Source organism: Equus asinus, chromosome 20 (genome assembly GCF_041296235.1).
Source record: "Equus asinus isolate D_3611 breed Donkey chromosome 20, EquAss-T2T_v2, whole genome shotgun sequence".
Lineage (NCBI taxonomy): Eukaryota > Metazoa > Chordata > Mammalia > Perissodactyla > Equidae > Equus > Equus asinus.
The window spans coordinates 25646694-25764921 of NC_091809.1; the positions used below are offsets into that span (position 1 = coordinate 25646694).

Below are 118228 nucleotides of genomic sequence, written 5' to 3' on the forward strand. Positions count from 1 at the left end.
CAGGCATCCTCTCCATACACTAAGCACAGATACCATTTCTGGCAATTTCTTCTCCCAGCTCCCTGAGGAAATGCTCACCTTTGATATCATCTGAGTCAAACAGCCCCACCCAAGTCCACTCAAACTTCAGCAATGATTCCACCACTCCAAGGGACAGGAGGATCCCTGACAAATGGAAACAGGGGCAAAGCCAAAGAATCATAAGTGATCTTAATGAAAAGAAGGGTACAGCTTGCAACAGGATCTCATTATACAAGGGGGACACTGCTGGGCAGTAGCATCATCGATCAGTCCCCCATCCAATGTAGGAAGAAAAGTTCTGTGGATACTCAGCATCAAGCACTGAGGGACAGAGAAAATATTTCCATTTTATTATCATCTTCCCTAAGAATCATCTGGAAAACAATAGTCTAGAAGCAAGCTTCCTGGAAATCAGTCTGATTTCCTAAAGTCAGGAATAACTCTTTTTCTTTGTCTTATCTCCTAACTCCTCGTCTCCGCCTCAAATTAAGGACACACCATACCAAGAGTGCACATGCACTGGGGAAGATGCATGAGTCTGGCTCCACTCTCCCGCACTGTTGAGCTGCAGGAACATGGTGCTGAGGAAAGTACATTTCATCACTGCCCTTTCCCACCCTACTTTCATTGGCACCTGTGGGAACTGTACAGTTCCAGTGGTGGCCACATCAGAGCAGAAAATGGTGATGTGCTTCCTGCACTGATGAATTGATAAACTGTCCTGCTTCTCACAGGGAACATTAGGGACAGTCTGATTATGTCTTGAGGTCACATCATGGTGCTCTCAAAGGTCCTTTAATCACTGTGGTGGGCACAATAGATATGATGTCTTAAGGTTGTCCTTGGTAAGAGCATGTGGTTCCTGTTAATCTCCATCATGGCAAACACGAAGGCCAGAATATATTCAGTGCTGGTGCATCCATCTGCACTGAGGGACGCCCATGAGCACTCAACAATATCCTACAAGGTGGTCTTCTAACCAAACAAAGCGCTCCCCTTAAGAAACACAGGGAGCTTTTGTAGGTCTGGAGAGAGAGATTTTTCCCATGACTTTGAAAAATTGCCCTTAATGGAATATGTTACTGAAGGTTCAAGAAGCTGTTCTGTTGGAGGAGGTCATTGAGAGGATGTGACCACGGGTTAATCCTCAAGCTGCACTCTGGCGATCAGAGCCTCCTTACCCACTCCCTGGTCCTTGGTATATACACTCTATCCACTTTTCCTGAACTATGAGCCATTCCAAGGATGTAGCCTGGAGAGAATAATGTGTTGTTGAGACCATCTGGACTGTATAAATTACCTAACCTCATTAAAACCTCTTTATAAACTTTCAAGATCCTGGTGGGTGGGTGCAGAAACCTACTCATCTTGCACCACCTAAGACAAGCCTCATGTATGAGTTCCCTCGCATATTAAAACAGACACCTATCAATCTGCAGTCATCTGCTTCTTTCTTCAGGCTCTCCTCGCCCTCCATGTATGGGAACCAGTTTCAGATGTTACCCAGATAACTCTTGAGGTTGGGAACCAACATGGTCTTAGCTTTGAAGAAAAATAAGATAGCAAGTGATCCTTCTTGTGCTGGGAAGCATGAAGTACCTTTAAATGGCACAACATCAAGATATATGTTTGCAACTTAAAGTTATTTTTTCTTCATGGTCTGATCAAAATTTGACGTGGTGTTTGAGGTAGCAGTGGGAGGGAGAATCTACCAAATTGTTCTATCCAGTGGGAAGGCATGAATTACCAGAAACTAATTATCACAGGATGTATTTAGTGAAGATTTCAAAGTATGGGAAAGTAAGCACCCAAGGAAGAAATCAAAATAGTCATCACAGAACTTTTTTTTTAATTGCTTTTTCTCCCCCAATCCCTCCAGTACATAGTTGTATATTTTCATTGTGGGTCCTTCTAGTTATGGCATGTGGGACGCCGCCTCAGCATGGCCTGAGGAGCGGCGCCATGTCCGCGCCCAAGAACCGAACCGGCAAAACCCTGGGCCTCTGAAGCGGAGCGCACAAACTCAACCACTCGGCCATGGGGTTGGCCCCAGCACAGAACTTTATTAAAAACATTAGTTCTCAGTAGCTGTACAGGCCAGTTGCAACCTTACATTTCAAGGAACTATTGGGTCATCTGCAGTGTAAAATGTAGATTCCACTGAGAGAATTCTGCTTTCTAAGTCATTATAAATATGATGATGACAATGACAGTGAGAATAGTAACAGGAATGCTGACACTGATAATAAAGGCACTTTGGGGAGGCTTACTAAGTGTGGGACACTGCACTCAGCACCTTAGGGGGACTGGCTCATTCCTTTTCATCTGCACAGACTTCTAACAGGGAATCCATAGCATGATCCTATTTGATAAGACGAAATTGAGACTTGGGGCAGCTGAGTGACGTGTGTGACTTTACACAGGCAGTCAGGAGGGTGCTCAGATTCATCACCAGGCTGCCTGACTCAGATCAAGCTTTGCCTCTGAGCACACTTCACCTCCTATTATGAAATTAGGACAAATGGTCATTGACTAGGACTGATTCCTCTCTGTGAATCATAAATAACTCTGTTCTGCCCCATGGGCTTTATTAAAATCCCCACTATGGAATAGATTGCACTTGCTCTTGGTTGAAATCTGAAGAGACAATATTTTTAGTCACTTTTGGTGCTAAAATCCCATGGCCACTCAGCACAATGACCAACAGGCCAGCCTAGTCCTTACAGAAGATGTTTGGGAGCAGAGCATGAAGAACTGGTGTGTGAGAGTCATCCCACTGAAAGGAGGAACCAATCCAAACAACAGCCAAAGATGTTTCTTTTCACTTCAAGTATTTACCATTGCTTTTATCTATAGCTTCATGTCAGAAAACACAATGATCAATCTGATGAATAAGATGGAAGAAGCAAATATTGTTATTGGAGATGAGAGCATTGTTTATTTGACAAACTAAAGATAAAATAACTGGAAAATTACTACAACAGATGAAGGAGTCAATTTTCTGGACATTGTGTAAATTCATACATTATACATAACAAACAACATACATTGTTGAACTAAAATCACACGTCCGGCAACATATATATGAAATTTGGATGGTTAGGGCTAACACCATGTGTGAGATCTATGTGCAAACAAGTCTGAGTGTTTCTTTCTTTTTTTTTTAAATCCACTGATCTCTCTTGCACTCTTTTTTTTTTTTTTCCTTTTTCTCCCCAAAGCCCCCTGGTACGTAGTTGTATATTCTTCATTGTGGGTCCTTCTAGTTGTGGCATGTGGGACGCCACCTCAGCGTGGCTTGATGAGCAGTGCCATGTCCACGACCAGGATTCGAACCAACGAAACACTGGGCCGCCTGCAGCAGAGAGCGCGAACTTAACCACTCGGCCATGGGGCCAGCTCCCGTCTGAGTGTTTCTTGATGAGGTGACAGAGGCATCACCTCCATGGGAACATAATCAACTCTGGTGCATGGAGGACTCCTGAAGTCAAAGACACAGCTCTCTCTAAACACAGCCACATTTTTAAAGACATTTCCACTCAAATTTGCATCAGGATCTTTGCTGCCTCATAATGCAGTAATTCTAAAGTATATCTCTGAAAAGAAGCCCAAAGGGTATTTAGGAAATGACTGCAAATAAAGAGTGAAAAAGAACAAGTTCTACCAGATGCACCAATTACAAAAGTTGATGAGGGGTGAAAATTTAATGGTCTGTTGCCACCATAAGAACTGCCTAGATGTTTGTTGTAGGAGTGATTTTGCCTCTGAGGGAACATTGGGCAATATCTGGAGGCATTTCTGGCTGTCATGACTGTGGCAGGCGGGGAGCACTGCTATAGACATCTAGGGATCCTGTGATGCACAGAATAGTCCCCTTGAGAAAGAGTATTATGTTGTTGAAAATGTCAGTAGTGTCAGTGTTGAGAAACTGGACTAGTCAGATGACCCCTTGATGGTCTATAAACACACAAGGATGGAACAAAATAGATGATGAATTCTGGCATTCGATATCTCTCCTATCTACTAAACCCAAATAAATTCCCTATGGGGTAAAGAGTTAAACATTAAAAAAGATAAAATGAAAATAATGAAAGTAAACATCAAATAGTATTTCTCTATACTTGGGCAGCAGAAGTCATGGTATCCCAAGAAAAATGTAAATAAAAGTTAAATAGATTTGATAAACTAAAAAATGTAAATGTATCATTGATAATAATAAAAGATAAAGCATCATCTCCTGGGAAAATATTTTCAATAATAATATAGAAAAAAGATATTGTTAGCAGTTTAAATAGCTCTTAATAATCAAAACCCATATACGAATGTGCCAATAAAAACGTTCAAAGGCCATGCACAAACCTTACAAAATTATAAATTATAAATGCCTTAATAAAGTTATGAAAATATATTAGTTCATCAGGCTGACCATATTATAATGATCCATTTACTTATTAATGTGCAAATTACCTATGCTGGTTTCCTGATCCTTGCAGTGAGGCATAATCTCATGGGAAAGGCCAAGTGGGTCCTTCTCGATCTGAAAATGTTCTCATGTTATGATTAAACCTGTAATGTTTTGATGGGACAGAATCCCTGGACTGTGAACTTCAGACCAGGTTCTTAGTATTTACTCCTCCCTTTTTGTCAAGAGGAAACCTGAAGAGTCCGGGAGTTGTCTGAATGTCCTTTCCCCAATCAGATAAGGTTTTGGCAAATTCGTTTTCTTTGAGAAACGACCTAAGTTACAGAGCACAGAGTGTTTTGTGTGTATATCAAAAAGCTGCCCCCCATTTCCTGCATGAGGCATGAGACAATTTTTTCCAGTTTTCACAATGAGAACTTCCTCGGGCTCCTGGTAGGAAAATACATACATTTGGTGGATTCCCCAAGACTGGACTCCCCAAAGCTTTCAACGCTCGAGCTGGTCCAATCTGTGTTTCCAGCAATTTCATCACTAAGAGTATTTGTGTTCCCAGAGGTTGCTGGCTCCAGTTGTTTCTCCCGCATAGGGCATTACCAGGTAAGTGATAATTCTCTCTACTAGCTGGTCTCTCATTTTGGGAGCATTGGTTTGCCATGTAATCTCAAATCTTTCTCCGATCTAAGAGGTGTTGCTTTTCAGACTGTTCAGTTTTTTCTTGTGAGGATGAGATGATCACTCAGAGCTCTCTACATATCAGAACAGAAACCATCCATTCACTTCTGTTGCTGTATTTTCCCTTGTGAGACAATTCCATTTTCGCTTGTTAATTCTACTGCTGGGGCCATGTGGGTGGTTTCACAGTTTCCTTTTGTGACTAATGCATCTAAAAACATTATCATACTGGAAGCTCTGTATTTGGATTTCTCTTCCTCATCTTATAAAAATTCTCTAACCTGAATACATTTTCTATTGGTTGCTTTCTATTTTATCATTGCCCTTTGGGTGACAGGATTTACACCCTACCTAAAATGGGATTGGATGCAAGAATATGTGGCCACATGCATCGAGCTAATAGAAATATATTTATTACTCAAAGGTACTTTTGCCACAACTAGAAGGACCCACAATGAAGAACATACAACTATGTACTGGGGGGCTTTGGGGAGAAAAAGGAAAAAAAAAAGTACTTTTGAAGGAGCACAGGGCAAGGGTAAGTGGGTTGGGGTGGCTCATGCAAGGGAGAATGGCTAGAACCTAAGGTGTATAGGGGTAAAGGCTGTAGGTTGTCAAGGCTTCACCCTCCTAACCATTAGCACAAAAGAAAAGGGGCAAGTGTCAGCCTTCCTGACTTATTTACCCATTGGGGGCCAGACGGGGTGAGCAGGTATCTAAAGCCGATGAAGACTCAGATATTAACAGTGAGGTCAGTGTCTTCATTAAAGTTCACTCCCAAGGCTCATTGACTGAATGACACGTCTCATTAAATGAATTTGAATTCCAATGTTAATCAAAAAGTCATGTGAAAAGGACAAGCCATTATAAGTAGGATCACAAAGCCTCCAAAAATCTTTGACCCCAGTCATCCCAGGGTGTTGGAGAGATCCAGAAAAGTGCATCAGCGTGGTTCCAGAAATCTGTCCAAATATTCTAGTAATCTTATTGTTTAATTTGTTGTCTCATTTGTTGTGTTCTTGGAGGCACCCTGCCAGTGCAGCCTGTCCACATGCAGCGAGCAGCCCTTTTAGGGAACAGAGCTCTCCCTGGCTGGTTAACAAAGAGTCTGAACCCAAGTAGTCAGCAGCTACCATGGCTGCCAGGGGGTTTTCCTTCATGGAAAACATCTCAAACACTAGCTGTCAGCTAAACGAATTTTGAGTGTTTGGGACATTTCTTGATTGGCAGCAATGATGTGTTTGATGAATGTCATGTGTGCCCAGGTCAGTACCAGTGACTCCCAGGGACAATGAGCATGTGAGTGCAAATAGTAGGAAAACAGCAGATTGGTGTGGGATGGACTTGAGGCATTTTGAAAGGGAATGACCAAAATGAAATATTGACGCGCAGGGCACAGACCACAGGTGATGTGGGAGGAAGACCTGGGGGTGAGATACAAGAGTGGTGGGGGCACCATTCAGTAAACCAAAGACCTGCAGGAGTGCCCATTCTGACACACATGTCTAGGACAGAAAAGCTCTACTTATAAGGTGCCAGTAAGCATGATGATCAGAACAAAATAATGAGCCCCAAAGACTGGGGATTAACTCTAACTTATGACTCGAACAGCAGGAACAGCTATTTAGAAGAAAGGAAGTTTTGTCTAAGTAAGCCATTAGGCCATCTGAATGGCATTGCAGCCTGGGCCGTAAGAGAGGTAAAAAGACCCAGTGAATACCTTCTTCAAGACCCCAGCATTTTGTCTTGGTGAGTCCTTGATTCTGGCTTCAGGAGGATCATGTATGACAGGAGGAGTAATTTGTCTATAAAAGGTCCTACCGTGGTCTGAGCACAGCAAGCAGCCCAGCAGAGGGGGTGAGCAGCCCGACAAAGTCTACATGCCATCAGCTGTAGGGACCCCTTCCTCCACCTGCCCTTAATGTGTATGGATTAAATTACCTGTGACACGTTTTTTTCACATCAGGGGCATTGGTCAGTCACTACGTTGTACAGGGTAGAAGAGGGAAGTCTCTGGAATTCTGCCTAGACCTTTGGGTTAGAGGCCTCTTAATGGTTCCATATCACAGGGGCCCATGGGCCAAGATTAATGCCATCAGGTCTGAGGGGTCAGTATGTGTCTCAGAAATTTAAGCCAATTTCTAGCCCTGAACAAGGAAATGAGCCTCTGCAGACCGAGGTGTAACATGTGCAGAGTAAGGAGTGACTTTGATTTGTACTTGGGTATGTGAGGCAAGGTATCCCAGAGTTCTTCACACCAAAGGGGGTGACCTTGGATAAGGAGTTGTTGCTGTTGGTGAGATGAGACAGCTAGATCATTGGCAAAGGTCACAAATCTTTTATAAAAATGTGCAGATGAGTTTGATTTTTGCCCAGGAAATTCTCTATAGCCAGCATGATTACCTGGAGTTTCACTTACCAGTCTGATCCAATCCGTGATCAGGGCTGGCCTGCTTGATCTGGGGAAGAACACAGCAACTCCGCAGCGGACCCCATTGGATGTGGTGGTGCACGCTGTGTATAAAGTATATGAACTCCCTGGTCATTCATGTGCTCCCAAGTCACTCCTGAAGTGCCAATGAGTCTAAAAGGAGGGCACCTCCTCCTGAACATATTATATCAATCAGAGAAGGGGAGAACACACTCCCTCCTGCAGATGTGATACGCCAGAGGTGCCATTTTTGGCTCTATGCTCTAGGAACCCATCTCTTCAATGATAAGCCTTCTGTTTAGCAAGCCTGAGTCACCCTGCACTCATGACCCAAGGCAAATGGGAAGCTGGCTGTGGATCATCAACTCAGGCCCTACAAGAGCCTCCATGTACATAAAGACTCTGTCAGTTGCCATCGGCATCTTCTGTGTGTGCAGCACTGGATGAGGAGAATAATTTTGGCACAAGCATGCCTTGGGCAAACTTTGTCCACTGTGAGAGGTTTAGAGACTCACGTATGCACAATGGAAGGCTGCTACAGCCTCTATGGGAGAGGGGCGTGTGGAGGGAGACGCTAATGGTGTGACTGTTATTTTGACAAATTCTAGAGCCATTTGTTTCCCCAACGTCAATTTTAAGTGTTGTGTAAGAGAGCAGATCTGATAAATATGTGACAGGGGACAGCTGTGGCCGACAGAATGTCCCCATGACATGGGTTCTACCACTGCGTCTGTCACCCTCTTAGCTCACAGGCCCCCAGCATTGTTTGAGGGACATTTTCCAAAGTGGACATATCAATTTCTAAGTTGTTTCCAAATAAGCAGACACTAGTAGGCTTGAGTTGGGAAACAAAGAGCTGGAAATGGTCTGTGCATGACAACGGAAAGAAATGAAGCTGATGCACGTGAGTGAGGATGTCCTCAGATAGGTCCCACTTAGGGGACAGCTTTTGTTTCAGAACCACAGTATTTCTACAGATCTGTCCACAGAACCTGATTTAAACTCAGATTCTGGGAGCCCTGTCACTTCACTCCCAGTTAAGTCTGAGCTGAGGGCAGGTGCTACCCTAGGGGGTGTTTCCTCATTTAAGACAGGGTTGCCAGAAAAGCCCGTTGAGGACTGGATTCTTCTCAGTCTTTCAGTTCTTCCTAAGAAAGATCCCACAGCACTAGAAAGTACTGAATGCATAAAAATCAGGGATCAAAAGAGTTTAACATTCTCCTAACATATGAAAGAGAGTCTGTTAGTCATTTTTCCCATTAATTATATGAATATATAAGATTTTAGATGTATTTGTGAATTCTCACAAATGTATAGTAATATTGCCTTCAAAACATGGAAAATATGCCATCTCCTTGGGCCTGCCCAGTGGTGCAGCAGTTAAGTGCGCACATTCTGCTTCTCGGCAGACCAGGGTTCACCGGTTCGAATCCCGGGTGCAGACATGGCACCGTTTGGCAAAAGCCATGCTGTGGTAGGCGTCCCACGTATAAAGCAGAGGAAGATGGGCACAGATGTTAGCTCAGGGCCAGTCTTCCTCAGCAAAAAAGAGGAGGGTTGGCAGTAGTCAGCTCAGGGCTAATCGTCCTCAAAAAAAAAAAAAAGAAAATATGCCATCTCCAAGAACACTCTTGTGGTGTTAATTTGAACAAAACCCCTCCAATATGTAAGTTAACACTAAAATAAAATGGAAAAGATTAAGGCTTTCTTTTGCTCTTTATTAAACCTTGCAGCTGTTACTGTTGTTATCCAAGCATACAGAAATAAAACCTGTGAATGGCAAAATGGGCTACAGAGCTGTGTGGATCAGTGAAATGAAAGACTTCCAGCCACTCCTGTGATAAGACAACACTATTTCCCATTTCTCCCTTTACTCCATTCGGATATTACTCAAAATGATTCCCTCTCTCTGCAGCTCACCTCAATTATTGCTTGGATGATTGCCTCTAAACACCCACAGGTTTTTTTGGTGTTTCCACTGGGGATCACGGTGGACTCAAATAGACATCACTCTATTCACAGAATACAATGTTATTTTTTACTTCCCTTCAAAGTTCTTATTTCCATCTTATCAGACAAAGCTTTACCATTCATTAATCATCTCTCTTTTCCCACAACATATAAGCACCACGACTGTAAGAACTTGTTTGTTTCATGCTGCTATATCCAAATCCCATCATGCCTTATTTCTGCTAAATAGGGTACATTGACTTTAAAGTGCATGGCATATGAGTGATGCTGAAACACCAGCATCCAGAGCACAGTCTCTGAGAAAAGAAAGGCTGGACTGCACAGTGGTCCTGTCTCTCTCCCTTGCTGGGTTTGCACTGTCTCCCAATTTACCTAAACTCAAAGGCCTCAGTTGAGTCATAAAGGAGATAATAATAATACTATGCAGTATACTAAGAAATGAATTTATGTATTTTAACTAAGGTACATTATGGTAAACAACGTCTAATACATCATAGGAAACACATCAGTGGATTGATATTAATAGGAAAGGCAAAAGCTGTCCCAGAGGACCAGGAATGACCTGCATGCACTGTAAGGCCAAGTCTTCTCCTGCTGAGGAGAAAAATGTCGCTCACCTCCATCAATGGTACAGTCACTAAGACAGAACTGACAGTATTTTGTAACCATACCAGTAAAAATGGTAAAAGAGAAAATTCTAAATCAAAATTAATATTCCCTTCTTCTTATTAAAATGACTGACTGGAACTTCTTACAAATAAACTTTAGCTCCACTACACTGGTATTGCCTTCTCGAGAACAATAATTAGGTTTAACAAAAATAAAATATTTACTGAAGATAGAATTAAGTTTACCTCCTCACATCATTCAATACAGAACGTGACCTGCCTCCTTGAATAGCAGTCAAATCCACAAACTCAGGCCATAATCTTGTAAGCACCACGTTGGTGTTGCAGCTCACCGTCCTCTACAGTCTGTGTCCTTCTTACTAGAATTCCTTACACCCCTCTCTTTGACTACAAGTGCAATCGTGCAGGTCACTGGCCAAGAGGGCACTGAAAAAGCCATGATTTTATGTTGTGGGTTAAGAACGAATGAGACATTAGTTTTGTGATAAAAATTGTAACTATAAAAGAATAAAAAATAAAGTTTGAGGAAAAAATACCTGAATTTGTATGCACATGACAAAATTGACTCATAATGTTCAATGAATAAAGAAAATTGCAAAGTATATCTGAAAATCCATAATTAAAACGGATTTTAATATATTCTCTGAGGAAATGAAAACCACAATTATATTTATTAGCACATGATCAATTAGAACAGTTGATAAAATACATCAATGAAACAACTACAGAAGCATTCATTTCACAAAGAAATGCACATAGTTTTAATGACATACAATCAAATATTATTGAAAACATATTGAAGGAATATGTTCGGATATAAGTAACAGGAAACACAGTCTTCCTGACATAAGCAAGGTGACGTTCTCACATGGAAGAACTGGGCAAGGCAGCCGCTGCACGATGCAGCAGAGAAACGAACTCCCATGTCTTTCTTTTGACTGCCCCATTGTAGATGTCATACTGAATCAGGGAAACATGCTCACTAGCTCTACTAACAGCATAAGGTGTCTCCTATACACATTAGACCTTATTCAGATATCATCTACAGAAGAGGAGAGTCAGAGAAGAGTCCTAACCACAAAGGTCTGGATTGGTTTCCTGGTGGACACAAGAAGCCTTACAGAAAAATCCTAACACTAATGGATCTTTGATGTGAAACTTGTGAAAACATCAATGGAAAATACACCGCTAAGAAAATGGAATCCAAACAGTTGGTGATGGTTTTCAATATACTCTTGACTAACAGGGCAAAGAATCCAGAAAACAAGCTGGAAGATGGTTTCCTTGAAGCTCCTATGCAACTCTCTCTCTCCCTGTATGGTGGCTCCAAAATCTGACTACTGCCTTGTCTGCCTCTGCCTTCCAAATGTTACGAAAGTGAGGCTATTGGGGAATTCCAACAAGGAACCATAAAGGGGATGGATTCTTAAAGTTCTAGTTCTTCCTATTACCCTCGTTGACATAACCCAACACAAGGGTGATGCGTCCAGCTCTAGATTTTGTTGCCCTCTCACAGGCCTCTACTTAATTCAAGGTCTATTCACCAAATACCAGGCAGAAGGAAGGACAAACAGCAAAGGCCCAAATATGAAAATAATTCACCGGAAAGTATGCTCTTTGATAAACTTGCCATAAATAAAAATTTGTTCCAACGGTTTAATAGCATGAAAAATAAAAACAGGCTCCTATAACCCTCCCCCAAAAGGAGCTTTCTCTAAGAAAAGAACGATATATACAATGGATGAGGCATATCCAGGAACTGCAATACAAGGCCAGTAAAAAATTCCCAACAAACACAAACTGTCATTTTCCAATGGCCCCTTAACACAGAACAATTAAAACATTATAAAAAATTAAAAAGAAAATACTATTAACTGATTTAAGGAAAAGGAACTACCTAGTATGCTTCTGTACCATTTATAAAGAATGCCTTTCAGAATTATCTCACTTCAATATTCAGTTCTGAAAGTAATTAATAGAAATCCACAATCCAATGTTGCACTTTAAGAAAGAGGCTTGGTAAACAATATATTTACAACTTTTATAACAACTCTTTCATTTTGAAAGTTTTGTAGAACATTATACACAAATTAATTGCCATCAAACTTTCTCTTATTACTCACGTTTACATTTCTTTTTGGTGGGAGTTTCACACAGAGGAACGAAGGCCTATTGAAGCATTTCCCACACTGCTGACTTTCAAGCAGTTTTATCCAGTGAGTCCTTTTATGCCTTCAGAAAGAAATGGGATGACAAAAGACTTTCCCACACCTTTTACATTTATATGGTTTTTCCTCTAGTGTGAATTCTCCCATATCCTCAAAAGTTCGCATGAGAAATAAAGGCTTACCCACTTTCCTGACATGCATAGGGTTTCTCTTCACTATGGGTTCTTACGTGTCTTCGAAGAGAACTTGGAAAACTAAATGCTTTACTACATTTTTTACATTCATAAATGTACTCTCCACTATGATTTCATTTATGTAAATGGAAAACTTTGATGAGAACTGAAGGCTTTCCAGGATTCTTTACATTCATAGGCTTTCTCTCTAGTGTGAATTTTTTCATGTTTTCGAAGAAAACTGGTACGACTGAATGCTTTACTACATTCTTTACATTCAAATGGTTTCTCTCCAGTGTGACTCCTTTCATGTCTTTGAAACGCACTGGGAGAAATGAATGCTTGTTCACATTCCTTACATTTATAAGGTCCATCTCCGGTGTGAAAGATCATGTGTGATCGAAGCCTATATGAAGCTACAAAGGCTTTCCCACATTCCTTACATTCATAGGGTTTCTCTCCAGTATGAATTCTTTCATGTAGTTGAAGAGAACTGGAAGAAGTGAATGCTTTACTGCACATTCTACAACCATAGGGTTTCTCTCCAGTATGACGTCTTTCATGAATCCGAAGAATGCTGGTACGACTAAATGCCTTCCTGCATTCTTTACATTCATATGGTCTCTCTCCAGTATGAGTTCTCTCATGTCTTTGAAGTGACCAGAGAGAAATGAATGCTTGTTCACATTCCTTACATTTATAAGGTCCATCTCCGGTGTGAAAGATCATGTGTGAGCGAAGCTTATAAGGAGCTACAAAGGCTTTCCCACACTCCATACATTCATAGGGTTTCTCTCCAGTATGAATTCTTTCATGTTTTCGAAGAGAACTGGAAGAAGTGAATGCTTTACCACATTCTTTACATACATAGGGTTTCTCTCCAGTGTGATTTCTTTCATGTATTCGAAGAAAACTGGAAGAATTGAATGCTTTACTGCATCTTTTACATTCATAAGGTTTCTCTCCAGTATGACTTCTTTCATGTACTCGAAGAGAACTGTAAAAAGTGAATGCTTTACTGCATTCTTTACATTCATAGGGTTTCTCTCCAGTATGAGTTCGTTCATGTATTTGAAGAAGACTGGGAAAAGTGAAGCCTTTCCCACATTCCTTACATTTATATGGCTTCTCTCCATATTTTTGATAGGCATATGTTTTCTGTTCACTGTGACATATAATGTGCCTATAAAGGAATGAATGATGCATGAAGACTTGTCCACATGCACTGCATTTGTATAGTTCAGCTCCAGCAGTTTTCTCATTCAGATTGGGATTTGGAACAACACTGAAGTTTTCTGCACACTGACTACCCTCTTCACTTTCATAGAGACCCCCTACCGCATCACTTCTGTAAAAAAAGAGAAGCATATTATGAATGATTTCTTTACTAATGATTTTATATTTTTTATGATTTATAGGAAAAGTTTGTTTTCTGCCTGTCTGAATTCTCTGAAATTGAATATACTAAACACTGTGCAAGAGCACTTTATACTTGCTGTTATCACAATAGTGATAGTCATACATAGGGTTTATTAATACTGTTTCCAAGTGAACTATTTTGCAAAAACTGAAACTCTACTTCACATTGCAGAAAGCATATTTGGTGAAAATTTTCTAAGAACATCTAAATTTGAAACAAAAGTTTTATTTGTTTACTTCCTTTGAAAATCTCATAACACACCAGGATTCTCACATGAGACACTGCTTTCTATTGTGTGACTCACCTTAGTTCTCTCTCCTGGTCTTTGTCCTGATCTTCAGCATCATGATCTTCCCATGTTTTTCCTGAAATGCAGACCCAGAAAGTTGATTACAAAGTATTAGAAATTACAGAAAAATTTTTAGATTCTAAGCACATGATGAGCTGTGACCATTTCTAGTTTATTTACCACCATACCCCCCTTTGCACATTCTCCATTTTGGAATAACACTGACAGGCAGGAAACACTTTTTCTCTAATTGAAGAAGTGAAGGAATATCCTCATTCTTACCTATTGATACCAGGTTCCAGAAAGTTTCCCACATCACATCTATGTAGAGTTTCTTCTGTGAAGGATCCAGTAAAGCCCACTCCTCTGGGGTGAAGTTCACAGCCACGTCCTCAACAGCCACTAAGTCCTAAAACATCACAAATATGTGTACAGTAGGATGCATAAGACTGACAGCACTCGACATCCATACTCCCTTTGTATGAAAGTTACATATGATTCTGTCTTCTCCAAACATTTATTCTATGATGTGATCATCAAAAACTTACTGTTTTTCTGTACACACTTCCTCATCAATTGAGCAGCATCATGAACACATGGAAATTGTTTGGACATTTCTACTGTGATCACATTACATCATATTTCTCTCTAACGGTAGGGTCCAGAGCATCATGAGAAAGGACAGAAATGCCATACAAATGAAACAAATATTATCATTTTAAGACCAATGATTCCTTACAAGAAAAATTCTTTCACCTTCTTCCTTATTACCCATGAGTTATAGCACTCCATGAGACAGAGGGTCAAATCTGCATGAGGTTTCAATGGATAAAAACATAGCAAAGAACTGGGAGCTCCTTTGTCTAGTCCCATCACCAAACAGAGAGTCCAGGAGGCCTGTAGAAATCAAATGTCTAACAAAGCCCAGCTGGCCACGTTGTCCTAAAGTACTCCAGGCCATTACAAATAATCAGATGGAGCTGGTTGAAAGTAAATATTCTTGTTGGGAAGCATTGCTTTTAACTTGTGTAATATTTATCACAGACTCAGTTCTTCCTGTCTCTCTCTACATGATTTGATGGGGCCAGAAAATTATTTGGATCTTAGAGCTCAGACACAAAGAAAAAGGCGTGACAAGTTACACCATAAAATCCCCATACTCATGTGCCTCAAGGTTACTTCCTGCCAATGTTTAGGACACATAGTGAGATAAGAATGTGCAGCAAGAGTTCTTTCTTGTCAAAAGCCACAGTGTACCCTGGGCCTTGCTGTCCCTGAGGAACAGGTTAAGAGGAGCAAAGTGCAAGGGAGTTCATTGAAGTCCACAATGGCTGGATGGTAAATTTGCCCAAGATTAAAAATTATGTGAAGGGTTAAGAGTGCTCTTCTCCAAAAGAATGAAAATCTCCATTCTCTAACTTCAAGAGGAAGTGTTTCCTGACCAGCCACTCTAGACGATGTCCTGCCAACATGTGATCCCACAGTTAAGGAACAAAGCAGCTCTCATTTTTGACCTCACAAGAAGAAAACAAACAAATGATGTGAACAACTCTTCTTACATCCATCAGAGCCTTGAGGTCGTAGGGAAAACCAGTGTCTCCAAAATTAGGGAGGAGAAAAAAAAGGGCATTTTGAAATATGCCCCAGATATTCTGTTCTTAACAAGGACTGTACTAAACAAAAATCCATTTCACCAGAGTTTAATGCAAAGACAAAGAGAACAAAAAAGACAGAACACAGTATCCATGAAGCTAGGACAACCTTCTTCAACAAAATATTGGCAACCTGAATACAGCAATACATCAAAAAGATCATACACCATGATCCAGTGCAATTTACACCAGGGACGCAAGGATGGTTCAACATCCACAAATCAATCAATGTGATACACTACATTAACAAAATGAGGAATAAAAATCACATGATCATCTCAATAGATGCAGAGAAAGCATCTGACAAGATCCAACAGCATTTATGATAAAAACTCTTAACAAAATTGAGAAGGAAAGTACCTCAAAATAATAAAGACCATATATGACAAACCCACAGCCAACTTCATACTGAATGGGGAGAAACTGAATGCCATCCCTCTGAGAACAGAACGAGACAAGGGTGCCCACTCTCCACACTCTTATTCAACATAGTACTAGAGGTTTTGACCAGAGCAATTAGGCAAGAAAAAGGAACAAAAGGAATCCAAATAAGAAATGAAGAAGTGAAACTCACTGTTTGCAGATGATATAATTTTATTTACAGAAAACCCTAAAGAATCCATCAGAAAACTATTAGAAATAATCAACTACAGTAAAGTTGCAGGGTACAAAATCAACTTACAATAATCAGTTGCATTTCTATATTCTAATAATGAACTGACAGAAAGAGAACTCAAGAATACAATCCTATTTGCAATCACAGCAGAAAGAATAAAATACCTAGGAATAAACTTAACGAAGGAGGTGAAAGACCTATACAATGAAAACTGTAAGACATTACTGAAATAAACTGATGATGCCTTTTTGACATAAAGAAATGGAAAGATATTCCAAGCACATGGATTGGAAGAATAACCAAAGTTAAAATGTCCATACTACCCAAGCAATCTACAGATCCAATGCGATCCCCATCAGAATCCCAACGACATTCTTCACGGATATAGAGCAAAGAATCCTAAAATTCACATGGGGCAACTAAAGACCCTGAATAGCTAAAGCAATCCTGAAAAAAAAGATAAAGCCAGAGGCATCACCATTCCTGACTTCAAAATGTACCACAAAGCTACGGGAATCAAAACAGCACGGTACTGTACAAAAACAGGCACACAGATCAATGGAACAGAACTGAAAGCTCAGAAATAAAACCACACAACTACACACTAATCTTCAACAAAGGTGCTAAGAACACACAATGCAGAAAGGAAAGTCTCTTCAATAAATGGTGTTGGGAAAACTGGAAAATTGGAAAATGCACCTGAAACTTAAAAAAAACAAACCCATCTCCTATCTCAAGGATCTCTCGGGTATTTGAAACAAAAACTCTATTTGGTTCTGCAATTTTTTTGCCTTACTCATGTGTCTCTCAATCAATTTACGCTTTAAAATCTAAAATGCAAATGGAGACTAGAATCAAGGGGCTGCAATCTTCAACGGATAAAGGAATCCAAGGACAGAAACACAAATACTCGAATCACCCCACAGAAGCAGCCTGCTTGCCTGCAGTTCAGAAGGAAAACTCACTTTCAGAAAGTGACCATATTCCCAAATTTAGAGTCTAAGCACTCCCAGTTGAGGTGTAATCCCTACAGTGCTTTGGCTTGGTGGAGGAGGGTGGGGACCCCTGAGCAGCCACAGGAATGCACTCTGGAGCCCCACACACCCTCCCTCTCCTGTGAGCATGGAAGCACTGCCTCCCCCAGGCTCCCATCCTCACAAGTGAGGAAACTCTCAGCCGGATTCAGTCTAAGCTGCTGACCCACATGAACTCCAAATTCATGAACCCTTTGTCCACAGGACACAACACCTGATCTTCACAGACTTTCTCAGTGTAAACAAATTACTCTCTGAGCACACCTACACTGTGGGTGCAAAACTCAAACATAACGTTAAAATGTCCAGGCCTAAGGAACCACAACCACAGCCTCAGAAAAGGCGTCACTCCCCACTCCATGAGCACGTGCACCCCCAACTTTCCAGGGCTCTGCAGCTCCTCTCAGGATAAAGGCTCCTTCCATGGGGGTGTGATCAGTAGGACACCTGCAGGGGGAGGCTCCCCAGGAAGAACAGCTGGGCATGCAAGGCCTTCCCTCTGCAGGCTCAAGGGAGCCTTAGCTTGGGTCAATGACAGCCTTTCCATGGAAAATAGAGAAGAATATTATTAGGCACTTCTACAAGCTCAACTAGAAAACTTCAAATATCTATTCCTTCTAGAAAAAAAAAGATTCCAGTTAATTATTATTTCCATGGTAAGAAATCACACTTGAACACTTGTGGTCTGCACGTCTAAGCCCTGGAATTTCATTTGAAAACATCAAAAGAACAGATCTACACACGTTCAGGGGAAGAAAGAGTGAAATACATATTCTTAACAAATGGAATGTAACACAGGAATATTTTATTTTTTCTGAAATTCACCTCTTTGTTGCCTGCTTGGAACTATTTTATATTGTCTTCCATGCTCTATTGATTAAATATGTTTATTGAAAAACAGAGACTTATATCAAAGTGAATAAATCTTTTCAAGGTCACAAACCCAGGGAGGGCCAAGACTGACAGGACAGATCATACAGGAAAATTTCTCAAGAGAAAACTTCACCCAAAGGACTTCCCATAGGGTGTCTGTGCCCAGAATGATTCTGGGGGAGGAGGCACAAGGATTTCATCCAACTTAGTTCCAGGTGGTTATTTTCTTTCCTCACATGTAAAATATCCACAAACATAATCTTTAAAAAAGAGCCATCCATGGTGCTGGAGAATAATAATAAACAGTTAAAATACTGAGTTTGTTTGATGCACCATGGAGGACAAATATTTGATAAGGATGCTGTGAATCAGACGGGAAGTTGGAAATAAATTTAGGAATTTATTGCCAGTCCCAGTGATGAGCATCAAGGATGCCCCAGGGAGAGAAGGCCAAGGCGTCCTGCCCTACATACCGATCTATATCATCCTCCTCATCCTCTGGGAAGCATAGGATGTCCTGACCTGATTCGACCTGATTAGTATCCAAAGTTATAGGACCACCTGATAACCAGACTCCACCTGCACTGATACCATTTTAAGGACTTTTTACAGGATCTTTCCTTTGTCTTGTAGACAAATAACTCACATATCTATGCCTTATAAATTTAGTCCTACCCTCAACCCACTGCAGCTCTTACTGCCCATGGGTCCTGTCCCCGTGCTACTCCATGCTATTCTCCGAATAAAACAGCACTACCACCAGACATTCAGAGTCCAAGAAATCCTTCTTTCGACTCCTCGGCCCCCCAAGCCTGCATCACCAGGAAGAGCTAGGCTGGAGGAACAGGAATGTGGATTTGACACCCTGCTCCCAAAATATTTAGAAAACTCAGGAAAAAGGGGTGTTCCCTGGGGAGAAGGGAGGAACTGGAGACCCCACAGACCATAGCTCCTCCTACACACATACGCCAGAGGCCGAGTCATGATTCCCTGATGACCCTCCCTGTGGTCTCCGTACAATCTGGGGAGACATGTGGCTGCAGGCAGAGAGCTGCCCAGAGTGGCTGTGGGGTTGAAGTTGCCCTGTACACAATGATGGACAGAAAGCCCTTGGTCCCTGCTGCAAGCTCTGTCCACATGCTGTTGGCCTGAGGGGACTCAGGGTCAAGCAGCACCACTGGGGACTCAGGTCTGCAGGGTCAGGACATGACCATCTAGAGGCTGGATCCCACCACCGCCGCTTCCGACCAGCCCCTCCTCCCCATCTCCTCATCCCGGGGTGTCACAGTCACCATTTCTAGGTCTCCTGGGTCCCCCTGAGTCGTTCCTATGACCCCCACAGCCAGTGCAGATCACAGCATGACAGAGGGTGCCTCAGAGCCACCAGGGACTGTTAAATGTAGCTGACCCATGAACTGGAGTTGGGAGGGAGACCAGAAGTCCATCCAAGCATGGTTTTTTGCCCAGCGCACCTGCCCCAGCAACTCCTCTCATTAGACAGTCCAGAACACCCCACCACTTTGTGCCTGAGTGACAGTGGGCAGGAGGCTGCAGGGCTCAGCGGAATCAGCCTAGGCTGCTGGCTGGAATCTGACTCACCTGGACGTTGGCATTTAAACAGAACTTTTTTCCTGACCTGGGGCTGCCTTTATGGTTTTGACCCAACCCTTTGTGAACACGTGGGCACAGGTGTGCTCAGGGAATTTCTGACCGAGTTTCCAAACGGAGCAAGTAAGCTTCCTTCAGTGCTGAGGGCACTCTTGCAAGCATGGTCAACATTCCTAAAATCTGCTAGACTTTGTCTAAGAAACGTGGCCAGCACCAACCCCACAAACTGACATAGTACAAGAAGGGCAAGGAAACTCTGTTTGCCCAGGGAAAGTGCTGTTATATCAGGAAGGAGAGAGGTTATGGTGGGCACACTAACCTGATCTTTTCAGAAAAAAGCTAAAACTATGTAGGGGAGGACAATTCCTCTACCCTCTAGGTCTTTCTGGCTGGTCTAGGAATTAAAGTGACATGAAGCAGAATAATGGGAGAAAATAAACTAGTGTTTTGTTTTTTGTTTTGTTTTTAATAAAACAAAGTTTAATAACATGTATACATGGGAGAAACCTAGGAAAACTGAGTAACTCGCCAGAATGGCAGAAGTCACCACTTTAAACACCATCTTCAACTAAAGACAAAGGAAGACGGTGGGAGTAGTGGTTTAGGGCTTCAAAGAAGAGAAAGGCAATTTACATGGAGATGGAAATGCAAATATTACACAAGTTTTTGCTGGGCCATCTATAGACAAAGGACCCAAAAGAGATCTTTTGATAAAACGGCCTTTGCTAGATGTCTTTCTGTCTTCCACATCTAGAATTATATATAGTGATAGAAGGGCCTGTCCCAGGAAGGAACTATCTTAAATTCTTTTAGGCAATTAGAGGGGAGGACAAAATTTCTTTCAGAGTCTCTTTTCCTTAAAAATAATCAAGCCAAAAAGACACATTTTGGGGCCAGTTCTGATCCCCCACAACTACAAAGAAGCTTGTGCTGAGCCTTGAATGTGTTGAGCCCAAGTGCAGATCTAAAGAATGCTGGCTATCAAGAGACGCAAGCATTTTGAACTGGGAGGAGATAAGAACAGAAAGGGCCAAGTTCTAAGATTCATCTTTTATTATGAAGACAATAAAATTTTGAGGTTATGTTTATTTCAAAAAAAAAAAAAAAAAAAAAGCCAACCCAAAACAGCAAGTACAAACTGTGAGGGGGCCCAGGCCAGGTCACACTGAAACAAGAGGATCTTATGTCCTCTAGGGATCAAAGTCTTGGCATAACACTGCCAGGCCAATGAAGGAACTGTGACCCTTGTTTAGAAATGCAGACACTTAACTGTGACCTCACCATCTGTAATAAAGAGTCAGGCTCTGTTTTAATCTGCGATCCTTGCTAGCGATGAGCCTTCCGCCCATCCCTCCCCACCCCACTCATGTGGTACTCAACATAAAGAATCCCAGAGCTCTTGGCTCTGGTGGGAAGTTTGCATCCCACAGCCCTAGCCTGGGAGCAAGGACTCTTCTCAGTCTAACCACAGGGTGTCACATGTGCTCATTAAAGTCTCAAGTGAACATTTTACACTGGAAAGAAATTTATTTTAGATCAGTCTTTGCCTGTGTTTCTACAGATCTTTCAAATGTTAACTGCTATAATATCCAAATCTAAGGAAACTGATCCCTATTTTCAGTGATAGAAGAAAAGCAATAAATCCTTATGAAAATATGGGATGCACCAGAAAACTCTGCCTTTGCCCCCGAGTTTTACTGAGGTATAACTGACTAACATAATTGCCTATATTTAAAGACTACAACATGATTTGATATCCATATACAATATTTATACTTGAGAGACAGAATGAAGTGTTCTGGGTCGGCCCCGTGGCCAAGTGGTTAAGCTCGCGTGCTCCGCTTCGGTGGCCCAGGGTTTTGCTGGTTCGGATCCTGGGTGCAGACATGGCACAGTTCATCAGGCCACGGTGGGACGGTGTTCCACACAGCACAACCAGAAGGACCTACAACTAGAATATACAACTATGTACTGGGGGGGCTTTAAGGAGAAGAAGAAGAAGAAAAAGAAGATTGGCAACAGATGTTAGCCCAGGTGCCCATCTTTAAAAAAGAATGAAGTGTTCTCACTACACACACACAAAAAGTAACTAAGGACCTAGAAGTGGAATTTGATGGGTTATATGGTAATTTTAGGTTTTATATTTGAGGAACTCCCAGACCTTTTTCCAAAGCGACTATATCACTTTATATTCACACCACCCACATATGAGAGTTCAAATTTCTAAATATATCCTCAGTAAAACTCGTCATTACCTCATCGCATGACTCTCGCCATCCCAGCGGTTATGAAGTGGTATCTCAATGGAGTTATGATTTGCATTTCATTGATGACTAGTCCAGCATCTTTTCATATACTCTTGACCATCTATCTTCCTTTGAAAACAGTGTTCAGATATTTTGCCATTTTTATATTTTTATTTGACTTTTTATAATCAAGTTTCAAGAGGTCATTAGATATTTTCGATACAAGTTCCTTATCAGATACATGATTTGCGAAATTTTCTTCCATTCTGTGGGTTGTGTTTTTACTTTCTTGCCTTAAAAAGTTTACTTTCAATTGTGGTAATATACACGTCATAAAATTTACATTTTCACAATTTTTTAAGTGTATAGTTAAAAAGCACATGTCAGAATGTGCTTTCTCAAGCTGGATAATACACCATTGTACGTATGTGCCAAATTTTTTTGATCCATTCATCTGCTCATGGGCGCTTGGGTTACTTCCAGCTTTTGGCTCTTTTGAATAAAGCTAATATAAACATGAGTTGACATGTATCTAAGTCCCTGCTTTTAATTCTATTTCAATTCCTAGAAGTAGAAATGCTAGTTCAGATGGTAACTCAGTTTGTCATTTTTTGGAAGAACCACCATGTTGCATTTCATGCCATCAACATAATTTTATATTCACAGCAATAGTGCACAAGGGCTCCAAAGGGTGTTTTCACTCTCCTGATAGTGTTCTTTCAAGTCCAAGTGTCATTAATTTGATGAAGTCCAAATTACCTATTTCTTTTTCCAGTTTTGCTCTTGGTGCCTTATTTAACAATTCTTTGACAATTCCAAGGTCAGGAATTTTTTCCTATGTTTTATCTAAGAGTGTTTACTCTTATGTTTAGGTCTTTATCCTTTCCGGTAAATTATTGTATGTGGTGTCACATAAGGATTAAACCTCTTTCTTTTGCATATGGCTATCCAGTTGGCCCATCGTCAATATATGCAAAGAATATTCTTGCCCCATACTTGGCACTTTTTCAAATATCAGTTGACCACAGATGTGTGGGTTTGTTTCTCAAATGTCAATCTTTCCCATAAACCTGTATATATATCTTTGCGTCAGTACCACACACTCTTGATGACCATTACATGTTACAAAGTTTGAAATCAGGAAATGTTAGTCCTACCATTTCGTTTTTCTTTTTCAAGATTGCTGTGGCTATTATTTTTACTGTTTTTCAAGATTGCTATGGTTTCCTGGCAATTCCACATTAATTTTAGGAAAGAGCTTGCCAATTTGTATAAAGACATAACCTGGGATCACGACAGGTGTGTGCTGAATCTCAGATAATTTGGGGAATAGTGCCATTTGAACAATGTTAATTTTTCTGATTCCTGAAATTGAGATGTTTCCCATTTATTTATATATCTTTTATTTCTTTTGACCATATTTTGCAGTTTTCTGAGTATTTATTTTATACTTATTTGCTAAATTTATTCCTAAGTATTATATTCCTTTTGATTTTGTCAATGTGTTTCTAAATTTCATTATCAGATTGTTCATTGCAAGTGCATAGAAATACAATTGACTTTTATATTTTGATCTTGTATCCTACCATTTTGCTGACTTTAATTGTCAGTTCTAATAAGTTTTTTAGTGGATTCCCTTGAGTTTTCTAAAAATAAGATATCTCAGCTGGAAATAAAGATTGGTTAGAAAGATGTAAAACTATCTTTATGGATTTTATTTCCTCTTCTTGCATAATGGTTCTGGTTAAAATTCTAGTACATTCTAGAATGGATGTGCAAGAGCAGACATCCTTCTTTGATTCTTTATCTTCAGGCGAAGGCATTCACTCTTTAACAATTAAATGTAACATTAGCTGTGAGCTTTCTTAGACGATCATCATGGTGTTAGGAAATTTCCTTCTACTCCTCATAATCTGAGTGTTTTAATCATGAAAGGCTACTGGATTTTGTCAATTATTTTCCCTGAGTCTATTGAAATGATCTTGCCATTTTTTATTTTTACTCTATTGGTATCCTTTATTTCAAAACTGGACTTTTACATGTTAACCCAAATTTTCCTTCTTGGAATAAATCCCACTTGGTCATGGTGTATGATTCTTTATATTGCTGGATTGGATTTGCTGGTAATTGTTGTACTGGCCTCACAAAATGAGAGTGAAGTATTCGCTCCATTCTAATTTTTAAAAGAGTGTGTGAAGTACCAGGGGGAAGGTGGGGTGGGGGGTGGGCACAAAGGGTGAAGTGGTGCACCTACAACACGAATGACAAACATTAACGTACAACTGAAATCACACAAGATTGTAACCTATCATTAACTCAATAAAAAAAAGTTCATTTAAAAAAAAAAAGTGTGTGTGAAGAATCAGTATTAAGTAATCTTTCAATTCTTTTATAATATTTTTTAATTTTAGTAATGTCAGTAATATCCCTCTTTCTTTCTGATTGTATTTATTTGAATCGTCCCCATTTTCTGTAGGTCAGTGTGGGTGAAGATTTGTCAATTTTGTTAATCTCTCCATAGAATTCACTTTTGCTTTCACTGGTTTTCTCTGTTTTTTCTATTCCACATCCCATTAATTTCTGTTCTAATTTATATTGTTTCCTTTTCTCCTTGCTTTGGGTTTGGTACCTCATCTTTTTAAGCCTGTGAAGGGGAAAGTTCATGTTATTTATTTGAGATCTCTCTTTTTGGTTAGTATAGGCCTTCATGGCTATAAATTCATTTCTTTGTACTGTTTTAGATTCAGGCCATAAACTTTGACCCTTCAGGTATGATATAATGTTTCTCATTATCTCTAGTGATAGTTTTTGTTTTAAAGTCTATTTTTCTAGAAATTTGTATCATTTCTCCGGCTATCTTGTGGGTGCTGTTTACAGACGTATTTTTCTAGAGCTTTTACTTTCAATCTGTTGGTATCTTTGAATCTAAAGTGTGTTTCCTGTTCATAGCGCATGTTTAGATCATGGCTTTAATTAATTTTTTACTCTGAGGTGACAATCCCTTCCTCCTGTTTGGATAACATAATCCATTCACATATAGTATTACTGACACAGTTGCAATTACACCTGTCATTTTACTTTTTGTTTTCTACAATTACAATTCTCGTGTTATAGATAGTTCTCTTGTCCTCCTTTATGGCTTTCTATTGTATTAACTGAATATGTTGAATAACTGAATAATATAAATACATATAGATTGAATAATATAGCACTTTAATTTTTAAATGATTTCATTATATTTGAAGTGTTTTTTAGGAGTTGCTGTACTATTTAACACATACATCTTAATATATAAGAAGAAACTTCAAATTCATGCTAGGTTAATCCAGTGATACATGGAATTTTTACTCATATATAGCTCTATTCCCTTTTGTCATTTTTGTGGTATTATTGTTATGCAGATTCTATCTATTAATGATATAACCAGGGTATCTTGTTACACCTATTTCTTTATGATCTGTAGTCACTTCCTTCACCCAACAGTTTTGCTTCCACCCAAGAACTTTGTGCTTTTAATGAGAAACAAATTACACATATATAATATTTCTACAGAATAAGCACAACAGCACATTAAAAACATAGAACTTCACATTTCTTTTGATATCAGCTAAAAGAAAAAAGAAAATAGATAATTATTCTGTCTTTCATATTTACATAATATACTGGTGTTTTTGTTTCTTTATGTTGTTAGCAATTACCATCCTGGGTCACTTGCTTTCAACATGAAGATCCTTCAGTAATCTTGTAAGGCAGTTGGCTATTAACACATTTTCTCAGTTTTTGTTTATCTGGGAAAGTCTTTATTTCATCTTTATATTTTACAAGACACTTTTGGTGAATACAGGATTCTTGGTTGACAGATTTTTTTTTCGTTCACTTTGAATGTGTAAGCCCACTGCCTTCCAATCTCCCTTTCCTCTACTGAGACATAACTTGCTATTTTTCCTGGGGTTTCCTGTAAGTGACTTTTCACTCTTTTTCCCAGTGTATGTTTCCTAATTTCTTTTACCTTTGCATGTCTCATATTTTTAACCAGACATTTCCGATAAAATGTTGTAGCAACTCTGGTTACTGATCCCCTTCCTACCAGGACTTTTTATTTTTATTAGCTTATTTATTTGTTCAGCAACTGGATGGAACACTTTACTTAAGTCTATGTCCTCCACACAGTAAAGCCTCTGATATAGCTCCTAGAATTGGCATGGCATTGTGCAGATCTACTGTCATGAGACAGTGGCATTGGAGGGCTCTCTTCCTCTTTCATGGATACGCTCCACGGTTAAACTAGATTAACTGCTGGCTGATTGCTCTACTGTTTTCAATAATGCCTGGGAGCCATAACTTGCTCTGCCAAATACTCCAGTGAAATTCTGGCTCCTTTGTAGAAATACTTCCTGAAGTCCCTGTTTGATACTTGTTCTGACCCTTGGAAACATCCTTCCAGCAGTCTAATTCCCTGTTTTTTTTCCAGAAAACTACTCAGCCTACAGTCCAAGCTGTATCTTCATTAAATACACACATCTACTAATTGCCTTTCACCTCATTCTCCACTTTCCTATGAGTGTCCTTTGACTTGAACTTTTCATGATTTTTTGCTGGCCAAGTTAATTCCTTCGGGGAAGGAATTAAGAGCTGTGGTTTTATGGCTGGTTTCTCCCCCATTTTCAGGCAAGATCTCTGTGCCAGCACTCTGGAAGTGTGGCGGGGACAACAGGAAGCCCCTGAAGAATGGGTGACAACCCCATTCTAGGGGCTGAGTGATCAGTGCAGTGGAGAGACAGCAGCCAGAGTCCTCTTGATTGTCTCATGTTACAGCCACCTCATGAGCTGGGGAAAGAGTGACCAGCATTCTCAGCACAGCACGAGCACAGCAGAGCCTCTGCACCATGAGGAGGGGCTGGGGCAAGAAGGGTGTCCCCACTTTTCATGTGAACCAATGATGGACTGAAATTCAGCAACAGGTAGCTGAGAGCAGGATGGGTAATATTGAAGTCCTGCTCATTCACAGAAAAAGCCCTTGTTCTGGAAGCTTAGGGAGAGAGCTTTTGGGTGCAGCTCTCTAGAGAGTTCACTTGGTGAGCTGAGATCAGAGAGGAAGTGGACACAATTCTAATACCACAGTCTCCCCTTTCTCACAGAATTTCTATTGATTTTCTTGAATAGATGTTCATTTGCTGTTTGTCTTTAGGACAATTTCCAGAGGCTTCAAATGGTTGTGTTTTGTTTTTGTTGGATTTTTTAATTTATTTACCTTATGCTGAGGAAGAGTCACCCTGAGCTAACATCTGTGCCAATCTTCCTCTATTTTGTATTGGTCACCACCATAGCGTGTCTAATCAGTGGTGTAGATCGTGCCTGGGATCTGAACCTGAAAACCCAGGTCGCTGAAGCAGAGTGTGCCTAACATAACCACTACATCATGAGACTGGCCCCTAAATGGTTGTTTTAAAATAATTTCCACCAGTTTCACTGTGGAGTGGGTCAGTGGAGCTCCTCATATTATACCACCCTGGTACATTTAATGCTCTGGCCATAGTGGAAAACCCTCTCTGTATTGATACACAATTGCACTACAGTCTGTAATATCAATTGTCATTTTATAGAGAAACAGAATTGAGAAAATTAATGTTTATGGTTTGTAGAAATGTACTGCATACTTCAACAAGATTTTATTGAGAGGGTTAACAGATAGAGCTGTGGCTTCCCATTAAAAATATATTAGTCATCTGACTTGAAGGTAAGACTTTAAACCATAAAACTTCTGGAAGAAAATATATGTAATACACTCTTTGACATCAGTCTTAAAAGGATCTTCTCAACTACCATCTCTTCTTGGACATGAGAAATAAAAGAAAAAATAATCAAGTGGGACTTCATCAGACTAAAGAGCTTCTGCAAGGCAAAGAAAATCAGGATCAAAACAAAAAGACAACCCACCAACTGGGAGAAAATATTTGCAAATCATGTACCTGATAAGGGGTTAATCTCCACAACGTATAAAGAACTCACACACCTCAACAACAACAAAAAAACAAACAAACTGATCAAAACATGGGCAGAGGACATGAACAGACATTTCTCCAAAGAAGATATACAGATGGCCAATAGGCACATGAAAAGAGGTTCAACATCACTAATCATTAGGGAGATGCAAATCAAAACTATAATGAGATATCACCTTACACCCATTAAAATGGCTATAATCACTAAGACAAAAAATAACAAATGTTGGAGAGGATGTGGAGAAAAGGAAACCCTCATACACTGCTGGTGAGAATGTAAACAAGTGCAGCCGCTATGGAAAACAGTATGGAGATTTGTCAAAAAACTGAAAATAGAAATACTATATGACCCAGCTATCCTACTAGTGGGTATCTATCCAAAGAACTTGAAATCAACAATTCAAAGTGACTTATGCAACCCTATACTCATTGCAGCACCATTCACAATAGCAAAGACATGGAAGCAACCCAAGTGCCCATCAACTGATGATTAGATAAAGATGTGGTATATACACACAATGGACTACTACTCAGCCATAAAAAATGACAAAATGATCCCATTTGCAACATCATGGATGGACCTGGAGGGTACTATTAAGACAAACACCAGGTGATTTCACTCACATGTAGAAGATCAACATACACATGGACAAAGAGAATAGTTCAATGGTTATCAGGGGAAGGGGGCAGAGGGTGGGCACAGGGGGTGAAGGGGGGCACTTCTATGATGATGAACAAGTAATAATGTACAACTCAAATCTCACAATGTTGTAAACTATTATTAACTCAATAAATACAAAACCCCCCAAAACCAAATATATATATATATATATATATATGTTGGTCATTTGATAATAAACTATTGTTTAAAAATAAAACCACAGGGCCCAAATGGAGTCACTTCTTCTAGGCCCAGGTTACCAAACTAGGGCTTAATACCTAACCTAACTGCAGCTTCAACCTTTCCCAGGAAAGTACGCTAACCAGTCAGTATACGATTTTCTGGTCAGCACCAATGAGGTAATCTGCCACATGGCTCTATCCCCCAAATGAAGATGAAGCAATCCACCTAACAGGACTCTTTTGTCCTCAAAGGGAGGGAACCTTGCCTGAAATACTCCTCTATTCTGTTTATGACCTCCTTGTCCTGCCTTTAAAGCCATTCCCTTTCTGTAGCCCTTTGGAGCTCCTCTCTATTTGCTAGATGGGATGCTTCCCAACTGATTAATGGCTCAATAAAGCCAATTAGATCTTTAAAGTTTACTCGGGTGAATTTTTGTTATTCAACACTATTAAGAACAACACATGGTTCATGCACTTATCTATCATAAAATGTTTATTGTGAATATCAAGTTTCAAAAACTCAGCCTGAGATTTCAAAGTGTGTCTAAAGGCTGCTCCTAGCATGGCTTCTAGCCTTGGCATCTAGACTCCCCATGCCCATGCAGATAACAATGTAATTCATTACGTGTAAGTCTTTTCAGCATTTATGTAAAAAGCAGCAATTTAAAGAACATATTTTTTCTTCCCCTTGATATGCAAAGATCATGTGGTTTACTTTGTGAAATATGCTTGGTTTTCTTGTTCATGTAAAAATGAATCCTGCATCTATTTTCATAACAATGGTGATGTGCCACCAGCACATGTGATAGAGAACCCTGGAGAGCTGCAGCTAATGTCCCTAACCAGGCCATCCCTGATCTAAGATGGGACCCAAAGCAGGATAAGTCAAACTCCAGCCATCATGCTAGAGGATGCCCTGGCCAAAGGTCCACTTCATCTTCACATTTTTACAGATCTGTAAATCATTGCCAATGGTTTCGGTGACTGGCAACAAAAACAACATCAACTCCTTATCCAAGGTCACATTTTTGGAAGAAAACACTCTGGGAGAATCTTGCTCATAATCATGCAAATACATAAGAAGCTCACACATGTCTCTGCACGTACTAAACATCAAACCGCAGAGCCTCACTTCAACCCTCAGGCTGATAAACTACTTACAATTTGTGAAACACATACTGACACCTCAGCTGTACTCACAAGCAGAGAAAAGAAAGGGGATGGGGAGGCAGGCTTTGGGGTATCAAGCCATTGAGGTGTCCCTAACACACACAGACACACAAACTCTCAGAGTTACTGAGTCAAAGACATACAGATGCTTCCACAGACACACAGAGCCCAGGCCCTCTGCACTCCTCCCCACTTTTCTTTACTCTTTAGGGCCAATCATCAGATATGTTGTATAATTTTATTTATATATCTTCTTTGTTCTCTCCTAAAACGTCAGCTTTAAAGCAGAGGGGATATTTGCTCTGCTTTGTTCACCAAAGCACCTGCCAGAAGGCCCGTCACACCAAAACTTCTTGCATATCAGGGCTCAGAGAGAGACAGACACACACAAACGGAAGTTTTACACAAACCTCATCACAGGCCCAGGTCTTCACAAATTGTTCTCACTCCCATCCCACCTGGTAGAGGGGTGTCTCCTGGCTCCCAAACCAATCCCCGAAGAGGGGGGTCTCAACCCCTCCAGATGGGGAAGGGATTTCACCACACAGTACAAACAGGACATCTCTACAAAAAACACAACATGGGAGACTGGAGGCCAGTCAGGGCCCAAAACGGCTGAAGTCATGACATTCCAGCCCCTCTCACTGCTATAAATGCATCCAGAAACCCCCTTATCATGAATTGTCCCTTTGTCAGTTTGCTTTTCTATTGTGAGCTCAGCGAGGGGACCAAAGGTGAGCCTCTCCTCGCTCAGCCCCCATGTCCCCTGCTGCAGGCTCCTTGGGAAACATCAGCTCTGCTGTGGACTCACATTCCCACAGACCTCACTCCGTCCTCCCACGGTGGCTCCACCATCTTCACTGAACACTTTCTCTTTAGGATCAGTGTCCAATTTGTACCCTGGAGATTTTAACTTACAGAGGTGACTAAATGACAACACAAACAGGCCAATGCTATTAAAAGATTTTTGTGACTTACATTTCCCAAGATAAGTGGCACACTATGCCAGGCAGGTCACAGAAGATGCATCAGGGTTGCTTATGAGGCAGAATCAGGAGGGGGACACAAACCTAGGCCACAGCCTTCATTTGGGGCCACAGGAAATGTGAGTCAGGGCAGAATGAGCAGCTCAGGACTGGCTGCTTTGAACAATCCCAGCAGCCTTTGGGGCCTAGGGACGGTCCTCAGTCATCTGGTTCCTGGCCCTGGGTGGGTTTAGGGCAGGGAATACTGTCTGGCGTGTGAGAGGCAGATAAGGAGGTCTGTAGGGACAGGGCACTGGATCGGGCGGGATGCACATGAGAGGCCTGCTCCAGACAAGCTGTTCACCGCCAACATGGAATGAGGTGCCCCTAGGAGGGGCAGGGTCTCCCTATGTCTGAGAGGCCCCCCAAGATGTGAGAACATCTCAAGAGACAGAAAACAAAACACACGATTAACAATCACAAAGAAGACAAGGATTTGTCTGCTCACGTCAGTTCAATTCAACACGGTGAGGGAGGTGCTACCAGGGCAGTTAGGCACCAAGTGAAATAAAGCATTCCAGATTTTAAGGACATACGCACACAGCCCCCCAGACAGACAGACAAAAATCACATGGGCTCTCTCACTGGACACACATGTGCACACACCCACACACAGACACCCAAAGTCACAGACCCTCAGATAACGGCCCAGAGACACACAGCCCAGGCCCTGAGAGGGAGAGTTAGGCCCCACAATGGCTGCAGTGATCACCGTGTTCCAGCCCCTCACGCTGCTATGATTCCTTCCAGAAATGCGCCCCTCACCACGTGCCCCTTCCTCACTTTGCTTTCCCATTGGAAGCTCACTGTGGACCAGAAAGTTCTGTACATCCTCACCTAGCTGCCGTGTCCTCCGCTGCGGTTTCTGTGGTCTGGGATCCATCATGCGCTGCAGTCTCACCTGCACACAGATCTCGCAAAAGTCAGCCCCATGGACCATCCTCATGGAGGCCTTAATCACTGCCCTGCCCTGGAATGTTCACTGATGGGGGCTGGAGGCCTTAGGACCTCAGATCCCAGGTTTCTCAGTAACAGAGACATCACCCTGGGGACACAGAAAAGCACTGGAAGATGTTGAAAAAGCATGTTGGGATGTGGCATGGCCCATCTCTCCATCCTCCCTTCAAGAAACAGTGGGTGTGGCCTCCGAAAAAGGAGGGACATCACCTGCACCTGCACACCTCAGAAAAAGCACAAATCCCTACCATTTCCTGCCTCTTCCTTTGGCGTGGTTCCTGTTGCATTCTGGGAGCCATGTGAAGGGAGGGGCCACGTGACTGCGGAGGGTATGGCTGAGATCACTATTCCCCATAGGCCTCAGGGCTGGAAGACTGCAGGCTAAGTCCTGTTCCAGAAAAAGTAAACCCCAGCCTTGATGGGTGGGATCCAAACTCACTCTAAGGCAGGTCTTGAGGGGACAGACCCAGGAGTGGTCAGCACATGAGCCACTGAAACCACATGGTGGAATGTGCCAGAGATCTCAGGAAGAGTGATTTAGGTACAGCCAGGCATATGAACGTCTCCCAGAGCTAGGCCAGGCAAAGCATCTCTTTTTGGCATTACTGGTGTTATTGAGACTATTGTGAAACTGTGCAAGGGGATGTTTATGTGACAGTGGGGAGTAATGTGTTCAATGAGCCTGTGCCTCCTGACATGAGCTCTGGGTTCTGCCACTGCCTCTCCTCACAGTCACCTACGGTTGCAAACGTGAAAACAAATACAGGAAATCTCATTTCAAATGGAGTCAGGAAGCCCTGAAGGGGGAGCTCTCGTGCACGACTACTGGCCATACCTTGCAAACCCCAAATAGGAAGAAGTGTCCCTCCCATTCCCCAAAGGGAAAAATCTTAACTTACAGACCCCAGCAGGAGGAAGGAAGAATTTCTCCTGCTCAGCAACAGCCCAGCCATTGAGAAATCACCACACTGAGCCACTGTCACCACCCTAAACTTTCATTCTCCTTCAATGGACTTCTGTTCCAAACAGCCCCTCCCAGCTTCCTCCCGTCCTCTATGGAAGCAGACCCGTCTGTTCTGTTCTCCCCACCTGCTTGTGGTTCACCATAGTTTGCATGTCCTGAATTGTACTTCCTCTGCTGTTCCTGAACAAACCCATTTTACTAGTAAAATAATGGGCTCTTCCTATTTAAAGGTCAATATAGAGAAAAATTCCAGAGTGGGACAGGTGTTGCATTCAAACATGTTTCCCACCAAGGAGGCACAGAGCAGGCCTGCGATGGGAAACTCAAGAGCTGGAAACGGCCTCAAGACCTGCTCTGGGAAGACATGATGTCGATGCCCAAGGGTTAGACGAGGATGCGCCCAGGCAGATCCCACGTGGAGAGGTGTCAGGTGCAATTTTATGTTTCAGACCACCACTCCCCCAGGATATGACCTGAAAAACCTGGTGTCAACTCAAAAGATGGAGGCTGGGAGCCCTATCACTTTCTCACCAGTTAAGTGAATGACATGAGGCAGGTGTAGCCCTAGAGGGAGTTTAACTTCAGAGTGGGTACCAGGAAAAGTCTATAGTGACCTATGTCCTTCTTCCCCAGTCCTTCCACTTCTTCCAAAGATGAACCCAACATAGTGGAAGGAGGTGTTGCACACGCAGCAATCAAAGTTCAGGAGAGTTTAACATTCTCCTAGCATGTGAGAACATTTTTGTTGCTGTTTTCTATTAATTGTTTTTAGTATAGACACATACTATTTTAAGAGTAGTTGTGAGTTTTCACAAATGTATAGTTATACCACATCAGGATGGAGAACACTCCATCACCCTAAAGGAACACTCTCATGGTGCCCATTTGTACTGAACCCTCCAACGGTTAAGAACTGATCTGTTTTAGGTTCCTATACCTTTGCCTTTTCCAGAATGTCATATAAGTGGAATACCACGTTGTCTATGGGTCCTGTTTGGAAACTTTGATGCCACATTTGTAAAAGTGCATTATAATACAAACATTGAAATGTTCTTGTGAATTTGAAATTTTTGACATTGCCCAGGAGAGGGCACACATTACGCCTTCAAAACTAAGAGATTCCACAGTTATAAGCTACAAGAATTTGGGTAAGAACCCGTGCTTACCTTTCCTCATTTGCATCATGGGAGGAATTATGGGAGTAGGGGATCAAATGAGATAATATTACAAAATCACATAATCTCTACACAGCTAAGAAAACATAAATTAGCACTGAAAAAAGGGAACAAGTTTGAATTTCCATTGTTTAATGAAACAAAAGCTGTCATGTTTTACCCCATCTTCCATAACATCCCCTGGAAATGTAAACATATGAAAATGATCCCTGAAAACAGCAAAAATGGGCTTTGGGGACTTTGTGCACCACTGAAAGAAAAACCTCCCAGCTACTCCTCTTACAAAAAAGCATAGAAAATTTCCCAGTTTGAGGGTGTCAAATTTACCTCCTTTGCCACCACATAGGATATTACTCAAAATGATACTGTGTCTGTCTACAGCTCACCTCAGTTACTGCTTGGATGATTACCCTCTAAACATTCACAGCTCTTTTTAGTGTTTAACCAGGAAATCACACTGAACATGCACAGATATCACTCTACTCATAGAAAAACCCACGATGAGCTACAACTGTACAGATGACCAGAACCCTTCCTCACACTGGAGGAACTTGAAGGTTTCGTGGGGGTACAAATTGCACCACTCAGTCTGAATAGCAGCAAAATGATATGCTGAACCAAAAGGCAAATTCAAATCTTTTCAACTGGTGTTAAACAGAACATTAATACCACAAATACCCATGGCCCAAAGCAACGGGAATCCCGAGTTCCAGATACCCATGTACCTAGATCATGATCAAATAGCACATGCAGTAAAATAATGAACCATGGCTAAAACAAAGATGAACTCTGTCGATGCCTTTATCTTTATGGGGAACGACTGCTATTAATCCCCAAAATTTGGGTATTGCTGTCCATTGTTTACATCCACACCCAAGCAGTTCCACCAACAGTGTTTAAGATGTATTACATGGTTGGCAAACAATGACCAATGATGACATCCTCACTTACTGATGCCACTAAGTACCACAGAGAAGATCTACATCTATGAATGATGAATGGATACAGAAGTTGTGGTATATACATATATACAACTGAGTGGTATGCAGCCATAAAAAAAAAAAAAAAAAGAAAATCCTATCATTTGTGAAACATGGATGAACACTGAAGGCATTATGCTAAGTGAAATAAGTCGTACAGAGAAAGACAAATGCTTTATGAGCTCACTTATATGTTGAATAATCTAAAAAAAAAAAAAAAAGAAAGAAACTCATAGAAAGAGATCAGACAGGTGGTTACCAGAGGTGTGGGGTGGGGATGTGGGGAAGAGCAATTGGAGGAAGGTGGTCAAAATGTACAAACTTCCAGTTATAAGATAAATAACTACTAGGGCTGTAACATACAATATGACAACCATAGCTAACACTGCTGTGTGATACATAGGAAAGCTGTTGAGAGTAAATATTGAGTTCTCATCACAAAGAGAAAGCTTATTTTCTTTATTCTTTTCTTCCTTTTCTTTTTGTTTTATCTATACGGGAAGATGGGTGTTAACTGACCTATCATGGTACTCATTTCACCATATGTGTAAATCAAACCATCATGCTGGACACCTTAAATTTACACAGTCACATATGTCAATTTTTTCTCAATAAAACTGGGGAAAAAAGGACTCAGACACTTCTGGTCGCTGGCCTGTCATGCAAGAAGGTCGGAAGCCAGATTCCAGTTCTCAAAAGAAAAAGGCCAAGAAATTTGAAATCAACAACTTTTCCATCAGAGAATTGAGGCCACAGGGTAAACTACTGCCTCCACAATTAGAAAGAGAGAAAAATGTGTAGCCATTTTAAAAATACACAAAATATTCTGTTCTTACCAAGGCATGTCCTAAACAAAAATCTATTTCACAAGAGCATAACTGACTGGGATTTTCCAAAAGCATAACTGACCGGGGGGGCACTGAAATGGCCAACATGAGCCTCTCCTGGCCTTTTCTGCTCTCACAGTGGGGCAATTGTGAGGATGATAGGGGTTTATTCCCCTCCTGACACCAAATATTTGGTGTCTGTTCCAATGCCACTTCTCCAACTCTGCATCACCAAAAAGGTGTCCAACGGTTCAATTCAATTCTAACACTAACTACACAGAGTTCACGTCAGACTCCACAGGTTAAGAGCTCACTCCCACAAACTGCCCCTTCTCTAGATGCCAACCACAGATGGGGCACCCAGGCTACCAGCATTTCTACTCAGCCATCTACAGGTTCATGGATTCTCTCAACACCTCAGTACATTTGGAAATTTACTGAAATGATTCTGAGAACTCAGCAAACTGCTTTACTATTATTGCTTTATATAATGGATACAACTCAGGAACGGAGAAAAGTTAGCAACACATATGGCAATGTAGTTTGGCAGTATGGGTGAGGGGAGTGGAGGTGGAGCGGGCTGCAAAGATTCCACACCCTCTCTGGACACTCCACCCTCCCAGCACCTGCATGTGTTCACCAACCCGGAAACCCTCTGAATTGCATCTTTAAGCATTTGGTGGTGGTTTCACTACCTGGGCAAAATTTCTTAAATCATTGGCCACTGGTGATTAACTCAGTCTCCAGCCCCCTCCTCTCCACAGGGGCTGGGAGCTGGGGCTGAAAGTTCCAAGCCTCTAATCAAGGCTTTGTGTTTCTGTTGCCCAACCCCCATCCGGAAGCCATCTAGAAGCTGGCCAAGAGTTGCCTTATTAAAACAAAAGACACTATCACCCTTATTACTAAAGTAATTCCAAGGGCTTCAAGAGGTTTTTCCTAGAATTGAGGAAAAGACACACTATCTTTCTCTTAATATCACGGAAGTTCAATACGAGGGACACAGACAGGCTCAATAAAAGATTGAGACCAAATCATTGGGCTAGAGAATGCATCAATGCTTCTCTGTCCACACCTACCTCTAAATCAACTGGGCTCTTGTTTAATATTAGTAGACTACAACTGAAAGAACTAGATATTTTCTGGTAACATCAAGAAGAAAAGAAGAGGGGCCGGCCCGGTGGCACTGCGATTAAGTGCACACGTTCCACTTCTGCAGCCCAGGGTTCGCCGGTTCGGATCCCGGGTGCAGACATGGCAGTGCTTGGCAAGTCATGCTGTGGTCGGCATCCCATATAGAAAGTGGAGGAAGATAGGCATGGATGTTGGTTCAGGGCCAGGCTTCCTCAGCAAAAGGAGGATGATTGGCGATGGATGTTAGCTCAGGGCTAATCTTCAAAAAAAAGAAAAGAAGGATGTCCCCTCCCACCACTCTTGGTCAACCATGTACCGGAATTCTTAGTTGATGCAATTAGACACAAAAAGGAAATCAAAGCTACATAGATTGGGAAGCAGGAAATAAAACTGTCCTTGTGGCACAAGATTGTCTATGGAGAAAATCTCAAAGAAAAACCAATAACAAAGAAAACCACTTCAACTAAGAAGAGTGGAGAGGAAGGTTGAAGATAAGACGTTAACAGACAAACGTCAATTGCTTTCCTATAGATCCAAACAGACACATTGAACCCATCTTTGACAAAGGACCAAAGGCAAGTCCCTGGAAAAACCGTCTTTTCAACAAATAAAGACAGGAAAATTATCTATCCATCTGCAAAAAAAAAAAAAAAGTATCTAGACAGAGACTTTACATTTTTCACCAAAACTAATTAAAAATCAATCACAGATCTTAGTATAAATGTAAAACTACCAGACTCCTAAAAGATAAAATAGGAGAAAATCTAGGTGACCCTGGGTTTGCTGACTAATTTTTAGATGCAACACCAAAAACAAGATCCAAGATAGAAAAAAAGAAGTTTGCCTTCATTAAAATGAAAAACTTCTGCTCAGTGAAACACAGTGTGAAGAGAATGAAAATACAATCTACTAACTGGCAGAAAATCTTTGAAAATCACTTATCTGATAACGGACTAGTACCCAAAACATCCAAAGAAGTCTTACAACTCAACAAAAAGACAAACAACCCAGTTAAAAATGGGCAAAAGATCTGAACACACACTTCAGCAATGATATACAGATGGTAAATAACATGAAAACATGCTCAAAATCATATGTCACTAGGAAATTGCAAATAAAAGAAGAATGAGATATCACCAGACACTTATGCCAAAGGCTTGAAATAAAAAACCCTGAGAACACCAAACAATGGTGAAGATGGAGAGCCCCGGGACCCTCACTCATTGCTGGTGGGAATGGAAACTGGTACGCCTACCTTGAAAGAAAGGTAGTTTCTTAAAACTAAGCCTACACTTACCATACAGTGCAGCAATCATGTTCTTTAAACTTATGCAGATGAGTTGAAAAGTGAAGTTCTCAAAAAGCCTGCACATGAGTGTTCATAGGAGCTTTATGCATAACTGTTAAGACCTAGATGTAACCAAGATAATTCCAATAGGCAAATGGAGAAATAATCACTGGTACATCAATATGAGGAAATATTCTTCAGTGATGAATAGAAATGAGGTTATCAAAGCCAAAAAGACAGGGGAAAACTTAAATCATATTGGTTAAGAGAAAGAGGCCAATATGACAAGGTTACACACTCTAAGATTCCAAGCATATAATATTCTGGAAAAGATAAAAGTACAAGTCACTGAAAGATCATTGGTTGCCTGGGATTTAAGGGTGGAAGGGAGGAATGAATGAACAGATGGAGCACAGGAGATATTTAGGACAGTGCAAGTGTCCCATATAATAAATGATAGAGACATGTCATTTGACATTAGCCAAAGCCCAGAGATTGTATAACAGAGTCAACACTAATGTAAACTATGAACTTTCATGCATCAAATTGGCTCATCAAATGTAACAAATGTATGATAGTGATACAAGATATAAAACCTACATAGGGCTAACTGTGTGGAGGCAGAGGGGTTATGTGGGAAATCTCTGTACTTTTCAATCAAGTTTTCTATAAACATAAAACTGCTCTTGAAAAAACTAAAGTCAACTGGAAAAAACAGACAAAGACAGACACATTAATATTCACCCTAACGACTGACTGGTGACAGAAACAGCCCATCTTTCATTCAACTAATTTGACCTTCAATTTCAATACGCTGCTCTATGAAGCCTGCACCCTGAGACTTGGAAGAGAGGAGAAACTTCCACTGAACGCCTTGCTAAGAGCCCAGCACTGTATGTTCTGAGACGTGAAATGAGTGCCTTCATTACTATCAATGGTGTCTGGAACTACCATGTGGATAAAGTGTCCTGGCAGGGCTTTGAGTGTGGCCTTCATATGTGTAGGGACAAGTGTTACAGTGACTTCTATTGTAGGTAACTGTGAGGCAAGAGATCCCCAGAGTTCTTTTACCACAAAGAGGCAACTCTCAGGGAATCGCACATAGTCTGTGATGTCTGCAGCTGGAGCCCATTGTTGGTCGGTGCTAAGATGACTGCTTGATGTACGGTCAGTGTGATGACGCTTGGGTCCAGTCCTTTAGCAGAGATGTCCCAATTAAGACATGAAAAGCAGCAAGTCTGCCTGAGCTCCATCATGTACCTATGTGGTGCTGTCATCCCTAAAGTCTATGAGCTCCTACTGCTTTTCTCTCAGGGAGTCCTAAAGATGTCCCCATGGAGCCTGGGGGTGTGGGAAATGGGTGACCTCCTTCAACACCATGGCACCTGGCAGGAGACTGAGGACAGGGAAGACCACCCCCTCCTGCAGGTAGGCTATCCCAGAGGGCCCAGGTTTGCCTCTATCATGTCTCCAGGGGGTCTCAGTAGCCATGCTGAGCTCTTAGAGGGCTGCTTCCAGGTCCCAAGTCAAAATGGACTGCTGGATAGAAGGTCCCATGCTCAGGGCCATCTACTGTCAGGAGAGCCCTGTAAGTAGAGGTCACTCCAGCTCTAATGGCATGCAGTGTGGGGCCTAGGGCAGGTTCTTGCATCAGAAGCCTATGGGCAACTTAAGGTCATCATGGGTACCCCCAGAAGGCATGACAGAAGGTCACTCAGGCCTCTATAGCAAAGGAGTCTCTGAGTGCAATAACTGGATTATTGGTTGTATGATGAATTTGAAGCGAGTCTCTAGACATTTGTGGTAGGGGTATCCACTCAAGGTGGCAAATTTGCAAGTAACAGCACAAACAGGCTCAAGTAAAATTTGTATATAAGAAATACGTTACATCTGGAAACCAAAAAAACCTGACACATGTTGTGGGTGCTGAGGGGAACAATAGGTATTTCTTCACAGTGTCAGATAAAGAGTGGGTCTTGGATTATCAAATAATTTCCAGAAATTTAACAAAGTTGTCAGGGCCTCATATTATGTCCCATCAATTTTTGTGAGCTACTATTTTGAATATTTTTATGTCCTGAATGCCCTCAGAGGAGATACCATTAACATAACGTACCTGTGTTCTTGGAGACACCAGGATGCAGCTCAGACCCCGCCTGCAATGACTGTGGGAGGGCACAGCTGTGGAAGATCCATGAGGACAACCCAGTAAAGGGGCATCACGTCCCTTCAGAGGGAAGGCCAAGTGCAGCTGAGAGGCTGTTGACAGAGGCACTGAATAGACTTAGCTAAATCTGTGACAGCCGGATTTTTATCAATTGCTGATTCGTTGTAGTCAGTAATTTCCATACTGTTAGGGACTGGGTATAGAGGTCTGTTGGGTCTCAAGATGAGGTAAACCACTCTGAGGTGTCATTCATTCTTTCCTAGTTTAATAAGAGGACAAACTGAGCTGTAAAAGAAGCACTGGGAATAATGAACCCTTCACTAACTAGGTTTCCTAAACAGTTTTCATTCCTTCAAGGTCCTGGGTAATTTACATTGGGCCATACTAACTACTATATTTGTGGGGTAAGGCCCCTGGGTCCCCATTTGTCAAGCCAATTTTTAAGTGGTAAAGACTTCAATTAATTTTAATTCTGGATCACTGGATCAGAGCTTCCCAGATCACTACAGGATATTTTAGGACAACAAGTGTTATGACCATGGAGAATTTAGGCGAGACCATAGTTCTGATGGACAAAGATGAAACATTTGCTCTATTTGTCCTCTATATTATATTCATTAATGCCCCTAAGGTCATCAGAGACACATTCCTTAAATTTAGTGGGATCCCAGGTATAACTGTAAACTGATACCTAGTGTTAATTAACTGCTTGAAGGTTTCTAAATTTGTGCATTACATCAGAGAGGAAAATTAATTCAGAACTGATGTTGTAGACGCCCAAAAGTCAAGCAGCCTACCTTTATCTGTTTTGTTATATAAATCCTTTCAGTATTGGATTTCCAAATGGGCAAATTGTGGGCCTTTGTTGCAGTATTTTATCCATTGTTTCCTTTCTCCTGATCTTTCCTGTTTTGTTTCCTTCATCATGGCATACACTTCAGGGGATGGAGTGCCTCTCTACCCTACTATATAATTTTTTTTTCCACCCAAGAGCCTTAAAACAGTGCCATCAGGGTTAGGAGCCTCCCTCGTGATAACTGGTTGCTTTATAGAGTTTTAAGCCACAGGAGTGCCATGGGTGTTGTCTCCTATAACCCTGAAGGTCAAGATCTTTTTTGCAGTAGAGGCAGGCTCAGCAGCAGCAGAGGTACTGAAGGGTCCTGGTGAGCCCTCTGGTCTTAGGAATGTGGACTCAGCCTGCCACCTACTGCCTGCCCTTCCCCTCTTTTCTCTTTTTTTTTTTTTTTTTTTTAAATGACTGCTCTTTCAGTAGCCACTATCTGATGGATCCACCACTTGCACAGGGTATAGTCCCTGTCTACATCCCACCAGGGGGTATATCAGGTCAACACAGTTTCTGCTGCAGCTTCACTCTAACACACAGATAATCCTGGCAAAGAGATTGACCCAGGACTCACTTAGGGAGGACTCAACCCCAGATTCCTGCTCCCAAATGCTTATACATTCTTGATACTGCCAACTCTGGTCAGCTGAACCTAGAACTGAGTCTTGGTGGGTCACCAATGCAACACGGGCCAGCATAGCTCCCAGCAAGCAGCAGCCCACAGAGCATGCCGCCACCAGGCAGCAGAGCAGGGGAGCAAGTCAGAGCAAGAGAAGACAGACCAATGGGTGGAGTCACGTCTGGACATGCTGCTCAGGACACCAACTGTTACGGTCACCTGCAGGGGGGTGGTTCCCTTTTTGAGACTGATGCCAGGGTGACACAAACACACACAGGGTAGGAAAAGGCTCAGGACTCACGTAATAGAGGTCTGAGGGGAGGCCAGTATAGCGCAAGCGTGGGCGGACCACACACACACACACACACACACACACACACACACACACACACGGGGTAGGAAAAGGCTTAGGACTCACATAACAGAGGTCTGAGGCGAGGGCAGGGCCAGCCTCTCAAGCAGCTCTCACAGGGCTCAGAAAGCAAGGAATGGAGCCCGGCCTGGGGCTTCACTGGGCCTGGGGGTGGGGCCGGGGCAAGAGCTCTGCACACAGGCAGGGGCTGGGGTGGTGGGAATCTCCTGCCTGCTCTAGAGGAGAGAGCACCCAGGCTTCCTCCTCAGCTTGTCCAGGTGGGGGCACGAGGGGAAGAGAGTGGGTGAGGCTTAAGCTGTGAGCAGTCACCAAAAATGTGGAGTCTGACTGCTCGCTACAAGGACAAAGTGGGTAAGAAAAATATGCATTCTCAATTGACTGATTTATATAACCACTAACAGAAGCCTCAAAAAATGATCAAAACTCTATTTGGGGGTGACTGGAGTAACAGCACTGGAGGAGACCATGATATGTTGACAGTAAGTCTAACTTAGACTTTGCTATCTTACAGATTTATTTAAAATAGAGAAGTTTATGTATACTATATTTTACTATTTAACAGTCTTTTATTTAATTTTAACTTTTGTACATAGGAAAACAGTCTAAGATTTAATTCCTTTAAACACTATCGGCTACAAAAGTGTAAACCATTCCAAATGAAAATTTTCAAATCTCTAGAAGGACATGGGGCATCCCAATATGTCTTTCCCCTATATCTCCCATTGGGGTATTTTCAGGAATAAGCAGCATATTATAATGCAATATGGGTTTGACTTTAGCCCCTTAATGTATTAGATATTCAAAGATTTACATAAGCTTTCAGAAGTTTCCTCAAATCAATTAAAGATTGGCACCTGCACTAACATCTGTTGCCAATCTTTTTTTTTTCCCCTTCTTCTTCTTCCCAAAGCCCCCCCCCCAACACACGCACATAGTTGTGTATTCCAGTTGTGAGTGCCTCTAGTTGTGCTACGCAGGACATCACCTCAGCATGACCTGATAAGCGGGGCCATGTCCACGCCCAGGATCTGAATCAGTGAAACCCTGGGCCGCCAAGGGGAGCACATGAACTTAACCACTGGGCCACGGGGCCAGCCCCTCCCTCAAATCAGTTAAAATAGGAATTCAATTGCCTTAGCTTTTTAAATGTCTATGTTCTCAAGGGACACACACATAGAAAAACTGATGTAAAAATGAAATATGTACCTGAGAACTTGAATACATTCATCTCATATCTTGAGGTTCTCTTGCCCCATGAAACAAAAGTACTACTTGTTTCTAGAATTTTCTTGCTTTCTTCACATCTCATCTCTCAATCAACTTACAGTCTCAGGGCCCAAGTGCTAAGGGAAACTGGAGCCAAAGGGCTACACTAGTCCATCGATAAAGGAATCCAAAGGAAAGAAACACAAATGCTGGAATCAGCTCAGATGAGCAGCCTGCTTCCCACAGGACAGAAGGAAAGCCACACTCAGAAGGTCCTGTGTTCCTGACTCTCCTGGTGGAGACAGAGCCCTGGAGGGGGTCAGGCCCTGGAGAAGGAGGGGAGGGCACCTGAGCAGCCACAGGAAGGAGCTCTGGGAGCCCCACACACCCTCCTCTCCCCAGGGAACAGTGCACATGCTCCCTCTCTCAGGCTCCATTCTCACAGTGAGGAAACTTGGCTGGATCCAGTTTAAGGTTCTGACCCAAATGGACCCCAAATTAACAGGCCCTAATCCAGGACACAGAGCTCCTGACTCTCACAGACTTTCTCAGTGTAAACAAATTACTCTCTGAGTGGCTTCACTCAGGATGGAAAACTCCAATTATGTCTAGAAACAGGCCCAAGGAAACCACAGCTACAACCTCAGAAAGGGCGGCACTCCCCACCCCATGAGCACGTGCACCCCCAGCTGTCCAGGGCTCTGCAGTTCCTCTCAGGATAAAGGCTCCTTCCATGGGGGTGTGAGCAGTAGGACACCTGCAGGGGGAGGCTCCCCAGGAAGAACAGCTGGGCCTGCAAGGCCTTCCCTCTGCAGGTCCAAGGGGGCTTCAGCTTAGCCTCACTGCCCTCAGGCCTCTGCCCCCACTGGAGTTTTTTGGACCATCACTGACATTTTAAATACACAAACCCAGGGTTTGAGGCAATCCAGCTGAAACACTCAAACCAGTCTTTATGTGGAAATGACAGAAGAAAATTATATGCCACTTTGCTGGCTCAACAAGAAACCTCACAAGAACGTTTTGCATTCTGGAAAAAAAGATGTTAAGTCAGTATTATTTCCATGACAAGAAATCTTTAACCTCTTAATCCTACTTGAACACTTCAGGATGCAAATATAAGCCCTGTAAATACATTTGAACTTACCCAAAATAAAAGAGCAGATGTCAGAATGTTTCTATCATGCTCAGGAGAGGAAAAAAGAAAATTTTTAAATCACGCAATGTAAAACGAATATTTTATTTTTTCTGAAATCCACCTCTTTCTTTCCCTTTTGGAGATATTTTATATTGTCTTTCAAGCTGTATTGATTAAGTAAATTTTTATTCATTAAAAAACTGAGACTAAATTTAAGTGAATATATATTTTCAGGATGACAACCCTAGGGAGGGGCGGTGCTGACAGGACAGATCGCCCGGAATAGTTTCTCAAGAGGAACCTGCAGCAAAGGACTGCCAGCTGCGCGTCCGCGCCCAGGACGCAGCCTGGAGGAGAGGCGGGAGGAGCTCGCACCACGCGCCTCCAGGGGGATGCGCTACTTTCTCTCAAGAAAAACATCCACGAACGAGGAATAAACCCTCTTAAAAGAGCCGCCCACTGACTGTGGAAAAGTGATAAACAACTAAAATATCGGGTCTCTTTGTGGTTGAAAACGATGCTGTGAATCAGAGACGTGAAGTTGGCGTTCGGGAACGTGAGGAGGGATCTGGAAATTTAGGGATTTACTGTCGGCCCTGGAAGAGCTGGGGGGACAAGGTCGTGGACTTGAGACCCTGCTCCCCAAACGTTTAGAAAACTCGGGAGGCAGCCCTGACGGCCTAGCGGTTACAAGCTCGGCGCCGCGGTTCGGCTTCCGAGGCGGAAACACAGCGCCCGGCTGTCACCGCTGAGCTGCGGCGGCGGCTCACAGAGGAACCCGGGGAACTGACGCGCCCCCCACACCCCCTGCACCGGGGCCGCGGGCAAAAGGAGAAGAAAAAAGAGGAAGATTGGCAACAGATGTTCGCTCAGCGTGAGGCTCCCAGAACAGAATAGAAAACTCGGGAGGAAATGAGTTCCCTCCGAGGAGAAAGGAGACCCTGGGGACCCAGAGACCGCAGCCCCTCCGCGCACGGACCCCGGAGCCCGAGACCCGACTGTCCTGCGGACCCTCCCGCGGGCCCCGCACCGTCTGGGACACGCGGGGCTGCGGGCGCACCGCGGCCCAGAGACGCTCCGGCCCAAGTCGCCGCGCGCAGGGACCGCAGGACGCCCGGGGCCCGGCTGCCGGCCCCGCCCCCACGCTGCGGCCGGAGGGGCCTGAGGGCCGAGCGGCGCCACCGAGGGCTCCGGGCCGCAGACCCCGGAGGGGACCGCGGGAGACCAGCCCCTCCTCCCGCGTCCTCACCCCAGGGCTGAACTCTCACCATTGCTGAGTTTCCTGGGTCCCCCGGCGTCCTCCCTACGATCTGGTACAGGTCACAGCCGGGCAGAGTTGGCAGCAGAGCAACGTGGGGCCTTTAAGGACAGGCGACCGGCGAACAGAAGGACTGTGGAGAGACAGGAAGTCGGGTGTGGTTGCAGAGCGTCGCCCCTCCCACCTGCCCAGGAACCGACCCTGATTGGACCGTTCGCAAGGCCCCTCCCTCTCTCTCCTGAGTGACAGCAGGACGGAGATTCTGTGTCTGAGCTGACCCCGCGCTGGACCTTGTGGTCTTTGCGGAGTTTTCCATTGAGATGCGGTGCTGCGAGGCCACTCGAGGAATTGTGACCCTTCTTTGCAAACACACACACTTAAAAGTCACTTCACCATGTGTAACAGTTAGTGTCACTCCACATTGATCTCTGACTGTTGACAGTGTTGAGTCTTCCACTTAGCGCTTCCCCACCCCCACTCACTTTGAAGAATCCTATGGCCTCCCAAGCGCTTAGCTCTGCTGGCAAGTTGGAACCTGCAGCTGTAGCTGGGTGCAAGGACTCTCAGTCTAACCACAAGGTAATAGGTGTGGTCATTCAATTCTCAGATGTATGTTTTATCCTGGAGGGAAATTTAGTTTATCTATTTATTTATTTATTTCTGGGGAAGATTTGCCCTGAGCTAACATCTGTTGCCAATCTTCCTTTTTTTTTAAACTAAGAGTCTCCCTGAGCTAACATCTGTTGCCAATCTTCCTCTTTTTTTTTTTTTTAACTGGGAAAGAGTTGCCCTGAGCTAACATCTGTTGCCAATCTTCCTCTTTTTTTTTTCTCCCCAAAGCCCCAGTGCATAGTTGTATATACTAATTGTAAGTCCTCCTACTTACTCTATGTGAGCCGCTGCTACAGCGTGGCAACTGACAGACTTGTGGTGTGGTTCTGCACCAGGGAACTGAATCCGGACCACCCAAGCGGTGAGAGCGTTGAACTTTAACCACTAGGCCGTCAGGGCTGGCTCAGGAAATTTACTTTAGATGATTGTTTGAATGTATCCTGAGAGAACTTTGAAATGTAAAAGGCTATAATATCCTTAAGGTAATTCGAGTCCTATTTGGACTGATATTACAAAAAACAAGAAAAGGTTATGTAAATGTAGGATCTACCTGGAAAGTATTCATAGGCTTAAGAGATTGGATTGCAAAACTTATTTGCATTGCAAAACTCTTAATGCCTTTATCCACTTATTTCAACAGTTTTCTTAAGATACAATACACATAGTATACAACGGAGCCCTTTAATGTCTACAACGCACTGGTTTTCTATATATTCACAGATATGTGCAATTATCACCACAGTCAATTTCAGAACATTTCCATCACCTGGAAAGAAACATCTGTACCCTTAACCTACCACTGCCCTGTCTTCCCACTTACCTCCTCCTAGCACCAGCCCCAAACAACCACTAATCTGTTTTCTGTGTCTCTAAATTTCTGTATTTGTTGACTTTCATATGAATGGAATTATATAATATGCAGTCTTTGTGTTTGACGTCATTTGTGGTATAATTTTTTCAAGAAATTCCATGTTGTAGCATGTATCAATACTTCACTCATTTTTTTAAAATACTGAGATATAATTGACAAGCAACATTATATTTGTTTCAGGTATACCACAATAAGTCTAGTTAACATCTGTCATTACACAGAATTATAAAGTTTTTCCTTGTGTTGAGAACTAAGACCTACTCTCTCAGCAAATTTTAAATATGCAATTAGTATTATTAACTATAGTCACCATGCTGAACATTCCATCCCCATGTGTGATTTATAACACAAAGTGTGCACCTTTTGGCCACCCTCTATATTTATTCCATACAAGTTACATCTTATCCATATTTAAGTAGTGTGAAGTACAGTGACATTGTGAAACCAATCGCCAGAACTCTTCATTGTATAAAAGTGCAACTCTATCCATATTAAATGACACCGCATTGCCCTTGCCCCCCTCCCAGCCCCTGACAACCACTATTCTGCTGTTTCTATGAATTTGACTAGTCTACCTACCTCTTATCAGTGCAATCATACAGTTGTTGTCCTTTTTTTGACTGGCTTGTTACACTTAGCATAATGTCCTCAAGGTTCGCCCATGTTGTAGCATGTGTCAGAATTTCATTTCTTTTTAAAGCTGGATAATGTTCAGTTGTATGTGCATACCACATTTTGTTGATCCATCCAGCTGTAGATGAACACTTGGGTTGCTTCCACTTTTTGGCTACTGTGAATAATGCTCCTATAAACACAGGTGTACAAATATCTGTTTGAGTCCATGTTTCGGATTCTTTGGGGTATATACTCAGAAATGGAAATGGTGGATCATATGGTAACACTCTGTAATTTTCGAGAAAGTGCCATAATGTTTTCCACAATGCCAGCATGATTTTGCATTCCCACCAGAAGTGCACAGGGTTCCCATGGGTGTTTTCACTTTCTTGATGGTGTCCTTTGAAGCACAAAAGTGATTAATTTTGATGAAGTTCAAATTACATGTATATTTTTAGTGTTTTTTACTTTTGGTGTTGTATCCCATAATTCTTTGCCAAATCCAAGGTCATATTTTCCTCTATGTTTCTTCTAAGAGTATTGTTGCTTTACCTCTGGTTTAGGTCTTTGATCCATTTAAGTAAATTACCATGTGTGGTATAATGTAAGATTCCAACTTCATTCTTCTGCATGTTGCTATCCAGTTACCCCAGCACCAATTTTTGAAAAGAATATTCTTTCCTCATTCTTGGTACCTTTTCTGAAAATCAGTTGACCGTAGATGAATGGGTTTATACCTGGAATCTCAATTGAATCCATTGATCTGTGTCTGTCCTTGTGTCATTATCATAGTACCGTGCAGAGTTGTCAGATTTGAAATCAGGAAATGTTAGTCTTGTTACTTTGTCTTACTTTTTCAAGATTGATTTAGCAATTCTGGTTCACCTACAATTCCATATAATTTAATCAAAAGCTTGCCAATTTCTATAAAGAAGTCAGCTAAGATTCTGATAGAGATTGTGTTGAAAATCTAGATCATTCTAGGAAGTATTGTCATCTCAACAGTGTTAAATCTAAGGATCCATGAACATGGGCCATTTTCCCTTTTATTTGTCTATCTGTCTACTTATTTATTTATTTTTAGGGTCCCCTTTTTTTTCTTGCCTCTATTGGTTAGGGAGTAATAAAGAGCAAGGAAAAAGATGGCATCGCTCCAAGGTCTTTGCTCATTTTATTAAAGATTTGCAATGTCTAAATATTCAAATCCTCTCTCAACCTCACCCCCAAACTTTTAATTTCCAAAAATGCAAATCAAATTTTTGTCAATAAAAATGTTTTATGGTTTTTATTACTAGAAGTTAGTTTCAGGGAAAATGTGGCAAGCAGAGGGTTTTTCTTCACCTACCCTCGGAATTCTTGCAGCTCTGTAACTGACATCTCTTTACGTGTGTGTCCATTCGGTAATGACCATCCAATAGCAATAGTGTGTAGTTTGTAAATTTAAAATATATAAAAGTATATAATCATTTTTCTGTCACTATGTGATTATCATAAATATGCATTTTTTTGTGGTACTACTCCCTTTTTAAATTTTACCTTTTGACCCCCTTCACTCATTTCTGCCACACCCCCTACCCTCTGCCTCTGGCAACTACCACTCTGTTGTCTGCATCCAGGACCTTGGTGTTTTTGTTTGTTTCAGATTCCACACATAAGAGAGATCATTCAATATTTGTCTTTGCCTGACATATTTCACTCAGCGTAATGCCACGGAGATCCATCTCTGTCGTCACAAATGACAATATTTCATTCTTTTTCATGGCTGAATAATTTCCATTGTACCTGTATACTACAATTTCTCTATCCATTTATTTACTGATGGGCACTTGGGTTGTTTCCTTATCCTGGCTATTGTAAATATTGGTGCAGTGAAGGTGGCAGTGCATATATCTTTTTGAGTTAGGATTTTTGTTTCCTTTGGACAAATACCCAGCAGTGGAATTGCTGAATCATATGGTAGGTCTATTTTAATTTTTTGATGAACTCTTCTCCATAGTGGCTGCACCGATTTACATTCCCACTGTCAGCACACAAGGGTTCCCTTTTCTTCACATCCTCACCAACATTTATTTCACACTTATAGATCTTTACTAATTTTTTAATGATGTTTTGCAGTTTTCAGAGTAGTTTCTACTTCTTTTGTTAAATTTATTCCTATTTTACTCTTTTTGATGGTATTATAACTAGATTTCTTTTGTTAATTTCATTATCAGTCTGTTCATTGCTGTGTATAAAATGTAATTTATTTTTATATACTTGTATCATACAAATTTGCTGCACTTGATTTTCTGCTCTAATAGATTTTTTAGTGGATTCTTTAGAGTTTTTTATTTACAAAATAAATCACATGCAAATGAAGATAGTTTTACATCTTGCTACTCAGTCTGGATGCTTTTTATTTCCTTTTCTTGAATAACTGTATTGGCTACAATATCCAGTACATTGTCAAATAGAAGTGACAAGAGCAGACATTCTTATCTTGTTCCTCATTTTGGGGAGAAAATATCAAGCCTTTCATCTGAAAATATAATATTAGCTGTGGGTGTCCCCTACTTGCTCACTATTAGGTTCAGGAAATTTCCTTCAAATCCTGGTTTGCTGAGTGTTTCTAGCATGAAAGGAAGTTGGATTTTGTGAAGTATTTCCACTGTGTCTGTTGAGAAGTTCAGGTCATTTTTGTTTTCCCTCTGTTAATATGATGTACTACATTAATGGATTTCGAGAGGTTAACCCAGCCCTGCATCCCTGGAATTAATCCCACCTGGTCATGGTGTGTAGTTCTTTCAGGTTGTTGCTGGATTAGGGACTAGTATTAGTTGAGGTTCTTTGGATCCATACTCACAAAGGAAAGAAGCCTGTAGTTTTTCCTGTGATATTTCTGTCTGATTTTGGTATCAGGATAACACTGACTTCCCAAAAGAGCTTGAAGTGTTGTGTTGATTCTGTTTTGGGGGAGATTTTGTGAAGAATCACTGTTAAACCTTAATTGGATGTTTTGGAGAATTCTGCTGTGAAACCCACTAGGCCTGGGCTTTGCTTATGTTTATTTTTTTCTTCCATAGAGAATTTGTTTGGATGTAGTAGACAGAAGAGTCAGAAATTACCACAATACATCATCTATTTTGTTCCATCCTTGTGTCTGTTTATAGACCATCCAGGGTTCATCTGACTAGTCCAGTTTCTCTACATGGACACTACTGACATTTTTGACAGGGTACCACATTTTGTGAAGGGGACTATTCTGTGCATCACAGGATCCCTAGATGTCTGTACCAGTGCTCCCCACTTCCCACAGTCATGGCAGCCAGAAATGCCTCCAGATACTGCCAAATGTTCCCTGAGAGGCAAAACCACCCATATGACAAACATCTAGTCAGTTCTTATGGTGGCAACAGACCATTAAATTATCACTACTCATTAATTTTTTTAATTAGTGCATCTGGTGAAACTTGTCCTTCATCATTCTTTATTTGCAATAATTTCCTGAATACCCTTTGGACTTATTTTCAGAAATATACTTTAGAATTACTGTATTATGAGGCAGAAACAAAGATCCTGATGAAAATTTGAGTGGAAATGTCTTTAAAAATATGGCTGTGTCTACACAGATCTGCATCTTTGACTTCAGGAGTCTTCCATGCACCAAAGTTGATTATATTTCCAGGGAGATGACACCTCTGTCACCTCATCAAGGAACACTCAGACTTGTTGGCACAGAGATCTCGGATATGGCATTAGCCCTAAGCCTCCAACTTTCATATATATTTTGAAGGACAGGTGATTTTAATTCAATATTATGAGTTGTTATGTGTAATGCATGTATTTATACAACGTTCAGAAAATCGACTCCTTCATCAGTTGTGGTAATTTTCCAGCTATTTTATCTTTAGTTTGTCAAATAAACAATGCTCTCATCGCCAATAACAATATTTGCTTTTTCCATCTTATTCATCAGATCGATCATTGTGTTTTCTGACGTGAAGCTATAGATGAAAGCAATGATAAATGGAGTGAAAAGAAACATCTTTGGTTCTTGTTTGGATTGGCTCCTCCTTTCAATGGGCTGCCTCTCACACAGCAGTTCCTCTTCATGCTCTGCTCCCAAACATCTTCCATGAGTACTAGGCTGGGCTGGCAGTCACTGTGCCTGAGAGTGACCACGGGATTTTAGCACTAAAAAGTGACTAAAAATACTGTGGCACCTTCTTCAGATTTCAACCAAGGGCAAGGGGAATTTGTTCCACAGCGGGGATTTGAATAAGGCCTGTGGGGAAGAACAGAATTGTTTCTGATTCTCACAGAGGCGTCTGTCCTAGTTAATGAACCATTTGTCCTAATTTCGTAATAGGAGGTGAAATGTGCTCAGTGGCAAAGCTGCTGTGAGTCATGCAGCCTGGCGATGAATCCGAGCCCCCTCCTGACTGCCTGTGTAAAGTCACACAAGTCACTCAGCTCCCCTAAGTCTCAGTTTCCTCTCTTATCAAACAGGATCATGCTGGTGCTTCCCTGTTAGAAGTCTGTGCAGATGAAAAGGAATGAGCCAGTCCACCTATGGTTCTGAGTGCAGTGCCCCACACTTAGTAAGCCTCCCTAAAGTGCCTTTATTATTAGTGTCAGCCTTCCTGTTAGTATTCTCACTGTCATTGTCATCATCATCTTCATAACAACTTAGAAAGCAGAATTCTCTCAGTGGAATTTACATTTTATACTGCAGATGACTCAATCGTTCTTTGACATGTAAGGTTGCAACTGGCCTGTAAGACTACTGAGAACTAATGCTTTTCATGAAGTCTTGTGATGGCTATTTTGATTTCTTGTATGAGTGCTTACTTTGCCGCACTTTGAAATCTTCACTAAATACATCCTGTGATAATTAGTTTTTGGTAATTTATGCCTCCCCCACTAGATAGAACAATTTCATTAATCCTTCCTCCCACCACTACCTCAAACTCCATGTCATAGTTCAGTCAGACTATTAAGAAAAAATAGCTCTAATGTGCAAACATATATCTTGGTGTTGTGCCATTTAGAAGTACTTCATGCTTCCCAGCACAAGAAGGATCAGTTGCTCTCTTATTTTCCTTCTGAGCTAAGACTATGTTGGTTCAGAACCTTGAGAGTTCTTTGGGTGACATCTGAAACTGGCTCCTGTCCACGGAGGGCAAGGAGAGACTGAGGAATGAAGCAGATCACTCTAGATTGGGAGCTGGCAGTTTTAATAAGCAAGGAACTTACATATGAGGCTTGTCTCAGGCGGGGCAAGACAAGTAGCTTTCTGCACCCACCCACCAGTCTTTTTTGTTTGTTTGTTTTTCAGGAAGATTAGCCCTGCCTGAGTTAACATCTGCTGCCAATCCTCCTCTTTTTTGCTGAGGAAGACTGGCCCTGAGCTAACATCCTAGCCTATCTTCCTCTACTTTATATGTGAGATGCCTGCCAGAGCATGGCTTGAAAAGCAGTGTGTAGGTCCGCACCCAGGATCCAAACCGACAATCCCAGGGATGCCAATGCAGAATGTGTGAACTTAACTGATGCACCACTGGGCTGGCCCCTTAAAAGTTTATATAGAGGCTTTAATGGGGTTCAGTAATGTCTACAGTCTAGATGGTCTCAACAACATATTATTCTCTCCAGGCTGCATCCTTGAAATGGCTCTTAGTTTAGGAACCGTGTATAGAATGTACGTTCCAAGGTCAGGGGACTGGGTAAGGGGCCTCCAATTGCTAGAGTCCAGCTGGAGGGTCAACGAGTGTTCAAATGCTTTCAATGACCTCCTCCAACAGAGCAGCTTCTTGAATCTTGGGTAACTCATTCCATTAGGCCCATTTTTCAAAGTCATGGGGAAAAGCTCTCTCTCCATACCTATAAATAATTCCCTGTATTTCTTCAGTGGGGCTTTTTGTTTGGCTTAGAAGACCACCTTGCGGGGTATCCTTGAGTCCTCATGGGCTTCCCTCAGTGCAGGGGGATGCACCAACACTCTAAGTATATTCCGGCCCTCATGTTTGCCATGATGGAGATAAACAGGAACCATATGCTCTTAACAATGACAACTTTAAGACATCATGTCTATTGTGCCAACCACTGTGACTAAAGGACATTTGGGAGCACCATGTTGTGACCTCAAGACAGAGCCAGACTGTCCCTAATGTTACCACTGAGAAGCAGAACAATTTATCAATTCATCAGTGCAGGAAGCACATCCCCAGTTTCTACCCAGATGTGGCCACCACTGGAATTGTACAATTCCCACAAGTGCAAGTGAAAGTAGGGTGGGGAAGGGCAGTGATGAAACGTAGTTTCCTCAGCACCATGTTTATGAGAGTGTGAGAGAGTGGAGCCAGACTCATGCATCTTCCCAGGTGAATGCACATTCTTAGGATAGTGTGTCCTTTATTTAAGGTGGAAATGAGGAGTTAGGAGATAAAACAAAAAAACAGAGGCATTCCTGTCTTAGGATATCAGAGTGATTTCCAGGAAACCTGTTTCTAGACCATTGTTTTCCAGATAGTTCTTAAAGGGGAGATGAAAGCTAATGAAATGAAAATGTCTTCTCCATCTCTCAACGCTTGATGCTGAATACCCACAGAACTTTTCTTCCTACATTGGCTGGTGACTGATGGATGATGCCACTGCCCAGCAGTGTTCTCCCTTGTATGATGACCACTAGTTGTAAACTGGGCCTTCCTTTTTTGTTTTCATTGAGATCACTTGTGGTCCTTTGCTCCTGACCCTCAGTTTCCATCTGTCAGATGGCTTCTGGCCCTGGGTCTGGTGGAGTTATTGCTGAAGTTCAGGGGGACTTGGGTGGGGCTGTTTGACTCAGCTGATATCAGAGGGGAGCAAGTCCTCAGGGAATTGGGAGAGGCAGTGGTCAGAAATGGTATGTGTGTATACTACATGGATAGGATGCCTGTCATGAAGTGATTCCAACATTGTCAGAATGAATGTGACTCTCCAGTAGCATAGACTCACCGATCAGTGAGATGATTATTTTGATAAAACTCAGTTTTCTGATAAGTCTCATCATAGATGGATTAAATAGCGTAACCAAAGTAGGGGACAGATCATCACCATGGAGAGTCACTTAACCACCAGTGAGAAAGAGTTCCTGCTTATATTGCCCATGGGATACAAATATTTTCTTGTCGGAAACATTTTCTAAAGTTAACCATTCTGAATACCCAGAAGTCACTTTTCTTCTGAAATGATGGCTTGTTTTTGCTCCCAGTGCTGTTATTCTGAATCTGACTGAAGTGTTGGGAGGATGCTCAGCTGATGCATCCCTGGTGTTGTAACTCATCTCAATGGGTTTGCCTCTTGGTGAGTGTGGAGCAGAAAAGCACAACCAAGGCAGAAGTAGATAAAGAAAGGCTCATTACTTGCACAAGCAATGGAGAACACCAGTGATCTCTCCCAAAGCTGTGTCTCCCCAAACAAGGGTTTGAGAGTCCTTTATAATGTGAGATCATAGTACAGTTCATGAATATTCAGTTAAGGAAAAGGCAGGACATCAGGTTTTGTTGCCTAACAGTCATGTTTCTTTAAGGTTCATGGGTAGATGCACACATGCTACTACATACATTGCATGATCTAGAAATGGCTGCTTTGTCCCTCCCAGAAGAGGAGAATTTAAAATGTTATTGAGATTATAACGGGGACAGTTCAGTTCAGTTCACTGAAGAGCAGTTTGAGGCGGCTAGAACTGGCTTCAGCCAGCTCGCTTGTGGGAACCTTCTGTGGTTAGGCTCTTCCTGTAACTTTCTGTCTGCAAAACACTCAACAGATAATGTCAGTTTTTATCAGACCTTCTGTACCCCTTGCTTTGCCTACTTCCCTGGTCACAGTATCTGCGCCTGTGTACCGATTTGGCAAAACTATGTCAGACTCCAGTTGTCAACAAAGATCAAAGTGGAGAGGGACTAATTATTGCATATGGTGAGGTGACCTTCAGTTGTGTGTTTGTAAAGAAGGATCACAGTCCCATGAGTCCCCTCCCAGCGCTACCTTTTAATGTAAATATCCCTGCAGAACAGGAGTTCTGGCTGGCATTCTGCTCAGACACCTAAACTCAGGGGCTGTCACTCAGACACAAGGGGGCGTTTCTTGAGAACTGTCCAATCAGAGGCGGCGCCGGGGCAGCGGGGTGGGGCGAAGTTGTTGCTTCAGCCGCCTGGGGACCGCGTCTCTCCGCCACTGAGGGCTTCACATGGCTCTGCCGGTGTTCTCTCAAGCTGTGACCTGTACCGACCGCAGGAGTCGTAGGAAGGACACTGGGGGACCCAGGAAACCTAGAAATGGCGAGGGTTCGGGCGGAGTCAGGATTTGGGGGCGGAGTGTCTGGCCCAAGGTGGACTTCCTTTTTCCCTCCTGCCGTGCTCGGGGTCAGTGGTCGCCTGCGCTTAAGGGTCCTGGTGGCTCTGCCGCAGCCTCTGTGACGCTGTGACCTGCACTGAGCAGAGGAGTCATAGGAAGGACTCAGGGGACCCAGGAGCCCTAGAAATGGTGAGTGTGCGGCCCCGGGGTGAGGACACGGGAGCAGGGGCTGGTGGGAAGCGGCGGGGCTGGCCCGGCCTCCCGCGGTCCCCTCCGGGGTCTGCGGCCCCGAGTCAGCGGTGGCGCCGCTCGGCCCTCAGGCCCCTCCGGCCGCAGCGTGGGGGCGGGGCCGGCAGCCGGGCCCCGGGCGTCCTGTGGTCCCTGCGCGCGGCGACTTGGGCCGGAGCGTCTCTGGGCCGCTGTGCGCCCGCAGCCCCGCGTGTCCCAGACAGTGCGGGGCCCGCGGGAGGGTCCGCAGGACAGTCGAGCCTCGGTCTCCGGGGTCAGTGCGCGGAGGGGCTGCGGTCTGTGGGGTCCCCAGGGCCTCCTTTCTCCCCAGAGGACGGGCGTTTTTTCTGAATTTTCTATATATTTGGAGAGCAGAGTCTCAAATCCATGACCCTGTCTGGGATGACCGAGTCTAGGTCTGCCTAGGGCTGGCGACAAATGCCTAAATTTCCAATGTCTCCCCGCATTCCTAAAGGCCAACTTTCTGCCTTGTATTCACAGCATTGTCATCAACTACCTGTTCTCCGTGTTGGATTTGAAACAGGTTCAATATTTCAGTTGTTTTATCATTTTCTCACGGTCGTTGAATGGCTGTTTTTTAAATATTTATTTTGTGTGTGTGCATATTTTCCGTGAGTGAAAAACAGCCTATAACCACCTGGAGCTACATTGTATGAAATCCTCCAGCGTCTCCCCCGGGATCTTTTTTTTTTTTTTTTTCAGGAAGATTAGCCCTGAGCTAACTACTGCCAGTCCTCCTCTTTTTGCCGAGGAAGCCTGGCCCTGAGCTAACATCGTGCCCGTCTTCCTCTACTTTATACGTGGGACGCCTACCACAGCCTGGTATGCCAAGCGGTGCCATGTCCACACCTGGCATCCGAACCAGCGAACCTCAGGCCCCTGAGAAGTGGAACGTGCGAACTTAACCGCTGCACCACTGGGCCGGCCCCTCCCCCAGGATCTTTCTGGGCACAGACATCCTGTGGGAAGTCCTCTGGGTGCAACTTCCTCTTGGGAAAGTTTCTTGGATGATCTGTCCTGTCAGCACTGTCCCTGCCTGAGTTGGTCACCTTTAAATGACTTACTGAATTTATTTTGTCTCAATTTTTCAATGAATAGAAATTTATTTAACCAACATGACTTGAAACACAATATAAAATATTTCCAAAGAGGTGAATTTCAGAAAAAATAAAATATTCCCATTTTACATTGCATGTACTAAATTCGTCTTTCCCTTTTTTCTTCCCAGTGTGGGTAGTAATATTCTGAGGTCTGTTCTTTTATTTTGGGTGAGTTCAAATGGATTTCCAGGGCTTAGACTTGCAGACCTGAAGTGTTCAAGTAGGATTAATAGTTTATAAAACAATCTCTAGTCATGGAAATAATACTATATTAACATCTTTTTTTTTTTTTCCCAGAATGTGATACATTCTTCTGGGATTTCTTTTTGAGCCAACAAAGTGCCATACAATTTTCTTCCCTCATTTCCACATACAGACTGGTTTGAGTGATATAGCTGGATTGTTTAAACACTGGGTTTGTGTACTTAAAACATCTCTGGTGGTCCAAAAATCTCTAGTGGGGACAGAGGCCTGAGGGCAGTGAATCTAAGCTGAGGCCCCCTTGAGCCTGCAGAGGGAAGGCCTTGAAGGCCCAGCTGTTCTTCCTGGGGAGACTCCCCTGCAGGTGTCCTACTGCTCACACCCCATGGAAGGAGCCTTTATCCTGAGAGGAGCTGCAGAGCCCTGGAAAGCTGGGGGTGCACGTGCTCATGGGGTGGGGAGTGACGCCCTTTCTGAGGTGGTCACTGTGGATTCCTTGGGCCTGTTTCTAGACATAATTGGAGTTTTGCATCCACAGTGTGGGTGTGCTCAGAGAGTAATTTGTTTACACTGAGAAAGTCTGTGAGAGTCAGGAGCTCTGTGTCCTGGATGAGGGCCCATTAATCTGGGGTCCATTTGGGTCAGAACCTTAAACTGGATCCAGCTGAGTTTCCTCACTGTGAGAATGGAGCCTGAGAGATGGAGCACGTGCACTGTTCCCTGGGGAGAGGAGGGTGTGTGGGGCTCCCAGAGCTCCTTCCTGTGGCTGCTCAGGTGCCCTCCCCTCCTTCTCCAGGGACTGACCCCCTCCAGGGCTCTGTCTCCACCAGGAGAGTCAGGAACACGGGACCTTCTGAGTGTGGCTTTCCTTCTGTCCTGTGGGAAGCAGGCTGCTCATCTGAGCTGATTCCATATTTGTGTTTCTTTCCTTTGGATTCCTTTATCGATGGATTAGTGCAGCCCTTTGGCTCTAGTTTCCCGTAGCACTTTGGGCTGAAATTGAAAGTTGATTGAGAGATAGGATGTGATGAAATGAAGACAATTTTTTCATTTTAAGACCAGTTTTTCTATGTGCCTGTCTCTAGAGAACATAGAAATTAAAAATGCTAAAGCAATGGAATTTCTATTTCAATGTGCTCCTTTAAAGGCTCCTTTGATGTGAGGAAAGTTCTGAAAGCTTATATAAATATTTGAAAATCCAATAACCTCTTAAATAAGGGGTTAAACTCAAACCCCTATGGTATTACAATATGCTGCTTACTACTGAGCATATCCCAGTGTGAGATATAGGGGAAGGGTAAACTAGGATGCTGCATGTACTTTTAGTTAGAGATTTGAAAGTTTTATTTGGTATGGTTACACTTTTGTAACTATTTTTGTTTAAAGGAATTAAATCCTAGAATGGATTTCTATGTACAAGACTTAAAGAACAGGGGACGGCCCTGTGGCCGAGTGGTTAAGTTCGTGCGCTCCGCTTTGGCGGCCCAGGGTTTCGCCGGTTTGGATCCTGGGCGCAGACATGGCACCGCTTGTCAGGCCACGTTGAGGTGGCATCCCACATGCCACAACTGGAAGGACCCACAACTAAAAATATACAACTTTGTACTGGGGAGCTTTGGGGAGATAAAGCAGGGGGAAAAAAAAAAAAGTTAAAGAACATAAATTTCTCTGTTTATTTGAAATAAATCTGTAAGACAGAAAACTCAGATTTAAGAAGACTCACTTCCAACATAGCCATGTCCCCTCTAGCTCTCTTACTCAAGTCATCCTCAAATACAGTTTTGATCATTTTTCATCTCTTGTTTGTGTTTCTTTATATAAGTCAATTGAGAATGCATATTTTTCTTACCCACTTTGTCCTTGTAGCGAGCAGTCAGACTCCATATTTTTGGGTGACTGCTCACAGCTTAAGCCTCACCCAGCCTCTTCCCTTGTGCCCCCACCTGGACGAGCTGAGGAGAAGCCTGGGTGCTCTCTCCTCTAGAGCAGGCAGGAGATTCCCACCACCCCAGCCCCTGCCTGTGTGCAGAGCTCTTGCCCCGGCCCCACCCCCAGGCCCAGTGAAGCCCCAGGCCAGGCTCCATTCCTTGCTTTCTGAGTCCTGTCAGAGCTGCTTGAGAGCCCGGCCCTGCCCTCCCCTCAGACCTCTGTTATGTGGGTCCTAAGCCTTTTCCTACCCTGTGTGTGTGTGTGTGTGTGCGTGCCCTCCCCTCAGACCTCTGTTATGTGGGTCCTAAGCCTTTTCCTACCCTGTGTGTGTGTGTGTGTGTGTGTGTGTGTGTGTGCGTGCGTGCAAGCACCACACTGGTCTGAGTCTCAAGAAGGGAACCACGCCTCTGCAGGTGACCATAACAGTACCCTGAGCAGTGTGTTCAAACGACCTCCACCCGTGGGTCTGTCTTCTCTTGCTCTGACTTGCTGCCCTGCTGTGCTGCCTGGTGGCGGCATGCACTGTGGGCTACTGCTTGCTGGGGAGCTCATGCTGTGAGCTGTGCTGCTGTGTTTATTGTTGACCCTACCAAGGCTAGGTTGACCTACCAAGTTCTAGGTTCAGACCAGAGTTGGTAGCTTCAAGAATTTACAGGCATTTGGAAGCAGGGCTATGGGATTGAGGCCTCCTGAAATGAGTCCTGGGTCAGTGTCTTTGCTGGGAGTTATGTGTGTTAGAGTGAATCTGCAAGAGAAAGTGTGTTGACCTGACATAGCCCAGGGAAGGGGGTGGTGGACAGGGACTATACCCTGTGCAAGAGGTGGGTCCATCAGATGGTCACTCCTGAGAGAGCTGTCATTTAAAAAACAGAGAAGAGGCAGGAAAAGCAGACAGCAGATGGCAGGCTGAGTCGATGCTCCTAATACCAGAGGGCTCCCCAGGCCCCTTCAGTACTTCTGCTGCTGCCGCTGCCTCTACTGCCACAAAGATCCTGACCTTCAGGGTCATAGGGGACACACCCATGGCACCCCTGTGGCACAAGGTATTAGTGGAAACCTGACTTAAGCCCAGGGTTTAAACCTTGTAATGCAACCAGTTGTCATGGGTGGGGGGTGGGAGGGTGTGCTCCTAGCCCTGATGGCACTGTTTTGTGGCTCTTGGGTGAAAAAAGTTATAAATACTAGGGTAGAGGGGCACTCCCTCCCTAAAGTATATCCCATGAAGAAGAAAAGAGTACAAGAAAGACCAGAGGGAAGGAAACAAAAGACAAAATACTGGAAAAAAGGTCTACAATTTGCCCCAATTGGAAATCCAAAATACATAGAAGAAGTTACATAACAAAACAGATGAAGGTACACTGCTTGACTTTTGGGCCTCTACAATGTAGGTTCTGAATTGCTTTTGCTTTCTGATGTAATGCACTCATTCAGAAAGCTTCAAGCAGTTAATACTAGGTGTCAAATTACAGTTATACCTGGGATCCCACTAAATTTAAGGAAGGTGCCCCTGATGATCTTAGGGGTGTTAATGAACATAATATAGAGGACAAATAGGACAAGTGTTTCATCTTTAGCCATCAGAACTATGGTCTTGCCTAAATTCTCCATGGTCATAACACTCATTGTCCTAAAATATCCCATAGTGAGCTGGGAAGCTCTGAACCAATGATTCAGAATTAAAATTAAATGAAGTCTGCCAAATATAAATTGGCTTGACAAATTGGGACCCAGGGACCTTACCCCACAAATAAAGTAGTTAACATGGCTCAATGTAGATTATCCAGGGCTTGGGAGGATTGAGAACTGTATAGAAAACCTAGCTAGTAAAGGGTTGATTGTTCCCAGTGCTTCTTTTACAGCCCAATTTGTCCTGTTGTTAAACCTGGAAAGAATGGACGACACCTCAGAGTGGTTTACCTCATCTTGAGGCTGTGGCTGCACCACACAGACCTCTGTCCCCAGTCCCCAAAGTGTGGAAATTACTGACCACAGCCAATCAGCAATTGATAAATATCCTGCTCTCACAGGTTTGGCTGAGTCTGTTCTGTCCAGTCCTGTGTCCACAGCCTCTCAGCTGCACTTGGCTTTCCCCTCTCAAGGGATGTGATGCCCCTTTACTGGGTTATCCTCAGGGATCTTGCACAGTTCCTCCTGATTGCCTATGGACTTCTGGACCAGACAGCTGCCCCCACAGCTGCCTGCTATACCCACTTAGACATCGAATTCTGGCTACTTATTGGGCTTTGTTAGAAACAGAGGTCTTTGCAGGAAAGGAGCCTGGTCTCCTGCATGCCCACATTCCTGTCACATCATGGAAAAGGGAGGCCTCCCAACAGTGGCTCAGCATGGCCATAAATGCCTCTTGGCTAAAATGGAAATGGTACCTTCTGGAATGGGCTAAACCTGACATGGCAGGTCTTTCTACATCACAGGAGGATGTACTTTCCGCATCCTCAGCCCCCGCCCCACAGACCTTTAGGAACTGGTGGGAGCTCCTCTACTGCCTAAGACTCTGGTAACCTAGGGTAGCCCCTGGGAAGAGCTGATGGAGTGACAGAGGGAGTCTGTTTACTACACAGACAGTAATGCTACCACTGTATGTGGTGGAGCCTGATGGCTAGTAATGTACCATCCTGCCAGTGGCATCACTCTTAGCAAAGATGGCAAGTGAGGGTTGGCTCACCTTGCTGAGCTGGTGGCAGTACAAATGGCTGTATCACTGATGCCCGTGACAAATCTCTTGTACACCTTTTTACTGACTCATGGGTGGTTGCTAACAAATTAATGGTTTGGTAGGGTCAATGGGAGTGTGACAATTATCATATTCAAGGCCATCCCATTTGGAGTGCCCCAATTTGGAGGGACATTCCCCAGGCACCAGTCACAGTAAAGGGTACTCACATATAGAACAAACAAATGCTACCACACCAGAGGCAGCTTTAACCACACGGTGAATGACCCTTGCCTGAATCCCAGTCACCACTTGTTTGGGGCTCTCAGCCATTAACTCTTTACCAACAAATGTGGGCTCCACTCACTACCACAAAACTGCAGCTTCCCCCCATCCATCCTCAGCTCCCCTATTCTGGCCTTTCTTAGTCACCACTTCCTTACTCCTTATTCCCTGGCCAGATGGTCCCATTTCTCTCTGGGTCATGGGGGAGCAGCTGCCACACTGGCCTGAGCCCACAGCAGGGGTGTTTCCTTTATGGCAGCCCTTGCAAAATGCATTGTTTTGCATTGCAGATTGTGCACCCAAACCAAACACTGGAAACTGCCCCATCATGCTTTGGTTCCTTGAGAGGACTGCCCTTTACCCACTGGCAGGATGATTTCATCAGGCCACTTCCTCCATCTGCAGACTACCCACGTTGCCGCTATGTCTGGTTACTTTTAGCAACCTACTGCTTGCTCCACCCACCAGGAACCCCTCTGGGGAGCAGGTAATCTCTTTTTTTCTAGTTATATCCTGCTGTCATTTGGCCTTGCTGACATCATTGACACAGATCAAGGATCTCATTTTACGGCCCATGTAACCCAACACTGGTCTCTCCAACAGGGCGTCCAATGGAACTTTCATCTCCCATACCGGCCGCAGGCCTCTGGCGTTATTGAATGCCACCATGGTCTTGTAAAATCCTGGCTCCTTAAGTTTCCAGGAGGTAAATGGACTCCTAAATGGGCTTCCTTGCTGCCAGGGGCACTTACCACTTTAAACTCTAGGCCATATGGCCATCATTGTCCTCACACCAGCTGGGCTCCCCCAGCCATGCTGCAGACGATTATCATGGGGGAATCTACTGCCTTCATCTTATGAGACAACATTATGTATATTTTCCAAACAATTTTGACTCCCCTTACACATTTAAGATGTTATTTCTCTCACTTTCCAATATTCATTGGCAACCTGCTTGGGAACAGGGAGGGTGTTGTCTATGACCCCTGGTCATATACAGTCCTGGCCCATTAGAAGAACTCAGACCCACTATGCTGCTGCTGGGCCACACCTCCCCACTTGATCTGCAAATACCAGCTGAAATTCCAATGTTTAGTGGCTTTAGTGGATGACTCATTTCTCCTAACTATCCCTCCCCACAGGAAGTGGAAATACTTATACCCAGACCCACTGAAGGAACCATGTGGATCTCTGAAATGGGGAAGAGGCACTCAGGTTGGTTGACACTAGCAACATTAGAAGATGACAGCATGGCAATGTAGTCACAACACTTGGCCATACCCCACTTTGGAGGGGCCACCAATTAGCTGTTGACCCACAGTTTCCCCATAAAAAGACTTCCCATGAGGCAGCCAGTGGGCAGAGGTAAAATTATAAAATGTGGCTGCTCATTGCTGGCATTACTCTGTGCTTTTGTGCCATCTGGGTCATGGGCTTCTCCTCAACCCCCGAGAGGCAACACTGGAAAGGTACTGGAACCACACAGCCCTCACCCATAAATGCAACCCAAGATGAGGGGATGGTGTGTGTGGGAAGCCAGCCCTAGAGGGGTTGTGCCCCCAATGCCACCAGGTGTGGATGCTAGCCAGGTGATTCAAGCCCTCTATCTTAAATGGGATGAATGGCACAAATGCTTAAAGGCCACCAATGCTTAAAGGCCCAAACAGTCACTAACGTCCTGACCTTCAGACAGTGGCCCTTGCACTGCCCTAATTTCAACCCTAATTGGCTGACAGGCTTATGCAGTTCAACCAGTATATACATCTCTGGTAATACAGGACTAAACATTAAATTATCAGGAGCATATAAATAAAAGTTCTTTGTAACCTTCCTCTGTAGCAGAGATGACACCAAGGAAGATGTGGCAGCTGATGACAGTGAGCACTCCCTGGGACTTGGTTGCTGAACTGAATGCTTGTTTAAATTCCCTGCTGACGACCCCGTTGAGTGGCATGTTGCAGAACTAACTATATGTTTACCCCAAGGCCCTCCTGCTCACTACAATGCTTGCTGCTCGAGAGTGAGGTGCTTCTGTGCCTGCCAGGCTGCCCTCTGCACCTTTTAGCTTTGAAAGGCCAGGGTATGTGTCAAGTCTCACAACCTTACAGGGACCCCGTTAAACACTTCACTCAGTTGCTCGCCTTCACCACACACTTCAGATTAGTCCACATTGTGAATCCTACTGGGAGGTGGTGAACTTAATTTCTGTCCGGAGAACATTTCCCTGAATTCAGATGCTGCTACCCCCACAGCATCCCCCTACACCCTCCAGGACCACAGCTGCAGGGTCACCTCCCTACGCCACCCTGAGGGGACCCTTCCCAATGGTCAACACTCAGGGCTCCACAGTCCTCTTGGTCAAGCCTTCCCATAGTCTTAATATTTTTATACAATGAGCAGAAACTGGAGCTCATTTTGGGGGTCACTGTAATTGCTAGGCAAGTTACCAGGCTCAACAAAGCCTTTATCCTGAGTTAGTGGCCCACAGGGCTGACTTATTGACCATTCCCAATTTGCCACACAAAGGGTGCCCCATGCATCCCTGTGGCTTGCCCAGCTGTTCTCTATGGTTCTCAACTGCAGCCAGGCAGGTCACTTTACAATTCACTATGTGGCACCTGGCAGAAGCCCGCCTGTGCCTTTTACAATCCCCCGTATCTGCCCAGGGCCAACACCACGTGGATGGACACGACCTACATCTCCTCCCAAGGAGCACAATCCCCACAGTCTTGGGCCTTGAGGCCCAGGCATCTGGGGGGAACCACTATTTACTTCATCTTCCCCGATCAAGCCGTTGGTGTCCACTGTGGGTCCAGTGCCCTGTGGCCGTCACACACACGTGGTTCTCCATATGTGCACTTCTCCTCCCCTCTGCCTCCAATGCACTTTTCTCCTTGATGGCCCCTGAGGACTTGTGTCTGTTCATACCAATTTTCTTTACTCTCCTAGGGACTGTCCTGACAAATCACTGGACAGGAACTTCAATCTTTTTTCCTTTCTGCCCCCTCACATCAAAAGCATTAAGTTTTCATCCCCATTATGTTGGGAGTAGGTCTGCTACCATCCCTCCTCTGGACTGGGCTAGGTGCACCTACTGGCCAGGCAACAGCACATTATTAAGGCAAAACCAACCTGTCAGCCACCTGGCTGGACGCACAGGGATATTACACCAAAGCCAGGCCTTAATGCAACAACAGGATTCTTTAGCACAGGTGGTTTCCATAACCATTTAGCTCTAGATTACTTATTGGCCAAGAAAGGAGGGGATGTGCTGTAAAGGGCACCACCTGCTGCATGTATGTTAATAATTCTGGACAAATTTACAAAGGATGGCCCAACAGGTGCAAGGATTCCATAATCTCACTGTAGCGTTTAATCAAATACTTGCCTTAACCTTATCCAAGGGCTTTGATTTATTTTCTTGGCTGGGCTCTGACAAAGGGTGGAGGGTTATGGACAGGATTTGAAACTATCATTCATCTATTGATATTGTTGATTGACATTTTGCTTTGCTCACATGTTTCATCCACTGGGTGACCAAGAGCCTGCCAGTGGCTTTTAATATCTCCACCATCCAGACAGTGCCCACGATTTTCCCTAAAGGCTAATGCCTAGGCATCACGGGGTCAATGTTGATGAGAAAAATAACTATTTTGGGTTGCTGCCTAGGTATGTTACAGTATGATGACCCTGTTCACACCCAGAGTCTGGACATTTAGATAACGACCTGGGCTTAGGATTTCCGCCATCAGTCCCCCCTTTGCTTTTCCTGGGAGACTTTTTAAAATAACAACTTAGAGTTGAGTCTGCAAAAAGTTAGTGACCTCCGCCCCAACCGCCTTATAAGTAACAGGTGCTTGCTACCCTGCTCTCTGTCTCCTGCTCACCCCTGATCTAGGACAGTGGACTGCCCTTCCTCTGGTTTATTGCACCTCTGCCTATTTCTGGGATCTATAAGTGACTCTCTTTCCTTTGTGTGGATGTATTGAAACTGCACCTTCAATCAAAATGACCCCTGGGGTTTCACTTCCCCACAGTGGGAGCTCAGATGCTGAGGGAGCTCCCTGCAGACCCCATGTGGGTGGCCTGTACCTCCCCATTCAGCAGGTCATAATCTGCCCACACTGAATTTAATGTACCAGCTCCAGCTTCTCAACACAACTATTATACATTGCACTCCCTTAAAGTGTACAATTCCGCGGTTCTGTATACTCAGAAATATGTGCAATCATCCCCACAGGCAACTTTTGCACATTTTCATCACCTCAAAAAGAAACTGACCTACACGTAAGCTATCACTCCCAATATTCCCATCTTTCTCCTCCAATCCCCCCAGATTTAGGAACCGCTAATCTACTTTCTGTCTCTATAGATTTCCCTATTTGGGCTCTCAAATGAATGGAATTATATAATATATGATTTTTGTATTCGACCTCATTCACTCAGCATAATTTTCCCACAGGACAAGCACGTTGTAGCATGTATCAATGATTCATTCATTTTTATGGCCAAATAACATTCCACTGTATGAATAAAACACATTGTGTTTATCGATTCATCCATTCATGGACATTTTGTTTATTTCCACCTTTTGGCTTCTATGAATGACATTGCTATAAAATTCATGTACAAATTTTTGTTTGAACATGTTTTCATTATTCTTAGGCATACACCTAGCAGAGGAATTGATGGGTCATATTGTAATTCTAGGTCTAATTATTGAGGAACTGCCAGACTATTTTCCAAAGTGGCTGCACCATTTTATTTTTGCATCACCCTGTAAGAGGGTTCAAATTTCTCCATACATCCTTGAAAAATTTATCTCACTTTTTGATTCTAGACATCCTAATGGTTGTGAAGTGGTATCTCATTGAAATTTTCATTTGCATTTTCTTAATATGTAGTGACGTCCACCATCTTTTTGTGTGCTCTTGGCCATTTACGTATCTTCCTTGGAAAAATGTGTATTGAGATCCTTCACTACATTTATTTATTTATTTAGGAAGATTGGCCCAGAGGTAACATCTGTTGCCAATCTTCCTCGTTTTTTTTTCCTCCCCAAAGCCCCAGTACATAGTTGTATATCCTAGTTGTGGGTCATTCTACTTCCATGTGAGATGCTGCCACAGCATGGCTTGATGAGCAGTGTGTAGATCCACACCCAGGACCCAAACCAGTGAACCCCAGGCCACTAAAGCAAAGTGTGAGGACTTAACCACTTGTCCATGGGGCCGACCCTCTTTCCCATTTTTTTTTTCTGGATTTTTTTTTTATTGGATTAATGATAGGTTACAATCTTGTGAAATTTCAGTTGTACATTAATGTTTGTCATTCGTGTTGTAGGTGCACCACTTCACCCTTTGTGCCCACCCCCCACCCCACCTTTCCCCTGGTGTCCACTAAACTGTTCTTAGTCCACATTTTTAAATTCCTCATATGAGTGGAGTCATACACAGATTATCCTTCTCTCGCTGGCTTATTTCACTTAACATAATTCCCTCAAGGTCCATCCATGTTATTGCAAATGGAATGATTTTGTTCTGTTTTGCAGCTGAGTAGTATTCCATTGTATATATGTACCACATCTTCTTTATCCATTCATCTGTTGATGGGCACTTAGGTTGCTTCCATGTCTTGGCTATGGTAAATAATGCTGCAATGAACATTGGGGTACGTAGGACTTTTGGGATTGCTGACTTCAAGCTCTTTGGATAAATACCCAGTAGTGGGATGGCTGGATCGTATGGTAGTTCTATTTTTAATTTTTTGAGGAATCTCCATACTGTTTTCCATAGTGGCTGCACCAGTTTGCATTCCCACCAGCAGTGTATGAGGGTTCCTTTTTCTCCACAACCTCTCCAACATTTGTTACTATTAGTTTTAGATATTTTTGTCATTCTGAGGGGTGTAAGGTGATATCTTAATGTAGTTTTGATTTGCATTTCCCTGATGATCAGCGATGATGAGCATCTTTTCATGTGCCTATTGGCCATCAGTATATCTTCTTTGGAGAAATGTCTGTTCATGTCTCCAGCCCATTTTTTGATTGGGTTGTTTGATTTTTTGTTGTTGAGTTGTGAGAGTTCTTTATATATTATGGATATTAAGCCTTTGTCAGATATATGACTTGCAAATATTTTTTCCCAGTTAGTGGGTTGTTTTTTTGTTTCAATGCTGTTTTCATTTGCCTTGAAGAAGCTCTTTAATCTGATGAAGTCCCATTTGTTTATTCTTTCTATTGTTTCCCTTCTCTGAGAAGGCATGGTGTCCAAAAAGATCCTTTTAATACTGATGTCAGAGTGTACTGCCTGCGTTTTCTTCTAGAAGCCTTATGGTTTCAGGTCTCACCTTTAGGTCTTTAATCCATTTTGAGTTTATTTTGGTGAATGGTGAAAAAGAATGGTCAATTTTCATTCTTTTACATGTGGCTTTCCAGTTTTCCCAGCACCATTTGTTGAAAAGACTTTCTTTTCTCCATCATATGCCCTCAGCTCCTTTGTCGAAGATAAGCTGTCCATAGATGTGTGGTTTTATTTCTGGGCTTTCAATTCTGTTCCATTGATCTGTGCACCTGTTTTTGTACCAGTACCATGCGGTTTTGATTACTGTAGCTTTGTAGTATGTTTTGAAGTGAGGGGTTGTGATGTCTCCCATTTTGTTCTTTTTTCTCAGGATTGCTTTAGAAATTCGGGGTCTTTTGTTGCCCCATATGAATTTTAGGATTCTTTGTTCTAATTCTGTAAAGAATGTCATTGGGATTCTGGTTGGGATGGCGTCGAATCTGTAGATTGCTTTAGGTAGAACAGACATTTTAACTATGTTTATTCTTCCAATCCATGTACATGGAATGTCTTTCCATCTCCTTATGTCGTCATCCAATTCTCTCAGAAAGGCCTTGTAATTTTCATTATATAGGTCCTTCACTTCCTTAGTTAAATTTACCCCAAGGTATTTTATTCTTTTTGTTGTGATTGTGAATGGTATTGTGTTCTTGAGTTCTTTTTCTGTTAGTTCGTTATTGGAGTATAGAAATGCTACTGATTTATGCAAATTGATTTTGTACCCTGCAACTTTGCTGTAGTTGTTGATTACTTCTAAGAGTTTTCCAATGGATTCTTTGGGGTTTTCTGTATATAAGATCATGTCGTCTGCAAACAGCGAGAGTTTCACTTCTTCCTTGCCAATTTTGATACCTTTTATTGCTTTCTTGCCTCATTGCTCTGGCCAAAACCTCCAGTACTATGTTGAATAAGAGTGGTGAGAGTGGGCACACTTGTCTCATTCCTGTTCTCAGAGGGATGGCTTTCAGTTTTTCCCCATTGATCATGATGTTGGCTGTGGGTTTTTCATATATGGTAGTGTAGTTTTTTCTGCAACATACTGCTTGGTTTTGTATCACAGTGGTACTGGCCTCAAAAAATGAGTGTGAAGTGTTGTCTCCATTCTAATTTTTAGGAGTTTGTAGAGAATCCAGCATAAGCCATTTTTAAAAAAATTATTGAGGCCATATTGACTTGTAACATTGTGTAAATTTCAGGTGTACATTGTTATACATCAGTTTCTATATAGACTGCATTGTGTTCACAGCCAATAGTCTAGTTTTTATCTATCACTATATGTATGTGCTCCTTTACCCCATTTGCCCTCCTTCATCCCCTTCCCATCTGGTAACCACTAATCTTTTCTCTTTATCCATGTGTTTGTTTACCTTCCAATATGAGTGAATTTGTACACTCTTTGTCTTTCTGCATCTGGCTTATTTTGTTTAACATAATACCCTTAAGGTCCATTCATGTTGTCACAAATGGCATAATTTTATCATTTTTATAGCTCAGTAGTATTCCATTGTACATACATACCACGTTCTTTTTATTCATTTATCCGTTGATGGGCAGTTGGGTTGCTTCCACATCTTGACTTTTGTGGATAATGCTGCAATGAACACAAGGATTCATAAATCTCTTTGAATTATTTATTCTGTGTCTTTTGGATAAATGCACAGTAGTGGGATAGCTGGATAATATGGTATTTCTATTTTTAATTTTTTTGAGAAATCTCCATACTGTTTTCCATAGTGGCTACACCAGTTTGCTTTCCCACTAGCAGTGTTTGAGGGTTCCATTTTCTCCACACCCTCTCCCACATTTATTTCTTGTCTTGTAAATTTTAGCAATTCAGATGGGTATAAGATGACGATATCCTATTGTAGTTTTGATTTGCATTTTCCTAATAATGAGTGACGTTGAACATCTTTTCATGTGCCTGTTGACCATCTTTATATATCTCCTTTGAAAAAGTATCGGTTAACATGAAACTCCTAGAAGAAAATATAGGCAGTACACTCTTTGACATCAGTCTTAGAAGGATCTTTCAAATACCATGTCTACCCGGGCAAGGGAAACAAAAGAAAAAAATTAACAAATGGGATTTCATCAACTTAAAGAGCTTATGCAAAGTGAAGGAAACCAGGAACAAAACAAAAAGACAACCCACCAATTGGGAGAAGGTATTTGCTAATCATATACCTGAAGAGGGGTTAATATCCAAAATATATAAATAACATGTACATGTGTTTCAATCACTTTTCTTGTGATTTGTCTCTTCAGATTCTCTATTTCTTCTTGATCCAGTTTTGGGAGGTTGTATGAAGTCTAAGAATTTATCCATTTCTACCAGATTGTCCAATTTGTTGGCATATCATTTTCCATACCATCATCTTACAATCCTTTGTATTTCTGTGGTATCCATTGTAATTTCTCCTCTTTCATTTCGAATTTTACTTATTTGGGCCTTCTCTTTTTTTCTTAGTGAGTCTGGCTAAGGCTTTGTCAATTTTTTTTATTTTCTCAAAGAACCGTGTCTTAGTTTCATGGATCCTTTCTACTGTTTTTTGAGGGGGTTTTATTTCAATAATAATTTTTATTATTTCTCTCCTTCTGCTGACTTTGGGCTCTGTTTGTTCTTTTTCTACTTCTGTTAGGTGTAGTTTAAGGTTACTTATTTGAGATTCTTCTTTTCTGTTGAGGAAGGTCTGTATTGCTATGAATTTCCTTCTTAGAACCACTTTTGCTGCATCCCATAAGAGTTGGTATGTATTTTCACTTTCATTTGTATCCAGATATTTTTTTATTTCTCCTTTGATTTCTTCATGGTTATAGTGGTTGCTCAGCAGCATGTTGTTTCGTCTCCACATCTTTGTCCCTTTCCCAGCATTTTTCTTGTAGTTGTTTCTAGTTTCATAGCATTGTGATCAGAAAAGATGCTTGATATGATTTCAGTCTTCTTTAATTTATTGTGGCTTACCTTGTTTCCCAACATATGGCCTATCTTTGAGAATGTTCCATGTGCACTTGAGAAGAATGTATATTCTGCTGTTTTTGGATGGAATGTTCTCTATATATCTATTAATTCCATCTGGTCTAGTTTTTCATTTAATTCCACTATTCCCTTGTTGACTTTCTGTCTGGATGATCTATCCTTTGATGTACATAGGGTGTTCAGGTCCCTTACTATTATTGTGTTGCTGTTAATTTTTCCCTTCAGATCTATTAACAGTTGCTTTATATACTTTGGTGCTCCTGTGTCAGGTGCCTATATATTCATAAGTCTTATGTCCTTTTGGTGGAATGTCCCTTTTATCATTATCTACTGCAACACTTTGTGTCTCATTGCCTTTTTATCTTGAAGTTTGCTTTGTCTGATATAAGTATGGCAACATCTGCTTTCTCTGGCTTACCATTTGCTTGGAGAATCATCTTCCTTTTCTTCACTCTGAGCTTGTGCTTTTGTTTAGAGCCTAGATGTATATCATGGAGGCAGCATGTCATTGGGTCTTGTTTTTGACTCCACCAAGTCACTCTGTGTCTTTTGATTGGAGATTTCAATCCATTTACATTTAGAGTGATTATTGACATATGAGGGTTCAATACTGACATTTTATCTCTTTTTTTCTGGTTGTTCTGTATTTCCCTTGTTTCTTTCCCCTTGTATTTGTGACTGCCATTTCAGTTTGGTGATTTTATATGATGATTTTCTCAGTTTTATCTTTATTTATCACTTGTGTCTCTGTTCTGATTTTTCGTTTAGTGGTTACCATGAGGTTTGCATAAAAGATCTCATAAATGAGATAGTCCATTTTCTGAGAGCCTCTTATCTCCATTAGCCTAAGCAGGTTCCATCCCTTTCCTCTTCCCCATCTAAGTTATTGTTGTCACAAATTATTCCATTTTCTAATGTGAGTTTGTGATTAAAATGACGTGTTTATAGTTATTTTTGATGCTTTCCTTCCCTTTATCTTTAATGTTAAAATTGAGTGTTTCCTAACCTGTTCTGATAGAGTGCTGCAAATTTTTAATTTTGTCCATCTATTTATCTCCATGATCAAAGCTTCATAAACTTTTTCCTTTTTGTTTCAGGTGTGAGGGCATTCTTGGTCATATCTTCTAGACGGGGTCTTGTGGCAATGAATTCCCTCAGGTTTTGTTTATCTGAGAAAGTTTTTATTTCTCCATCATATCTGAGTGATAGTTTTGCTGCATAGAGTAGTCTTGGCTGAAAGTTTTTGTCTTTCACTATTTGAGTATATTATTCCACTCTATTCCAGCCTGTAAAGTTTCTGATGAGAAGTCCACTGAAAGCCTGACGGGGTTCCTTTGTACATTATTCTCTTCTACCTTGGTGCCCTTAATACTTTTTCTTTGTCATTGACTTTTGCCAGTTTTACTAATATATGCCTTGCAGAAGTTCTTTTTGCATTGATGTAATTAGGAGTTCTATTTTCTTCATTTACTTCTAATTCCAGATCATTCCCCAGGATGGGAAGTTCTTAGCTATTATTAATTTTCTTTTAATTTATTTTTTTGAGGAAGATTGGCCCTGAGCTAACATCTCTTACCAGTCTTCCTCTTTTTTCTCCCTTTATTTCTCCCCAAAGCCCCAGCACATAGTTGTATATTCTAGTTGCAAGTCCTTCTAGTTCTTCTATGTGGGATGCCCACACAGCATGGCTCGATGAGCAGTGCGTGGGTCTGCATCAAGGATCTGAACCAGCGAACCCTGGGCCACCAAAGTGGAGCACACAAACTTAGCCACTCAACCATCGGGTCAGCCCCCTCAGCTGTTATTTCTTTGACCAAGCTCTATGCTCCTTTCTCCCTCTCTTCTCCCTCTTGATACCTTTAATCCTTATGTTGCACTTCTTAATTCAGTCAGATGTTTCTTCTTTTTTTTTTTTTTTTCTGGTGAGCAAGATTCACTCTGAGCTAATATCCATTGGCAATCTTCCTCTTTTTGTTTTTTTATTTTTCTTCCTTGAGGAAGATGATCCCTGAGCTAACATCTGTGCCAGACTTCCTCTACTTTGTATGTAGGATGCATCCACAGCATGGCTGATGAGTGGAGTTGTTGGTGGTGGTTTTGAAGATACTTTTGACTGGAAGGGCAAGGAATCTGTAAAATAGGCTGGAACATGATTTGCTCTAAGCTTCTATGTTCTATCTCTTTCCCTGTATGGTGGTTCCAAAATCTGACTAATGCCTTCTTTGCTTCTGCCTTCAAAATCTCATGCAAGTGAGGCTATTGGTGAATTCCAACATGGAACCATAAAAGGGATGGATAATGGAAAATCCAGTTCCTAAAATTACTCACAAGGAGGATATCTCTAACTCTAGATTTTTTGTCCCATCTTTGAGCTCTCTTCTTAAATGAAGGTCCATCACTAAATACAAGTCAGAAAGTAGGATAATGAGCACAGGCTCAAATATGAAAATAATTATTCCCATGGAACTATACTCTTTGATAAATTTGTCATACATACAAAAATTATTCCAAGTGTTTAATATTATGGAAAAATGGGAAAACATCGTATATCCACCATCCCACAAAAGGAGCTTTCTCAGTAAGAAAGGTATACAATGGACTAAGGATATCCAGGAATTCTCATGTGGCCAGTAAGACAATCCTAAAAAATACCAAACTGTCACTTTTTTAATGGCCCCTTAAAATAAAACAAATGAAACATTATAAAAATGTTAAAACTAACTGCATGTTACAAATACACTTCAATTCACTCATGGTTCCAAGAGGCTTCAAAATGTAAAGAGAAAATATCACGAATTGATTTAAGGAAAAATCACTACCTATTAGTCTTATGCACTATTGTTGAAAGATGAAGAATTACCTCACCTCAATATTCATTTCTGAATGTAATTAGTAGAAATCCACAGTCCAATGATATACTTTAAGAAAGAAGCTTAGTAAACCAATATATTTACAACTTCTATATCAACTCTTTCATATTGAAAGTTGGCTGGAACATTATGAATGCATTCATTCCCACCAAGCTTTATCGGGTTACTTACATTGATAATTTTTATCAGTAGGAAGTTTCACACTTTAGGATGTGGGCCAATTGAAGTCGTTCCCATACTGTTTACTTTCAAGAGGTTTTATCCAGTGAGACCTTTCATGCCTTTGGACAGAACTGGAATCATAGAAATCTTTCCCACATTCTTCACATTTATTTGGTTTCTCTCAGTATTAGTTCTTTCATGTACTTGCAAATAACTGGAAAAATGAAGGCTTTACCATGTATTTTACATCCATAAGGTTTCTCTCTTGTTGAGTTCTTTCATGTATTCCAAATGAACTGAGAAAAATGAAAGCTTTCCACATTCCTTACATTTAAAGGTATATTTCCAGTACGCATTTTCATGTGTGATGAAATACCTGATGGATGACAAAAGGCTTTCCCACATTCCTTACATACATAGGGTTTCCCTCCTGTGTGACTAATTTTTCAAAATGAACTGTGAATAATCAATGCTTTCTCACATTCCTTACATTTTTAAGACCCAACACCGGTGTGCACGATCATGTGTACTTGAAGGTCTGAGAGAGAAATACAGGCTTTCCCACATTCTTTTTATTCATAGGGTTCTCTCCAGTGTGATTTCTTTCATGTATTTAGAAACCTAGATAAGATCTAAAACCTTTAACACATTGTTTACATCCACAGGGCTTCTATCTTGTGTGAGACCTTTCATGTCTTTTCAAGGAACTATAATATCCATAGGCTTTCCCACATTCTTTATGTTTATAAGATTTTCCCCTAGTATGAGTTCTTTCAGGTTACAAAGAGAATTGGAGGAACTGAAGACTTTACAGAATTTGTTATATTCATAAGTTTTCTTTCCTGTTGGAGCCCTTTCATGTTTTTTTAAAGAATAAAAATATCAAATGGCTTTTCCACATTGTTTCCATTGATACAGTTTCTCTTCACAGTGGGCTTTTCCAGGTATTTGAAATGAACTGGAACAAGTAAAGCCTTTCCCACATACTTTACCTGTATAAGGAGGATAACCAGTGTGTGTTATCACGTATCTTTGAAGGGTTTTGAGTCACACGAAGGCATTCCCATATTCCTTACATTTATAAGTTTTATTTCGATTATGATTTCTTCCATGGTTTTCAAAAAATTGGAGATAACTGAAGCCTTTCTCAAATACCTTACACTTATGTGGTTTCTCTTGATATTTTTGAACTCAAATGGTTTGTATCCAATGTGATGTCTGATGTGCCTATAAAGGGATGAATGATGCATGACGACTTTTCCACATGCCCTGCACTCATGTGGTTTCACTCCAGGAGTTTTCTTGTTCAGACTGAGATTTGGAGTAAAGCCAAAGTTTTCTCCACATTGACAAACCTCTTTACTTTCACAGAGTCTCCCTACCATATGACATGTAGAAAACAAGAAGTGTATTATTGATGATTCCCTTATTAATGATTTTACATTTATTATATTTATTATGATTTATAGGAAAGGTTTAAGTTTTCTGCCTTGGCTGAATTCTCTGAAATTGAATATACAGAATGCTTTGTGGGAGGACTTCACACATGCTATTATCAAGAGTCATATTCATATATAAGGTTTATTAATACTGTTTCCAGGTGAACTACTTTGCAAATATTTAAATTCTTTGTCATATTTAAAAAGGAGGTTTTGGTAAAAATTTTCCAAGAATAAATACATTTGAAGCAGGGGTTATTTGTTTCATTTTCTGCTTTTTAAAATTTCATAATATATTAGAATTCTCACATGAGACAATGCTTTCTGTTGTGAATGTGACTCACCTTAGTTTTCTCCCCTGGGTCTTGTACAGATCTTCCAATTTTTTTCCCTAAAATGCAGACCCAGAATAATGATTCCAAAATATTAGAAAGTGTAGAACAGTTATTAGATTCTAGGTCCATGATGAGCTGCGACCACACTCAGTTTATTTACCAACATCCTCCCTTTCCACTTTCCACATCTTTGAACAACATTGATGAACAACAAACACTTGTTTTCTAGTTGATGAAGTTCATGTAAATTGTCATCCTTACCTACTGAGGCCAGGTTCCTGAAGGTTTAATGCATTCTATTATATTGTTCAAAGAAATAATAGCTGAGACCTTCCCAAATCTTGGGGAAGAGCTGCAATTACAATTAAAAGAAGCTAATAGAACTCCTAACTACATCAATGTAAAAAGAAATGCTCCAGGGCATATAGTAGTAAAACTGGCAAAACAAAATGACTAAGAAAAAATATGAAGGGCAGCAAGACAGAAGAAAATAATGTGCAAAGGAATCTGCATCAGGTGTCAGCAGATTTCTCAGAAGAAAGCTTACAGGCAAAGACAGAGTAGAATGATATGTTTGAAATACTGAAAGACAAAAACTTTCACCCAAGAATACTCTATCCAGTGAAAATGTCTTTCAGATATGATGGAGTAATAAAAATTTTCCCAGATAAACAAAAGCTGAGGGAGTTCACTGCCACAAGACCCCTCCTACAAGAAATGATCAAGAAGGCCCTCAAATGAGAAAAAAAGAAAGGGTTTACAAAGTCTTGAGAGAGGAGATAAATAAGCAGACAAAATCAGAAAATTGCAGCTCTCTATAAGAACCAGTTAGCCTAACATGTTATAACCGGTTTATAACATTTAAGATATATAACTTAATTATAACAATAAAGATAAGGGAAGGAAAACATCAAAAATAACTATAATCCAGTCATTTTAACCACAAATTCACACCACAACATGGAATAATTTGTGACAAGGATAGCTTAGAAGGGGAAGAGGCGAGGGATGGAAACTACTTAGAAAAAGGAAATGAGACTATCAGAAAATAGACTATCTCACATATGCGATCTTTTATACAAACCTCACAGTAACCACTAAACAAATAATCAGAACAAAAACACAAATGATCAATAAAGAGAAAACTGAGAAAACTATCAGAGAGAACTGCCAAACTGAATTGGCAGTCCGAAATACATGGGAGAAGAAACAAGGGAAATACAGAACAACCAGAAAACAATTAATAAAATAGCAGCATTAGGCCCTCATGTATCAATAATCACTCTAAGTGTAAATGGATTGAATTCTCCAAACAAAAGACACAGAGTGCCAGGATGGACTAAAAAAGAAGACCCAACAATATGTAGCCTCCAGGAAACACATTTCAGCTCTAATGACAAACACAGGCTCAGAGTGAAGGGATGGAAGGTGATACTGCAAGTTAATGGCAAACAAAAGAAAGCAGGTGTTGTCATACTTATGTCAAAGTAGACTTCAAGCTAAAACAGGTAATGAGAGACAAAAAGGGGCAGTATATAGTGATAAAAGGGACACTCCAGGGGTGACACCAGCATCACGGCAGAGTGAGCTCTTCCCTTGGACTCTGCTCTCTAAGATACAACCAACAGGACATTCATACACCAACAGACGACATATACACATCACAAAAGACGTCTGAGAGACCCACACAGCCATACGCTTGAAAGTGAAGGTGGGGCTGGATCCTCCTGAGGAAGTGGAAGCTGATCTGCAGGAGCTCCATGGAGAGAGATAGGCCACAGTGGCAGAAAGTGTGCAGAAGAAAAGGGTGCCCCATCCCCACCTGGTACTCCAGCCCCAGAATCATTCCGAGCACAGTGTGGTGAGCATGGTAGTGGTGGCAGGGAAAGTGTGCAGGTGAGGGCGGTACCCCATCCCTGTACCACACTCCAACCACAGGACTGCCTGGAGTAAGGTGCAGAGAAATTGGTGGTGGCAGCAGGGAAAGTGCACAGCCCCAGAATCGTCTGGAGCATAGTGTGGAGAACATGGCAGAGGCAGCAGGGAAAGTGTGCTGGTGAGGCAAGGTACCCCATCCCTGCCTGGCACTCCAGCCCCAGTATCACCTGGTGCACGGAGCCATGAGTGAAGGAGCAGTTGCTTGGAAAAGTGAAACTGCTCAGTCCTGCAATCACCCAGAGCTCTGTACAGAGAGACAAGCAGGGGCTGGGGGAAGCACTGGGGAAGGAGAGTATCCCCACAATCAGTGCTCCAGATCCTCCATAGATCAGTCACTCAGAGAGAAAAGCATCAGTGGCCAGAGCTGGGGAGCCCTTGTTCATGCTAGGCCCAGAATACACAGTGTCTGAGCCCCACCTAGTGGTGGTATGTGGCAGCTACAACCAGATAAGAGCACCATGAGGAAGCAAAAATCCACTCCATCAAACAGTATGAGTAGGTATATTAAATCTCCAGACCAGAAGGAAAGTGACAAGTACCCAGAAATCAACCCTGAAGGCACAGAAATCCATAACCTAAATGACAAAGAATTCAAAACAGTTATCATTAAAAAACTCAATGAGTTACAAGAAAACACAGAAAGACAAATTAACTAATTCAGGAGGTTCTTCACAAAGGAGATTGAAACCATAAAGAAGAAGCAATCAGAATTGTTGGAGATGAAAACCACAATGGATGAAATAAAGAAAAGTCTGGATTCCCTAAACAACAGAGCTGACAATATGGAGGAGAGAATCAGCCAGTTAAGAGGATAGTACTATAGAAATGCTTCAGAGGGAGGAGAAGAGAAAAGTAAGACTAAAAAGAAATGAACAAACTCTCAGAGAAATATCTGACTCAATCAGGAAATTCAACATAAGGATTATGGGTATTCCAGAGAGGGAAGAGAAGGAGAATGAAGCAGAAAGCTTGTTCAAAGAACTAATAGCTGAGAACTTCCCAAACCCAGGGAGGAAGCTGGAAATCCATGTGAAAGACGCCTCCAGATCTCCTAACTTTATCAGTGTAAAAAGACCCACTCCAAAGCACATAGTAGTGAAACTGCCAAAAGTCAAGGACAAAGAAAATATACTAAGGGCAACAAGGCAGAAGAAAATAACTTACAAAGGGACTCCTATTAGGCTTTCAGCTTTATTCTCAGCAGAAATCTTACAGGCTAGGAGAGAGTGGAATGATATGTTCAAAATCCTGAAATACAAAAACTTTCAGCCAAGAATACTCCATCCAGCCAGAATTTCCTTCAGATATGATGAAGAAATAAAAACTTTCCCAGATAAACAAAAACTAAGGGAGTTCATTGCCACAAGACTCCCCCTACAAGAAATCCTCAAGACGGCCCTCATAGCTGAAAAAAAACAAAAAAACAAAAAAACAGGAAAGGGGTACAAAGCCCTGAGAAAGGAGATGAATAGGCAGACAATAATCAGAAAATGGCAGCTCTCTCTATCAGATCAGGTTAGTAAACACTTTAACATCAAGGATAAAGAAAAGGAAAACACTAAAACAAAAATGATCTCATCATTTTAACCACAAACTCACAACACCAGATGGAAAAAGACATGTCAGAAATAGCATAGAAGGGGAAAAGGAAACAGATGGAGTCAGTATAGTCTAAGGAAATGAGAGGCTATCAGAAAATGGCCTATCTCAACTATGAGACTTTTTATACAAACCTAAGTGTAACCACTAAACAAATAATTAGAATAGAGACATTTATGATATACAAGAAGAAAACCAAGAGACAAAACTACCTAATTAAATTGGTAGTCCAAAAAACACAGGATGAGAAACAAAGGAAATGCAGAAGAACTGGGAAACATGCAATAAGATGGCAATATTAAGCCCTCACATATCAATAATCACTCTAGATCTAAATATATTGAATTCTCCAATCAAAAGACATAGAGTGGCAGGATGGATTAAAGAACAAGACCTAACAATATGCTCCTTCCAGGAAACTCATCTCAGCTCTAGAGACAAACATAGGCTCTGAGTAAAGGGATGGAAGACAATACTTCAAGCTAATGGCAAACAAAAGAAAGCAAGAATTGCCATGCTAATATCAGACAGAGTAGACTTCAAGAAATCAATGATGACAGGTAGAAATGGAATGATTTTCCACACACATGGGTTCAAAGAATAAACATAGTTAAAATGTCCATACTATCTAAAGAACTATAAGTTTCAATGCAATCCCAACCAGAATCCCAATGAAAATCTCCACAGAAATAGAAGAAAGAATCATAAAATTCATAGGAGGCAACAGAAGACCCCAAATAGCTAAAGCAATCCTTAGAAAAAAAGAACAAAGCTGGAGGCATCACAATCCTTGACTTCAAAATATACTACAAAGATAGAGTAATAAAGACAGCATGGTACTGGCACAAAAATAGACTCACAGGCCAATAGAACAGAAGTGAAAGCTCAGAAGTAAAACCATACTTCTATGGACAACTAATCTTTGACAAAGGAGCCAAGAACACATAATGGAGAAAAGAAATTCTCTTCAGTAAATGGTGTGGGGAAAACTGGACAGCCACATGCAAAAGAATGAAAGTAGACCATTAACTTTTGCTATAAACAAAAATTAATTCAAAATGTATTAAAGACTTGAAGGTAAGACCTGAAAAAATAAAACTCCTAGAAGAAAATATAGGCAGTACACTCTTTGACATTGGTCCTAGAAACATCTTTTCTTTTTATTTATTTTTTTAATTTTTATTTTTTTTAGACGTACATCATATTTCAAATTCTGGATACATTACATCATGTTCACCACCCGAACACTAATTATAGTACATCCCCTCACATGTGACCCTAATCACCCCTTTTGCCCTCCCCCCTCCCCCCTTCCCCAATGGTAACCATCAGTCCAATCTCCAATGCTATGTGTGTTTTTTTTTTTTTTTGTCGTTTTTATCTTCTACTTAAGAGTGAGATCATACGGTATTTGACTTTCTCCCTCTGACTTATTTCACTCAGCATAATACCCTCAAGGTCCATCCATGTTGTCACAAATGGTTGGATTTCGTAATTTCTTATGGCTGAGTAGTAGTCCATCGTGTATAAATACCACATCTCCTTTATCCATTCGTCCCTTGATGGGCACCTAGGTTGCTTCCAAGTCTTGGCTATTGTGTATAATGCCGCAATGAACATAGGGGTGCAAGTATCTTTATGCCTTTGTGTTATCAAGTTCTTTGGATAAATACCCAGCAGTGGAATAGCTGGATCATATGGTAGATCTATCCTTAATTTTCTGAGGATACTCCAAACTGCTTTCCATAGTGGCTGCACCAGTTTGCACTGCCACCAGCAGTGAACAAGGGTTCCCTTCTCTCCACACCCTCTCCAAAATTTGTTCTTTCCTGTCTTGTTAATTATAGCCATTCTGACTGGAGTGAGGTGATACCTCATTGTAGTTTTGATTTGCATTTCCCTGATAGCTAATGATGTTGAGCATCCTTTCATATGCCTGTTGGCCATCTGTATTTCTTTGGAGAAATCTCTGTTCAGATCTTTTGCTCATTTTCTAATTGGATTGTTGGTTTTTTTGTTGTTGAGCTGTATGAGTTCTTTGTATATTTTGGATATTAACCCCTTATCTGATATGTGGTTTGCAAATATCTTCTCCCAGTTGTTAGGTTGTCTTTTTGTTTTGTTGATGGTAGAAACATCTTTTCAAATACCACTTGGGCAAGGTAAACAAAAGAGAAAATAAACAAATGGGACTTCATCAGACCAAAGAGCTCCTACAAGGCAAAGGAAACCAGGAACAAAATGAAAAGACAACCCACCAACTGGGAGAAAATACTTGAAAATCATATATCCAATAAGGGATTAATCTCCAAAATATGTAAAGACCTCTCACATGTAGCAAGAAAAAAACAAGCTATCTGGTCAAAACATGGGCAGAGGATATGAACAGATGTTTTCCCTAAGAAGACACACAGATGGCCAATAGGCACATGACATTGTTTTCAACATCACCAGGGGAATGCTAATCAAAACTACAATGAGATATCACCTTACACCTGTTAGAATGGCTATAATAACCGGGACAAAAAATAACAACTGTTGGAGAGGATGTCCTCATACACTGCTGGTGGGAATGCAAACTGGTGCAGCCACTATGGAAGACAGTATGGAGACTTCTCAAAAAATTAAAAATAGAAATACCATATGATCCAGCTAATTTACTACTGAGTATTTATCCAAAGAACTTGAAGTGAGCAATTCAAGGAGACTTATGGACCCTTATGTTCATTGCAGCATTATTCACAATAGCCAAGACATGGAAGCAACCCAAGTGCCCATTTATTGATGAATGGATAAAGATGTGGTATATATATACAATGGAATACTACCCAGCCATAAAAAGGGCAAAATTGTCCCATTTCCACCCATATGGATTGACTTTGAGGGTATTATGTTAAGTGAAATGAGCCAGAAAAGAAAGACAAACACTCCATGATTTCACTTATTTGTGGAAGATAAAAACATGGATAAAGATAACAAATTAGTGGTTACCAGAGGGGAAGGGGGTTGGGAGGGGGCATAAGGGGTAAAGGTGCACATATATATGATGACTGACTAATAATAAGATACAACTCAAATTTCACAATGCTATAAACTATTATGACCTCAATAAAATAAAATAAAAAGAATAAAAGTAAAATAAATGAGCAAAAGAAATGAACAGACATTTTTCCAAAGAAGATGTACAGATTGCCAACAGACACATGCCAAGATGTTTAACATCACCAGTGATGAGGGAAATGCAAATAAAAACTACCATGAGATATTGCCTCACACCTGTCAGAATGGCTGTAATTAACAAGACAGGAAATGACATCTTTGGCAGAGGATGTGGAGAAAAGGGAACTCTCATATACTGCTCAGGGGAGTGCAAACTGGTGCAGTCACTACAGAAAAGAGTATGGAGATTTCTCAAAAATTAAGAATAGAAATATCATATGATCCAGCTATTCTACTGCTTGGTATTTATCCAAAGAACATGAATGCATAAAGATACATGCGCCCCTATGTCCATTGCAGCATTATTCACAATAGCCAAGACTTGGAAGCAACCTGAGTGCCCATCAAGGGATGAATGGATAAAGAAGACACCATATATATACACAATGGAATACTACTCAGCCATAAAAAGATGAAATCTTGCCATTTGCAACAACATGGGTGGACCTTCAAGATATTATGCAAAGTGAAATAAGTCAGACAGAGAAAGTCAAATACCATATAACCTCACTCATAAATAGAAGATGAAAACAACAACAAATAAACACGTAAGAGACAGAGATTGGATTGGTGGCTACCAGATGGGAAGGGAGGAGGGAGGGGGGAAAACGGGTGAATAGGCACACGCGTGTGTTGATGGATGGTAATTAGTCTTTGGATGGTGAACACAACATAATCTACACAGACATCAATATATAATGATGTACACCTGAAATTTATATAATGTTATAAACCAATGTGACCCCAATAAAAAAAATTTAAAATTGAAAAAAAAGAAAGGAGGAACCAATCCAAACAACAAAGACGTTTCTTCTCATTCCTCATATCTATCATTGCTTCATCTATAACTTCATGTCAGAAGACACAGTGATCAAAATGAAGAATAAGATGAAAGAAGCAAATATTCTTATTGGAGATGAGAGCATTGTGTATTTGGCAAGTTAAAGAGAAAATAACCGGAAAATTACTAGAAGTGATGGAGTCAATTTTCTTAACATTGTGTACACAACAACCCATATTATTGAATTAAAATCATACGTTCTGCAAAATATATATGAAATTTGGAGGTTTAGGGCTAACGCCATGTGTGAGATCTATGTGCAGACAAGTCTGAGTGTTTTCTGATGAGATGACAGATAGCATCACCTCCATGGAAACATAGTCAACTTTGGTGCATGGAAGACTCCTGAAGTCAAAGATGCAACTCTCTCTACACACAGCCACATTTTAAAAGACATTTCCACTCAAATTTGCATCAGGATCTTTGTTTCTGCCTCATAATACAGTCATTTTAAAGTATATCTCTGAAAACAGGTGCAAAGGGTATTCAGGAAATTATTGCAAATAAAGAATGATGAAGGACAAGTTTCACCAGATGCACCAATTACAAAAATTAATGAGGAATGATAATTTAATGGTCTGTTGCCACCATAAGAACTGACAAGATGTTTGTCATATGGGTGATTTTGCCTCTCAGGGACCATTTGCCAATATCTGGAGGCACTTCTGGCTGTCATGACTGTGGGAGGTGGGGAGCACTGGTACAGACATCTAGGGATCCTGTGATGCACAGAATAGTCCCCTTGACAAAGAGTATTATCTTGCCAAAAATGTCAGTTGTGTCAATGTCAAGAAACCCTTGATTGTCTATAAACAGACACAAGGATATGAAACAATAGATGATGAATTGTGGCTATCTTTAACTCTCCTTTCTATTACATCCAAATAAATTATCTATGGAGTAAAGAGTTAAACATCAAAAAAGATAAAAATGAGGGGCCAGCCCAGTGGTGCAGCAGTTAAGTTCGCACATTCCACTTTGTCTGCCTGGGGTTCACCCATTCGGATCCTGGGTGTGGACCTTCTCACTGTTTGTCAAGCCATGCTGTGGTAGGTGTCCCACATATAAAGTAGAGGAAGATGGGCACGGATGTTAGCTCAGGGCCAGTCTTCCGCAGCAAAAAGAGGAGGATTGGCGGCAGATGTTAGCTCAGGGCTAATCTTCCTCAAAAAAAAAAAAACCATAAAAATGAAAATACTAAAAGTAAACATCAGAAAGTATTTTACCAAAGTAAGTCTAGAAGAAACAGAAAATCTGAATAGAATTATAAAAATTTAAGTGGTTGAATTAGTAAACAAAACACTACCCATAAAGCAAAGCTGAGGCCCAGAGGGTTTCACTGCAGAATTCTCCAAAACATTCAATTAAGGTCTCATAGTGATTCTTCACAGTCTCCCCAAAACAGAATCAACACAATATTTCAAACTCACTTGTGAAGCCAGCGTTAATCTGACACCAAAATCAGACAAAAGTATCACCAGACAAACCCTGCAGATCTAGTTCCTTTGTGAATATTGACCCCAAACAACCCCAACCAAAACTAGTATCTAATCCAGCAGCATCTTAAAAGAATTACACACCATGACCAGGTGGGATTTCTTCCAGGGATGGAGAGTTGGGGTAACCTCCCAAAATCCATTAATGTGATGCATCATATTAATAAACTAAAAAGCAAAAGTGACTTGATGATATCAATAGATGCAGAGGAAACACTTGACAGAATCCAACATCCTTTCACGATAGAAACACTCTGCAAACCAGGATTTGAAGGAAATTTCCTGAACCTGATAATGAGCAAGTGTGGGACACCCACAGCTAATATTATATTTAATGGTGAAAGACTGGATATTTTCTCCCAAAAATGAGGAACAAAACAAAAATGTCTGCTCTTGTCACTTCTATGTGACAATGTTCTGCAGATTTAACCAGAATAATTTTGCAAGAAAAGGGAATAAAAAGCACCCAGACTGGGCAGGAAGATGTGAAACTGTCTTCACGTGCATGTGACATCTTGTAAATAGAAGACTCTAACCAGTCCACTAAAAAATCTATTAGAACTGATCATCGAGTACAACAATCTTGTCTGATACAAGGTAAGTATACGAAAGTAAATTATATTTATACACTGCAATGAACAATCTGACAACAAAATTAATAAAAATCTATTTATAATGGCACAAAAAAGAATAAAATAGGAATAAATTTAATAAAAGAAGTAGAAAACACGTTGAAAACTGCAAAACATCATTTAAAAATTAATAAAGATCTACAAGTGTGAAATAACAAATGTTGGCAAGGATCTCAAGAAAAGAGAACCCTTTTGCACTGTTGGTGGGAATGTAAATTGGTGCAGCCACTATGGAAAACCGTATGGAGATTCATAAAAAATTAAAATAGACCTACCATATGATTCAGCAATTCCACTTCTGGGTATTTATCCAAAGAAAGCAAAAACGCTAACTCAAAAAGATATATGCACCTGATGTTCACTGCACCATTATTTACAATAGTCAAGTTATGGAATCAACCTAAGTGCCCATCAATAAATAAATGGATTTGAAATTGAGGTACACATGTACAATGGAAATTATTCACCCATAAAAAAAGAATGAAATCTTGCCATTTGTGACAACACAAATGCACCTTGATGGCATTACACTAAGGGAAATATGTCAGAGAAAGAAAAACATTGTATGATCTCTTTTATATGTAGAATTTAAAAACAAAACCCAAAAACCAGAAGTTCATGGATACAGAGAACAGACTGGTGGTTGCCAAAGGTGAAGAGTGGCCGCTGGCAGAAATGGGTGAAGGGGGTCAAAAGGTAAAATGAAAAAAAAAAAAGGAAAGGAGTTGTACTAAAAAAATGCATATTTATGATAATCACATAGTGACAGAATAATGATTATATACTTCTATATATTTTAAATCTACAGGCTAACACCATTGCTATTTGAAGGTCATTACTGAATGTACACACATGCGAAGGGACATCAGTTACAGAGCTGCAAGCATCTTGAAGGTATGTGGTGAAAAACTCTCGTCTAGCCACATTTTTCCTGAAACTAACTTCTGGTCATGATAACAATTAAACATTTTTATTGCCAAAAGTTTGATTTGCATTTTTGGAAACAAAAGGAATGAGGTGAGGTTGGGAAGAGATTTGGATATTTGACCATTGCAAATCTTTAATAAAGATGAGCAAAGGCCTTGGAGTGATGCCATCCTTTTTCTTGCTCTTTATTTCTCCCTGACCAATAGTGGCAAGAAAAAAAAAGTGAACCCTATAAGTAAGTAGGTAAGTAAGTAAACAAATAAATAAATAAAAGGGAAAATAGCCCATGTCCATGGATGCTTATATTTAAATACTGTTCAGATGTCAATACTTCCCAGAATGTTCTAAATTTCCACAAAATCCCTATCAGAATCTCAGCTGACTGCATTATACTGTGGATGTTAATAAAAGAAACCTTAACTAAATTGGAGTCAGGAAGGCCTCTAGGGGGAGCTCTCATGCACTACCACTCACCCTCAATTACACCAAGGAAGGAGAGACGATGGCTTTCATCTTCAACAGGATGTAAAACTACTTTTCACTGAAGGAAAATTCTCTCCTCACCTGGCAAGGGCCCAGCCAATGAGAAACGCTGCAGCTCAGCCAATGAGAGGCCATTGCTGCCCTGAGCTGTTACTTTCCGACAATGGATTTTCACTTAGAACAGCCCCTCCCTACTCCCCCTTTTTCTCTATAAAAGCAGCTCCTTTTCTTTGTTTGCTGGATTTGCCTCTGGTTTGCCACAGCGTGCACACGCCAAATTGCAATTCTTTTGGCTATTCTTGAATAAACTCATTTTGAGATAAAATACCAGGCAAATTTGCTTTTTAGGTTGACAATAGTAATTGGCAAGCTGTTTCATAAATTATATGGAATTGCTGGGGAATCATAATAGCCAAACCGATCTCCAAAAGTAAAACAAAGTAGTAGGATTAACATTTTCTGATTTCAAATCTGACTGCTCAGCACAGTAATCAAGGAATGTGGTGATGACACAAGGATAGACACACAGATCAGTGGGTTCAGTTGAGATTCCAGATGCAAACCCTTCATCCATAGTCAATTACTTTTCAAAAAAGGTACCGAGAATAAGGAAAGAATATTCTTTTCAAGAATTGGTGCTGGGACAACTGGATAGCAACATGAAGGAGAAGGAAATTGGATGTTCACATTACACCACACACAATATTTTACCAAAATGGATTGAAGACCCCAACCTGAGGTAAAACCATGATGCTCTTAAAAAAACAGGGAAAAATATGACCCTGGATTTGGCAAAGAATTATTACATATGATACCAAAAGCAAAAACAGTAAAGAAAAAAAGGGGGGAATAATTTGAACTTCATTGAAATTCATCAGTTTGGGGCTTCAAAGCACATCATCAAGCAGGTGAAAACACCCATGGGAACCCATGTGCACTTCCGGTGGGAATGCAAAATCATGCCACCATTGTGGAAAACAGTATGGTAGTTTTTCAAAAATTACAAAGTGTTACCATATGCTCCAGCTTATCTAATTCTAAGTATATACCCCAAAGAATTCAAAACATGGACTCAAACAGATATTTGTACACTTGTGTTCTTGGAGCGTTATTCACAGTACCCAAAAGGTGAAAGGAACCTAAGTTTTCATCAGTGGATGAACGGATGAAGAAAATGTGGTACACACCTACAACTGAGTACTATTGAAGTTTAAGAAGCTTTAAGAAGAAATGAAATTCTGACACATGCTACAATTTGGGTGAACCTCAAGGACATTATAGTAAGTGAAACAAGCCAGTTGAAAAAAGGACAAAAACTGTATGATTCCACTGATATGAGGTACCTAGAATGGTCAGATTCATAGAGACAGCAGGACAGTGGTTGTCAGGGGCTGGGGGAGCAAGGGCAATGGGCTGTTGGTGTTTAATATGGGTAGAGTTACAGTTGTGCATTATGAAGCGTTCTGGAGATTGGTTTCACAATGTCAGTGTACTTCACACTATAAACTATACACTTAAATATGGATAAGATGTAATTTGTATGGAATAAATACAGAAGGTGGTCAAAAGGTACACACTTGCGTGGTAAACTAAGTCATGGGGATATAATTTACAGTATAGTGACTATAGTTAATACTACTGAATTGTATATTTAAAATTTTCTAAGAGAGATCTTAAAAGTTCTAATCACAAGAAAAAAATTATAACTGCATGTGGTGATGCATCTTAACTAGATTTATTGTGGTACGCCTGAAACGAATATAATGATACATGTCAATTATATCTAAAGTAGAAAAAAAAAGAAGGAAGTATTGATACATCCTACAACATGGAATTCCCTGAAAAAATTATACCAAGTGAATGAAACCAAACACAAAGACCACATATTACATATTTCCATTCACATGAAAGTCAACAAACACGGCAATTTATACAGACAGACAATAGATTAGTGGTTGTCTGGGGCTGGCACTTGGAGGAGCTAGGCAGGAAGACAGGGCAGTGGTGGGTTAAGGGTAGAGGTGTTTCTTTTTAGGTGATGGAAATGTCCTGAAATTGACTGTGGTGATGATTGCACTGAAGACCATGAGTTGCAGACATTAAAGGGGTCCATTGTATGGGATATGTATTGTTTCTCAAAAAAACTTCAAATAAGTGGATAAATACATTAAGAGTTTTGCAATGCAAATGAGTTTTGCAATCCAATCTCTTAAACATGTGAGTACTTTTCAGGTACATCCCACATTTACATAACCTTTTCTGTTTTTTTGTTGTATCAGTCCAAACAGGAATTGAATTACCTTAGGGATACTATAGCCTTCACACTTCAAAGTTCTCTCAGGATACATTCTAACAATGATCTAAAATAAATTTCCCTCCAGGGTAAAAGGTACACCTGAGAATTGAATGAACACCCCTCACACCATCTGGTTAGACTGAGAAGAGACCTTGCGCCCAGCTGCGGCTGAGGTTCCAACTTCCCATCAGAGCTAAGGGGTTGGGAGGCCAGAGGATTCCCTAGTCTGATATGAGGGGTTGGGGAAGCGCTGGGTGGAAGACTCAAGGCTGTCAACAGTCAGAGATCAAAGTGGAGCCAGAGTAATCATTACGCACCGTGAGTTGACTATGAAGTGTCTGTGTTTGCAAAGGGTCACAGTTCCCCGAGCGGCCTCCTGGCACCGCCATTTCAATGGAAAAGTCCCCGGAGAGGACAAAGTCCAGCTCCAGGTCAGCTCAGACACCTGACCTCCGACCGGCTGTCACTCAGGAGCGAGGGGGAGGGGCCTTCTGACCTGTCCAATCAGTGTTGGCCGGGTGGCAGGTGGGCGGGGCGACGCTCTGCAGCCAAAGTCGACTGGCTGTGGTTCTGCAGTGGTTCCGATGGCGGGTCGCCTGCCCGTAAGTGTCCACGTTGCTCTGCCGCGCAGTCCGTCGCGCCGTGACCTGTACCGAGTCGGAGGGAGGACGCCGGGAGCCCCACGAGCCTCAGCGATGGTGAGAGTTCAGCCCCGGAGGAGGAGGGGCTGGTTGAAGCGGCGGGGCGGGCCCGGCCTCCCGCGGTCCCCCCAGGGCTCTGCAGCCCCGAGTCCGCGGTGGCGCCGCTCGGCCCTCAGGCCCCTCCGGCCGCAGCGTGGGGGCGGGGCCGGCAGCCGGGCCCCGGGCGTCCTGTGGTCCCTGCGCGCGGCGACTTGGGCCGGAGCGTCTCTGGGCCGCTGTGCGCCCACAGCCCCGTGTGTCCCAGACGGTGCGGGGCCCGCGGGAGGGCCCGCAGGACAGTCGGGCCTCGGGCTTCGGGGTCCGTGCGCGGAGGGGCTGCGGTCTGTGGGTCCCCAGTGCTTCTTTTTTCCCTAGGAGGCGCCCAGTTTTTCCTGAGTTTTCCAAATATTTGGGGAGAAAAGTCTCAAATCCACAACCCTGTGCCCCCAGCTCTTCCAGGGCTGCCAATAAGTCTCAATTTTCAGATCGCTCCTTGTGTTCCCAAAGCCACCTGCCCCTCTCGGATTCACAGCATCCTTATCAACTATTCGCCCTCCGTGGTGCATCGCACAAACCCTTTTTTAGTTGTTTATCGTTATTCCCCAGAGCCATGGATGCCCCTTTCTTAAAGATGGTATTTGTCTGTGGATATTTTACATGAGAGGAAAGCAGAGAATACCACCTGCAACTACAAAGCATGAAATCCTTGTCTGTCCCCCAGGGTCTTTCTGGGCACAGACATGCAGTTGTCACTCCTTTGGGTGGAGGTTCCTCTTGAGAAACTTTCCTGGGTGATCCGTCCTGTCAGCACTGCCCCTCCTTAGGTTTGTGACCTAGAAAAGATTCACTAACTCATGTGTCTCCATTTTTCAATAACCGTAGATATATTTAATCAATAAACCTTGGAAGACAATATAAAATAGTTAAAAACAGACAACAAAGAGCTGAATTTCAGAAAAAAAAATTACATTCCATTTGTTAAGAATTCTTACTTCACTCTTTCTTCCCCTGAACGTGTGTAGTAAGTTTCTGAGGCCTGTTCTTTGCTTTTGGATGTTATTAAATGAAGTTTCAGGCCTTAGACATGCAGACCCCAAGCGTTCAAGTGTGACTTCTTGCCATGGAAATAATAAATAACTGATTTTTCTTCCTGAAAGTAATAGATTGTTAGGGTTTTCCAGCTGAGCTGGTAAAACTGCCTTATAATTCCCTGCCCTATTTTTCACATAAAGATTGAGTTTAAGTGATTTTCCTGGATTATTCAAGTACTGGGTTTGTGTCATTTGAAATAACAGTGATGTTCCAAAGCATATCCAGTGGGGAGCAGAGGCCCCCAGTCCAAGACCCAAGCTAAGGCCCCCTTGGGCCTGCAGAGGGAAGGCCTTGAAGGCCCAGTTGTCCTTCCTGGGGAGCCTCCCCCTGCAGGTGTCCTGCTGCTCACACCCCCATGGAAGGAGCCTTTATCCTGAGAGGAGCTGCAGAGCCCTGGAAAGCTGGGGGTGCACGTGCTCATGGGGTGGGGAGTATTGCCCTTTCTGAGGCTGTGGTTGTGGTTCCTTAGGGCTGGACATTTTAGACATTGTTTGAGTTTTGCACCCACACTGTAGGTGCACTGAGAGTGTAATCTGTGCACAGTGAGAAAGTCTGTGAGGATCAGGTGTTGTGTCCTGTGGACAAAGTGTTCGTGAATTTGGAGTTCATGTGGGTCAGAAGCTTAAACTGAAGCCAGCTGAGAGTTTCCTCACTTGTGAGGATGGGAGCCTGGGGGAGGCACCGCTTCCATGCTCACAGGAGAGGGAGGGTGTGTGGGGTTCCAGAGTTCACTCCTGTGGCTGCTCAGGGGTCCCCACCCTCCTTCACCAGCCACAAGGCCACTCTAGGGCTTACATCTCAGGCAGGAGTGTTTAGACCTCAAGTCTGGGAATATGGTCACTTTCTGAATGTGAGTTTTCCTTCTGCACTGTAGACAAGCAGGCTGCTTCTATGGCCTCATTCAAATATTCATGTTTCTGTCCTCGGATTCCTTTATCACTTGAAGATTGCAGCCCTTTGATTCTAGTCTCCATTAGCGCTTGGAAATTAAAATGTAAGTTGATTGTGAGATAGGATGAGTAAGGCAAGAACATCGTGGAGCCAAATAGAACTCTTGTTTCATTTAGGCAAGAGAACCTCGTGATGTGAGGTGGGTTTGCTTAACTTCTCAGGCGCATTTTCCACTTTTATGTCAGCTTCTGTGTGTCCATGTTCTGAGGGAACTTTGACATTTAAAAGGCTATACTATTCCTAAGGCAAATGAATTCCTATTTTAATGGATCTGAGGAAAACACTTGAATTTCTATTTTCATTGATATAAGGAGTCATGTAAAGCTTACGTAAATCTTTGGAATTCCGACTTTATTGCAGGGCTTAATGCAAACCCCTAGCGTACTCCTTCCTGAAAATATCAGCACTGTGAAACATAGTGCAGGGACAAACTATAATGCCCCTTGTCCTTTTGGAAATGAATTTGTAAGTTGTTTTCACTGTTTTGTGTTTATTGGGGCTTAAAGCGTAAAATCCTGGTGTGCTTTTCTATGTAGAAATATTAAAATTAAATTAATTTTAAAATGCAAAAGTTAATTGAAAATAATGATCAAGCCTAGGAAAATGTGGTGTATATAAATTTCTCTCCTTATCTCAAATAAATCATGCGTGGGAAGGTTAAAATATTCCTAAGAGAGGAAACGCCCTTAAGGAGACTCCCCGCCTGCTTGTCCTGCCCCGCTCCTCTACCTGACTCCAGCCCCCCTCCCATGACCAGTGTTGATCACTGCTTCACCATCCTGTTAGTGCTTCTTTATGTAAAACCACACCAGTGCATATGCCTGTTTTTCTCACCTGTGTTTGTTCCTGTAATGTGTGGCCAGGGTCCACATATTTGCTGTTTGGCCACTGAACACTTAAGCCTCGCCCTCCCTTTCCCCCTGGGTCTTCTTCCCTGGACAAGCTGATGAGAAAGCCTGGAGGCTCCTGCACTGTGGGCTGCTGCTTGCGGGGCAGCTCCTCCTGGGCGCTGTGCTGCCCTGTGCTGCACTGTTGACCCCACCAAGCCTGGGTTCTAGGTGCGGAGAACTCCCAGGTGGCAGTTTGGGTAATTCCTCGTCCTTCAGGAGCAGGAGTCTAGGAATGAGGCCTTCCTTATGTGGCCTCAGTCAGTGACTTGGTGGGATCTATCTGTGTGTCTAGAGTGAGTGTGACACTGAGGTTGGGGTTGCCTTGATACTGGGATTGTGAGGGGACGATTATACCCTGTCAGTGAGCTGAGCCCATCAAGGGTCACTGCTTACAGAGCAATCATTTCACAGAGAAAGAGAAGAGAGGAAAATGCAGCCGGTAGATGGTGAGAGCTCAAAGGGCTCAGCAGGACCCCTAGGGAACTCTGCTGCTGCTGCCCGTGTGTCTTTTGCAACGTAGGTCCTGACCCTCCGGGTTATGGTGGACAACACCCACAGTCTGCGTCTGGCACAGCAAAGGGACTAGTTTGAACCCATCTTCATCCTGGGTTCCTTAAACTCTGTAAACCAACCAGTTGTCATGGAGGAGGCGTCTGACCCTGATGGCGGCAGTGATGTGAGGCTCTCTGGAGGAGGGCCTTAAGTTGTCTGTAGGCTTCTGATGCAGGAAACTGCCCCACGTCCCGCACTATATGCCACTAGAGCTGCTTTTTCATCTCATACTGAGATCTCTTGAAAACAGAGGCTCTTGTAAGTAATGAGCATGAGACCCTCTGCCAGGGCACCTGTTATGCCTTTGGCCTTGAAAACAGCACCCTGCCTGCTCAGCTCAGCTACTGACACCTACTTGTGATATGATGGAGCCTAACCTTGGCCCTGCAGTGTATGCCACGTGCAGCAGGGTCATGGCCCTTCTTCAGTTTATTGAAAGATGCTGTGGTGATGGAGGAGGCCACCCCTCTCCCAGACCCCTTGGTTCCCTGGGTAGTTCCTCGGGATTAACTGAATGCACAGCACTGGGGAGTACATAGAGTTTGATGACAATACACATTTGTACATGATGGAGCTCAGTGCGGCGCTGATGCTCTTCATCCCTTAATTGGGACATCCGTGATGAAGAACCAAACCGAAGGAGCTAACGGAGCTAACCAAGCAGCAGGCAGTAATCTTAGTACAGGCCCAAAGTTGGCCTAATCTGCACATTTTCACAAACTCTTGGATGATTGTCTACGGGATGCCGCTTTGTGGCAAAAGAACTCTGGGAATCTCTTGACTCGGAGATACTCAAAATAGAAATCAAGGTAACACTTGTCTGTACATTGCTGGGTCTACAATACAAGGACTCACCAGGACACTTGTCATCCACCTTGGAGTTCTGACACTACTGATACTGACCATGGCGCTTCTCAGAGGATACGGTGGGTGAGTTCTCCAACAAGGCATTCGATGGAAGTTTCCCCTCCCTTATGGGTCCCAGGCTCATAGAGCACCGGGCTGGCTTACTGAGATCAGTTGAGTAAGAAGTGTCCTGTTTCACTCATCAGCAGTGGATTGTAATGAGTCTGTCTACTTCTTTCTTTTAAAGACTTCAGTGTTTCTTAGAACAGTTTCAGGTTTACAGAAAAGTGATCAGATTTTACATATTTTCCACATAACCCTTCTCTCTGCATCCACATAGTTTGCACAACTTTTCACATTTTGTATTACTGTGGTCATTTCTTACAATTTCTGACCCATATTGATGCATCACAGTGCACAGTGTACATTAGCATTGACTCTGTGTTATACAATGTATGGGTTTTGGCAAATGTATAATGACCTGTGTCCATCATTTCTGGGTCATAGGGTGTAGTTTCGCTTCCCTAAAACTACCCTGTGCTCCATGTATTGACTCATCCCTCCCCCAAGCCCCAGGTTCTTCACAACCAAAGATCTTTCTACTTGCTGGTGCTTTTGTCTTTTCCAGAATGTCATGTACTTGGAATCATACTCTACATACCCTTGTCACATTGGCTTCTTTCCCTTAGCAGTATACTTCTAAGGTTCCTCCCTGTGTTTTCATGGCTTGGTACCTCATTTCTTTTATCACTGAACAGTATTTCATTGTATGGATACACCACTGATTGTCTGTTCAACACTTGAAGGACATCTTGCTTAAAACTCTAACTCTTGCCAATTATGAATAAAGTGCCTATAAACATTCATATGTGGCTTTTATGTGAATGTAAGGTTTCAACTCATTTAGAAAAATACCAAGGTGCCTTATTGGTGGATCTTCCTCTATGTAGCAACAGTGTAGTTTGTTTTCAAAGAAAGTTCCTGCCTTCCATTGTAGGCACACCAAATTCCATTCCTGCCAACAGTGAATGAGGATTACCTGTAGCTTTGCATCTTAAAGAATATTTAGTGTTCTATTTTGAGTTTTCCCCATTTAATAAGTGTTTAATGTTCCCTCATTGTTTTATTTGCAATTTCCTAATGACATTTGATGCGAAGCATGTTTTTATATTGCTTATTTCCTATCTGTATATCTTATTCAGTGAGCTGTCTTTTCATATCTTTTGCCCATTTTTTTATTGGGTTGTTTCTCTTATGACTGTTGAGTTTTAAGAGTTCTTTGGATATTTCTGGTAGTACTTATTTATCAGATAAGTGTTTACAAAGGTTTTCTCATATTCTGTAAATTGTGCTTTTATTCTCTTAACACTATCTTTCTCATAGCAGGAGATTTTCATTTTAAGGAAGTAAAATTTTTTTTTCTTTTCTGGATCTTACTTTTTGTTTTGTATCCAAAAATTCATCTCCAAACCCAAAGTTAGCTAGATTTTCTCCTATGTCATATCCTAGGAGTTTATTCCTCTGGAATTTTACATTTAGATCTGTGATGTGTTTTGACTTAATTTTTTTGAAAGGTATAAGGCCCGTGACTGCATTCATTTTATGTGTGTGTTTGTATGTGAGTATCCATTATTTCCACCACTGTTTGCTTAAAAAACTTACTTTCATGTGAATTGCCTTTCTTTCTTTGTCAAAGATCAGTTGGCTATATTTGTGTGGGTCTATAAGGAAAGCCGTTGACTCATGTACCTTTCAACCTTGCTGTACTCTCTTATGAATTCCATGAGTTATTTCTGTTGTGAATCCTTTCTCAGGTTTCACGGACACAGTCATGCCATATGGAGAAAACGTTATGAGTTTAGCTGTAAAATTCAAAAAGGTGTTCCTTCTCAAGTAGTGAAAGTTCCCCTCTATTACTAGTGTATCATAAATGGATGTTAGATTTTATCAAATCCTTTTTTATTTTCATTTCCCCCTCCTTTCCTTTTGTTATATTAGTAATATGTCTTCTCTCTTTTCTTAATCTTGACTAAATGTTTAACAATTTTGTTAGTCTTGTCTAAGAGCTAGCTTTTTCTGTTTTAATTTTCTCTTGATTTCCCACAATGACATTGCTTTCTTTTCTAATTTTTATTGTTTTGTTTTTATTGTGCTTACTTTGGCTTTTATTTGCCCTTCCTTTTATTGTTTCCTAAGATAGATGCTTACATTTTTTATTATAGATCTTTGGTTTTCCCAGTGTAATTGTTCAATGGCATAAATTTCCCTCTAGGCACTGCTTTTGCTGCATCTAAGAACTTTTTGTATGTTCTGTTTTCATTTCATTTAGTTCAAAATAATTTTTCACTTTCTTGAGACTTTTTGTTTGATCCTCTGTATTATTTAGAAATGTATTGTTGAATCTCCACATATTTGGGAATTTTCCAACTATCTTCTTGTTATTGACCTCTAGATGAATGCCTGTGTGATGTGAGAGAATATTTTATGTGATTTCTGTTCTTTCAGATTTGTCAAGGTGTGCTTTATGTCCCAGAATGTGGTTTGTCTTAGTGAATGTTCCACGTGACCTTGAGAAGAATGTATATTTTGCTGTTGCTGCATGAAGTATTCCATAGATTACAATGAAATCCAGTTGTTTCACAGTGCTGTTCCATTCACTTCTGTCCTTTCTCCTTTTCTGCCTACTGGAATTTATAATTCATAATAAGAGGGTGTCGAATTCTCCAACTATTGAATTCAATTCTTCTATTTTACTTGCATTCTGTCAGCTCTTGCCTTATGTATTTGCCCCCTCTTATGCACATGCACATGAAGCATTGCTATTCCTTCTTGGAAAATATACTCCTTTATTATTATGTAATGTGCCTCTTTATCTCTGAATTTTCCTTCATTTGAAATCTGTGTTATCTGTAATTCATATATGTATGCCAACTTTCTTTTGACCTGTGTTGGCATGGGATATTTTTCTCCATCCTTTTACCCCTCATCTGTGTGTGTCTTTATATTGAAAGTGGGTTTCTTATAGACAGTATATAACTCAGTTTGTTTTTTATAAATCTGGTGTTACTGTATCTTTCAATTATATTGAGACCATTGATGATTAAGGTGTTTATTGATACAGCTGGATTAATATTGAGTATCCCTTTTACTGTTTTTTTATATCTTGCTCTTGTTGTTTGTTTCTTTTTGTCTTCCACCTTCTCTGGCTGAAATCCAGCATTTTATGTGATTTTCTTTATTCTCTTCTCTTAGTATATTAATTACGCATTTTTTTTTTAAAAACTTGCCCTTGAGTTTTCAATACACATTGATACCTAACGCACCTTTTCTGCCAAATAACACTGTACCTCTTCACTGTGTGCAAGTACTTCATAACAGAATATTCCCTATTTCCCCTTCCTATGCCGTGTCACATTGCTGTCACTTATTTCACTTGTCCATAAGCTTCTCATTACCAAATACATTGTTGCTAATATTATATGAAACAAAGTGTCATTTGTTATATTAATTATAAACATAAAAGATGTTTTACCATCATCTTTTCTTTTTCTAATCTTCTACCTTTATCATTTACATTCTTTCCAATAAATTTTTGATCATTTTGAAGTAGGTGTACTAATGACAAATTTCCTCAATTTTTGTCTCAGAAAGCTGCTATTTTTCCTTTATTTTTGAAGGATAATTTTCCTTGACTGGACTTCTAAGAGAGTCATTTTCTATTCTCAACATTTCCCTCTACTCGTTAAATATTTCACTCTACTGTGTTCTTATTGCATTGTTTTTGAAAAGAAGTCCAATTTAATTTGAATTATTGTTTCTTTATACCCAAGTTGTGTTTCTTCTCTGGCACTTTTCAATATATTCTCTGTCTTCGATTTTTCTCTAGTTTGAATAGGATAATCTTGGGTGTACACTTTTGTAGCTTATCATTTTTAGTGTTCTCTGAGCTTCCTAGATGTACAATTTGCCAGCTCTCATTAATTTTAGGATATTTTCATGATTCTTATTTCAGTCGTTTCTTCTATTGCTTTCTGCCCTTTTTTTGTTGTTCAGGTATTCCTGTTCTGGGTAATTTAAGCCTCTGTTAAAGAGGGTTGTCCTAGGTTTCATGGATATTGTGTTCTGTCTTTTTTGTTCTTTTTTTTTTCCTTTTTGTCTCATAACTATAATACTTGTTTCATTGTAAAGCATTATGTCATTACCCAACATGCTCTTCACACTGCCATTACAGAGAAATATGAGGAAATGTGATCACAGTAAAAATGGATAATTTCCATGTGTTCATGATGCTGTTAAATTGGTGAGGAAGTGTGTACAGAAAAACTGAGTTTTTGATGATCGCATCACAGAATAAATGTTTGGAGATAACAGAATCATATGTAACCTTCCTACCAATAGAATGTAGATCCCCAGTGTTGTTAGTCTCATGCATCCTATTCTACACATATTTGTATTATTGTAGGATTCAGTGGTCATTGAGGATGTGACTGTGAACTTCACTCTGGAGGAGTGGGCTTTACTGGATCCTTCACAGAAGAAACTCTACAGAGATGTGATGTGGGAAACCTTCAGGAACCTGGCCTCAGTAGGTAAGAGTGAGGACATTCCTTCACTGCTTCAATGAGAGAACAAGTGTTTCTTGACCATCAAGATTGACTGTGGAAAGGAGAGATGTTGGTAAATAAACTAGAAATGGTCATAACTCATCATAGTCTTAGAATCTGAAATTTTTTCTATAATTTCTAGTACTTTGTAATCAACTTTCCAGGTCTGCATTTTAGGAAAAACATGGGACAATCATAATATTGAAGATCAGGACAAAAACCAGGAGAGAAAACTAAGGTGAGTTACATTTACAATAGAAAGCAGTGTCTTAGATGAGAATCCTGGTGTGTTATGAAATTTTTAAAAGACGCAAAGAAACCAAATGACCCTTTCTTCAAATTTAGCTATTCTTGGAAAATTTTCACCAAATGTACTTTCTAAGATGTGTTATAGAGGTTCAGCTTTTGCAAAATGGCTCTCTTGGAAACAGTATTAATAAACCCTATGTATGAATATCACTGTTTGGATAATAGCAGGGGTGAGGTCCTCTTGCAGAGTATTCAGTTTATTCAATTTGCAAGCATTCAGACAAGGCAGAACACCTAAACTTTTCCTATAAATCACAATAAATATGACAAATACAAAATTGTTATAAAGAAATCATTTATAATGTGCTTCTCATTTTTTACAGAAATCATATGGTAGGGAGACTCTGTGAAAGTGAAGAGGGTAGTCAATGTGGAGAAAACTTTAGCTGTATTCCAAATCTAAAACCTAAAAGGAAAACTACAGCAAAACCATGTAAAGGCAGCGCAAGTGGAAAAGACTTCATCCATCATTCATCCCTTAATAGGCACGTTAGATGTCACACTGATCACAAAACACATATGCCTATCAAAAATATGGAGAGAAGCCATACAAATGTAAGGAATGTGGGAAAGTCTTCCCTTTTCCCAGTTCTCTTCAAATACATGAAAGACCTCATACTGGAGAGAAACCCTATGAATGTGAAAAATGCAGTAAAGCCTTCACTTCTTCCAGTTCTCTTCAAGGACATGAAAGAGTTCATACAGGAGAGAAAAACTATGAATGTAAACAATGTGGGAAAGCCTTTAGAGTTCCCTCAACTCTTCGCTCACACATGATCTCTCACACTGGAGATGGACCTTATAAATGTAAGGAATGTAAGAAAGTATTCATTTCTCTCATTGCTTTTCAAACACATGAAAGGAGTCACACTGGAGAGAAACCTTATGAATGTAAACATTGTGGTAAAGCATTTCTTCTACATCTCTTCGAATACGTGAAAGGAGACAAACTGGAGAGAAACCCTATGAATGTAAAAATTGTGACAAAGCCTTCAGTGATTCCAGTACTTTTCGAAAACATGAAAGACGTCACACTGGAAAGAGACCCTATAAATGTAAGGAATGTGGGAAAGCCTTTATTGCTCTCACAAACCTTTGAGTACACATGATCACTCACGCTGGAGACAGACCTTATAAATGTAAGGAATGTGGAAAAGTTTTCATTTATCCTAGTTCATTTCAAATACATGAAAGGAGTCACACTGGAGAAAAACCCTATGAATGTAAAGAACGTGGGAAAGCCTTCAGTTTGTACAATAACTTAAAAACACACAAAAGAACTCACGCAGGAGGGATACCCTTTGTATGCAATGAATGTGGTAAGGCTTTTATTTCACTTCAAGTTTTCCAAATACATGAAAGAAATCACACTAGTGAGATATTGTATGAATGTAAAAAATGCAATAAAGCACTCACTTCTTCCACTTCTCTGTGAAGACATGAAAGAAATCACACTAGAGAAAAATGCTATGAACGTAAAATATGCAGTAAGGCATTCTCTTATCCCAGTTCTCTTCAAATGCCTGAAAGAACTCATACTGGAGAGAAACCCCATGAATGTAAGGAATGTGGGAAAGCCTTTGAAGATCCCTCAGGCCTTCGATCACACATGACCTCTCACACTGGAGATAGACATCATAGATGTAAAGAATGTGAGAAAACATGTGTTTCCCAGTGCCTTTCAAGTACATGTGGGGAATCACACTGGAGAGAAACCCTATGAATGTAAAGAATGCAGTAAAGCATTCACTTGTACCAGTTTTCTTCGAGTACGTGAAAGAATTCATACAGGAGAGAAACCCTATGAATGTAAAAAATGCAGTAAAGCATTCAGTCGTACCAGTTCTCTTCGAGTACATGAAAGAACTCATACAGGCGAGAAATCCTATGAATGTGAAAAATGCAGTAAAGCCTTCACTACTTCCAGTTCTCTTCGAGGACGTGAAAGAATTCATACTGGAGAGAAACTCTATGAATGCAAGGAATGTGGGAGAGCCTTTAGAGATTCCTCAAGCCTTTGATCACACATGATCTCTCACACTGGAGACAGACCTCATAAATGTAAGGAATGTGAGAAAACATTTATTTCTCCCAGTACCTTTCAAGTACATAAAAGGAGTCACACTGAGGAGAAACCCTATGAATGTAAAGAATGCCATAAAGCATTCAGTCATACCAGTTCTCTTCGAGTACATGAAAGAATTCATACTGGAGACAAACCTATGAATGTAAGGAATGTGGGAAAGCCTTTAGAGATTCCTCAAGCCTTCGATCACACATAAATCTCTCACACTGGAGACAGACCTCATAAATGTAAGGCATGTGAGAAAACGTTTATTTCTCCCAGTGCCTTTCAAGTACATAAAAGGAGTCACACTGGGGAGAAACCCTATGAATGTAAAGAATGCCATAAAGCATTCAGTCATACCAGTTCTCTTCGAAAACATGAAAGAGTTCATACGGGAGAGAAACCCTATGAATGTAAGGAATGTGGGAAAGCTTTCAGTTCTCATCAAAGTTTCCAAATACATGAAAGAAATCATAGTGGAGAGAAACAGTATGAATGTGAGAAATGTAGTAAAGCATTTAGTTTTCCCAGTTCTCTTCGAAGACATGAAAGAACTCATACTGAAGAGAAATTGTATACACGTCAGGAAGGCAGGAAAGAAAAACCTTGATAAAAACCTCTTGAATATAAACAGCATGGGAAAGACTTCAAATGGCCTACATTTTTCTATGTGAATCTCCCACCAAAAAGAGATATAAATGTAATCATGGAAAAGCTTGATGGAAATTGTGTATGATGTTCTAGAAAATGTTCAACATAAAAGAGTTGTTGTAAAAATATTGTTTACCAAGCCTCCTCTTAAAGTGCAGCATTGGATTGCAGATTTCTATTAATGACTTTCAGAAATGAATATTGAAGTGAGATAATTCTGAAAGTCATCCTGCATCAATAGTACAGAAGATTACTAAGTAGGTGCTTTTTCCTTAAATCTATTAATATTTTCCCTTTAAGTCTTTTTTGTAATGTTTTAATTGTTCTGTGTTAAGGGGCCATTGAAAAATGGAAGTTTGTATTTGTTGGGATTTTCTTACTGGCCTTATACTGCAATTACTGGATATGCCTAATCCATTGTATAGATTGTTCTTTTCTCAGAGAAAGCTCCTTTTTTGGGGTGGTCAGTATAGGAGCCTATTTTTATTTTCCATATATTAAACAGTGGGGACCAATTTTCATGTGTGGCAAGTTTATCAAAGAGTATAGTTTCTTGGGAATTCTTATTTTCATATTTGGGCCTTTGTGGTTTGTCCTTCCTTCTGACTGGTATTTGGTGAATAGACTTTGAATTAGAGACCTGTAATAGGGCAACAAAATCTAGAGCTGGACATATCACCCTTGTGTTTTGTTGATGAGAGTAATAATAAGAACCAGATCTTTAAGAATCCATCCCCTTTATGGTTCCATGTTGGAATTCCCCAATAGCCTCACTTGCATGAGATTTGGAAGGCAGAAGCAAACAAGGCATTAGGCAGATTTGGGAGCCACCACACAGAGAGAGAGTCAGCTACGTATGAGATTTGAGGACAGCATTTTCCATCCCAGTTTCTGGATTCTTTGCCCTTCTAGTCAAGAGTATCTTGAAAATCACACCAACTGTTAGATTTCCATTTTCATAGAGGTGTATTTTCCACTGATGTTTTCACAAGTTTCACATCGAAGATCCATTAGGATTTTTCTGTAAGGCCTCTTGGAAACTAATTCAGACTTTTGTGGTTGGGAGTATTCTCTGATTCCTTTTTTCTCTAGGTTATATCTGTATAAGGTCTAATTTGTATAGTAAATACTGTGTGTGCTGTTAATACTGATAGTTAATATGTTTTCCTGATTCACCATGACATCTACAATGGGACATAAAAAGAAAGAAATGGGAGTTTGTTTCTCTGCTGCATTGTGCAGAGGCTGCCTTCACCAGTTCTTCCACATGAGAACAATCACCTTTCTCATGTCAGGAAGATGTTTTTTTTGTTTTGTTTCCTATTACTTGCAGCTGAAGGTATTCCCTCACTATGTTTTCAATAATGTTTGATTGTATGTCATTAAAACTGTCAGTTTCTTTGTGAAATGAATACTTCTTTTGTTCACTTGTTGTTTCACAAATTGTTCATTGTAGCTTGAATGATATATTTTACCAACTGTTTTCCAAGCCATCATATGTTTATAACTATTATTGTGAGTTTCATTTCCTCAGAAAATATATTAAAATCCGTATTTATTATGGATTTTCAGATACACTTTGCAATTTTCTTCACTTAATCATTATACATTATGAGTCACTTTTATCATGTGCATACAAATTCAGGTATTTTTTCCTCAGGCAAACTGTATTTTTTATTTTATGGTTATAATCTTCTTCATGAAAGTAAGTTCTTATTCATTCTTAACTGAAAACTTAAAAATCATGGGTTTTTTCAGTGCCCACTAGCCAGTGACCTGCAAGATTGCACCTGTAGGCAAAGAGAGGGTTGTTAGCAATTCTACTAAGAATGACCACAGACCATAAAGGACTGTGAAGTGTAACAGTAACAGGGTGCTCAGAAGAACTTCTTACAAGATTTTGGCCTGTGTTTGTGTATTTGACTGCTATTCAAGGAGGTAAGTCATTTTTTGTATTGAAAGTGGTGAGAAGGTAAACCTATCTTTGGCAAACATTTTATCTTTGGTAAACATAATCATTGTTTTCTAGAAGGCAGAAACAATGTAGTGGAGCTAAAGTTAATTTGTAAGAAGTTCCAGTTGGTCGTTTTAGTAAGAAGGCGGGGATATTACTCATTTTTTTGATTTGTAATTTTATCTTTTACTGATTTTACTGGTATGGTTACAAAATACTCTTAGTTTTTTCCTGACAACTGTGGAACTTTGATGAGGGATGTGTGTGACATTTTTCTCTTCAGCAGGATGACTTGGCCTTGCAGTGAATGCAGGCCACCTCCTGGTCCTCTGGAAGAGCTTTTGCCTTTGCTACTTATAGTCAAAACACTGATGTATTTCCTACAGTGTGTTAGACACTATTTACCATAAAGTATCTCAATTAAAATATATACATTCACTTCTTAGTATACTACATAATATTTTTAATATCTTATTTATGAGTCAACTCAGGCCTTTGAGTTTAGGTAAATTTTGAGACAATACACACCTAGCAAGGGAGAGAGACAGGACCACTAGGCCAATCAAGTCTTTCTCAGAGACTGTGCTCTTGATGCTAATGTTTCAACATCCCTCACATCCCATGCACTGTAGAGTCAGTGTACCCAGTTCAGGAGAAATAAGGCCGGTAGGATTTGGATATAGCTGCATGAAATAAACAAGTTCTTGAAGTCATGGTGCTTATAGGTTTGTGGAAAAGAGAGATGATTAACAAATGATAAAGCTGTGGTTTGTAAGGTGGAAATAAGGGCCTTGAAGGAAAGTAAAAAGCAATATAAGCTAACAGGGAGGCCGAGGTGGGTATATGTCTTTTCTGTGAGGGTAGGGGTGAGTGAGGATGTCATTCTTGTTATCTGGGAGTTGAGACTTCCTATTGATTTAGGCCACAGATATTTGTGCTGTCATTTTGTGTTTAATATTCTAGGAGAGGATTTTCACTTACATTTAAATATTTAAAATGTTATAGTATTTGGCATTTTCATTTTGCTGCTGTACAGACTGAATATGCTATACCCCACTAAACCGTGGAGTTCCTCCCATTTACAGAAAGAGTTGCCTTCATCTGCAGTGTCCTAGCTCATCCTGAGTGTATTCTATCATTAGAGTCATATCTTTGCAAGTCCACTGTGATCTCCCAGTGGAAACCTCAAAAACAGCTCTGGGTGTTTAGAGGCAATCATCCGAGGAGTAATGAGGTGAGCTGCAGAGAGAGGGTGTCATTTGGAGTAGTATCCTAATGAGTATAAAAGGAGAAATGGGAGATTTTCAACATCTTTTCATCTCAGGAGTCACTGGACGTCTTATTTCAGTGATTCACAAAGCCCCATAGTCCAGATTGCTGTTCACACGTTTCACTGCCGTATGCCTAGACATCCAGCACATATTGTGGAAATGTGGGAAACATTAACAATTTTGAGGTTTAGAAGAGCAAGGGAAGTTCAATCTTTTCCATTTGTTTAGTGTCAACTTATGTATCGGAGAGGGTCCTGTTCAAATGGGCACCGCAAGTTCTTTTAGGGTGATGATGTATTTTCCATCTTTTGAATGCAGTATTACTATACATGTGTGAAAACTCCTAAATACACTAAAAATATTTTATATGTATTTTTGTTACACGTGTGCATGTCTGTATACTAATTAGAAAACAACACAATTGCTTTCAGATGCCAGGAGAATGTTAACTTTCCTGAACCATGATTTTGTGTGCTCAAGTCTTCTTTCCACCAAGGAGCGATCCTTAGGAAGAATTGGAGGAGTGGGGAAGAAGGACTCAGTCCTCTGCAGGCCTTTCTTGCAGCCTTGTCTTAGTAAAAAAAAAAAAAAAAAAAAAAAAAATTCCCTAGAGCTGCCCCTGCCCTCATCTCATACACATGAGCTCAGTGAGAGGCTCCCAGAATCTCTGAGTTTGAATGAGCCTCCTTGGACAAACCTTAGGAATTACAGTGGTTCTATGCCTGTGGACTCTTTGTTCATGTGCATCAGCATCATTTTTTTCATTGCCATCCATAGACCGTTTTCAGCTGTTCATTTCCCATCTCAAACCTGCTCCATGCCTGTGGACTTGGAAACATCTTTAGAAATCCACACATGTCCCACTCTGCAAAATTCCTCTGAGGCAACGGGAGGGGGCAGTGAGCTGAGAGGGTGACAGAAGCAGTGGTAGAACCCATGTCATGGGCACATTCTGTCAGCCACAGTGATGCAGCCATCTCAGATTTCTCAGATCTGCTTGCTTCCTTACTCACACAACACTTAGAAATTGACTTACATTGGATTGAGAAACAACGCTGTAGGATTTTTGACATAACACTCAATACCATTAGTGTCCCCCACCCCCACTCCTTTATCATAGGGGCTTTAGCAGCCTCCCATCTTGCATGCAAGAGTCTAATCCTCCTGTGATCGACATAAATTGCCCAAGACATTCTTGTACCAGAAACTATTCAGCGCGTGCTGCACACAATTAGAGAAGCCACTGCTGGCAACTTACAGAGTCTTTCTCTAAATGGAGCCCCTCCCAAGGCCTGAGTTAATGATTCTCCACAGCCAGCACCCATGGACGCAGGACCCCTCAGGCTTGCTAATCAAAGCCCTCCTCATTGAAGAGATACGGGTACTTACAGCATAGGGCCAAAGATGGGACCTCTGCTTTATCCCACGAACAGTAGGAAGGGTGTTTCCCTCTGCTCTGATTGATGTTTCCATTGTGGAGGAGGAAATTTGCTTTTCAGACACATTGGACACTTGGCGAGTCACTTGGGGGCACATGGGTGACCAGGATGTACATATACTTTACGGGCAGTGTGCACCACCACACCTAATGGAGCCCAGTGCAGAGAGCCTGGCTTCTGTCCCTAGAACTAAGGGGCCATCCCTGATCAAAGAACAGACCCAAGCATCAGATCGATGAGTCAAGTAGCGGGCATGCTGTCAACAGAAAATTTCTTGGCCAAGAATCAAACACATCTGTACATCTTTACAGATCCTTTGGCCATTGCCAATGATCTAGCTGTGTTGTCCCACCAATAGCAATGACTCCTTACCCAAGGTTGCCACCTACGGCATAAAGAACCCTGGGAATATCTTGCCTCACAATTGCCCAAGTACACATCGGGTCACTCCTTACTCTGAACATATTAAACCTCAGTCTGCAGAAGCTCATTTCATTGCTCAGGGTGATAATTGACTCACTTCTGAGACACATATCAACACCTCAGAACTGATGGTATTAACCTTGGTTCTATGTTCCCACAAAACCATTTATAGGCCTCTAACCTGAGAGTCTAGCCAAAATTCAGTTGATTTCCATCCTCTGCCATGGTTAACTCAGTGACTGACGGATGAATGCACCTGATGTGAAAAAAACAAGTCTCTGGTATTATAATTGATGGACATAACTTCTGGCTGAGAAAGGGGTCTCCACTGCTGATGGCAGATAGACTTTGTAGGGCCACTAACCGCCTCTGCTGGGCTCCGTGCTGTGCTCAGACCATGATATAAACATATACACAAACTACTCATGCTGTCATACGTGATGCTGCTGAAGCCAAAATACAAAGACACCAAGATGCCCTAGAAATTATTGATATTATCAACTCAATTGTACCTGTTTTACAACTGAAGGCTACCACCCCCATCGGATAGTCTTATGGTTTACTTAGACAAAATTTGCTTTCTTCTAAACAGGCCCTCCTGCTGTTTGAGGCATTAGTTAGAGTCAATCCCCAGTCTTTATGGCTTATATACTTTGTTGTGATCAGCAGGCTTACTGGCACCTTATAGGTAGATGCCTTTCAGTAATAGATATCTGTGCCAAAATGGTCACTTCTGCAGGTCTTGGCTTCTTGTAATTGTGCACCCTAGGCACCGCTGTTGTATCCCATGCTGAGCCTTCCTCCTCACATTGCCTGTCGCCTGTGTGCCCTGCATGTCCATACTTCATTTTGGGCGCCCTCCTTCAAATACCCATCTAGCCCATCAAATACAAATGTGCTGTTTTCCTACCACTTGCAATCATGTGCTTATTGTTGTGGGAGTCCCTGGTACTGACCTGGACACACATGATGTATTCAGTAAACACATGATCAATAGCAATCGAGAAATGTCCCAAACACTCAGAATACGTGTAGCAGACAGCTTATGTTTGAGATGTTTTCCTATTGGAAAACCGCCTGTCAGCCGTGGTAGCTGATGACTGCTTGGGTTTGGACTATTTATCAACCAGCCGGGGAAAGCTCTGTTCCCTTAAAAGGGCTGCTCGCTGCATGTGGGCAGGCTGCACTGGCAGGGTGCCACCAAGAACACAACAACTTAAACAGGAGCGCTACTAAAATATGTGAACAGAGCTCCAGACCACACTCACACACTTTCCTGGATGTCTCCAACACTTTTGGATGATTAGATTCAAATTATTTTTTCAGGCTTGGTCATCTTAATATAATATGTTGCTTTTGCTTTTCACATGGCTTTTTAATTAATATTCAAATCAAATTCATTTAGGTGAGATTTCTCATTATTCAGTCAACTAACCTCAGAAGTGAACACCAATAAAGTCACTGACATTATCTTCAATATTTGAATCTCTATCGGCTGTAGACACCTGCTCACCTTGTCAAGTCCACAATGGTAAACAAGTTAGGAAGGTTGACATGTGCCCTTTTCTTTGTGTCAGTGGATAGGAGAGTGAAACCTTTAAAACGGGCAGCTTCTATCTGTGCACACCTTAAACGGCCAACCCCATGTCCTTTGGACAAACCACCTGAACCAGCTTTCCCTTGTCCTACTCTCCATAAAAAGTACCTTTGAGTAAGAAATATATTTCTATTAAAGTGATGCATCAGTCTTGATGTGTGGTCCTATTAAGGTAGGATGTTGATCCTGCCCTCAAAACGGCAATGATAAGAGAGAAGGTAACTGATGGAAAAAGTCTTTCAGAATAGACACAGGATTTCAGTGTCAGGAGTTTTTAGAAGATGAGGATAAGAAATCCAAGTACCAGGGCCAGCACAGTGGCAGAGCGCTTACATTTGTGTGCTCCACTTAAGTGGCCTGGGGTTCATGGGTTTGGATCCTGGGTGTGGACCTACACACTGCTCATCAAGTCATGCTGCAGTGGCATCCCACATACAAAATGGAGGAAGATTGCCACAGATGTTAGCTCAGTGACAACCATCCTCAAGCAAAAAGAGGAACATTGGCAAGAGATGTTAACTCAGGGCCAGTCTTCCTCACCACACACACACACACACAAGTGGAATCCAAATACAGAGACTGCGGTATTATAATGTTTTAAGATGCATTAGGCACAAAAGAAAAACTTGGAAACCACCCATAAGAGCTCTAGCAGAACAATCAATGGGTGAATAGGGTATAGTTTCACAAGGGAAAAATGCAGAGCACCCAAATAAATGGATGGGTCCTGTTCCAATATGTAGAGCTCTGCGTGATCATTCTCATCTTTACAACCAGAAAAAACTGAACAACCTGAAAGGCAACACCTCTTCTTAGATCCATGAGAGATTTGAGATTACATAGCAAAACAATGCTCCCAAAATGAGAGACCAGTGAATATAGAGAATTACCACTTACTGGGAGGAGAAATGACTGGAGCCAGCCACCTCTAGGAACACATAAACTGTTAGAGATGAATTTGGCAACATGTGGACTAGTCTGAGAATCAAAAACATTCATGCCTGTAGTCTTAGGAACCTTCCTAAAATTCGTGAACTTTTCCTACAGAACCTCAAGCAGGTTCTCACCATGGAGACTGGAAGAAAACTTCTCATTCTCCATGTAGGAAGTGAAGGGAAAACATTTTGATATACACGCAAAGCATCCTCTCTGTAACTTAGGCCATCCCTCAAAGAAAACTAACTTGGCAAAGCCTTATCTCATTGGGGAAGAGCAGTCCAACAACTCCCAGACTCTTCAAGTTTCCTCTATGACAAAAGTGGAGGAATAAATGCTAAGAATCTCTTCTGGAGTTCATAGTCCAGGGATTCTGTCCACCAAAACATTACTAGTTTAATCATAACATAAGAGAATATTTTGCCAGCCTAATACCTTCCCACCATATCAACAGGGATCTAATATAAAAACAGCGGAATAAAATGGGGTTGTAAGACACAGAGTCTACATAATATTGAGTTTCTAGGGATCCCAAAACACACTAGGGAAGGAAATTACGAAGACACTGGAGGATATTGAAGCCCCTGACACCTACAGCTAAAGTGAACATTAATAGTCTAAGGCCTGTTCAGGAAATCATGCAGCCTTACACTAAAGGACTATCTACCTGTAATCTTATTGTGAAAATTCACAAATATGTGGAAATTAAACACTCTTGGACAACCACTGGGTCAAAGAGACAATCAATAGAGAATTTAAGAAATATCTCAATACAAAAATGAAAACAACTTACAAAAACTCGTGCAATGCAGCATAAGGAGTAATAGAAGGGAAGTTTCTACCAATAAACACCTATATTAAGAAAGAAAGATAGCAAAATAACAACCTAAAATTACAACTTAAGGAACTAGAAAAAGAACAACAAACTCAACTTTAAAGTAGCAAAGTTAGGAAAGAAAGATTAAAGATAAACTAAATAGAATATAGGAAAACAGAAAAATTACAAAAATAAGAATTTTTTATATAAACACAATAGGCAAACCCTTCACTGAAAAGAACAGAGAAGAATAAAGTATATACAATCAGAAATGAAAGAGGACATATTAAAACAGATGCCTCAAAACTGAAAAGAATCAAAAAGGACTATTATATGTGAAAAAAATTGGATAACCTAGAAGAAATGGATAAATTCCTAGAAACATACAACCTACCAATGAAAAATTAAAAATAGCCTGAACACACCAATAACAAATTCAAAGAATTAATTGCAATCCTTAAACTCTTCCAAAAACTAGAAGGAATGCTTCCAAACTCATTTTTTTGAGGCCAGCATCTACCCGATACAAAAGCCAGAGAAAGACATCCCAAGAAAAGAAAACTACAAGCCAATACCTCTGTTTCAACTTGACTTGGCCATAGTGCCAAAATGTTTAGTCCAACATCCCACTAGATATTTCAGTGCAAAGTTTTTCTCCTGAGATTATCATTTCAATGAGTGGAGTTTAAGTGAGTGAGATTACCCGCCACAGTGTGGATGCACCTCAGCCAATCAACTGTAGTTCTTAATAGAACAAAAACTGACCTTCCTTGATCAGGAAGGATTCTGCCTCTAGACAGACTTTTGACTTGGATTACAACTCTTTCTTAGAGTATCCAACCTGCCCATCTAGATTGCAGATTTCCAATTCACCCAAACTCCATAATCAGATGAACCACTTCCTTAAAGAAAAAGAGCGATGTCAGCCTTATGGCAGGTTGAGCTGCTCCCTTCCTCTCTCCCTTTCAATCTATAGCCAGTCAGACATTCATAACTCAACAAAGTTTCCTCTGCTTGACACACCAGGATGCTGGAGAGATCCATGTATCTGTTCATTGGAATTATAATGATTAGAGCACATAGAAGGGGCAGAAATGGGGTAACAGTGGAGGCAGGGCCCACAAACCCAGCCCTCTGGGCATGGCTGATGAGACCACAGCCCCAGAAAACCTGGTGGCAGCAGTGGAGGGGGCACATGCTACTTTGGCTCCCCCATTGCTGTGACACCCATGGCCACAGATAAATGTGCAAGAGCAGTAGCAGGCCTGTGACCCCAGACCCCAACTGTGGCTGCAGTGTCTGCAAACCTGACAGCCCCAGAGGCAGTAGAGGTGCCTGTGACCCCAGCTCCCACCCCACACTCCCCTCCCCAGCAGCAGCAGTAGTGCCTGTGACCCAGGCATTCCCAGAAACAATGGAGGTACATGCCCTCCCAGTGCCCCTGGTGGTGATACCAATGACCACAGTGACGCTGGCAGCAACAAGCCACCAGCAAACTTGGAGGCACAAGTAGCAACCATGAGGGCACTGGCATCACCTGTGTCAGAGGCAGTGGAGGGATGAAAGTGCTGGCTCTCAAAGGCAGATGCAGCTCAGGTAGCAAGAACCAAAAACTAGGACTATATCACCACCTACTGAAAAACAAAAGAAAGGCCTCTAAATTGCTGAAATTTTAGAATCAAAATAAACAAAACTTTACCTAAATAAGAAATGTATTCACTACTTCAAATGTGCCAGCAGAGGACAACTCATCCAGCACTGAAAAATCATGGTAACATGGTATCACAAAAAGCAAATGACAATTCTCCAGACACCAAACTTAAATTCTCAGAAGATGGTGATGTGATAGAGAATTCCAAGTAGCTGTCATGAAGGAACTCAATAGGTAAAAGAAAACTCAGGAAGACAGTTCAATGAGCTCAGGAATATAATTAATGAGCAGAAGCAGCACTTTACCAAAGAGATTGAAACTCTAAAAAAAAGAAGCACACATATTCTGAAGCTGAAGAACTAGATAAATGAGATGAAGAATGCAATAGAAAGCTTTGGAAATAGAGTAGACCATATGGAAGAGAGAATCAGAAGCTCAAAGATAGAAATCTAGAAATGATTCATGTGGAAGAGGAGAGAGAATGAAGATTTTTAAAAAATGAAGAAACTCTATGAGAACTATCTGACTCCATTAGAAAAGGCAACATAAAGATAACGGGTATCCCAGAAGGAGAAGATGGGGAGAAGGGAGCAGAGCTTATTTAAAGAAAGAATAGCAGACAACTTCCCAAGCATGGGGAGGGAACTGGATACACAAGTCCACAAAGCTGAGAGAATGCCTAATTCTCTCAATGCAGAAAGACCTTCACCAAGACACATTAGCTTAAAACTGTCAAAAGTCAGCAATAAAGAAAGAATTTAAAATGCAGCCAAGGAAAAAAGACAGTAACCTACAAAGGTACTCTCATAGGCTATCAGAAGTTGTCTCAGGAGAAACTCTACAGTCCAGGAGAGAGAGGAATGACATATTCAAAATATTGAAAGCTAAAAACTGCCAGCCAAGAATACTCTATCCAGCAAAGTTACCCTTCAGATATGAAGGAGAAATAAAGGCTTTCCCAGGCAAACAAAACCTAAAGGAGTTCACCACCACTAGACCTGCCTTACAAGAAATGTTTCAGGGAGCCTTTCTCCCTGAAACAAAAAAAAGCAAAAATACACAAATCTGAGAAAGGTGATAAATAGACAGAACCAGTAAATTGCACATCTACTTCAGAATAGGGTGTTAAACACTTAATTATAGCATACAGGTTAGAGGGTAGAAAAGAATTTAAAATAAGTATACTTCAATTTAGTAATAAACTCACAACATAACAAGGAATAATTTGTGACGACAGAAACATAAAAGGGGAGGAGGGAAAGCTTGGAATCTATATGGGAAAAAGAAGATAAGAAGCTATCAGGAAAAGGATGGAACCTGTATAGGCAATGAGGATAAGAAGCTATCAGCAGAAAAAGGACTATTTTATCTATAAGATTTTTCATACAAATCTCGTGGTAACTACAAAACAAAAATCTAGAGTAGAGACACAAAACATAAAAAAGAAGAAACTGACTAAAACATCATAGAAAACCACAAACTAAAACAGCAGACAGAAATACAAGTGAAAAGAAACAATGGAGATATAGAGCAATTGGAAAACAAAAGATAAAATAGCACTGGTAAGTCCTCATAGATCAATAATCACCCTAAATGTAAATAGAATGAAATCACCAGTCAAAACGCACAGAGTGGCTAGATGAAATAAAAAACAAGATCCAACTATATACTGCCTTCAGGAGACTCATCTCAGCTCAAAAGATAAACATAGACTCAAAGTGAAGGAGTGGAAGATGATGCTGCAGGGAAAGGGGATTGGGGTGGGCATAAGAGGTAAATGGGAACACATATATATGGTGACTGACTAATAGTAAGGTACAACTCAAATTTCACAATGCTATAACCTATTATGACTACAATAAAATAAAAGTAAAATAAATGGGCAAAAGACCTCACCAGACATTTCTCCAAAGAAGATATATACAGATTGCCAACAGACACATGAAAAGATGTTCAACATTGCTATTGATTAGGGAAATGCAAATCAAAACTACCATGAGATATTGCCTCACACCCGTCAGAATGGCTATAATTAACAAGACAGGAAATGACAACTGTTACAGAGGGTGTAGAGCAAAGGGAACTCTCATAAACTGCTCGGGGGAGTGCAGACTAGCACAGCCACTATGGAAGACAGTATGGAGATTCCTCAAAAAACTAAGAATAGAAGAACCGTATTATCCAGCTATTCCACTGCTGGGTATCTATCCAATGAACATGAAACATGAATGCATAAAGATATGTGCACCCCTATGTTCATCACAGTATTAGAATAGCCAAGACTTGGAAGCAAGCTGAGTGCCCATTGAAGGATGAATGGATAAAGAAGACACGATATATATACACAATGGAATACTACTCAGCCATAAAAAGATGAAGTCTTGCCATTTGCAACAACATGGATGGACCTTCAGGGTATTATGCAAAGTGAAATAATTCAGAAAGAGAAAGTCAAACACCATATAACCTCACTCATAAATAGAAGATGAAAACAACAACAAACAAACACATAAGAGGCAGAGATTAGATTGGTGGCTACGAGAGGGGGCAGGAGAAGGGAGGAGGGAAAAACAAGTGAATAGGCACACGTGTGGTGATGGATCGTAATTAGTCTTTGGGTGGTGAACACAATGTAATCTACACAGAAATTGAAAATATAATGAGTATATCTGAAATTTATACAATGTTATAAACCAATGTCACCTCAACAACACAAAAAATTTTAAAGGAAAAAAAAAAGAAAGGAGGAACCAATCCAAACAACAAAGATGTTTCTTCTCACTCCAAGTATTTATCATTGCTTCCTCTATAACTTCATGTCAGAAAACACAGTGATCAAAATAAATGAGATGGAAGAAGCAAATACTGTTATTGGAGATGAGAGCATTGTTTATTTGACAAGCTAAAGACAAAATAACTGGAAAATTACTACGACTGATGGAGTCAATTTTCTCAATATTGTATAAATACATACATTGTACACAACAGCACATATTATTGAATTAAAATCACATGTCCTGCAAGATATATATGAAATTTGGAGGTTTAGGGCTAACGCCATGTGTGAGGTCTATGTGCAGACGAGTCTGACTGTTTTCTGATGAGGTGGCAAGGCATCACCGCCATGGAAATATAATCAACTTTGGTGCATGGAAGACTCCTGAAGTCAAAGATGCAGCTCTCCCTATGCACTGCCGCATCTTTAAAGATGTTTCCACTCAAATTTGCATCAGGATCTTTGTTTCTGTCTCGTTATACAGTCATTTTAAAGTATATCTCTGAAAATAGGTGCAAAGGGTATTCAGGAAATGATTGCAAATAAAGGATGAAGAAGAACAAGTTTCACCAGATGCACCAATTACAAAAAGTAATGAGGAATGCTAATTTAATGGTCTGTTGCCATCATAAGAGGCAGTTGTTTGTCATATGGTGATTTCGCCTCTTAGAGAACATGTGTTGATATCTGGAGGCATTTCTGTCTGTCATGACTGTGGGAGGTGGGGAGCACTGCTATAGACATCTAGGGATCCTGTAATGCACAGAATAGTCCCCCTGACAAAGACTATTTTCTTGTCAAAAATGTCAGTAGCGTCAATGTCGAGAAACTGTGGACTAGTCAGGTGAACCCTTCATTGTCTATAAACAGACAGAAGGATGTAAAAAAATAGATGATGAATTGTGGCTATCTATAACTCTTCTCTCTACTACATCCAAATAAATTCTCTATGGAGTAAAGAGTTAAACATTAAGAAAGATAAAAATGAAAATACAAAAAGTACACATCAGAAAGTATTTCACCAAAATGACTCAAGAATAAACAGAAAATCTGAACAGAATTATAAATATTTAGGTGGTTGCATTAGTAAAAAAAAAAAAAAAAAACTACCCATAAAGCAAAGCTCAGGCCCAGAGGGTTTCACAGCAGAATTCTCCAAAACATCCAGTTAAGGTCTCACAGTGACTCTTCACAAAGTCTCCTCCAAAACACAATCAACACAACGCTTCAAACTCGTTTGTGAAGCCAGAGTTAATCCGACACCGAAATCAGACAAAAGTATCACCAAAAAACCCTTGCAGACCTAGTTCCTTTCTGAATATTGACTCCAAACAACCCCAACCAAAACTAGTACCTAATTCATCAACATCTTAAAAGAATTACACACCATGACGAGGTGGAATTTCTTCCAGGGATGGAGGGTTGGGGTAACCTCCCAAAATCCATTAATGTGATGCATCATATTAATAAATTAAAAAGCAAAAATGACCTGATCAACTCAATAGATGCAGAGGAAACACTTGACAGAATCCAACAACCTTTCATGATAGAAACACTCTGCAAACCAGGATTTGAAGAAAATTTCCTGAACCTGATAATGAGCAAGTGTGGGACACCCACAGCTAATATTATATTTAATGGTGAAAGACTGGGTATTTTCTCCCAAAAATGAGGAACAAAACAAAAATGTCTGCTCTTGTCACTTCTATGTGACAATGTTCTGCAGATTTAACCAGAATAGTTTTGCAAGAAAAGGAAATAAAACGTACCCAGACTGGGCAGGAAGATGCAAAACTGTCTTCACTTGCCTGTGACTTATCTTGTAAATAGAAGACTCTAACCAGTCCACTAAAAAATCTATTAGAACTGATCATCGAGTACAGCAAACTTGTCTGATACAAGGTAAGTATATGAAAGTAAATTATATTTTATACACTGCAATAAACAATCTGACAATGAAATTAATAAAAGAAATCTATAATAGCATCAAAAGGAATAAAATAAGAATAAATTTAATAAAAGAAGTAAAACTACTCCAAAAACTGAAAACATCATTTAAAAATTAATAAAGATCTACAAGTGTGAAATAGCAAATGTTGCCAAGGATGTGAAGAAAAGGGAACCCTT

General features: G+C 41.2%; 2 protein-coding genes and 2 pseudogenes across 10 annotated transcripts; 3 read left to right on the top strand and 1 right to left on the bottom strand.

The window, feature by feature from the left end:
* Positions 1 to 11787: 11787 nt before the first annotated feature.
* LOC106826953 (zinc finger protein 791-like) lies at positions 11788 to 46357 on the bottom strand. The gene is made up of 4 exons (XM_014834543.3): positions 46201 to 46357; positions 14480 to 14606; positions 14213 to 14273; positions 11788 to 13836 (listed from the first exon to the last, which is right to left on the bottom strand). Exons 1-4 carry the CDS (start codon positions 46201 to 46203, stop codon positions 12627 to 12629), a joined length of 1401 nt encoding a protein of 466 aa, XP_014690029.1. The 5' UTR covers positions 46204 to 46357; the 3' UTR covers positions 11788 to 12626.
* Positions 14613 to 21931, top strand: LOC106826954 (large ribosomal subunit protein eL42-like; annotated as a pseudogene).
* A 352-nt stretch (positions 46358 to 46709) lies between the features above and the next one.
* Positions 46710 to 104802, top strand: LOC106826955 (zinc finger protein 709-like). Of its 9 annotated transcripts, XM_070492161.1 has the most exons (8): positions 56481 to 56793; positions 63330 to 63526; positions 63643 to 63745; positions 64182 to 64254; positions 87697 to 87782; positions 100068 to 100194; positions 100387 to 100447; positions 100842 to 104802. In XM_070492161.1, exons 5-8 carry the CDS (start codon positions 87741 to 87743, stop codon positions 101293 to 101295), a joined length of 684 nt encoding a protein of 227 aa, XP_070348262.1. In that variant the 5' UTR covers positions 56481 to 56793; positions 63330 to 63526; positions 63643 to 63745; positions 64182 to 64254; positions 87697 to 87740; the 3' UTR covers positions 101296 to 104802. The 9 variants fall into 9 exon arrangements, 7 of the variants coding, with proteins under 7 accessions (XP_070348266.1, XP_070348263.1, XP_070348262.1 ...); XM_070492160.1 differs by lacking the exon at positions 63643 to 63745; XM_070492163.1 differs by lacking the exons at positions 63330 to 63526; positions 63643 to 63745 and having other exon boundaries at positions 56658 to 56793.
* On the top strand, positions 102138 to 103196 carry LOC139041304 (zinc finger protein 709-like; annotated as a pseudogene).
* Positions 104803 to 118228: the final 13426 nt, after the last annotated feature.

Coding starts and splice junctions, on each gene's coding strand:
- LOC106826953 (XM_014834543.3), bottom strand. Junction 14,274..14,479: donor CTGGAACCTGGTATCAATAG/GTAAGAATGAGG, acceptor TCTGCATTTCAG/GAAAAACATGGGAAGATCAT. Junction 13,837..14,212: donor GACCAGGAGAGAGAACTAAG/GTGAGTCACACA, acceptor CTTTTTTTACAG/AAGTGATGCGGTAGGGGGTC.
- LOC106826955 (XM_070492159.1), top strand. CDS start 91,179: ATGGCGGGTCGCCTGCCCGTAAGTGTCCACGTTGCTCTGCCGCGCAGT. Junction 91,293..100,067: donor CCCCACGAGCCTCAGCGATG/GTGAGAGTTCAG, acceptor GTATTATTGTAG/GATTCAGTGGTCATTGAGGA. Junction 100,448..100,841: donor AACCAGGAGAGAAAACTAAG/GTGAGTTACATT, acceptor CATTTTTTACAG/AAATCATATGGTAGGGAGAC.